The sequence below is a fragment of the Haliotis asinina genome, chromosome 13 (genome assembly GCF_037392515.1).
Source record: "Haliotis asinina isolate JCU_RB_2024 chromosome 13, JCU_Hal_asi_v2, whole genome shotgun sequence".
Taxonomy (NCBI): domain Eukaryota; kingdom Metazoa; phylum Mollusca; class Gastropoda; order Lepetellida; family Haliotidae; genus Haliotis; species Haliotis asinina.
In genome coordinates this window covers 10,630,031-10,774,209 of record NC_090292.1, presented here as the reverse complement: position 1 = coordinate 10,774,209, position 144,179 = coordinate 10,630,031, and the positions used below count along the sequence as shown (strand labels likewise).

Sequence of the window (144,179 nt, the reverse complement as noted above, 5' to 3'; positions counted from 1 at the left end):
AACAAACCTCCAGGGTTCATGCGCCCATGGCCCCCGAGAGACCAGTGAACAACGTATTTGTCTTACAGAACACCCGAATTTTAATTTTAAACTGTTTGAAGCACTTCTGTCGAATGCGAGGCGAATCGACATTTTGCAGACGACACAAGTTAAACAGATTTAGTGTTTTTCTCCCTTTCATCGATTTTCAATCGCAAAACATCGGTAATTTCCGTGCTTCATGCGTGATTCAATATTATTCGACACAAAGAAGTACTACCATGAAGCACCAGAAGAGTTCGGAATTCCTAGCGGTGTACATTGAAAATAATACGTCGCTTGTAAGTGGGGTACATTGGAAATAATAGAATAGCGCTTAGCCAATCAGAAAGCGACATTCATGTGTGAGGTAAGGTAAGTGCAGATAACTGTATGTCGCGGCGCAGTAGGTTGTGTACACAATAGTGCTGACAATGCCTGTTCTCTTTTAGCCCTGAGGAGGTGTACGTGGATTAGACAACATCTGAACTCATCCTGACATTCTGACAAGAGATGTTACAGTCGTCCTGTATTGAATATATACATGTGTGTTGTCTTGTAAATAAACGCAATTTCTGAGGTGAGGTCTGTGTGTTTTTCGTTTCACAGTTCTTAGAGAGGGGATGAGTGAGATTAGTTTTTCGTCACACTTTGCAATATTCCGGCTATATCCTATAGTTGCGTCGCTAGACACATGGATGCCTATATACCCGGGATGTTCTGTTGATTAATCGAGGAATACAGAATACTGAGTATCCAACGTTCTGCATGACGGCAATGTGATGTATCATACTTTTATATTCAGGAGTCCCCAAAGAAATTGAAAGTGAGACATTTATCATAATTATTATATTTCACGGCATATACATGTTCTGAACATTAGTGAACTAAACAGTGGACGCCAGAATATTACATACTTTGCCTTGGTCCATTGAACTGACAGTGGTTGGAGTTGTTTGTTTGCGAGAGTTGCGTTCCCTAACCGGAAACACTGGCTTGTAAGGAATGTGCCTGGGTCATGTCCTGCTGGTGGTATACAGGGACTCATTTACCTCGAACCAACACCGCAGTGCTGCTGGCCTATGAAACCACACTCACTCCATCCTTCAAAGGACACAGACCACAATTCACACGTTTGACTTATTGAAACAATCCCCTGTACAGATTTCGATCAACGCTTTTATTTCATGAAGACAGGAAGTAATGCAGCCACGGTGATTTGAAAGTAATATTGCGTGCTTCCACGAAAATGTTAGGCCTCTATAACAAAACTTGTAATCTCAAAACACATTTTAAGAATGAATATGAATTGGTCATTTGTTCATCAACATGTGTCCTGGTTAATAACACAAAAGATGGTGTTCTTAGTGTTTCTGACAAAGGTGGGTTGGAAACCGATATATGTCTAGGGCTAGTATTAGGAAATGGAAGTAAAGGCTTGTCGGGTTCATTCAGATCAGCCCATCATCGTTAGTCCAAGTCATTATGTAGAAAATTAATTTATATTAGTCAGCGTGATCATAGTGGGCAGCCAACCGATGTCACATGTAAATCCGACAAGCTCTGTAGAGTCCTTTTGATTTGATTTGACAGATCTAATAATTGCAAGAACACCAAAGTTTGCACAGTCACATGAAATCGACAGATCAACTGTGATCATTCGTCTCCTAATTTTGCACAACTGAAAAAAGCTGCTCAATATTCGATCATTATTTTGTTGTCACTTTTCACCATTTATTACCAGCGGGGACGACTTGCTGGTAGAACATCCAGGTGTGCAAGTTGTACTAGTGAAATAGTAATTTCACAACACAGGCAAGTTGTTTACCTGCCGAACTGTTCTATTACCTCGAAAAAATAGCGGCAGGCAACGATAAAGCAGAGCAACATATGTCATATTTGGGATTTCACTTTCTTAGTAAAGTACAAATTCTAGTACTTTTTTCGGTTGAGTCCCATCCGGGATTCGAACCCGTACCCTCAAAGTCAGGCACCTAATCGCCAGCACACAAAGTCAGCCGCCTAGCCCGCTCAGCCACCGCGACTTCCACAAAAATGTAAGTCGGACAACTGGTAGTCTAGACTGCGTACTTTGTGTACCCATCTGATGAGTGTAAATTGGCACGGCTCCCACGGCCGAAAGCTATGATTACTAAGAAAGTGAAATCCCAAATATGACATATGTTGCATTTGACCACTTTCTAAATGGCATCGTGTAATCATGATAAAGCAGAGATCTTTTGTGAAACAACTTTTTTTAATTTCTGTGCCCAAACATTTTGAAACAAATCATCACAGTAATTTCACGTTACTGTGCAAAAACTGGTTTCCTTGCAACGTACAATTGGGAGCTGCACAAAGGGCACTATCAACACTTAGCTAAAACAGCGGATGTATGTGTGGTCTGTCAGCACATTAAACAACTAGACAGGTAGAATGAACGACGTTTCATACAAGCATTTTCCAGACGTATCTGTTTGGGTTGCCTAGCTGTCAAATCCTGTGCATTACGATGCAGAGTTGCTGATTGGACAAGAGCAATAGATAGTAACCAATAACCACAGTTTAAATTCCCAGACATATTCTTATCAACCTGCATTCTATAAATATAAAACTATAGTCAAAGATAACAAATGCTCCCGAGTCTAAAATGACATAAACTTACCTTTGCACAGGTCATTCGGACACAAGGCATGGATATTATCAGGAAAAGCAAGAAACGGTCGGTCTGACGTGAACTGGAGCCATGTTGAATCCAACACAGCTCATGTGCCTCGTGCTGGTATTCCTGTTCGTGGTAAGTTCACAGTTCATGTTATATAACACATTAACGGAGTTATTGAATGTTGAATGATGTGGCATTAACCTCATGTCACCCAGAAAGCTATAGGTTCTTATCTGATAGTATGTGTTTGCCTGGATTGACGCAAAGGGACAGCCGTTATCATTCGTAATGAAAGAAGGTTTCGTGACGGCTGTTGTAACACATTTTCTTGTGTGGCCTTGTTTATAAGACATCAGCGTAAATTTGTATGCTTAAAATGTATATAACATGCTTAACACATTTACAAGACAAACGTAGATATGTTCAGATCGTTTCATATGAATATAGGTGAGGTTAATCTGCAGAAATCCTGACCTCGTCTTTATTGGCTAGTCAAGTGGGTAAGGCGTTCGGTCATAAAGTAGAAGAAGCGAGTTCGATTCCTCACATGGGTAGTTCGTCTGAGGGCCATTTAAAGTGTCCTTTGTTGTAATATTGCTTAAATATTGCTAAAAGCATATGATAACTAGGGCATACTTTATACCTCACATATTTATATCTGTGGATTTTCATATCAGTATTGTAAACTTTGACACGACCGTACGCTGCCTATTGTTCCTTTAATCGCTTAGACATTTATAAACCTTTCCTGTTTCAGTTTGATTACTACACAACATTAGCGAAAGGTCAGTAGTACCTAACTGGACTGTTTGAAATGCATATTTGTCTCTGCAGCATTGAGTGCAATACTCACACTTTAAAAGCTACCAGTATCGGTATTGATATATGATATTGTTTACTATTGTTGTGAAAAACTGGATGTATTTACTTGTTTGTTTGTTTACTACTTTTGTGAAAAACTGCATGTGTTCACTTGTTTGTTGTTTCATCCCTTTCAATGACACTCACTTGCTCCATAGCCGAATCCACCCCTATCCTTCTGACCGAAGCTGACCCCCGGGTCCAGGTGTTCAGGAACGGACAGTGGGCATACATCTGCGGCAATGGCTGGAACTCCAAAGACGCTAAGGTCATCTGTAGGATGAAGGGATACTGGTCAGTAGAAATATCACTCGTTATTACCCGACAGCTGCAATCAGTTGTATCAGACACGCAATTTACAATATTCTCAAGTAAACTGAGATGGACATTATTATTTTACAGCTAAATAGCATATGTTGACACATTGTTAGACTTAATGCATGATACAGCTTGGCGCACTAAGATGTACACACATTCACTTTATGCTCGGTACAGTGGGAACATTAAGACAGCGTTCACTATGTTCTGTCTCCAGGCATGGTACTGGCACTGCTAGGATAATCTCGTTGAGCGGTTCGGAGAAGTTCTGGCTCGACGACGTGGACTGCATCGGCAATGAGACCGACATCAGCGACTGTAGCTTCCAAGGCTGGGGAATACCGTCATGTCCTGCTGGTGGAGTAGCGGGAGTCAACTGTGAGGTGTCAGGTGAGTTTCCTGGAGTAGGTGAAGCAGATACAGTCATGTCCTGCTGGTGGAGTAGCGGGAGTCAACTGTGAGGTGTCAGGTGAGTTTCCTGGAGTAGGTGAAGCAGATACCGTCATGTCCTGCTGGTGGAGTAGCGGGAGTCAACTGTGAGGTGTCAGGTGAGTTTCCTGGAGTAGGTGAAGCAGATACCGTCATGTCCTGCTGGTGGAGTAGCGGGAGTCAACTGTGAGGTGTCAGGTGAGTTTCCTGGAGTAGGTGAAGCACATACCGTCATGTCCTGCTGGTGGAGTAGCGGGAGTCAACTGTGAGGTGTCAGGTGAGTTTCCTGGAGTAGGTGAAGCACATACCGTCATGTCCTGCTGGTGGAGTAGCGGGAGTCAACTGTGAGGTGTCAGGTGAGTTTCCTGGAGTAGATGAAGCAGATAACCTTATGTCCTGCTTGTGGAGTAGCGGGAGTCAACTGTGAGGTGTCAGGTGAGTTTCCTGGAGTAGGTCAAGCAGATACCGTCATGTCCTGCTGGTGGAGTAGCGGGAGTCAACTGTGAGGTGTCAGGTGAGTTTCCTGGAGTAGGTGAAGCACATACCGTCATGTCCTGCTGGTGGAGTAGCGGGAGTCAACTGTGAGGTGTCAGGTGAGTTTCCTGGAGTAGGTCAAGCAGATACCGTCATGTCCTGCTGGTGGAGTAGCGGGAGTCAACTGTGAGGTGTCAGGTGAGTTTCCTGGAGTAGGTGAAGCACATACCGTCATGTCCTGCTGGTGGAGTAGCGGGAGTCAACTGTGAGGTGTCAGGTGAGTTTCCTGGAGTAGGTGAAGCAGATACCGTCATGTCCTGCTGGTGGAGTAGCGGGAGTCAACTGTGAGGTGTCAGGTGAGTTTCCTGGAGTAGGTCAAGCAGATACCGTCATGTCCTGCTGGTGGAGTAGCGGGAGTCAACTGTGAGGTGTCAGGTGAGTTTCCTGGAGTAGGTGAAGCACATACCGTCATGTCCTGCTGGTGGAGTAGCGGGAGTCAACTGTGAGGTGTCAGGTGAGTTTCCTGGAGTAGATGAAGCAGATAACCTTATGTCCTGCTTGTGGAGTAGCGGGAGTCAACTGTGAGGTGTCAGGTGAGTTTCCTGGAGTAGGTGAAGCACATACCGTCATGTCCTGCTGGTGGAGTAGCGGGAGTCAACTGTGAGGTGTCAGGTGAGTTTCCTGGAGTAGATGAAGCAGATACAGTCATGTCCTGCTGGTGGAGTAGCGGGAGTCAACTGTGAGGTGTCAGGTGAGTTTCCTGGAGTAGGTGAAGCAGATACCGTCATGTCCTGCTGGTGGAGTAGCGGGAGTCAACGGTGAGGTGTCAGGTGAGTTTCCTGGAGTAGATGAAGCAGATACAGTCATGTCCTGCTGGTGGAGTAGCGGGAGTCAACTGTGAGGTGTCAGGTGAGTTTCCTGGAGTAGGTGAAGCAGATACCGTCATGTCCTGCTGGTGGAGTAGCGGGAGTCAACTGTGAGGTGTCAGGTGAGTTTCCTGGAGTAGGTGAAGCAGATACCGTCATGTCCTGCTGGTGGAGTAGCGGGAGTCAACTGTGAGGTGTCAGGTGAGTTTCCTGGAGTAGATGAAGCAGATAACCTTATGTCCTGCTTGTGGAGTAGCGGGAGTCAACTGTGAGGTGTCAGGTGAGTTTCCTGGAGTAGATGAAGCAGATAACCTTATGTCCTGCTTGTGGAGTAGCGGGAGTCAACTGTGAGGTGTCAGGTGAGTTTCCTGGAGTAGGTGAAGCAGATAACCTTATGTCCTGCTGGTTGAGTAGCGGGAGTCAACTGTGAGGTGTCAGGTGAGTTTCCTGGAGTAGGCGAAGCACATACCGTCATGTCCTGCTGGTGGTAACTCCGAGGTGTTGGTGACTTTCCTTCGGTACGTGAAGCAGATATCGCTGTATCCTGCTGGTGGAGTGGCAGGAATCAACTGCGAGTTGTCGGGTGGGTTTCCTGGAGTAGCTGTGATGGATAACATCACATTTTGCTGAGGACATCGGTGGCATCTGTTGTGAGGGGTCTGATGAATTTTTGCCTTGGCGAATATCGTCATGTCCTGGTGGAGGAATCGGGAGCGCCAACTGTGAAATGTCACCGGCTGACTGATGGGCGGCTCGCTCTGTCCAGTATGCATGCTTTCCATGGTTTCACTACAGTGCTATCACTTTATGGTGATCATCGTGTTTGACATGTCATTCGTTTTGCTAGGGGTATCTGTGGCCTCTGTTGTTAGGTGTAGGAATCGGAAGTGACAAATGTGAAATGTGAAATGTGTCACTGGCTGGCTGGTGGGGCGGTGCGTGCTGTTGTAAGTACATCTCCATTACGTTCCTCATGGTTTCAGTGACATTTCAGCAGAACCAGTTGTAGCTTGAGTTCCCCGGGGCAACAACTTTGTAGTATCCATGGATGTTGGATACCGGCATGTTCTTGCACGTGTATCTCCGTGAGGATACGGGTAAGATTCAAGACCTGTGTGTATCGCTATGTTTTTTGTTTTTTTCAAGTCAGCAGGTCGATTATTTCCCCCTTTCAGCCCAGCCCAATGTCCGGCTGACCGATGGGTTCGGACCCTGGGAAGGTAGAGTGGAGATCTATGAAAACGACATGTGGCAGCCTGTGTGTTCAACTGGGTGGGACGACAAAGACGCCCAAGTCATCTGTAGAGAACTCGGAGTTAGGTACAATATTTTTAGAAATAGTTTTAGAAATATACGACTATTATGAAGATGATAAAGAGTGTTTTCCAAGCTGTTATCCCTGAAGCATTATTTTTATGGGAAAGCGTTTGTTTCACTTCGATCCCGCTATTAAATTTCTGGGCGGTTGGGTAGCTTAGGGTTGAAAGCGATCGCTCGTCATGCCATAGACACGGGTTCGATTCCTCTCCCATAGACCTAGAAATATATTACTTTTTACACGGATACGTGTTTTCTTCTCATTGATCTCGTTACTAAGTGTCGGGGCGGAGGGATACAATGCCCATTTCTGGTTTCTCCAACCGTGAAATTGCCCTTAATATTGCCCAAAACTAAAACTAAACTCACTCACAAGATTTAAAGTGGTAGATGTTGTTATTCAAATGTACATTGAAATGATTCCATCGAAACAGCTTTTGTACCCCACAGTCAATATCAGTTGAAAAAAATCACAGCGAATCAAGAACCGAGAGAGTTAACAAGTCGGTGGCAAAGCTCACGCTTTTATTGGTCTGCTCCAGACCCCTGAAGGGCCGTGTAGAATAAACCATGCAAGGCGACTATATGTGCTTGTCGTAAGAGGCGTCTAACTGGATCGGGTGGTTAGGCTCGCTAACTTGGTTGACACATGTCATCGCTTCCCAACTGCGCAGATCATGTTGTTGATCAGTGGATTGACTCGATTATTTAGAGACCGCCGCCATATAGCTGGAACATTGCTGAGTGCGAGGTAAAACTAAACTCACTCACTCATTGGTCTGCTCTAGGTCATCCGGTGGTTTTGCCCACACCGACGGGAAGTACGGTCAGAGTACCAACCCGCCTATAATTACGTCCTCCGACTGTGATGGAAGCGAGAGGGATATTTCCTTGTGTCCAGCCAAACTCACCACGCCCTCACAGACATCTTGTGTCCAGGCCGGAGTCGAATGTTATAGTGAGTACAAGCTTAGATAACCACTGACTGGACGACAATATATATGTGTGTCCACTGAACTGTGTGAGACCCAGTCCGCAGCGAGGGTGCGGGGGTTGGGGGTTCACCATTATTTCACGAGGGAACGAATTTTTGTCCTGGTTGGTTTCATCTGCTGTTGCGAGCGAATGAGTGGTCCCGTAGTCTGGGGCAATGTAATTTAACTTATATGAACATGTTCATTTTGGACATCCGATGGACCATGTTGGTTCCAGTCCCGACTGAAAACACTATCGGATTATGTTGGTGTATATCAAAACCATATCGGTTGTCTCCATCCAACGACTCAAACCTGTATCCCCTTTAGCCCCGCTCCTACATCTGACTCCTCTAAAGAAATGTTGAATTGGTGGAAAGCAGAAATACAGTTTCTGTGATACAGAGGTATGGGGATACGAAGGAGATGTATTGAGATGTGTTTTAGAAGACTGTGTACCAGGTGATGATCCTGCGACACAGCTTGTAATATATTTCAGTTGTGTAAGTGTCTTTGACACACCAGATTTCCGCTTTACTGTCGGTCTGTTCCAGATTGTGGATACCAATATTCAGGGGAGGCCGGCACTCTACAGTCGGACAACTACCCCCTGTCATACCCTCGGAACGTCCACTGCCTCTATATCATCCGTCCCACCAACACAGGGCAGCTGTACAAGTTGGAGTTCTCTGACTTCAAGACGGAGGCCTGCTGTGACATTGTACATGTAGGTACACCACTAGCTTCAAGACAACTATGATGTGATATTGCATATGTGGATACCGTATTGACTTCAAGACATGTGGCGTCACTGTGCATGTAGGCATTACACTGACCTCAAGATAGAGTCCTGCTGTGACATTGTACATGTAGGTGCCGCACTTACTTCTGGACGGAGTGAGTGAGTATAGTTTTGCGCCGCTTTAGCAATATTCCAGCAATAACACGGCGGTGGACACCAGACATGAGCTTCACACATTGTACCCATGTGTGGATTGGAACCCGGTCTTTAGCGGGACGAGCGAACGCCTTAACCATTAAGCTACCCCACCCCTCCTCCATCTGTTACATTGCACATAGTTGCACCACAGTGACATAGGACAGTGACCTGTTGTGACATACATGAGATAGTACAAAGAATGCACTATCCGTTTGCTCCAGAAACCTCAAGTTGGTTTCAGACTTGATGAATGTAGACTGATTTATCGCAGTTCCGCTGGCATTTTTTGGTCTCATTTTAGACGAGGCATCTATTTTTAGTGCACTGAGTTATTCTGAAGGATGGTCGGGTCAGGACCACACGAAATGAAGTAACACTGTAACAACTCTTATCTTGGTCGCCACACGAAGATGGAGACATATCTTAACATTGTAACGCACATGTGTTAATTTGGTCATCCTGCCACCCTCAAAACAAACGCACGGTTTTACTGTCACCCAAGGCTTAGATGTTCGAAGCTCTCTTAGTCGTGTGGGAATGTATCCTACTTACGATTATCTTAATGCTACGATAATCGGATAACATCCAGGCCCAGGTGTCCAGACTCAAGATGGAGTCGTACGTTAGCCTTGTACGTGTTGATTTGGTCATCCTGTCACTGTTCCATTGTCATCCAGGTCGCCACACTCAACAGCTCCTCCAGCATCCCCGTCGGTGGCTCCACCTACAGCGGCACCAGCAAACCCCCCATCCTCCTCGGCAAGGCCTTTGCCGTCAGCTTCGACACCGATGGCTCCAACAACATGGCCGGCTTCCAAGCCAAGTGGAGTCGTGAGTAGAGGTGTTTGTAATGAAATCACATAAAATGAAAAAAAAAACAAAAAAAAAAACGCTCCAATAAACTGAGAAACTGTTGATTCACCATTCCGATATAGAAATTGTTTCTATTTGCACGGTTACATCATAACATAGGTTTCTGTTGACTGGTTATGCTATTTTGATGGATCTGATAATGAAGTATCACTATTTCTGAAACATCCTTGGTGCTTGTCAGCAACATGTTACATGAAAATGAAAACTGTAGGCAGACATCTACTACTGGAAACTGGCAAGTATCCCAATCCTGTAGATCGTTTTCCTCGTTGTTTAGCTTCTGGTTCATATTCGATAAATTAAATATGGCGTGAGTATGCCTCAATGCGGTAATTAAACAACAAACAAGTGAAAACAGAATGAAACTGGTCAAGTAAACATAATACGAGAAAGCTATCGAAATGCACACAACAGTAGGGGCTCAAGTTCCTCATAGCACTTCTGTTCCGTATGTATTACAACGCACACACAATGAAAACGTATTTGGGCGGCACTGCCAATGTTACTCTGTCCATCTACAGCGGCGTAACGCTGAACGCACTCACTCACTCTCCATCTACAGCGGCGTAACGCTGAACTCACTCACTCTCCATCTACAGCGGCGTAAAGCTGAACTCACTCACTCACTCTCCATCTACAGCGGCGTAAAGCTGAACTCACTCACTCACTCTCCATCTACAGCGGCGTAAAGCTGAACTCACTCACTCACTCTCCATCTACAGCGGCGTAACGCTGAACTCACTCACTCTCCATCTACAGCGGCGTAACGCTGAACTCACTCACTCACTCTCCATCTACAGCGGCGTAACGCTGAACTCACTCACTCACTCTCCATCTACAGCGGCGTAAAGCTGAACTCACTCACTCACTCTCCATCTACAGCGGCGTAAAGCTGAACTCACTCACTCACTCTCCATCTACAGCGGCGTAAAGCTGAACTCACTCACTCACTCTCCATCTACAGCGGCGTAAAGCTGAACTCACTCACTCACTCTCCATCTACAGCGGCGTAAAGCTGAACTCACTCACTCACTCTCCATCTACAGCGGCGTAACGCTGAACGCACTCACTCTCCATCTACAGCGGCGTAAAGCTGAACTCACTCACTCACTCTCCATCTACAGCGGCGTAAAGCTGAACTCACTCACTCACTCTCCATCTACAGCGGCGTAACGCTGAACTCACTCACTCACTCTCCATCTACAGCGGCGTAAAGCTGAACTCACTCACTCACTCTCCATCTACAGCGGCGTAAAGCTGAACTCACTCACTCACTCTCCATCTACAGCGGCGTAAAGCTGAACTCACTCACTCACTCTCCATCTACAGCGGCGTAAAGCTGAACTCACTCACTCACTCTCCATCTACAGCGGCGTAAAGCTGAACTCACTCACTCACTCTCCATCTACAGCGGCGTAAAGCTGAACTCACTCACTCACTCTCCATCTACAGCGGCGTAAAGCTGAACTCACTCACTCACTCTCCATCTACAGCGGCGTAAAGCTGAACTCACTCACTCACTCTCCATCTACAGCGGCGTTGGTGCAGGATGTCGTCAACATGTCGTGTGACGCGGGGACTTTCAACATCCAGATTGACCTCACCTTCCTGAAGCGACTCTACCCAGCTTCTTCAGAGAGAACCATCGCTCTGGCTGATTCCTCCTGTACCGGCATCGTCAGCAACGACATCTTAATCATCAACACGAACGCCGATTCTTGCGGGACAGTAATCAAGGTAGGTATGTGACGTTATAAAACACTAGTGACGTCATACGGTTATTTTCACCGTGCGTTGGGTACATAGAATCACAACCTAACAGGGATGTAAACAAAATCTTAGTCAGCAACACGAAGGATGACTAATTTGGGACCACAGTCAAGGTGAAAATATTACATAGCAATGATATTACGGAGCGCAATTGGTTCCTGCATCCAGGAAGGTGGGTAGGATAGTGGTGTAAGCGTTCGCTCGTCTCACCGAAGGCCAGGGTTCGATTCCCTACATGTATAATATGGTAAGCTCAGTTTGTGTCCCTGTCCGTGATACTGTAGGAATATTAATGTTGCTCAAAGCGACGCATAAAATTACTGACTTGCTTCATAATCTACTATTTACTGTTACATCTGAATCAAGTGTGTACACCATCAGGGTACAATGCAATATTTAAGTCATTTCTGCACACCAACTCATGTTCTATGTTAGACAGAGGCAGACAGGCACGTCTACACTAACTTCCTCGTAGACAGAATATTTGCAACCGAGTCTAACAACATTGTTCGAGGTCAGAGGTGGAAGATACCAATCACGTGTTCCGTGCCTCGTTCTGAATCATTCTCCATCCATTATCAACCGTACCCGGATGTAGGCCGACGGAGAGCATCAGATGTGGAGGACTTAAAGCGAAATGTCAAAGGTCAGATCTGGTTCCGGAAAAATAAACATCTACATTTACAGTAGTATTTGCCATGTCACAGTGATATGTAGATGGGTGCAGTATGGTAGCCTCGTTACATGGGTCACTACTTGTGCTGAATATTATGGCTATTTAATACCGAGGTGGATTACATAACTTGGGTGTTGGGGTAACCTAGCTCGCTCTGCACGCCGAAGACCCGGGTTGAAAGTGAAACCCATTTCTGGTGTCTCAATTGATTTTGCTGAAACATTGTCAAAAGCGGCGAGAGCCATATCCACTCACTACAGGAGTTCCAGGTCTTCAACAGTTTGTCATACCCACGTACCCACCATGTGTTTTGCCAGTTGACACCAGTTTATCTTATAATACAGGAGTATTTGTTTCTTTGTGAACTATTCCATTGTGAAATGGTTTGTCTTCAGCTACTTCGATAACTGACATCATCAACATATTGTGCGACAGTGGATCATTTAACATCCAAATTAATCGCCAAGCGCTTCAACAGCTGTACCCAGCATCCTCTGGGAAAACCATCGGACTTTCTGATCCTTCCTGTACTGGCACGATGGTCAACGACAACATCGTCATCACATCTAAAGCCAATTCCTGTGGGACAAAGGTCACGGTAGGTGTGTGATGGTGTGAATCTCTAGTGAGGTCACCCGCTTGTTATCACAGTGCCTTGTTTTAAGTGAATAACCTTATCAGCAAGATCTTACACAAAATACACTTCATCATATTTAAAGCCAAGACCCGAGGGATAATGTTCACGGTAGACTGCCCACGTATTTCGTGCAAAATAATTTTCAGTGTCTGGTGACCAGGTGTGTTTGATGCTTATCTTAAGAACAATTTTCTGGCAACATAAAGGTGTTTATCTGGGTGACATGCATCCCCGAGATATGGGTATAAAGGCGACTGCCAGGAAAATACAAAATTTAGAAAGTGGCCAAATGTAACGAATGTCGTGTTGGGTAGACTGTCTCAACAAGGTACAGATACCGGTAGTCTTTAGAGATCCATTTCCGTCCTGGATGTATCAGAATCATCTTCATTATGACTAGTAGTGTAAACATTACAATGTCACATTTTCATGTATATTTTGTAAAGAAAGTACAACATTGTTTACATGTTTTGATATTGTTGAAAGACGCTCTGGAGCGGTTTGGGTGGCGTAGGGCTAAAAACTTTCTCACATAACCTTTGTCCATAAAATTGTAGGTACCGTAGTTTACGCGTTCGCTCATCACACTGAAGACCCAAGTACGATTCCCCACACGGGTACAAAAGCCGTGTGTCGTATTCACTGCAGTGTTGGAATATTGCTAAAAGCGACTTAAAGCTAAACGCACTCACCCACTGTGCACAGACTTCACTGCGCTAATTGACTGAGCATAATATTATATGATGTTTCGGTGTTTACATTGTGTCATGCACCATCTTCCTGTCTTCTCTGTCCAGACTGAATCTGGGAAGCATGTCTACACCAACTTCCTCGTGGACAGAATCTTTGCAACAGAGTCAAACAGCATAGTCAGGGGTGAGAGATGGAAGGTTCCCATCAAGTGCTCGGTGCCTCGTTTTGAATCAGTCTCCATCAACTATCAGACCGACAGACGACGGAGTAAACTTGCAGTCGATCGAATGAGGAGGGTTGTCGAAGGTCACATCCGGGTCCAGCAGGACTTTCCAGTAAGCATATATGTCTACGGGGATGAGGCAATGACGATGAGGCAGTACACAGCTCCACAGAAGAGACTAGGGGAAGACCTCTATTTCAGGTATTGTTCAGCCTGTAGTTTGGGATGTTTGTGTGTTTGTTGTTTAACACCGAGTTCAGCAATATGTCACTTGTATCATGTCGATATGGACATGCTAGAGAGACGACCAGATACACCAGTTATTAGAGTATCGATTTGCGTATAGGTGTATCATGCACCAACCATATGACGGCGATGGAAGCATTCCGTCAGACACCTCAGTGGTTGGCATTTGGGATACGATGATGTCAGCCAAGATCATCGAGCCCGATTACCCAGTCCTGGTCCTCGCATCATAGAGCAGGCATGGGCTGATAACGATAATTCTTACAGGGCACTTCATGCGCCATCTTGTTCCTGCGTCCAATAACGTGGAATGGCACATGATTATCAGTTTAACTTCAGATATTAAAAGAATTAGTATGAGAGGGGAATATTCACGATTTAAATGCCAAAATATTTCATTTCTAAAGGTTTATTTTTCAGGGGCTTCCTTCACTAACTCCCCTTAGACTTAGGTAACCTTCGTGCAGTGTTAAAATGGGAGTTAAGGTTAAATTTAGTAAAGATTGCTTCGTGAAAAGAGCCCCAGATATATAATGATGGTAAGTTAAGCTTACAGTCCTACTTCATGCTCTTTGTTTCTTGGCTATTTGAGACAATCGATACAGCAAGCTAGTACTGAGTTGAATGACGACCAGGTATGAGTTTATTCATTGTGGATCTTGAGTTAATTGACGACCTGACATGCATGTATTCATTGTGTATCTTGTCAGGGTACAGATGGATCCCGCTGACTCGGACCTGAAGCTGGTAGTGGGGTCGTGTTATGCTCTGCCAACAGCTGATGAGACTGTCGGGGCGAAGTACTTCCTCACAGAAGGAGGGTATGCAATAATCTACTGTGCCTTCCTTTCCCTACCTTTCTTTCAAAAACGTGAAGCTGTTTGTCAGTATAAGTGAGTTACGTTTGAAACATGGAACAACATTTTGACAAAATTTCGGTAACACGTGGTTTCATCTGTAATGCTCTGAGGTCCACCTTCCATTTTTTGATATTAAGCAAACCGTAACGTGTCGAAGAGCCGATAAGTGTATACTTATTCCGGGTCCAAGTGACCTATTTCAGCGTGGAGACTGTGATTGTGACATTCTGTTTACGATGAGCAGATGCCCTCGAACATATGTCTGTAAATAGAATCCATCGATTCAGTTTGAAATATTGAAGTCGTTCCCCATTCAATTAAAATATACCCCATACTGCAAAATATAAAGTTATAACTTATAACAGAAATAGTGACTCATTCCCTCCAATGACTAGCATTCCTTGAGAGCAAATCATTACGTCGGACTCTGACAGTTTGTTTGTTTGTTTGTTGTTTTATGCCGTACTAACAAAATGGCGGCGGTCTGTAAAATTTGAGGGAAGAGTACAAATCCAATGATCAATAGCAAGAACATCGATGTAGGCAACTAGGATACGATAACAGGCGCCTGACCACGCGATTCCTTTAGTCGCCTCTTACGACAAGCAGGTGTTTCATAAATCTAAGTCTAACCTGCATCTTCATGGGTCACTGACATAACTGAAAATAACATTACATTCGAACAATACATTGGAGTTTTCACGAAAGAGTGTTTGGGGGAAACAGAATGTAGTGAGTCTGTTATAGTATTTTGTAAGCCTGTCCTCTATCAGATACTATCCTTTTGGAAAAAAAAGAGATAATGAACTTTCAATTTGGATAGGAAGTGTAAACGTTACCAAACGTTCCAAGGACAGACATCTTATGAACGCATCACCATTTCCCTCTATTACCACCCCTAAACACAACGCATGATATGCACGTGTAAAACGTAGTAGCCCCATACACGTGAATTGGGTCCATTCTTGATTTTGAGGTTTCAAAAGGTCAAGGAATCACTTAGAACATTAATTTTGACACTTATCTTGCATCACATGTTTGTTTGTGTTTGTTACTAGCCGTTTGTTTTTTTTTTTTGTTTTTTTTTAAAAAAATCGTACACTCAAGTTACATGCCATACATCAATCATCTTTCAAAAGCCACTACATCCCAAATGACTATGGTTGTTAGGAACTGCAAATGGTGATGCACTCTCAAAACATTCAATAATATCATATCAACATTGATTGACTCCTATAAATTTCCTAAATATTATTAATCTTGAAAAAATGAAGATCCCCTACTTGTTTTGAAGCCCCGAATATCGCTGTTACGCATTCCCTATGTAACATCTGCCCTATGTTCCAGGTGCGCAGTTGACAGTGGTACTCACATCCTCAGGACAACCAATCACCACACAGATTTTCAGATGAAGGTTTTCAAATTCTCTGGGAACTACAACACGGTGTATATAACATGTGACGTCAGAGTCTGTCCAGACACAGATACCTCCACCGCCTGCCAGCAGACCTGCCCATCACCGGTGAGAAGAAGCAGTGATAGAAATACAAGGAAGAACAGAGTTAGATTTGGTCCTGTCATAATAGAGGACCAGTTTGTCAACTGAGACTGTTGTTGACGTGTGTCGTAGCTCACGGGGCTCACACTACAAATAAACATGTTATTCATCATGGTGAAACAGTTTGATCTTGTGTGTTGTGTTGCTCATAGTTTTATCAGCCCACAGTTATATTCCATACAGTGTTCGGTTGCAAATAGATTCCTGTCTGATAAGTATGGAAAACGCCGTATTATTAGTCCATGCGGGAACCATGGTCTTGTGTGGTTGGTTGCACATAGTTTCCGGCTGGTCAAGTACAGAAAGACACTGTGGTCAGTATAATTCGAATCCAAGTTTGGAAATGTCATCATCGATTTCTGCCATTCTAACTTGAGCTGGAGCAGTGAGTCATACATATATATTTTACGATCGCAAAACTGAATTAGTATCTAGATCTCTTCCCACACGATTAACTGTAAAATAAGTATTTACTCACACAAACCCCTCGAAACCAATTCAAACCAAGAATACATTTGACCGGTACGCCGGATGTGTGTGTGTGCGTGCGTGTGTGCGTGCGTGCGTGCGTGCGTGCGTGCGTGCGTGTGCACAGGCGATGTGATGCCTGAAATTAAGTCCTTATTTGCCTGGGGATTTTACTGATCATAATTGCTGTTTACAGTGGCATCTTGTTTCTGATGAACGTCTGAGGACTAACAGACATGACAGAGGGTGAAGTGTAATATGATTATTATAGGTTTATTGATTAAGATTAATCCTCTCAATGCTACTGTCGAACCCATTCGACAATAAAACTTGCAATAATTATTCAACGAGTTGTATTTACGTATTGTATGAATTATGTATGGAATGCATTAATTCTCAGCTTTATCAAGATATAGTTTTCAATACTTTCATACGAAATGCCTCCGAAATAGTCTGGATAACCAAAGTTCTCGGCACGCAGTGGAAAATAACGGCCATTGTTGACTTCAAGCACACCACGTCGAGTGGTACCCAGTCTAATATTTTCTTCATAATGAAATATGTTTTGATAGTTTCAAACAATATTTTTGTTCTTTGACGAAGAGAAAGCTCATAAGTTTCCCATTTTTCTAAAAATTAGTAACTTTCGGCTTAAATAATTACAAACAAAACCAATAACAATGTTACATCATCGATTGGACGAAAAGAAACGACCATGGCAACGTCGGTATACAAACATCGTGATGCCGAACAAAATGCGCCATCCTTTTCATATATTCAACTATTTTATCTGGAATTAATTACATGGTGTGAATTGGTAAATGTCATTGCCTCTGCACAGAAATTACCATATTAAGCGAGTTTATTTTGATTTGATTTGTTTGATAAACCTTCCAACATTCACGATGTCAACAGCCGTAGGTGACCCGAAAGGGAGTGGCAAGTGACAAGACACGAAGAATGTTTGAAAACACGCTTTCATAAGCAGAATCTGAACTCATATACATTGAAAGAAAACGACTCAATACCTATATAATGCAGATCATAAAACAATATCACAATGTTTGTAATTGTACCCACCACTTGATGAAACCGGAATCACGTACACGGCATGACACTCAAGGAGATAACATATAAACAAGTTCGAAAACGACTATTGACACATTTTCTAAATTGATTCAAATTCCCGTACTATGCAGAATTACCTATCAATCATCTTCATTTGTTTACTGTTAGTTGTGATCAATAGCAGTTGTCATTTGTTGCTTGTGTTGCAGTATTTTTCCTCCTCAAGATAGCCGCCGATGCGCTGATCTGTAGTATAGCAAATCCGAAGTCGATGATTTTCGCGGTCGATATTTTTCAAAGAATGTTCTGACACGCTGAGACTTATAAATTGCCATAACAATAATATCATATCTGTGTGTATCGTCACAAGAAGTACAATTTTGATGATTTAAGATGTCATGAATGAAATCTTTTTTCCTTTCGCAGAAACGAACGAAACTAGAGATAACGTGAGAACGCAACATAAAGGGAGTTCATATAAATTAATGACTGCTTAGAAAACAACTGTCATCGTCTGTGTGAATGAGTATTTATTTTAGACATTAAAACAGCTAAACATCACATCTTTTGTTCACGCATTTGGAGTAACATTGAAATTATTCTGTTACTTCAAAAGCAGAGCAATTCTGAGTTAAATTCTACCTACTGGACTGCAAGTAATGTTTCAGATCAAATTGTTTGACGTGTGTGCATATTTGTACAAAAAATCATGTCATGTGACTCAGTCCGTGGCTCCATACAGCCTTTAGACATTTCACCAGTGCAACCTGAACTGCAATATGTAACCTCATATTTATGGCCATACTTTTACCTACTTGCACACTACGTACATTTTTTACTGTTAAAATAGACTTCATCTGAGAAACAGACTGATGATCCAAACTCTCGGAGCAATGATTACACGGCAGTGATTGAAAGAGAGACTCGTTTTGTTCATGTGATGAAATTTTATGAAGTAATGTGAAATTATCATACCAGAGCCAGAGTAATTTTGTTGTAGTGATGTTGTGAACATGGAATATCAAAACTACAAGTGACAGATAATTAAATGTTGAGCAGTAGGTGCAACCTGTGTTAGTCTGTGGCATCAAGGTAATCATGTAAGGTGGCGCCAGAGACAAATATGTTTCTAATTCCTAATGCTGAGCTCTCCAGTGAGTGTTTTTTGTAGTCAAAAGTGGAGCTATTTTATTAAGATTTGAATTTGGAAATTTTCATCGCCATATGTATGTGGCAGAGACATATATCAATTGCTTCCAGACCCGAAACGAAAGACTGCTCAGTCCTTGGCATTTTGTTAGTCAAAGAAGACTGTTCTTGACATTTCTTGTTTTGCGATGGTTTAGCCTATTGAACACTAAATAATTGGAGTACATGTATATCATTATCAGACTCTTCAGCAGACAGAAACAAGCCTTGAACGTTCACTATATTCATTTCAAATTGTGATATTGCTTCTAAACCCAGGATAAGACAATAAGGTAGGATATATTTTTTTATTTACAGAATATGAGGCCTGTTTAACTTATGACATGTATATAGTTTCTTTTTTCATCGACTGATAACATTTTCTGATAAATATACTGTTACAGCAACAACATGAATAACAATTTTTATCTGTGATTCAAACTAATTCACCAAACAAAGAGGTACTGTTGAAAACAAAAATAGATCATCACCCATTTGTTTTTGATGTACATTTTAGCAAGATATCATAAAGAAATAAAATACACAAAATAATATGAAACATATATCCATATATTTTATGGTATACATATAGTTGTATTTAAGAATTGTGTAACATTGTCAGTTTTCCACATCACAGAAAGACATTAATCAAAATGTGGTTATTTACACGTTGCTAATGCATTGGCAGATCCTGGGTGTTTTTACCCATGACTATTTGGGAGAGAAAAATACTTGTCATATTATTAATATCGATCAACATATGAAAATATATGAAAAGATTTAAAGTTTTAATCAGCTATGAAACATAAAGCATTGACAAATCTATCATAGTTATTCAGCAAGCACGTCAAATTTTTGTACAAAATTATGAATGCAACATATGTCATATTTGGGATTTCACTTTCTTAGTAAAGTACAAATTCTAGTACTTTTTCGGTTGAGTCCCATCCGGGATTCGAACCCGCACCCTCAGAGTCAGGCACCTAATCGCCAGCACACAAAGTCAGCCGCCTAGCCCGCTCAGCCACCGCGACTTCCACATGTCATATTTGGGATTTCACTTTCTTAGTAAAGTACAAATTCTAGTACTTTACTAAGAAAGTGAAATCCCAAATATGACATATGTTGCATTTGACCACTTTCTAAATGGCATCGTGTAATCATAACAAAATTATGAATGTGATTTAACTTGTTCTGAAGTGTGACATATAAGTTTAGCATACATGTAATATGTGCTCAATATTTATTAAACAGTCCCCAATTTAATGTGAAGCTATAACTGAAAATAGATTTTAGTTTTGAAACATATATCGTGCAGTTGCTACTAGGAAAAAGAAAATCATTAATGTTCTTTTGAAACACAGATGCCACGTCAATATCCGCGTACCTGTTGTTTATTCTGATGTTTATAAACGTATTTATAAACGACCATGTGCGAATAAAGGAACAAGCTAGGATCAACATGCATCACAAGTATATCTTTGCCATCTTTATGTTCAGTGGAAAATAAAGTAAAGTGCCTAATATGAACAAAAATTCAAATAAAAGATACTGAAAAACTTGCATCTGTAGTTTTGATCGACTACTGTTTCCGGGTCACGAGAGCATGGTTTGGCTATGTGCGAATTATATAATTAAACATATTGCCGTGAGCTCTGATTAATCATTGTAAACAGTTATTTGTGCTAAAGTTAGGTTTGCCAGACGAAATTCATTGCCAACTTTTCTGTTAATATTCAATGGCGAATGAATATCATCAGGCAATCCCTGTCTGTGACATTACATCCGGTGACCTTTGCACTTGCTAGAAAACAGATTTCACGATCTTAATTTTCGTATGTCTCTCGTAATATTAAACGGAAAATGATACATGAAACACTTGTACAATGAGAAATTCTCCCTCTCTCGCCAGGTCTTACACAGAAGAGTTCTGTAAACATAAAATATTTTATGTAGGAGTGGGACAAAGCGCGCCATGTTTGTTTTTCGTACGTGTAACACGATCTGACACCGGCTTTTTCCGGGTTTGTGGAAGAATTCATGAACCACAACACTTGAAAGTTGCACCCATGACTGTTTATAAATCATGTATTTTATTCTGCTACTTTCATGACATAAGAAACGAATTTCGAATGTTTCCTTTTTTCTTTCAGAATTAATTTTTAATTTGTCGTCGCGCGGATATTTGCCGATACAAATATACGACATAAAAGTCAGATACGTATGAAATATCAGTAGGAAGAATATTGAAATCGGTTTGCAATAATTGGACAATTGATTCGGTTCCTAATATAAAACGCATCCGGCTGTCAATCGAGTAATTCAGGTTAATTCAGGAAAAGTTACCTTATTTATGTTTGTCTTGTAATTAATATCTCTACGTTTGAAATTATCTGGATATGTTTTTATAATACTGTTTAGTTTTCTATCTAGAATTAATGCGCTGAATATTTTTTCAGTTGTTCCTTATTTAGTGATTCAACGACTGTTTGAAATCACCAACCCACTCGTAATTACCTTCTTTGAAAAAAGTGTCTATTTAGTGGAAGAGACCGAAAATACTGGCATCTACTTAATGGGACTTGACATAGCTGAGTGATCTTAAAGTGTCTACGTTGTGGGACGCAAGAAAAAAGCTAAGGCTACCATAAAGCGGACACTTTTGAATGTGGACACATTATTCAACATAGGACATAGGACGACAAATACTGATAACAATAACAAAATGTGACTTAAAAGCACTATTAATCTGTCATTTTAAAAGTTTTTTCTAGGTAGACTTAATCAATCAAGTAGTTCTAAGCACTAAAATTTGAACTGTGACATTACTCAGAGATGTCACTGAAACTATAATTAAAAGGTCACTGGACCAAAGTCACTTCGGAATCGCTGTCAGAGTCAAAGTCACTAAATATACACACACTTACCCAAGCTTTAAAAGTTCAGACACGTGATCCGTGTAGTCAATCTCACTCAATATTTGGCTGATGAGGTCTCGCTTTAGGGATCGTAGTCGTGCGCCGATTGTACGATGTTTCTTCCTGCGTGGTGGTTCACGCCAGTGGCCTTGGGGTTGCTGCATCATGGCCTCGGTGACTGACTGCTCTCGTTTCAGAAGACCAACAACCTCGTAGTTATTTGGGTGTTTCTTTGCCGCGAATCTGTTGATCTTGTAGTGAAATATTTCCAGGTTGTTATTCGTCCGATGACCGTCGTTTTCAAAGTGATTCCACATGGTAGGGCTCCATGGTCCTTCGATCCAAGTGGTTGAAACATAGTCCATAAGGCGCGTGACCTTTTCTCCACCTGGGCTATCACCAACAGTCTCAGCCCACACATCTTCGACCTTGTCACGGGGAACAAGAGGCAATGCAGCAGCTCTGCGGACCACCTTCTTCACTTCAGTATCTTCCGAATATTCCACAGATAATAGACCCTTCTGGGTGTAACGCCAGATGCACTGAGTGAAGTGAAAGAAGCGTCCTCGGATCTCGGTGTTGGGAAAATCATGCTTGACGGTGTTATGGGTCGCTCTTTCAAAGTCTGGCTGTATAGTCGGAGGAGAAAGATGATGACCAAGGTTATGTGCGACTTCCTCAATGTACTCAAACATACGTATATATGTTTGTTCTGTCCTATTTGGCAACAAGCAAAACACCAATGGGAACATGTGTCCTTGAACTGTTGCATGCAAAGTATATATTTGGTCAAATATCCTGGGTGCTGAGGAAAACTCCAAAGACTGTGTCACCATCACACAAACGTTCGAGGTTCTTGTCAGTTGTGAAGATAAGTATTTGGTCTCCGTCACCGGTAGTGTGTAGGAACTGGTCACCAGCACCAGTCAAAGCCCACGTGTCTGATGTCTTGTCTTGTCTTGGGAAGACCAGACAGGGTTTTCTGGCGTTGAAGGTATAGGATTGTCTTCAGTGATGTAAACGCTGGAATCCCTCGAAGGAGACCGCCAGGCACTGTATCATCGTGTTTTCGTAAGTTGGCTATCTCGTCGTCGTAAATCGTAGGGATTGGCGTTGTGTCAGTCTTCGCTCTGTTAATCAGCTTGGATTTGAATGCACCAACTTCAAAGGTGAATACAGGATCCGCGTGGTTGTGGGCGTTTTCTGCTGTCTGGAGTCGATCTTGACATGTCACGATGTAAGATGAACAGGTTGATTCTACACAGTTCCAGTAGGTCTTCTCTCCTCTCTGACGATTAAGGCGAAACTTGTTCTTGTTGAAATATAGATGTCTTCCCCCTGGACGCTCTCTATGAACCTAACACTAACTTTTAACGCTAACATTTGCCATTTTTCAATACAAGGGTGATGGAACTTTAATGACACCATACTTATATACCCAATGCACAAAAACAACGAATTGGTCTACTCCAACAGTGTTTTCATAATATAAGAGAAGATAATAATATGACGACAATACCTTTCTCAGCGTACCTAGCGGTAATTTCCTTCTGAAGACATGTGATTTTATAATGTAATTAGGTTCAAATTAAATTGAGCAATGATAAGTAAATCTTATCAACTCATGACTTGTCTCATCCGAGTGTTGAGATTAAGATCACCTTTTATTGTAAAATGTCTTTAATTGTTAGGAGTTTAAATTTTGTATTTCTCGGTGTTTGATTTAATGAATGTGTCCACTTCGCAGCATATACTCCATTTTAGAAGCGTCTACATAGCGACACACTATTCATTTCCGCGTTATCTACTTCGCGGTACTTGGGAAATCTGATTTATCTACTTATCAACGCCTTATGCTTAAAGTAATTCAGCAGGCTAATGGTTAACACCCAGAAATGTTAACAAGACACGAAAACAACGAATGCTCCGGTGACGTTTGCCTGAAGTCAAGAGACTAAGAAGGATGTCTGGCTGGACTGCATCTAACAAGTACAATTAATTAATACTCAAGAAGTCTCGGGACCCGAAGTCCTTGGCATTTTGCAGCTGTGCAATGAAAACCATGTGACACTGGGAAAACCTCTTGATAGTGCTTACTTCCGGCCTCCGTATAACTGCGTGATGCGTATTAAGCACGACGAAACACACATACCGCGAGCATCAAAACGGTTATTACTACAGTGGAAGTTGTCAAAACCGGCATCTGTCCAATCCGACACGACACTGGCATAAAATCTCAGTCCAGTCTGCGGTTTATACATTTATCTTCAGCTCTACATTTGAGCACTCATTGGGGCTGAAGAATTAATCCGTTTTAGACAGCTTCTACTGTATTTCAACATAAAGTGGTGTTTATTACACATCATGCACTACGCACGCATGGAAACACAGCTTTATCTTTTGAAATCACATCCAGAAATCACGACTCTCTTCTATTAAAAGTCACAGACAGTCTCTTACTGATGCAGTATACAAGCACCTGCTCACCCGAGCTCATCACAGGTGATACGCAGTGCCGTGAAGATATGCCAGTCCTGGTCACAAAAGACAAACATCTACTATAGTTAAATCACAAAACTAACGGACAGCATCATCTACAAGGTGCCCAAGAGATGCCTTGGCGTACTGTAAGATGACGTGGCGTATTATAAGATGCCGTGGCGTACTGTAAGATCCTATGAGGTACTTATAAAAAAAACTGTGAATAAGAAAAGCATTTGAAATTAGAATGTACATTTTATACGAATCTTATACAGTAAACACCAAGAAAGCCCCACCCTCGTCCCTTTATGAATTGCTGAGAACCTGGCAGAGATGAGTTAGAAGGCATTAGTTAACATGACAGCTGAACGAGACAGCTTTATGTAAGTCATGAATATATACAGGTTATAAAGCGAGTGTGTTTGGGGATGGTTAATGATCTGCTTCGGGAATATACATTGTATTTAGCGAGCCTTGGGGGGGGGTGGGTGGTGGCACACTCAACCTACTCAAGGCTCAGATATGCATACAGGATAATCTTGAGCATCATACAGACCCACGTACAGAGTTTCCTTGACGTGTTAGACTCCAATATCGATGTGTGCTTTCTAATCTATCCCAAGATCAAGCAGTGCATCAACGGGCAGGCGGGTTCGTTCGTAGGGGAAATGTCTCGCCGTGATATTATTAATGAAATAATTAGAATCGCTTGAGCAGCATATAGACGGTGTATACAGTGTTTTCAGATTCTGTATTTCCTTTTCAAATTACTTCTCACATTTCTTGTATTTTATTCGCAAACTTTTGTTTCTCCTAAACTTGTTGTGTACTGTGAATCTGATGTTAATTGATAACAAATTGGTTTATATTTCGATCGTATGATATAGCTTTGCTGACCCCGAGTGAATATGCTAGGCTCAAAATAGATACTGCGAAATATTCTTAAAAACCTTCCGCGTGCAGGGTGATCATAGAAAGTTGTTGTGCGCAGCTTTTGTAAGCTGTATGAAGCCCGGGGCTGGTTACACGCCTGAGTGCTCTGGCTGCCATCACGCCACCCTCTCCCTGTATGTGAATTGAGTCTGCCTGGTTGTGTAGGCGTGCAGTAGCGGGATTTCCATGGTTAAATATAGACTTGGTTTTGCGGAATACTTGCGTTTTGAAGTTCACAGAAGCCTATTCTCAGCACGTGACTCTGATTACCCAATCAATAACTTCACTTATAAGCTGAAGTGACGCGTTCGTTAAAATAGCCCCACTGATGTTATTGTCAGGACATGATTCAGAGCACACCGCACATTATGTCATCTTGTGTATTCATTTTGAAATTCACCACGAAGTAGGAGAAAGGTCAAAGGACATATTTCAGTATTCTACATTCCCCTTGCTTCAATAATGGGCAGTCAGTCACGCGGTATAAACACTCAGCGGACATTTTGAGGATTCACACTGACATCTGTGTTTGTTGTGGATACAGAACGCTCCTGGTGGTAAGTCTAATATGTCTGCAGACTGTAGCCTATCATTATGTGCAGTAGTTTAGCGCTCGGAGCCACGATGATGATCGACAGACTCCTGAGCACAGGTTCCTCTAAAGCCTTTTAACTATGCCTGTTTTACGTGTAGTTTACGATCTGGAGTACCGGTGTTCAAACCCGGGAATCTTCAGTAACCCGTGCTTGTCGTAACAGGCGACGAACGGGATCGAGTGGTCACACTCGCTGACTTGGTGTGTTCACATCCTATTTCAGTGGATCGATAGTCATGTGGTGCTTACTGCATCATCTGGACTAGATTCGATTATTTAGAGACCACGGCGATATAGTCGCAATGTTGCTGAGTGCGACGTTGAACATACATGGATACATACAGACGTACGCACGTGCACACGCACGCACACACACATGCATCCATACATACATCCATCCATCCATCCATACATACATACATACATACATACATACATACATACATACATACATACATACATACATACATACATACATACATACATACATACATACATACATACATACATACATACATACATACATACACTATCCAGTTGCAGAGGTAAATATGTGCGTCTTGAGACCACTTTTAAAATTTGATAGTTCTATTTCGGAACGAAGGATGGATGATAAACAAACCAACAAGTTCAGGTTCAACACGGGTGACGGTGTAGATTGGTGGAAGACAGGTTATTTTTTACAGGACCGAGAAGAATTCATGTACATTACTTATTCCCTTATGTAGGAACCAAATTCTGTTCACTACTGAGTTCTGTATAAATACCTACCTTAATAGCCCACGTGTGCAGCTACCCATGTCTGTCGTCAGAATTAATTATGGAACCAGGTGGTCAGTCTTTCTGACCTGGTTGGATGTTTATGACCCGAACTGTATAGATATCACTCACGTTTTAGGTCCAGACTTTATTATTTACAGACCGAGGTATAACATGTTGCACATAACTCAATGCTCAATTAAGGCGTTAAACAACAAATATATTCTCAATATGATAGTTATAGGGACATTCTGGTTTTGTAATTTTGGTTTCTCGTCTCACCTAGAAAGACTTACATTGCGCATAGATGTTGTTAATTGAAATATAAGGTATGGTAATTATTTATGCCTATGAATCGGTATGAGAGAGGGGGGGGGGGGGGTGAGTGAGTGAGTTTAATTAGTCTCACGCCTCTTTTAGCAGTTAATGTTCCAGCAATTTCACTGCCGGGGATTGGGGGTTGGTTGGGGTGGCTTGAGCGAGACACCATAAATAGGCTTCATACGTTGTTCCTATGTGGGAATCGAAGCCGGGTCGACGATCGACATGACGAGTGAAGGCTTTAACGACTATATATATAGGCTAGCCCACTCCCCCTAGAGAGGGGATGTTGATGTTTAATTGGGTTAACAGCTAATTCATAACTGGTTTTGACGTGACATATATGGGGACTTATGTCGTGTTATATTTTAGGTATTTCGCTCATATTCACATGTGTAGCGTATCTTATAGCCGTGTACACACGAGTTCCTGTCATAGTTCTGCTTTATTGAAATACATCAATATCCACGTGTACAAAACTTACCGAAACAACAGCTGGCATGCTAACAAATCAACAATTTTATTGACACAACAATCGATATTATTTTGGACACTGCAATGTATAAGAACATGTAATCGGAGCCACAGAATAGATTTTGCAATCATCTTCACTGGTGTGAGCCAGGGTGAAGACTTACTGCCATTACTATTTTCAGACGAAAATCTACTTCTGTATGAAGATTGTGTTCTGTCATTCAAGCAGCACGTACGCCCAAAATCATCTACCATATACGCCTGTAATAATAATAGTGTTAAAAGTATGCAAACAGCACACGATTGGGGATAGAGGGAGGGTTGGGCGCGGCTGTAACATGAAACCCTCTACAAACTGCTCCGAGCCGGAGGGCTTATCCTACCTTGGTGGGTTAGTTTCTAAATATAGAATTTAGAAAGAAACAAATAATTCTTTTCAAACTGGAAATGGAACCTGACTGAGATGGGAAACTGAAATCTAGACTTGTTTCATCTAGGGCGTGACAGTTGCTGCAAGGGCTGGGCGGAAGGAAAGCTAATTAATGTAGTTTGTGAGACAAACCACGAACTGTCCAAGCCTCAGCTCGAAACAGTAAAGTGCGATCTGGGTCAAGGTCACTGTTCAGTTCTTACAACCTAGCTGGGACTATATACATCACTCGGGGGAAATGAAACCGAGGATAAACTCGATTACTCACTCAAGTTATTAAAGGACGACTAAACTCAATTTTTTGGTACTCTTTTTATCACTGCATATGAAAGACTTTTGGTCAGTCATAAACGAAACACCATTTAAAAAAAAACAACTTGTGGTTAATTAATACCAAGCGCTTAAAAGTTGCTAAAAAGCTGTCTGCTTCTCTCTCGCCCGCAAACGAAACCGCAGACAGGTTACGTAAGTGTCGCCAGAGCCCTACAGTGACGTCATAGAAGGAACGATTTCCATTTAAATGTATAGAAAATGTGTAGGAAGCTCGTCATTTTGCTGATTTTTCGACGTCACCAAAGACATGCCGAATTGTTGTGTTGCCGTCAATTGTTCCTTGGGGTCGGGTGATGGTGTCACTAAGCACAGATTTCCACCAGACTCCGTAGTTTGTGCTTAAATTGGTTGTTAGTGTGTGCGAAGTGAGCTTTGTGGAAGCCTGTGGTATATACTAAATCGCATGGTTCGCCCCCAAACACGCTTCCAGGATAGAAAATGGAGTTCAAGTTTCACCGAGCTTATAAAATCAAGAATGCTTACTACACATTGTTGACCAAAAGGATTTTGCATGGATATGTCGCTTTCTTCCTCTGAAACGAGGTTGTGGTCGAAGTGACATTATTATCGTAAGTAATATTATATTTACCCCTTTTTTTATTGATCGATTCCAAGACTTGAAATTGTTATGTTATATGCAATGTCATGTAAAATCGTAATGTCCATCAATAAAATACATATTTTACTACCAGTAGAAAGTAATTTTGATTTTGTAAGTCGGTGAAAACAAACTTAAATAGCATTCATCCTCAGACCGGGGAAGTCACAGGCTAAAGTCCATTAGAATTATTGAGATTATGATTTGTTCTCATCAAGTTAGAAAATCAAAACTACTTTTTACTGGTAGTTAAATATGCATCTGAATCATGGCCAAAAGGATTTTGCATGACACAACTTTTAACATAATTCATTCAGCAAGTTTGGGGTCGAAGTGACATTTATATTGCAAGCAATGTTATTTTGACCTCAACCTCACTTCCAAGAGTGAAATTGTTATGTTATAAGCAATGTCACGCAAAATCCTATTGTCCATCAATAAAATACATATTTTTCTACCAGTAGAAAGTAATTGTCCTTTTGTAAGTCGGTGAAAAGAAACTTAAATAGCATTCATCCCATGACAGGGCGCCGTCATTTTTGAAAATCGTGAAGTCAAATCCACTTGAATTAATGAGATTATGTATGGTTTGTTCTCATCAAGTTAGAAAATCAAAACTACATAAATATGTATTTGAATCATTACCACAAGGAGTTTGCATGACAAAACCTGTAACATAACCTAAGCGAGGTCGGGGTCGAAGTGAAAATACTGCGCGATAAATTTCTTCACTTGCTAAATTTACTTGGTTTGTAACGTAACCAGTATGTAGACACGTGTCAGTATACGTCTTTATACTTGGTCTCATAATCCTAATCACTTTATAATCATACTTGTATGCATTTTGAAACTTAATAAAAAGAAGCGATCTGCGAATGTATAACAGGAATGTAATTTGTAGACGTTTCATAGTTTTCCTATATGAATCTTAATTCGCACGCACGCCCTAGTGTATGTGGTCTGTATCATTACACTTAACGACGAAAACAATGATTATGTTGAAAGCTACGACAACTTATTTTTAAAAAAATGCAAATATTAAAATTAAAGTTATAGGAGCAATGTCAGGCTATTACCTTCTTCGAGGAATGTATCAATCAATGTCCACAAAAACAAGTGATATATAATTCATCTGCAGATTTCCCAAGTGATGTGTCTTTTAACAGTCTAATATACGAAAGCGTGATGTATCGTTTCAGGTTTTTCACATTGCTGTATAGGTTCATTGGTTACCCAAGATAGCACACCTGGCAACTAATTGCATAATGTGCGTCATTCAAGTTATTTAGTTAGCCAATAATGAGCAATCAATCAATGTATTTTGGCGGTTAATCCTTTGAAAGAAGGTTGTTGTTTACATAGACACAGACACGACTGAGTGTATTCAGTATAGATTAGCAATTGTGCATACATAATCACTACCTTTTGACAGATCCCCCATTTAAATCCCAATGAAACTAATTAATCAATCAGCGTGTTCTCGGTTAATCCTTTGATCGATCCAGACAAAAGAAATGCCAAATGGGGGCCTTTGTCGGGTAATCTAAGTGGCGTTACCACTAATTATACCTGTTATAAATTCATTAGCTGAGCATCAAGTGAATGATGACAAATAACGTGTAGGTTTATACCACCTAACACGGATTACAACCTAGCGACACTAAGTGATTTTGACAGAATCGTCTATGAAAACAAGGGTTGTAACTCGAAAACTAGGCAAAGCAGGAGACAAAACTAAATGATAGTAGATTGTGAGGACATATAGCTGTCATTTTTCTCAACAGCTTTTGCGATTTCAGTTTTGTACAAACCTGTAAACGAAATAGTTTAACCCCTGAAATGTAGATGAATACTGCACAGACCTTCATTTCTATACCCACTATTACGTCACAGAGACGCGCCGCTCTGATTGGTTGAAATTTCGTTTGCGGTTGAGAATTGTGCACTGTTGACAAAAAGGTCGATTTAAGGTAATTAAAAATCGAAATGAGCAGTTTTAATGACGGGGTTTCATTTATAACGATGTCAGCAAGTGATTTTGCATTTGTACCCTATTAGAGTATATGTGACCTTTAACACTTCCATTATGATGTGTAGTGATGCTAGTATATATCCTCAAAGGAAAGTGCATTCGGTCCACTATGCCATCGTCACATCATGTTGTGTGAGCGATGACATGACCAATAGACAATTTGTGAGTCCGGTTTCCTGGCCTGTAATTGTATTCCTACACACTAACAGAGTAACAGCGCTACTCCAGTCTCAGTCAATCGGTACTAGTCTCTCTCACCGTCTAGGAAATTATTGTCTCCTCTGCCCAACCCTTTCTGTTGTGCTAAAGTTCTAAATAAAGCAAGTCTAGATTTCGTCAGATTCAGGGCCCGAATCTCGCATGACACTGCGGGTCCTTTCCAATCTATGAGTAATTGTTTGTTCTATCAACGTTACATATATTCAGCGCCGAAGAGTCAGTCTACATGGGCGCTTATACAGACACTACGAGTGTGGGTACAATTCGTGGGCATTCGGTGAGCGTTTTGTTCCGTGGCATGCGGGACATCTCCAGTGTTTGGGGACCCAACGCTATAAATCTCGGATCATGTTCAATCGAATCTTAATTATGCTGGACTGTTTGATGACATCTACCTGTTTTTACGCATGTAGTCGATTGATAAAGCGCACAACGAGTGAGTAAGCGGGTTTAGTTTACGCTACATATGGCGACGGTGTGTAAACAGTCGAGTCTGTACCAGACAATCCTGTGGTCGACCGCATGAGCATAGATATGCGCAATTGAGAACCATGTTTCAACCAAGTCTGCGAGTCTAAGAATCCGATCCCGTTAGCCTCTTGGGTTAATGGAACTAATATTAACCCCACCTTCACGACTGCACGGATCGAACTAATGCCAGGTGTATTGCCTTTTCTCTATATACGTAATGGTACCAGTTAATGATCAGGTTACGAACAGTATTTTACTATGATGCTCAAAATGCCATGATTATAAGCGAAAGGACAAGGGGTGGTCAACACACAATATGTTGCTGATGAAGAATAAAAGCTAGTGTTTTATATTATCCACACGAGTAATCTGGTTGATTTTTTTGCTATGGTCTTTTGTACCCACAACAAGTTATTGTCTCACCCCCTGTGATATTGCTGGAGGTTTGCTAAAATCGGTGTAAAACTAAACATACCTGTTTTTGAGAGCTGTGTGATGAATTCTCCTCACTTTAGATTCGAGGACACGTTGTGGTTATTTTACTATGCGGACAAAGCGCTGTCCTGTTCAAAACATTCTCGTCTGCTAGGAATTTTGGTTTCAATGGCTCAGTCAACAAAACAATCAAATGACATCCTTGACGAGTGACTCTTCTGAGTGTCCTTCCCCCGCCGTCTCTTCCACGTCATTAGGGAGGGGGAGGGGAGGGAGTCTGTTGTGGTTGGTTACTGCCGAGATAGGGGAGGGCGGGGAGGGGGTGCGGAGCTTGCACAGTTCTGTTTGCATTACCGTTTGAAAGACAGTTTCAATGGTCATTTAAGACATTTCGGGGGTTATTTTAACGACATTTGTTCTAATATGTGGTAATTTCAGACACTAAATCTTCGCTAAATACCTATCGTAAGAGTCGACTAACGGGATCAGGAATATTTTATGCCATCGTCGCATTGTCGAGATAATATTGGTAAAGTTCATTATAAGACGTTCAGTGTCGTGCGCTGTTATTGGGATTACAGTGTACAGAATGACAGTCAGTCACGCACCACCAAGTGGCTGAACAAGGAGTTCACTAAGTGCTTCCAGTAAGTAGGGTGGGTCATTGAGTATGGTGACTCATGGTCCGGATTCGATGTTTTAAAGACCGACATTTTATCGCTGGAATACGCACTACCTTAGGGAAGATAAACTATTATAGCTACTGCGATATAACCAATCAAGATACTTCTGCTACATGTGCTGTTATCTATCTAGTTTGAGCATCCTCCTCCGCTGTAGATTCCGGTTGAGAATACTTGTCCTCCGTTCGCTGAGGTTATCGTAAGAACTGACTTGAGAAGCTTCGTGCCTTGCGTATCTATGTGCATGCCACATGCACACACACGCGCGCACACACACACACATACACACACACACACACAAACACACACACACAGACATACACTTGACTATTGTCGAGTTTAGTTGGCTCTGTCATATTTGTAAGTCGCTATGTGGTGTCTACACGTTCTATCTAGTGCATAGAACAGTCGTGGAGTTGGTTGTGGGATGACACAAGGTGTTACTCTGAGATAATGAGACTTGATACAGTTCATACATAACATGGTTGGCATTTCCCTCGCTTGTGTCAGAACCATTACAATTAGGCGCTTTGGTTTGGTTGTTGTATAACAATATTTCGGCTATATGGCGCCAGTCTGTCAACAACCGAATCCGACTCGGACACTCCAGGGGTTAAAAGCATGAGCAGCGCATTTGGGACTTAATGACATTTGTCAATCCAGTCAGTGAGCCTGCCCACCCGATACTGCTAGTCGCACCTTACGACAAGCATGGGTTACTGAAGATCAGTTCTATTGCGGATCTTTACGGGTCTAGGCCCGTATAAAGACGTCCGTTCTCTCAATGTAATACGTGTGCAATCTCATGAACTAAAATAGAATTGGATATTTTTTAGATACAAGCAACACTTTGGTGTCTTTATGTTTACAGGGTGGACCTTAGAGAGCACGAGGTGTTTGGTTCAATCAAGGGAAAAGATGGCAACCCCTGTCGGTACAAAGGACCAGAGCCCATCAAGTGCGATGCATACTCGCCATGGAGGTATTGCTTCTGGAGGTGGTGAGACGAGGAAAACTGTACATGGCGGACATGGAGGTCCTTCTGCTGCTTCCAACCACCTTCGCACCAAAGAACAGGATGTGGCTTCTATCACGTCTTTAGAGTCAGTAAAATCAGGGGATAATTCTGAAGCTGAACACAAAGTTGACCTGAGTGTAAGCAGTAAATGGAAAGTTACTGAAAGGCTTGATGAGAAACTTCTTGCCTCCCGCAGACCGACATTTCTTGCACCATTTATTAAGTGGTGGTGGACTATCGCGGTTGGAATACTTCTTCTCGCATGCCTGTCAGTCAGCAAGCTGTCCATCGTGGGTCTGGCAAAGAAACTCAACAACTCCACTAGAGAAGCAATCTCTGTGAGGACCAGAGAGGGAAGAATAGAAGCCACTCGAATATTTCTCATGATCGCCCTGATTTTACTTGTGCCCTATTGTTTCAATTTCCTAAGAGCTGTCATACTTTCGTTGTTCCGGAAGGACATGCCGTGGCCGAGTATCACGTCTTTGATAACTGTGAGTATTGTCAGGTTTCTATCCCACATCTTCTGTCTAGCCTTCTTTCAGCAACATGTGCTTGCACATATCCCAAGGCTTGTGGAACCCCAAGAACTAAATATTGTCAAAGTAAATACCTTTTTTACCGAGTTTGGTCCCACATGTGAGCAAGACGCCTGTGATCATCCAAACGAACCTCAATTTTGGCAATCCTAAGGGATTAAACTCTAAAACGTGTTTTTGCATAGTGAAAGTGGTGCATTTGACATATGAACCACTTGCATAATGTCGTGTTTTATCTTTTATTAACCTTTCATTAAATGACTGAAATACTTACCGATTTCAAACAGAACTAACAGGAAAACATTCTACTTTTGCAGGGTATTGGTGTTGCAGTACTGGAGTCGTTTGGAGTGTGTTTGTTTGCGTTGAAGGTTTTGGTGAAATACAAAGGTTACCTTATCATACTTCTAATGAATGCTGTGCTGGTTGTTCCACTTCTTGTCAACACAATTTTCTACGCAATCCATCGTCGAAGACATCGAAGGGGCAAGGAAGTTTGTGCCATGTCCGCGGTTGGGTGCGTCTCTCAAGTTGCTGGTTTTGGATTAGTACTGTTCCTGGTTCTCGATCAGGACAATACCAACATATGGCATGTTTTTCTTGCCATTGCCTGTCTCACTGTCGCTTGGGTCCCAGCCATACAGCAACTGACTGTGAAACCGAAACTTGAAACTGCTGACAGTTCGAGTTCAGGAGAAGTAGCTTACTCTAGGATAGGAGACACTGACACTCACTTGGAAGGACGTGGAGTGCAGTCAGCAGGTACATCTTGGAAGATGGGAATCGTATCCAACTTTGTCAAAGCTGTCGGTGTGTTGGTTTTCAGCTACATTTTGTTTTACGTCGACGGCAATATCTACACTACTGACATGCTGCTGAAGAAAGAAACTTATGAAGAATTCCTTGAGGCCTGGCAGTTTGTCATCAACAGTGACTGTAATTACTTCATCACTAACATTCATGCAACATTGGTGGCATACTTTCTTTCGTTATTTGCCTGTCAAACGAATATACACAAATGGGCCTTTGCCATCCCAATCTGCCTAACGTGCCCTCTGTTTGTGGTAGTTTTACTGGTAAAAAGCTCTTGTTTAGTCGTCTTGCCTTTCTCTCCCGGGGTGTGTGTAGACGACTACAAGAACCTGTGGGCGGTGATAGTAGCGACAGCGTGTTTCTGTCTGGCTCATCTTCATTGTACACTGTTGCTGATTTTCAGAAGCATGTCCGTCCCCCTCCAAAAGGAATCGTCAGTAAGTACTGTGACTCAGTATGATGTAACCGTTGAGGGAAATAGAAGTCCAAAAGAGTACCAAATTTTAAATATCCCCAGCTACAGATTTCACGGTATGAAGGCACAATGATATACTTTGTAAGGTGCGTAAAAAAGATGAAGAAATAGCCTGCCACCTATGCTCGCCTATTCTGATAATATTCAAACAGAAACGATTTCACCAGCATGAACTTGAAGCGATGGGACATTTCGCTGCATTTGCAATAAATACCAATTTCTAGTACAATTATTTGACATTCCCAACCTCACTGGTGCGTTGAAGAATTGTAGGGATCTGAATAAGTGATTAAGAGGACATGTTGCAATGGCCTTTATGTGTCGTCAGACCAAAGAGACAGCAAAAGTACTATGCACTGATGGGCAAATTTAACCTTGCAGTAGTGGGATATTTCAGTATGTAATTACTCGATTATATACAGTCAGCAGTGATGCAACTGACTTTGGAGACTTGAATCTGTTATGGCCGATAGCTATTGTGGCAAACATTGAGGAAATTGATCACAAGTCACTTTTACTTATTGTTTTGATTGGATGACCCAAACTAAAAGTGTTATCTCAGATGCCCAATACAAGATCCAAACCATGCCCCAGACATTCATTGCGGTAATATTTTTATCTTCAGATATTCTGGATGCCATCCTACAATGGCGTTCTGCTTGAGCAGTGGCTGATTCTCAACAGGCAGACAGGGCCAAGAGAACACCCACGCACAACTCATAGAAGAAGTCGAGTATACATCTGCACTACCATGTTCAGAGAGGTAGCTGAATGTTGTGTTTATATTCATGACAACAAAGGATTTTACAGAGCAAAAGCTATCCAGGCTTTATATAGTGTGCCCACATTCATGAAGTTCTGTTGGATTCATTGAGAGAAGATAATAGTTTCGTCTGTGTCAGTATGGTCATGTTATATGAAAACACGCCATAAAACATACCTCTGTCATGTTATTACTGTAACATCGCCTCACTACAGTAAGTGATGCTATAGTTTATGTAGCGGATTTTGTTGGTCCAGTCCTTTACATTGTATAATATCATATTCTATCATATTGTCTGTTGATTCATCTGAAGGTGTCAAGGAGCATAACGGAGTCTGCCCTCATGTCAGTGATAAAAAATGTATATTTTACCGTCTTAGTGATATTAATGCTTGCTGCCTATTTTGCTTCCTCTGTACGTCTGTATTAACAGACACAAGACGAGATGCGACAACTTCTTCAGTCCATCAACCAAATCAACTTGGCTCGTGGTAATAACGACAGGTTCTTTGAGTCACACATCATGTTCGACAGTGGAATAAGGAAGAAAAACATCACCGAGTTTCCTCTTCAGCTTCTGACTCTGATCCAGGAAACTCTAGGTACGTATCTGTTTTGATGACTTTCCACTTTCCTGTGAGCTGGTATCCACCTTTGGCGGACATGCACATGTTCATACGTCCAGTCCACCGACATATGATATGCAGAGTGGTTTAATTTAGGCTTTCTTAAAATCAATAACGGCGGGGACGAATTGCTCTGGTTTCTTGTTTATGAAGCATACAGGGGTGATCAAGCACTGGAAGGGACATTGGACGATTGGCCGGGGTTGTCAGGAAAGTTTATGCCAGCCCTCAGAATATCCCCATTACGGGGACTTTCCATGCTGATATTGGCGTCGATCACTGTTTGCGTCTAATCTCGCACTTCCTTACCCCTTTAGGTATCTTGACAAACAACTGCAAGAAGACTGAGACGCCATACGGGATGAAGTTGAGCTGGGACCTACCACAGTCATCTCCACACGTCAGACCTATGACGTTTAACATTCACCTAAAGGACGAACGCAAGGTAATCCTTTCATCACACAGGTCTGTGAATCAGAATGCAACTGTTATGCTTTTCTTTATTCAAAAGTGACCAAAATGTTTCATAAACTATGTGACCTATCAGAGCCATTGAGGAAGTGGTCATGTTTTTTATGGTATTGCATGGGATTGCACTCTCTAAGTACAGATTCTAGCACTTTTGTCGGGTCGGTTGGTAATAAAATTTTGTTCACTGCGTATTCCTTCCTTAGATACCGAACTTCGGGTAGCTCGAACAGTTAATTTCGACATTTCTTCAAAATATCCCAGCTCTTGTAGTGCGTGTTGGTTCAGCTTAAAACGTTGTTATTGCAGGTTCGAAACAAGAAACGATGGAGTCAGATCATGTACATGTCCTATGTGATCGACTTCCTGGTGACCTGTAAGTAGCCAACACGATACAATGATCAGGGTTTAGTTTAGCCAGTGCTAAAGTTTTAAAGTGACAAAGAAGATCAGTAGTTATATGTAGTGCAGTTTACATGATGGACTAAGTGTAGTATTTAGTGACTTGGGGTGCATTTGGGGCAGAATATCATATATATGCGTCTAAACGACCATACAATGTTGATCGCTAACAACTGAAGATAGATCTCCATCCCATGGATTTACAGTGTTTTTACTACTTGCATGTACTCTGACTGAATGTAAACTTTTCCTTCAGCATATAGCGATTGTCACAAGGTTAGCCATTTATTTAATATCCACACATATTCTTCGATCAGAAACTGTAGCATGTAAAGTATTCTTTGAATGCAGTGGGCTTATATCACAATGGCGGAGAGACTTCAGTCAAGTCTAATGGGGAAGTGTATTACTTTGACTACATCATGTTCTATGAGACTTTTTGTTCTATTAAGATATAACTGTAGAACAACTGCTCTTTAGAGTTCACAATTATTTTTGGGGAAGAATAGTTGCTTGATACTGATGCATATAAAACCATTAATGTGCTCTGCTTTGTTTCGTGTTATCAGCGATTGATGAAGACTGCTTCATCCTAACGACGGATGGTGATGTAGCATTTACTCCGGATTCGGTGGAGGCACTGCTTCATCTCATGACACGTGACCCCAATGTTGGTGCAGTATGCGCACGCACCCACCCAATCGGAAGTGGACCTCTTGTATGGTATCAAGTGTTTGAGTATGCAATAGGACACTGGTTTCAGAAGGTAGGTGTTTTCTTACTCTCAGTGACACGCAGAAACATCGGTCATTTGGTGACGTAGTCTAGTGGTTAAACCGTTTGCTCGTGACTCCGGAGGCCCGATTTCGAATCCTTACATGATTACAATGTATGAAGCTCGTTTCCAGTGCCCCTCGTTGTGATATTGTTAAAATATTGTCAAAGGCCTCGTAAAACCTAATCCCACTTAGCCTTATATCAATGTCATTCAAGCAGACAGTCTTGTACCAATCGGCTGTGAACATTTCTGGGCAATAGTTACGCTTGATCACCACGATCGGTTGTCACTTCCTGTGACGCCACTGCGTGTTATCGAATTCTGATGCATGGATTGGTAACCGAGTATTTGACTTCAGTAAATGTAGTGAAGCACAGGTTGTGAATGACATAATAATGTTCTGTAAATTCAATATATTTTATTGTAAGAAGAAAAGTAGGAGAAAAAATAATATTGTCACAGTAATATTTTTGTAAAAATAAACAAACTAAAGAAAATGCGGCAAAACGTATTTTGAGGCCAGTGATCAAACAGCTACTGTTGTATTTCTGGATATCATTGCTGAGAAAGGATTATGGTCCGTTTAAAGAAGCCAATTGTTACAAATATTCAGAGGTGCAAGTGTTATAGTCAGGTGACAGCAAATTAGATCACTGTTTCTCCTTCTTTTCCAGACAGCAGAACATGTTCTGGGGTCGGTGCTCTGTGCTCCGGGAAGTTTTAGCGTGTACCGGTGTGTCGCCCTCCAGGAGGTCCTCACAGTATACTCTACCAGTGTGGAACACGCGTTCGACTTTCTCACTAAAGACATGGGAGAAGATCGCTGGCTGTGTACCCTGTTGGTGAGGATCTGTTTCACCATCTATCTATTTTTTCATTTGTATTAGTCGTTTGTTTTATCCATTCACGCACAAAATCGTCACATTTCAGATTCAGAGCGGCTGGAGAATTGAGTACTGCGCAGCCTCAAAGAACTCCACACACTGTCCCAGTGACTTTGAGGAGTTCTATAAACAGCGTCGACGTTGGATCGCCTCCACCATTGCTAACCTGCTACTAATGATCAAACAGTGGAAGATCATTCGGCTGTTCAGCTATCGAGTGTCACCGCTCTTTATTGCCTACCAGATTGCTCTTCTCGTGTCAACTCTGATTGCACCAAGCACGGTCATCTTAATTATTTCAGGTAAGACGTAAATAATAACCATTGAATTTTTTGTGACTTCTTAGCAAGATTCAGGAAAAGCATACTAAATATACGGACCTCGCGTTTTAAATGTCTCGCCACTGTCATCAGTCTCCCCATTGTTGTCGTTGTCCTTGGTTTGGTACACCCAGATCTCTCGGCGCAGATCAGGAGAGTGCCTGGGTGCTCCACCGGCAGCACAACCCTTCAGACGCTCTAGATAATACAGAAATCAAGGCGACTTCTTTATTATATTAATTAGATAATTGTCTTGTTTCCAGTGAAATTGCATTAATACTTTACATTATTACGATGTATATGTCTTTTTTTCTCAGTTTGAAGGTGATTATACTATTCTGTTCTTTGCAACTTGTGATTCGTCTATTTTGCTATAAAGGTGGCTTGTCATTCGCCTGGGACGTGTCACCTGCGGTTTCAGGGCCTCTTCAGCTCAGTGTGGCTGCTAGCTTCACGTTCATCTGTCTCTTCACGTCGGAAAAGACGCAGCTTCTGGTAAATACACATTTTAATGTATCCTTCTGATCACGCTGGGAGTATTACCAGAGAGTGTTTGTGTTTCCATACTGCATCCCTCTAATCACACTGAGAGCATTGCCAAAGAGCTTTTGTGTGTCTTTTCTGCATTCTTCTCACCACAATGTGAGTATCATCAGAAGGTGTTTGTGTGTATTTATTTCATCCTTCTGACCACTACACTGTCAGTAATAGCATAAAGTGTCTCTTTACCTCATGTTTCTGATAACACTGAGAATATTACAAGAGCGTGTTCATGAAGGTTGTTCTGTATTGTCGACTTCAGGACGAGAGTTTCCCAATTTTGTAATGTCATTCTTGAAGTAACCCATGTTAATGACGTACTGACAATCGGTTTAGTGGCTATAGACGATGTGCATGAGCCCTGGAGACGAATGGGCGTCTCACATCTAATCTTGTTTGATGTTGAATGTTGTTGGTATCTAACTCGCTTTCGCTCGTTAGATGCCAAACCATTCACTCGTTTCCTAAATATGGTATTACACCGAACATAGTTTAGTACTCTCTATTTATGTAGCTTAAGATACCACTCAGTTAAGTGATTTGCCTAAATGTGTTTGGATGTTTCAAGTCATTCCCTAAACACTGTTTTGTTATTTTACAGTCTGCAAAACTACTGACGTTCATCTTTGCTATTGTGATGGCGGTAGTGATTATGGGGGCGGCCGTAAACATAGCAGATGAGCTGAACAAACGTAAGTCGGGTGTGTTCCCATGTTCGACGGTGTCCCTGGTAAATGGATATCAGGACTTACGTCAGTCGCCATGATATCTTTTTCTCAGTAACCCTGCCGTTTGAGTTTCAACAATTTTGTCAGTAGACATATTATGAATGACCCATTCACGTAAATATCATTGCTATTTAATCCTTGTGCACCAAACGGTTTTTCTTTCTTATGATAGTCAACATATTTAGTCAAGAAGCAATCCATGGAACAGGTTTGCTTCCATTACTTGTTAGGTAAATTGTACATGTGTCGTTTTACAGTTCATGTAAAAAAAGAAACACAAAAAGAAATTGTTAAGAATTAGGTGCTCTATAATGATGTAAAACGCTGCATGTACTGACACAGAATACGTAAGTAAACGCTGCCGTTACTGACACAGAGTACGTAACAAAACGATGCATGTACTGACACAGAATACGTAAGTAAACGCTGCCGTTACTGACACAGAGTACGTAACAAAACGCTGCATGTACTGACACAGAATACGTAAGTAAACGCTGCCGTTACAGACACAGAGTACGTAACAAAACGCTGCATGTACTGACACAGAATACTTTAGTAAGCGGTGTATTTACTGACATTGAATACATAAGTAAACACCGCGTGTATTGAGAGGGTACAAACCTAAACACTACATTTACTGGCACAGAATACATAAGTAAAAGCTATGTTTATTGACAAATACAAAATGAAATGCAGCGTTTACTGACTCAGAATACATAATAGTCCCTGGTTTGCTGGCCTAATTTTGACCACCTGTGACCTACAGTCCACTTTGCAAATTTATTAATAGTCACATAGTATTATTTGTGTACTTGTTTTGGACCAATGTCAGTGATTTTCTTGTTATTTTGCCCTCATTTCTTCATAAATGTTACTTTGAGTTGCATTATCAAAAACTCTCTACCCTTGTTAAATCAAAATATGGTTGAATACTGCCGACTTCAAATTTAACAGGAGGCTGTATTTGGTTCATTTTACTGCAGGACGAGAAGACAGAGTATACGCATATACAAACTGATAATATTTATTAGTGAAATCATTCAGTTCAATTCATAGGTTTAATCGTATGGTGCCACAGTCTGTTTTGTTCGTCTGTTTCCTTTATCTTTCGCTCATAGAACTCGCGTTTAAAGTGTGACGTCATGGTCATCTGTGTACCTATGGATGCAGTGGTGTCTGAATTACTCTCCGTATTCACTAATATCTAAACATGCGTAATGCCCATTACATTTCCATTACCAACTATAATTTCTTTCGACACTTAGGTGTGATTTGGTGGCAGTTAGTCGATATACTGGAATAGCATTCTGTCGTTGTCAGGAGCCTGCCTTTCATATCCTGAACTATTGTAGGTACCCACGATGCATAAAAAGATTCAAAGTGAATATTTTGTGGTTTGATTACTGGAAATGCTTGCACGTTATCATATGAAATGAATAGGGGGAAATGTAGAACCACAATAACACCATCACGCGTTTCCTTGTTGTTTTAAAGCGTATTGCTGCAAACTTGTCAACTTGGCTTAGAAGAAACTTATTTGTTACCTCTTAAAGTTTATATCAGTGATCTTATGCTTCAGATGATGAACCTGGATTTCAAGTATCCACGGACAATCTTCAAGCATTTGGTAATGGATCGGCTACCCAGAGTCCTCCAGTGGAAGCTTTTCTCTCGACCGTCAGCGGAAGCAGTACAAAAGTGTCCCCAACGACAATCTACGTGTGGACAATCTTTTCTGTGTTTGTTTTCGCTGCCGTGATCCACCCTAGGGAGTTTCTGTGTCTCATATATGGCATATGTTACCTTCTGTGTCTACCATCCGGGTACCTGCTGTTGATGATCTATAGCATTTGCAACATTCCAGACAAGAGTTGGGGTATACTTCATTCATATCACGCTGAACGAGTTTCATTTTACGCCACTTTAAGAATTGTTTCAGTTATATCACGTCACTAAAGCAGACTGAGCGAGATAAGATGAACAATGTTGGTGAGACTAGCCAGCACGAGAAAGGTGCTGAGCTCATAAAACACGAAACAGTGATATGAAAATTTAGTCACACTTTTGATGCATGCGCCAAATTTGGTGCCTTATGCAACATAACCTGACCACTATATCTGCTGCTGATGGGCAAGTGATCCTGTGAGTGTCAGTACCATAGCTGTTGTGCAGATTCCCCGTCTGCATCAGTTCATCGTTTCTTGCATCAATATTGTCGCATTGCCTACTCTGCTCAAACCGAACACTGTCGAGTATACGCAGTGCATTTTAAAAAGTGATCAGTCCTTTGCTCACTCACTTTCTTAGTGAAGCAGAGATTCTAACACTTTTATGGATCTTGACCCACATTCCAACAGTGAGGCAGTGGCTCAACAAGAAGCTGTGATCCACTTCCACTGACACCTGTGAGGATCCGGGTTTGAACTGTAACCAATACTTGTCTCGTCCTTTGCAGCGACAGGACTTTTCATCGTGTCCTTGAATTAACCAAACACATGTGTCTTGTAAGGTTCACCCTGTAAGCATAAAGACACCGATGTGTTGCTGGTATCTCAAACCATCCAATTCTAATTTAGTTCATAAGATTGCACACGTACTCATTTGTCCAATAAACATCAGAGAATGAATGACTCTATAGGGGCGTAGACCCCTGAAGATAAGGATCCGATTAGAACTGATCCTCATTTACCCATGGTTATCATGAGAGGCGACTAACCGGATCGGGTGGTCAACCTCGCTGTCTTGGTTGAGACATGTCATCAGTTCCCAGTTGCGCAGATCGATGCTCATGCTGTTGCTCACTGACTTCTCTGGTCTAGAAGCGATTATTTACAGGCCGTCGCCGTATACCTGGAATATTGCTGAGTGCGGCGTAAAACTAAACTCCCTCCCTCACTCACTCACTCAGAATGTTTGATATTATTGTGTCTGCACTCTCATTTGATAACCGTATTCAGCACTGGAAGATCTAATGTTGTTCACTGATTCTTGATGTCTGCAGGAACCCGGGAGGCGAAAAACTATGGAGACGTTATGGGGGAACCAGGATACAAGCGGCTTCAGAAGATAATGGAAATAATATGTTTGTAAGTCAGTCAGTCAGTGAATATAGTTTTACGCCGTAATATTCTATACTGTCATGGCGGGGGACACCAGAAATAAGTTTCTGACATCGTACCCATGTGTCGAATAGAACCTGAGTCGTCGGCCTGAGGAGTAGATGCATTGACCACTAGGCTGCCCCACCACCCCTCATGTGCTTCTTAGGCAATGCCTTCTTACCGAAAATATTTCGCGTGCAATACTTCGAAGAATATGGATCTGATTTGTTCTTGATCTGATATTGCAGTTTCACTTTAAGCATCAATGCGTCAAAAAATCACCAGAATTATTTCGTGTGTCGCTTTATTGCTTTATGAAAGAGGCGGATTGATGGGCAGTGAATATGAACCATGTCAGATAAAAATCCAGACAATGGCGGCGAATGCTCCTGTGTATCAGCAGTAGTCTCGCTATTTCTCGGCGAACTGGACATAACAGAGTCATGGGAATCACTAGCATGCCCGTCATTTTAACGATCAAGTCAACCACAATTTTTCAGCTACCATTGTCAGTCTAGAACTGTTTGCCGACATTCCACGACTATTTAGTTTTGATAACTATAAAATTGTAAATCTTGTGTGTTCATGTGATTCAGTTGCTGTATAAAACGGGGAGCCTCCACTGATAAGGCCCTCAAAATTGAAGTGCCTCCGTTTGAGAAGTGGGCATCAAGCGAGGATCTAAGTAAGTTGCCGCACTTCAGCTTTACTAGTAAATACGTCAACAGCTCAGTGTATTACTAACTCAGCTCAATGGCGTTGCCCAGTGGGTTCATCTGTATCTCCAAACTTTAAAGGCGAAAGTGAGACCTTAGACATCAGCAGGAAACAATACACTATAATAGAATGAGTGAGTGAGTGTTTAATTGTTTTGAGACACCTATGACCGTCTAATGGAACGACGCCAGTTACAAAATGTATTTTGCTTTTATCTTCTCCGGTAGTTGACACCGATCTCTCATTGATTCAACAAACAAAAATGCGCAAAACACACAGATATTTGACCTGTAGCATATTCGTTTGGGCGTTTCTGATGTAATGGCTACTGTTAGCTCATATTTCCACAAGAGAAATCTAGGAATCAGCGACTGTTTATTCACTGTTATGAATAGTAGCGTCATCCACGTGTATCATTCGGTATCGTGCGGACTGTACCATTCGGAATCGTTCGAATACAAACGGGGTAAACGTTCAAGCCATAGTACGAATGTTAACATTCGCACGTTGGTAAGCTGTGTTCTTATTGATCACATGAAAATGTTATCCGGCTCTGCCTTCTGCAAGGGTTCCTTAGATTCAGTATAGTTCTGTAACGGATAATACTAACCCGACGGTTACCGAGACTGTGTGTGGTCACGGAATGACTGGAGCAACCATGGTGGCTGGCCGGGCTTGGCGTCTGACTTTGCAGGCGAACAGGTACCTGGTTCTGACGGTGTGGACTCATATCCCCGAAGGACCTCAACCCAACAAAAGTAGTAGAATCTGTACTTTCCTACGGAAATGTAATCCAAATATAACAATGCTAGGATACATTCAAACTGCCAGCATTCACATTATGTGACCTGCGGCAGTTCCATTGTTTGACTGGCCATATGACTTTAGATTCCCATCGGCAAGCTACTGTATTCTCTGGACATCTTCCATTATGTTTTCATTATGCAAGAATCTAGTTAAACATCAACACGTTCTGCTAAATAGGTGCGGACATTTGAAAAATCACCCATTAGAGACAAAAGATAAATGATACAATTTCCTCTGCAGACGCTCTTCATACTTTACTTTCTTCATTCATGGAACGTGCATGTTGAGAACTTAGTCAACCACTTCTTAGTCAGCTTCTGTCAGCTTTTACAAACATTAAAACAGAGCTGAAATAGTTGCTGTGTACGGTATGAAACAACAAAAAAGCATTAAACAGTCGTTCAGCTAAAACAGTTGCAGGGTACCGTGTTAAACAACAAACAAATATTAAAAGTAGATTATTTGTTAAAGTTAACTTGACGTTTTATTCAGAGCCCGGCGCCAGCAGCGAACAGCAGTCAGGGGCTGACGATGACGACCAAGATGAGCACCTCTCCATCCCAGTAGAGGAGTGGCTTCCCACGGAACTAAAAGTAAGGAATAGCGCACACGCACAAACGCAAATACACGTGTGTGTCCCCGTGGTTAGTTACAGAATAAGACCAGATACATGTGTGTCTACATTGGGAATCGCCAAAGTCGGAATAGACTCGCACCTCCATTTCAGAAGAGATTCACAGTATGAATGCACGTGCATCTCAAACCAGAGAAAGTAGATTATGGCAGACACATGTACGAGCGATTTAACAGACACAGCCTCGCACTTAAGAAGACGTGTAAGAAGACAGAGGTAAGAAGACAGAGGTTATATACAGTGAGATCAGACACAGCCGACTAAAAAGACACTGTAATAGATACAACATTTATCTTAAGTAACGATGCACGTAAATGATAAACTCTAAATGTATTTCCATAATGGTGAACTGAATGCGTTCAGTTAGTTAGTTAGTGAAACATTCTGTGTAGAATTCGAATGTGTAACATATATCACACAGTTTGTGGACACAGTAGAAACAATACAGCGTCAGAGACTGTCGCTTTTAAGGCGAAAGTAACTGTTTTCAAACCATGCTGTCTCATTATAAATATCGTTTTTCATTCGTTCAAAAAATGCAATCGTGAGGAAGCTGGTAAAAAAAATACAAAATACATTTCTGTTGGTTAGAGTTTCACATCGGCGAATTGTGATCCCAAATATATTATACATGTATGATACAGTTGACTACTTTCTAATCGGCACTCTGTAGTCATAGCTTTCGGCCGCGGGAGCCGTGCTAGTTTACACTTAGAAAAGTCTGCAGAGTCCACAGTCAGTTTTTGGAGAAGCCTCCGTGGCTGATGGTGCTAGAAGGCTGACGTGGACCCTGACTAATTAGCAGTCTGACTCTCAGGTTGTGGGTCCGAGTTTCGGATAGAAATCAACCCAAAAGAAGTACTCGAACCTTCACTTTACCTGGAAAGTATAATCTCAAATAAAACATAGGTTGTTTTAGTGTGGTTCCATGTTTCTTGAAGGACTACAGCACCCTGTTCAGACAGTATGGGTATGGCACCACTCTCTTTATATCTGGCATGACTGAGAAGGAGCTGTATAACATCGGCGTCAAGGACAAGGGGACGCGCCAGGATCTGCTGCAGATGATCGAGATACTTCCGGCATTTGAAATAGAGTACAGAGTACCGGTAAGTAGACCCGTGGTCACATAGAACCCCAGATTTACACGGTCGGGATTTCAGGACTTCTTTTGCATGTCGTCGTACTTACATGCTCATAGTGTCAATCACACGATTGTTTAATCCAGACGCAGTTATTGACAAGCTGCAACTTTGCTGAGTGCAACGTCATGTAACAAACGCACAAACAGATATAATGTCTGGTCCTCTTGTGTGTTGCCACCATGATGTCCAAGGAAAACGCGAGTCGACTATGCCGGCTGATCGTTGAGGCTTACATGTACTTCATTTCTAACACTCACGGCACACATGATAACAAATATGCAAAAATAGTCATAACTGCAATGAGCTGTAATAGGTTTCTGTAACGTCAAAGGACCTTAACTCAGACTGGCATATGCAAGATTTATAGATATGTTCGACCTATTTAGTGAGGGAATGAGTGAGTAAATTAAGTTTTCAACTAGCATCGGTAGTATTTCAGCCATGTCGTGACTAATTATTTTGTAAAATAACTTGACAAACTAGTGATTGATAGTATGATCAATGGTGGAAGCCATCCAGTATGATGACACGGAAGTAATTCACTGAACCTGAACACTTGATACATTTGTTGAGTGAGACGTTTTCAACCCCAATAATATATATTTTACACGAATCCATCGTCTGATGTGTCTACGGCGCAACTATACCATGGTGATTTTGTGTTTCAGAATAGTGTTATAGAATGGCTGGAGACTGTTGGTCTCACTGAGTACGAGCAGAACTTCAAGAGGAACGGCATCAAGAAGGCCACAGATCTCTGTAAACTGAAGTCATACGGGAGACAGGAGGTAGAGAAGGAGCTCAGGATCACAATGGCTGGTGAGAGAGTTATTAACACTCTAGGGCACAAGATTGAAAGATATGTTCTTTCAAGATACACATATTTTCTCTGTCAGGTTAGCTGGGTAGGGATAGCTTGAAACAATTAACTGGTGTTTCAAATATTAATGTGACATTGATCGAAATGTGAGCGTCTACCCTGCAGCAGCTGCCATAAATATGAACTTCCCACCGTGGGTATTTAATAATTCCAGAAACTTCAAAGCTTCTGTAGATGGTCGGGCAATAACATATGGGGCACAAATATACTGAGAGAAACAAATAAGGGGACATGGGGAAAATGCAATATTTTGTAGCGCTGTTGGTGGAAATCTGAGAATATAAAATGGAACTGCATTGAAGTGTTGTTCACTTATTTGTTTCCCTCAGTATATGGTGGTGTCTGCGTCCAGTGAGAAAAGTCGAGCAATCAGGTCGCCTCATGCCACACGCATACATGACCACGAATGATGCGTCAGGTACTAATAATCCTAAAGCTCTTTCTCTATCACTTCAGGTCACATCAAACGGTTGTTGTACGCTATACAGAAGCTGAGGGAACCCAGTAAAGGTAAACACTGTCTTTGATCGTTACCACCTGACTGCACGGTAGTAGTGAAAATGTTTGAATGTGAAAGAGTGAGTGGGTGAGTTATTACTCACATCGGCAATATTTCAGACATATCGTGACGCGAACATTTAACATCTGAAATGGAATACATGCATGTTATAAAAAACCTGTCGGCAAAGGACAGAAAAACAAGTAGAATATCACATTTAGATTGAAATCTAGCGTGGAAAGTTTATACCAACATCACCTTTTGGACAAGACAATATAAAAACAGGCTATAGATCGCCACAAACTGAAGGATGATCACCAGACTAAGGACCATGGGGACTTACAGCACCTTTACTACCTACAAGGACCCTAGTTGGATTTACACCACCCCTTCGGTCCCCAGCGATTGTAAGAAATGTTAGCCAAATTAACACAACAAGAATACAGTTCGTAGGGGGCTGGGGTGTGTGGGGAATGGTGTGTCTGTAAGTGTGTGTGTGTGTGTATGTGTGTGTGTGGCAAATGTGGGAAAAGTGTACATTTGTGTAGGGGAAGTTTACATTGGTATGTCAGATCTATTCCAAGAGTACAAAGACATAATTTCTAGTGGATGTGTACATACTTAGGTTGGGTGTAGTGGAAGAGTGCATATGTACGTCATATGTAGTTTAAGGGTACAAAGTCAGGTCATATGTAGTTTAAGGACACAAAGGTAGATCATAATATTATGTAGTTTAAGGGTACATGTAAGGCAGTATTAGTATAGTTTAAGGCAGTAGTATAGACAATAGGGGTACGAGACCCCAGATTACAGTGAATATCTAAGTGGAAAAAACTGGGTTACATGACAAAGGCATCAAGCACAAGGTAATGGGCTTGACCTTTTTCCTAGGCTACACTGAATGTCTAAATGTGGACCGATCCATACAAGCTGGCTGAGGAGAGAGAGTGCGTGACTGGCTGAGCACAATGTACACTACACATGTATTTTATCCAGTTCGTCTAGGTTTATTCAGAATAACTACATCGATTATGGTTTCGCTTCCCAATATTCAGTCAACTAGTGGAGAGTAAGAAGATGACTAAGTACATTAAGACCATCAGGCTCATTCACAAAGATTGCTTTGTGGACCTTTTTATTAATAACAAAAGTCAATTCATAGACACCAACCACTAATTCTTTGAGTTTGTTAATAATCAGGGGCCCTACTTCTAACCAAGATGTATTTTCAGCTCGCAACATTACCATTATTATACATGTGAACACATCTCTAATAGGCTGGTGGTGCAGTGACTTGCAGCTGAGTGGGAGAAACCCCATAGCATGTCTCCGTAGGACCCTCTATTATGTTGATTTCGGCAAAGCAGTTTAATGTGTATCTTCTATTATGACATTGGTTTTCCGTAGTGTAAATGCCTGTTGATCTTGTTGTATCCCTTGCTTTATGTACTTTTTTTGACCTAATCTCATTCTTCATTTTGTTGTATTTTTCTAGTTCTCCTAAGATCAAACGAAATTCCTCTTCTGAGATTTTATTATCATTGAGCATGGTGGAAACGTGATCTTCTATTGTGTTTAACTTTGATACAGCAAGTATTCTGATGTCAGCGTGTTTCTTTGCTTCATGGTTCAATTTGTGGGATGTAAATTTAAACACCGACCCAAATGTTCTTGCAACTACAGCCGCTATTTCAAGTCCTAACACCAGTGGCGCAGCTACGACTGTTGTCAACAATCCAACCCCTGTTGCTCCTAATCCCATGCTAGCTGTCATTAGGGTGGTGTCAGCGACATCTATGCAGTTTAAGGATCTATTGTATTTTTAATGTAGTGATGCCCACTTATCACGTTCTTGTTCTAGTTGGCATTTTATTTCGCATATCTGTTTCAGACGAAATCCGTCTGCACTTCCCTTAATATTTCCTTCATCATCTACGGCCGGATACAGCCCAATTCTATAATATAGTTTATAAATTAGTTTTTAATGAAATTTCATGTAATTTTTGACTGAAATATTTAAAGCCTATAAGGTTTATATTATTGGTTATGACTATGCGTTGTAAGTTTAGATATGGTTGACAGTAAACTATAACACCATGGAAGCTCGTTGATGGTGGATAGCCTTTTCTTATTATGATTCGACAACTTTTATTCTCATGTCTTCTATCCCAAGATATTGAGCAGCCATTAAAAATGTCTTGAATATTGGCACTTTCTGTGAGATAAACATCTATAATTAGTTTTGTGTCTGGTTTTATATAATAATCTTTATTTAAAAAATAATCCTGTTGGTAATCATATATTTCAATATAGGATGCTAAAAGGATGCCATTTTTAATAATTTTAGAAATGAAACCATTTTGATGAAAAACGATGTAAGTGTTGGTTAGTGTTATTTTAATTACCCATTCAAGATCTGCAAAATCTGCTAGTGGCTTTCGTTTGTATACTCTCTTATAGTATAAGACGTACGGGGTGTCTTCCTCACCAGGTGAATTGATATCCTCTGTGTATCCTAGATCACCGAGTGTTACATTGTATGGCATTGTTTATATAATACTTTAGAAAATAGTTTCCAATAGTTTTTTTTCTGGTAATGCCTCATGTATGAACGTCATACCAATAAAGTGTACCTGCTCATTTAGGAAAATCTTGGTTAGAGATATAGTGTCTTCCACTGTCAGTGCAACACCTTGCAAACTGGTGTGTGTGTGTGTCACCTCCAGTTTTCATGTAAATTGAGCAAATGTCATCCTTGTGTTTTTCAGCCCACCAGAGTTTGATTCCTTTCACGATCTCAATATCACTCTGCTGTGGTTCACCTAGGAAGACTTGTATGGCTAGTGCTGTTCCATTCACTGGGTTTTGTAGGAGTGTAGTCACACCATAAAATTCAGACACCAAATGTAATACAGCCTTAAATTCCGCTTTTGCATGACAGCATAAAGGCTGTTCTATTCGAGATTGGTTTGATTATTACACTGCGTCTTTGCATTGGGATGTAAGCCACATGCATGATTCCATTGCTTATGACTTTGTTTATGTAGTGGTCTTTGTTTTCTATGAAAACGCATGGTGAAAATAGTGTTACATTGAGGAGCCAGTTGACTTGAGCTGGTAACACTGTCCACTTGCCATCGTCAGTGTGTATTAGACAATATGGTTTGTTTTTTTCAAGGAAAAAATGGTTCAAAGTCTTCTAAATTAAACAATTTACCACCGAATTATGGGCGTATTCCCCATTCACCTGCGTTGTTGCGAACTATATCATATCATGTGTTGCTGATAGATCTTCATGTATCTACTTCAAAAGTACCACCAGAAGCGGCGGGAACTTCAACTCATTTGTAAATGGTGTTCATAAGCTTAAAAGCGTATATTTTACCATCTCTTCCTGCATCATCAAACCTTCTAGTTCCACCTAAATCAGACAAACTTGTATTAACACATCATTTTTTTCGCAATCCTCGTCCTTGATTACTAGCTATTTATGTGTTACGCTCAGGTACCCTATATTTGCAGTATTATTTCTTTTACTCGATATTATTTCGATATTCTTAATTCGGGAACAATACCACTTGTTAATTTTTTATACTGACGCGATGAAAACGACTCGGTGCGACCCTTATTGTATATTCCTGTTTTAACCGGGACGGCCCTCAATAACGTGGAATGTCGCCCACTTTGTATATTATCAGTTGTGCTAACAAGATGAACGTATAATTTGTGGTATGGAATTAGATCTGGTAATTTACTCCCATTGGTGCTCTGACCAGGGGCTATTGCAAGTGATGTGAGCCCTAATGTCTCCACCAACATGTTACTGAGTATCAGTCTGTTTTTCCCCTCGTTGTCTAACATCACTGTTCCGTTTCAGTTGTTTATTTTAAGTTCAGCTCCTAAGGGTTTGAAAATTTCATCGTTGAGAGAACACACGCCAGTAGTAACCATCTTCTATTGTGTTTTGTGCGTTATTAACTGTCAATGTATTATTGTTGTTTTTATTTCCGATGTTTGTCCATCGCGGGTAGTAGGTGATATCACATAGTGCTATTTCGAGTTGTCCAGACGTGTTATCTATGGCATATGTAAGTTGAAATGTCTCACAGTTCGTTATATTAAGAAGAGTAATGTACATACTAATACTATAATATATAACATAACATGCACAATATAAATGCCTCTGACTTCACACACATGAAAATTGTGGTGGAGTCCTGTTGATAGGTAAGTGGAGACTCCCAGCCGATTGGGTGTGTGGGGTGTCCCCACTTTAAAAGAGCTTTCATTGATAGCTTTGAAAACTATATTGTGACCGTCAATAACGCATAGGCGGTAATAAACTGGGGGTGGGGGTGGGGGGTGGGGGTGTGTGCCCATGTTGGGTTTTGCACCACTGTAATTATGCATGTTTAGTTTTTCACGAACAATTTCGTCACCAGAACGACTAGCAAGAGATGACAAGGCAAGTGGTTTTCTAGTGCGACTGTGGAATAGGCCAACACCCGGGTTATCCCTAAGACGTAGAGTGCCACTATCATCTATGGTGAAGTTCGAATAGTCTCGGTACATAGGATCGATGTAGTTTTTATCATTTTTTAATTCTTCGTAATAATCGTCTATTGCTGTTTGTAACATTAAGGCTCTTGCTTGTGAACCAACAAACGAAGTATCTTCAACGAGTGGGGTGTCCCCCCACACACCCTGGCTGTCCGCAGGACCAAAATCGTCCATTTCAAAATCATCCATAGTTTTAAAATCAAATTATATTATTCATAATAATATATGTAATGTCATATGGTAGAAAGCTAAATCCTTTTCAAAAACTAAGAGAACCACTAGGCGTCAAAGCAGTGCACCAGTCGGTTATCATTACGAACAACCCAAGCACGATAGACCAGAACCAAACCTTGTTGGCTCTGTTCCCGAAATTGGGTGAAAACGACGCCATAGTGCCAAATACGGCGCATTTGGCCTTTAACATCAAGTTGACTGCAGGCAATGATAAATGCAAGCCACACCCCGGCTGGGTGGTCCCGTGGAGACCTGCTGTCGTCTGGGTGCACCCGCTGTGGATACCACAGATTTCATATGGATTGCGTCTACAGGCCTTTCATCAAGTAGCCTAGTTGTTTCACGATTCATTGAGTCAACCACACGAGGAAGTCGCACTACCCATTCTTTGTTAGGGGGTGTGAGGGTGTCCCCCACTTGCAGGTCTTGTGTGTATTGGTGAGCTAACAAACGTTCGGCTAAGGAGCGATTGAATCTCTAGACTATGGCTTGACTTCTATGTTCATTTGCTGCACCACACCTTATCTCTGCATTGTGTTTGGTAAGCAGTTGTGTCACGTCACCCATGAATTCACGACCTGGGTCAGCTTGCAACGTTGAAGGCCACGTCAGTGGACTGCGTTTGTATATACGCTCAAATGCACGTGCTACTTGCGTGGCATCCTTGGCCGTTAAGGGTTCAGCTTCCTTGTAGTGACTGGCTACATCTACAATGGTCAGTGCATACTTGTATCTTTTACCCCTGACTCTGTCATGTGGAAGAAACAACAGGTGGGCCTGGTGAACTTGATTAAGGATATGGATACCGAATTTTCTCCTGGGTATATATTTTGGTGGTGGTAAGTATACTTGCCATATAGCTTGTTTCTTCAACCAGGCTTAAGCCTTATCTTTCGAGACACGTGCGGCTTTAGCTAATTTTTTAATAACGTCTGCCCCTTTCCAACATCCTCGCGGACTGTAGTATATTCTCTCCATTATATATTACTTACTTAAATATCTAGTGGGGAGTCCTGCAGACAGCTGAGAGAGTATAGGGTCCTGCAGGCACTAGCAGTCGGCTAGGGGGTATGGGGGGTGACCCCTATATGGCCGTAGGCATAGGTATTGACACCGTCCGTGGCTATCGACTGTTTTGTGTCTAGGGGTGATAGAGATGTCTTGTTTAATGTCAACCCGTATATCTTATGCCCGTCACTACGGAGTATGTTCATTTGGTGTTTGAACGTTGTTTTGTCTCGAATAGGACCTGTTTGTAGAGAGTGTGCTCTATATATCTTTTCACCACATCCTTCTTCACACCCTTAGCCTTTCCTATTTCAGCGTCATCTGCTTTCTTGATAGAAGGCATCTTAGGTCTCAACCCCACATATTCAGTGATTGGTGTGCCTGCACATTCATCTTTCATACGGCCAAGGACTTTTTTTATTAACTTGGCTCTGCATGGGGTGGTCTCTCGGGTAGTCACTGGTGTTGTACATGTGTATATTGTTTTTCGAACAGGTGTATTTTGGCTTTCATATCCTCATACATGCCCTTGGTTTGAATCTCCATCAACACGTGAATCTGTATCCGTGTTCAAAACCTCAAAGACCTGCTGGTCAGGCAATGTCCTATGATACTGTTTCTTTAACTCATTATAGTAGAAGTCCTACATCAAGTGTTTAGAAAGGTCTAGAATACTCATGCCAACATAGACCGGTCGATTAAGTTTAATGTAACTCTTTTTCATATGTGTAGCCGCTAATTATCATTGAATATAATACTTCTATTGTACGCCGGGCTGGCTATCAGTTTCCTGGCCTTGTCTTCCTCACTCGACCTCACTAGCTTCACGCTGACATGTTTTCGTAAATTCTCCATCGTTTTACCAAATACAGAATTCTTCATGAGTTTGTATAGATTTTTCTCAAAGTCAATAGTAGCCAGCTTTCTCAAGTCCGTGTTCATCCTAATATAGTGTTCCATCTATGTGCTTTGATTGAACTTCAGCATTCTATGTACTTTAGTCAGCTTCATACCCAGTGATAGATACAGCTGTAAATTACGATAGTGTACTATGTACTTAGTTTTATTCATCAAAATCGGTACCAATTTTTCAATAGAGGGTCCTGTGGACAGCTGACTGCAAGTAGGTTATGTTGATATTCAGACATGCAGTCTGGATTAACCTTCAAACGTTCTGGTGTCATCAGGTAACTGTTTTGAGATTGGTGCAATTCTTCTGGGTTTTCTAAGTCCACCTCTAATATAGAACCCAGAATCAGGTCCAATACTCATAACATCCAGCTGTCTGCAGGACTCCCATTCGAATCCTACTGTCGGTAGATATTGGCTCATAGCCCAACCATACAAATTGTTAGCATCAAGATAGAGTAGATGAGTCGAAGGTTTATTAGGGTTATATTCACATACTTGTTGTTAGCTTTAGCATAACGTTTTGAAACCATGGAAATACCCCCACGTAACCCTTTCTCAACAAACAGATGCATATCATAATCAGTGAATAATTCAAACTCCACAAATGTTTTCTTCAGCAGGGCATGACAGCCCAGGACTTGAATAATGCCATGCAGGATCCAACCCATATTGCTTCAAACACATTTTTCTGAATATCTCAAACATATCAGCCAATAGCAACACATCCGTTTTCAAATATAGATCATGATAATCACCTAGATTCTTACAGCCTAGCTTTCCCCATACATTTTTGCGTGTTCATAATCCTGTGGGAGACAGTTTTGCTGTAGAAGCGGTGAATGGTATGACATAGTATGGAGGGAGACGGATTGTGTCAATTTGGGTTAAGTGTTTGGGGGAAAGGGTCTAGATCTTTGTTAATGATATTAATGAGTAGGTTAAACAATGGGTGTCTCGTACCCCTATTGTTTATACTACTAAGAGTACAAATGTAGGTCATATGTAGTTTAAGGGTACAATGGTAGATCAGTATATTATCTAGTGTTAGAGTACAAAGGTAGGTCATACGTAGTGTAAGGGTACAAGTGAAGGTCACATGTAGTTTAAGTGTACAAAGGTAGGTCACGTATAATTGGAGATAGAGACAGAGAATAATATCAGGTACAGGATAAAGTGGTAAAGACTTAGCATCATGCATGCTTGTGCCAAATTAAGCAGATCTGATCTCACGTGTAATGAACACCATGTAAAACCGACTGACTACTTTGGTCCTTGTCCCCACTGCAGCTGAGGAGAGGGCTGCCAAGATGAAAGCACTTGTCGACAGATCACAGAAACAGCTTCTCAAACATGCCAACATAGCTGAGTATGATTTCTGGAGACAGCTGATTGACGAGTGTCTGAAACCAACTAGCAAGACCTTCGGTATTGAGGCTGAGCTGAAAGGTAAGACACTGGTACTACACATTATGACGGAAGCCCGTAGCCAAGTCAAAATCAATATTGACAGTATTGATTCATCTTCAGTACAATTCTCCGTTGACCCATGACATTCATGCTAGAACTGGTCACCAGTATCACATGCTTATAGTAAAAGGTGACTAAAGGGATCGGGTGTTCAGGTTCGCTGATGCTGATGATCAAATCCTAGTTCTGTAGGTCGATGCCCATGCTGTCGATCACTGGAATATCTCGAAGTGGCGTAAGAACAAATGCACACATCGATACTATAATGTCAATCACGTGATTGTCTCGTTCAGACCGAGATAATTTACAGAGCGATAGCATGTACAAGTTGCATTGCTTAATGCACACAAATGAAATGGTGAGGTTTGCTAAATTCATCTCCTGGGTGTCATCGTAAAGTTATAATCAGAAAACACTGGTATGACTAGAATGTGTGTGGTGTTACATATGGAAGATTCCCCCATGGCTATTACACATGCTTTCGGGTTTCAGGAGTTAGAAACATGTTGCAACACTTTGTAATCCATAGAAAGAGACCTATCTGACACTCTGTAAGCCATAGAGAAAGCCCTTTATTGTATCACAGATGGTATGTATACCCAGCATGAAACTCTAAAACTCTTTTACTACTGAAGACAACACAGTCATATAAAACAGCTGATGACAGATCTCCACACTAGGTACCATGCGGACTTAGAGTGCTTTTGCTACCTGAATGGATCAACAAATAGAGTTGATTGGATGTCAACTTCTTTCATATGACGAACACAACGTTTCGGTGTATACCCTTACACTTTCATCATCATTGACCTGATATGTAGCAAGTAGTAGGTATATACTCATAAACGATGTACGACTCATAATAAAGAAGTCGACATCATCAACCCATCCTCTCATGAGCATCACTTGTAGATCCCATTCAACGACCTATAAATGGATTTAACCTTAAATGACGGGTATTTGTTATCATGAATACATTCTTTCAGAGGAATATCATTTATTTTCTAATTTGGTTTCTGCAGGAAGACTAGGTGAGCTGAGGAACTCGTTGCTTATGGTCCTGGCTGTCAGCAACTCATTGTGGCTCATCCTCATCATCACTTTGGCGGCTAAGACCCAGTTCAAGATCTTTGGTGCAAACTCAATAGGTGCGTATACTGGAGTATGTGATGATGATTTAAAGTCCGGCTGTGAAGGATCACTGGATGCGGTTGTCTCGTTATGCGTACCATCAAACCCTGGTTTGCAGTGTTCATATGCTAACATCACATTTCCTGACCATTTCGGTGCCTGTGAAGATACGGGTTAGATTTGATCTTCTCCAAGACATGCTTGTTGAGAGAACCGACTGACGGTTGATCAAGCTCGCTGACTTGGTTGACACTTGTCATCATATATCAGCTGCTGACATTGCTTTTGATCACTGGATTATCTGGTCCAGACTCGACTATTTAGAGACCGCCACCATATATCTGGGATGTTGCTGAGTGCTGCGTTAAAGAAGAAACCAACCATTTCACAAATGGGAGGCTGCTTCTGTCATAAGGAACAAGGATAGGATGTTTATATAGCGCACATATCCACGCACTAGTGCATGCTCAAGGCGCTGCTATTTTTCCCTCGATCACTGGATGTCAATCTCAACAGCACCTTGTATTTCAATCTAAATTCCCTGGGGAGTATACAACTCTTGCTGCCACTTGGCACACCGGCAGCTGGGTGGACTGGGCCATATAGTCACAGTACTTTGTCCAGGTTCACTGCACGTTGCTGTACCCGGTACTAGGTGTTTGCACGTATTCATGTGGCCACCATCTAGTCATATACAAATAAATGTGTACTGTACACTAGGGGTTGTGACCACAATGAAAGAGTCTGCACACAAAGTTAACTCCAAGGTTTTTACACCTGGTCATAGGTGAGCTCGATCTAGACGCTTCAACCTCGCTGGATTACTAATAGCCCACGGCATTGTCATGTTCCCGCAGTTTCGGAAATCTCTGCTTGTCAAACTTTCTTCGTTATACTTTTTGTAACTCTATTGCATTTTGATCATCAGTATAGGAAAGCATTTCTGTATTCTGAACATGTTAGATGACTGTTTATCATGTTAAAGGATGTGGCTATGACACCGAATACACTGCCCATTGTATTGCTGGAATATTGTTAAAGCTTCACAAGAACTTTAAGTTCTGTAAGTATCAACAAAATCAGTGAATTAACACAGGTTTATGTGGATATTGTGGTCAATCTGATTTGTTCAGAAGTCAAGGATTCACGCAGGGGCGAACACCGGGTGTTACCTGTTTTTGTAATGATCCACTCACATGGTTTGACAGCTATTTTGATTTTAGGCCCAATAGAATCCGTTCAAGATTGTTCATAAACTAGTATTGATACTTCATAGTTAGAATCAAACTCTGCATTGTCTGTGTTTACATAGTGCTGTATCTATACCTGCCGTTTGCTGTCTCTATTTGCAGGTCTGAGTATCCTACTGATATTTGGCACCCTGCTGGGGATACAGTTCCTGGCCATGATCATCCACCGCATCTCAACTCTCGTACATTTCGTGGCCAGGGCTCCGTTCAAATGTGGCAAACCGATGGCGACTTCCTGGTCCTTCCAAAGCCAGCTCACGTCTCATGATCCTGAGTTCCAAGATGACATGGAGACAACGCGAGCAATAACGGATGATGAATCAACACAACAGGATGCAGAAAGGAGACACATAGATTCTTCTTCTGGCAGCATTTCTGCTACAGCTCCATTGTTGAGTTCTTCAACCCAAAGAGAGCTCAAAACACCGCCATTTTAAACTGAGGGTTAATTTTCGATGAACAATTGTTTCTCTTTCCTTTTTATGTGCCTTACTTTTATTTCTGTACATTGTGGCTGTTTTCACCTTTCAGGAACAATAGTGTCGCAGTTATAAGTATTGCTATACTGAAGTATGCAGAATATTGAAGCATCAAAACTGCAATTACTGAAGTATTATTGTCTTCAAAATTGATATTGTGGCAGGTGGAACATGATCCGGCCTTCGTTAAACTCTTTGGCATAGAGGTCGGAAATGACAGCTTCAAGGCGTATAGAATATTTGCTGCATTTACAACATATACACTCTCCCCAAACAGAAATTTACTATGAAAATTGCAATGTCAAGTAGCAATGAGTTAAAAAGTGGTTCATTTTGCATAAGAGCTTGCTTTGCTTATGAATCATATGGTGTTTATATCTTGAAACATCACAGCAAAACGCACCATCCATAAAATAGCCGTGACAGATGGGGATCAGAGAGTCCCGGTGATTGGTATAAAAGGTTGGTCGCCGTCTGTCGATTATTCACAGTTTTTGGAAGAATGTGGAGGAACGCAAAATGCCACGTCTAAGAGAAACCAACCGTCATATCGCCATTGGTCTCCTTGAAGCTGGCTAGTCTTAACGTGCAGTTGCCCGACGCATGAATGTTCACTAAAGCACATTTCCGGGTACATGACCTGTGTCATCGAACAGCTACGCGACAAATAAGTGGATTGAGGAGGCTTCCTGCACAGACCGTCAGGAACAGGTTGAGAGGAGATGGTTTACGTGCCCGAAAAATTTTGGCCTTGTGCTTCGACGACAAAATCGTTGACATTGAGTTCAATGTTGCACCAACGTTCAGGCCTGGAACCTACCGAAATGGCATAGAATCTGGTTTAGTGATGAATCACGACCTCTACTGCAACGACGCGATGAGAAGAATGCTGGTGTACAGACGTCGACGTGAACGTTTCGCCGACGATTGCATTCCCCAGGTGGTTAGAGTCTTTCGAGGCAGTATGACAATGAGGAGAGTGATCACCTGCTGTAGGAGTAGTGATTTGGTGATAATCCGGGGCAATCTGACAGCTAAAAGATACTGTGACAAAACCCTGCTCCCACACCCTCTTCAAATCATTGATCTGCAAACGGAGTTGTTTCAACAGGACAATGCCAGGATACAACATGTCACATGAGAATTCCTCCAGAAGTCAGTGTGCTTCTTTGGGCCTCAAGATCACCGAACTTAAACCCAATCGAACATCGATACGCTGGACAGACGGGTGCGACGCCGTAAATCTCAGCCCCAGACACTTCAGCAACTCACAAAGTCACCACAGGAAGAGTGGGCTGCGAATGGGAAACACGAGATTCTGAGCCTTTTCCGCTCGATGCCGAGGCGATGCCGTGCAGTTCTTGATGCCCCGGGGTGGTCACACTAGGTACTGACTTCAGCGCCACCACACGTCTCCAAGTGACACTCAAACTGACTTTCCTCGAGTTAGTGCCAAAGACGGATAAGTTGGCATTCCCAGTGTGCAGTGTCCATATATTTCATTGACTCATAAACCTACGAGATGTTTCAAAATAAACATAAACACATAGTTGAAATTCGAATGTGTTTCTTTTTTGGGAGATTATATTTCTATTAGGAAGGCATATGTATTTGCAAAAGTTCCTAGACGCAATTTCCACGTAAAGATTCGTTGTTGAATTTACATCTTTGGTGACTTAATTTCACTATGTGGTAAAATGCAGGTACATCGCATTTATAATTGAATAGAAACACAGACAAAACCTCTTTCTCATATATTAAGTCCGTCATAAATATATGAAGACTTAAAGGAAAAGTGACGGCGTTAGTTTCTTTTTGTTTGGACTGATTACCACAAGCATATTAGTAGTTACTATTCTGTTATCCACCAGTGACAGTAACCTTTACAAACCTGCACAAACTAAAGGTACATTCCGTTTTAAACACGTAAACGGCATATGTAGATAGACAAAGTCATCTTCATGGCAACCGAAAGATCTGTCCTGCTGATAGATACATTGGAAAAGTCCAGGTGTGTGTTATAACATTTCGTGAGATTTTATGAGAGAAAGGTTAAAAGTTTCTACTTATAACTGTGCCATATATGAATTATATCATATAAGTAGGCATGAATGGCTTTTCCCCCTCCTTTATTCCAATTGCGATTATTCACTTTTTTGTCTAGGATTCCAGTGACTTTTTAATACATAATCTTCATTTCTACTTGATCATTTGGACATGGAGTACAGATGCGCCTTATGATACCGTTCGCTCTTGTTCCTCAAATCTCTTATATTGATTCATTCAGCATCACTCAACCAATTCTTCATGACATAGCATAGTACGACTAGCATGATGGGTAATCAATCACTGGATTGTCTATTCCAGGCTCGGTTGTTTACAGATCACCACATAGCAGGAATATTGTTACTTCCGCGTGAGACAGCAATTAGTCAATCAGGAATATTGTTACAAACGAAACACAGTTGCCTCCCTTATTTTTACTACTGCCTCCCTCATTCCTCCCCTCCCTAATTTTAGCTACTGCCTCCCTTACGTCATTCCGGCTACTGTCTCCCTCATTCCAGCCACTGCCACCCTCATTTCAGATACTGCCTCCCTCCTTCATGGCCTCCCTTATGTCAGGGAGACATTGCTTCCCTCATTCCTTCCCTCCCTCATTTCGGCTACTGCCTCCCTTGTTTCAGCTGTATCTTGTCAGTGGCGTGTACCTTCACCAAGGCACTTTACGATGACATCATTACATGTCGATACTTATTCAGGAAGACATGACCGTGATAAGGTAATATCGCAAAGATTCTTCGTCATTCCAGAATGCATTTTGTGGCTAATATTTTGATTAACAAAATCGATAGTAAATCCACGCCGTAGGTTTAAAACAACTTTAGCATACTGAATAAGAGGGTAACATTGGATATGATCCGGTGTACGTGAGGTACAGTGTATACGATAATATATGCATCAACGCGATCATGTAGTTGATGGGGATTAGCTCATGATTAAGATGAACATCACGCTAACGAAGACAAATGAATAGTTTGTGAGTTGAAACTTCTTACTTTCACAAGACATGACAAACAAGTATACAGGAATGAGCTGAGAGGATATCCAGCTCAACCCCAGGGCCTTTCCAGCATAATCCTGCTACACAGACAGTTCAAATACCTGTTACACAGACAGTTCAAGTACCTGTTACACAGACAGTTCAAATACCGGACTCCACACTCTCAAAATATATATGTAGGTATGACTATACACATATATACAGTTTTTAGCAACAATGGAAAGGCAAGATTCAACAATGGACTGATAGGGAAACAATAGCACTTCCTTCTACAGTTGATGTGATGCCAGACACAGCCAAGACGAATGGACAATAAAGGCCATAAATGACATATGGGGTAATTAATGGAAGTCATAAAGAGGAACAGGGTAGCTGACAAAACAATGTACTCTGCGGTAGTGATAAAGATTAAGAATGCAGACTGAATAATAATAACTAAATATCATATGGCCTGGCTACTTAGGCTTCGGTTTATAGAAATATTTAGGTATGGCTGTTCTGAATTAGACACCAAAACAACTGTACACGTTTTCGGTCTGAAATTATACACGAGAAATCAGCGGCAAGAGATTTTATTGACATTCCAAAAGCTCCGTGATGACTGTTATGACACATGCATTAATATACTACAGATACATAAGAGTTAGTGAATGAATAAAACTATAACATTAAACGAACAATATATTTCAACAAGCCATAACCAAGAAATCGTATTAATAAAGACGCCGAACTAAATAATAGAAATTGAAATCAGCAGCATACATCTACTGGAACACGCGAAAAGCAATTAAAATACCTCTAGATATAAAAGGAATATGAAAAGGGGAGGAATATGACTAAATAAACTACAAATTATATTAAAACCAATATGAAACATAAAAAGATATCACCACGCAGATGGCAGCGCAATATACAAACGAGCAAAACATCGCAAGTTGGCGTTAGATGACCATGCCCTATGAAGACTTTCAGTACCTTTGTTATTTTTTTTAAATTATTGGAAAAGTAAAAACCCGAACATCAATAGCACGCAGCATAATGTTGTGATTAAAACGTGACAATAATGATAATAACTTGAATGAAGTTGTCTTACTTATCGAATTGATGATGCAATCATTTTACACTACTTTAGTCAAGTTCAAGGGTATGGCCACCGATATTACCAAATTCTACAAAATCTGAAAACGATATTTAATTTCATGCACAAATCACAAATCACATAATTATTTGTTGTTTTTGTAGACAAGAAACCACAGTAGTTTGTGGATACTTAAGAAATATATTCATTAATGGTTATGTTCATGACAAATGATACGTTTTTCTCCAGTGACAACAGGTTACACAATCATAGACTCGCAGATTGCATCATTGAAAATAGCAACATCTAAATTCATACTACCCATAAACGTTTACTAGTGTAAATGTGGCCACTCACTTCAGCCATCTGTTCTAAATTAGGTTTGGCAAATTATTTGATACTAAGATTGTTGTTAAGAGTTCAAGAAATGATAAAACCCAGGGCAAATTGACGAATTCTTCACAAAACTTTAAAAAACGCAACTATTCACGCGAACGATTTTTCAGCAACTGGTTGCATGACCGTCGTGCAATGCATCTGCATGAGGTTTGTAGTTTGTTCCCGCAAACTGGTATTCGATGTAACCCTACTATACATAAATAATAAATAATACATATAAAACATAGACATACCTACTTTGCATATAGTGAGTGTTTTAAGTGTCACTAAACGGTTGATAGTTAGTATACGATAAATTCAATACACAACCTGTTAGGCTACAATAATTCATATCAGGCACTACACAATTCTTTGTACTAGGTGGTGTCATGATTCAGTACTCCCTGACAATTTGTAATGAAGGGAAGACGTATACATTGCCAGAAACCGACCATGCTGCCGGGTTTCAATGCATGTCCTGCACTTTTATGAAAAGCAAAAATTATCTGTGCGTTTGATACAATGTATATTGATAAATGTGAGGATATGAAATGAAATAGTTTCTTCACATATGATAACTGAATGTTCTTACTGCATTTACAGTATCTCACCCATGTATTGGTAACAACGACACGTGCATACAGAAATGTGCATGCAGTTTCACATCTGCGACATTTAGTTATCACCAACTGCAAATGTGATGGATGTTGCAATATGTACACAAGATCTGAGTCGCACTGCAAACAAACCTCTATAGCTGTCACCGCTATCTTTGTTGACACTGGCAAGCTCGGTTGTAACGACGGTAAGATGATTGGCTGCTGTGAGAATGCTGAGCCAGCTAAGGGAGACAATAAAGATATCGGGCCGAGTCATAGATGCTTCCAGGGTACAGTGGACATACACCATCGTGACGTATACACTAGAGATATCGAGAATGATATGTACACGAAGCACGGGTAAAGTATCTACAACTCACTGAATGGAGCAAGTTCATTGTGGTAAAGTCAATCTAGACGTCACCGTGAAACAGTGTTCATGTTACCTCAAGTACGGGTATCTTATTTGCCTGCTCTGAGTACACAAGCCCACATGCATGTGCTTGTTTATATTTCACTCAGGGTGGTTCAATAATACAGCGTTTGTCTTTGAATGAGACACTTCAACAAGCAAGTGTGACCTCAGTCCATCCACAGTGATCCGGTGATCCTCCAGTGTCCTTCCAAAGTGACGCTGGAGGATCACTGGACCTTAGCATATCTCAGCCTGAGGCTGTTTCCATCCACTCATCAATGGACAACCTGACAAATGCTTTGTAGTGGTGTTCGCCCAAGGATTTGTTTTCAATTCTGAACGAAACTGGACCTAAAGCATCAGTGAACACACATCCATCAACAGGTCTCACGGCGACTTCAATGATGCCAGAGTTTGGTCCAGTGTCGTGGATTTCAATCTGAAACACATCTTTTGTCTTTAGTACGACATTTGAATGTCTATTCTTGAAAATAAATATTTCCTTCTGTAGTCTATCTGCAAGCATGCTTTGCAGTCCATATTTTCCCCATTCCATGGGATAGGGTACTCCAGACATATCATCTGTTTTGTCATAGCGTCTCTGACCAACATATACCGATCCACCCTGTTTTCTCTTAGAAACGGATGTGACATATTCAGGTAAAGAGTGATCATCAATGATAGCGTTTACCAATGCGCTTGAGGCATGGAAAGGTGCATGCAATGAATAATACCAAGGTATATTGTCAACATAGATCTTCACAGCATCAACTTGGTTTATGCGAGTCAGTCCTTGCACAGTGGGCTCTGCCGTTGATACGTTGCGTGGAAACAACAGAAGCGGCCTTAATTTCTGAAATGAAGCCGATACATGTTTATCTCGGCACCAACCAGACAGCTTTGTTTTCACGTCGACAGGGATAAATGTGTCGGATGGCAAGACTTCTATTTTGTACACTTGCCCCTGTCTACTCTCCAAAGAACGCCAGCTGAAAGCATCTGACATTGTCTCGTCGTCAGTTAACAGTGACTCCAATACAGGGACAACAGTCGTTCGAAATGTATTTTCTCCTTTACTTATGTCATCACAAACATGCACAAACAGAGTACCACCACCTGAATTTCTCATTGCAGATAAAGCCTTCTTGAACTGATACTCCGCATGTGGTTTCATTCTCCTTGTTTTGATGTCAATATGTTTCCAGTGTAAGTGTATTGTGAATACAGTGTCCTCTGTGCCCTTGAAATGATGTGGATCCCCCCAAACCCGGGAGCATGTTGTACAGTCATCTGAAACAATGAACATGTCTTTGGTCAATAGGTCAATATGTGATATCATTATAATATCGTTTTGGGCAATCATGTTTACATTTCCACATTTTTGGGTCAACCGATGTTGGTCTGACCACAGGGGCTTGTATCGCTTTGAAACGGCGTTCGAAAGACATATAGATGTATTGACCCTACCCTAGTACTATATAAAAGGAGCACAGGGGCTTGTATCGCTTTGAAACGGCGTTCGAAAGACATATAAGATGTATTGACCCTACCCTAGTACTATATAAAAGGAAAGGGATGTAACGAGGAAACCACCCCCTCCTCGATCAAAGTTACATGTTACCGCGTAAAATATTTTTAAGGCCCATCGAGGCCAACGGATCGAAAGCCAGATGATTTCCCTACAAAATGAGCTATAAATGGTCACAATCGGATCATTCTTTCAAAAGTTATACGCTACGAATCATCGAAAACAGCTACCTCCGCAATTTCACGCCAAAATAATGGATCACCCAATACGGCGAAAACTCACCTTTTAAATTCGTTTATTAATTCCAGCCACGTTGGCAGCACCAGCGCTGGGCTGGATTCGATCGGCCGCGGTATTCCGAGGGTCGGAAAACTTATTACAGCATCTACATGTCATTTTTTCGACAGTAAGCAAGCATTTTCACCAAAATAGCCGGCAATCCTACTCACATGTCGGCCATAAGCGACCTTGACATTCAAGTGAACTGAGCAGATCCGCACAAACAGACTCGGGCCATCCGACTGGTTGGAAACAAAATATACAGTGGAAATGGCCAATCGGATGGCCCGAGTCTGTTTGTGCGGATCTGCTCAGTTCACTTGAATGTCAAGGTCGCTTATGGCCGACATGTGAGTAGGATTGCCGGCTATTTTGGTGAAAATGCTTGCTTACTGTCGAAAAAATGACATGTAGATGCTGTAATAAGTTTTCCGACCCTCGGAATACCGCGGCCGATCGAATCCAGCCCAGCGCTGGTGCTGCCAACGTGGCTGGAATTAATAAACGAATTTAAAAGGTGAGTTTTCGCCGTATTGGGTGATCCATTATTTTGGCGTGAAATTGCGGAGGTAGCTGTTTTCGATGATTCGTAGCGTATAACTTTTGAAAGAATGATCCGATTGTGACCATTTATAGCTCATTTTGTAGGGAAATCATCTGGCTTTCGATCCGTTGGCCTCGATGGGCCTTAAAAATATTTTACGCGGTAACATGTAACTTTGATCGAGGAGGGGGTGGTTTCCTCGTTACATCCCTTTCCTTTTATATAGTACTAGGGTAGGGTCAATACATCTATATGTCTTTCGAACGCCGTTTCAAAGCGATACAAGCCCCTGTGGGTCTGACCTCGTCAAATTGTTGAATACATAAAGCCGTTTATGACTAAAATCTGATATCTGATTATTGTTATGATAGCAGGGGCCGAAGGGATAGAATGTTATAAAGTACTCACACAACGATATTGCAGAGGCCGGCAGTGGATGGAGACGGAGCGCTGCAACAGTCAGTTGCTTGTCAGTATCTGCTTGTCAGACTACGCAAGTAGTGCAAATACACATATCTATGAATGGAGTGTTTCAAACTCATATAATGTCACCCAAGGTGAAAACATGCGATCCAAATTCTTAATAATGTTGATGGATCGATTGAATATGGAATAAAGACGTTTCGAGGCAATATTCCAGTATTATCATGGCGTGACACCTCAGAAATGAGCTTCACACATTGTACGTACATGTTGGGAACGATACCTGGGTCTTCAACGAGGCTAACGAACGGTTTACCACACCAACCCAGTTGTGAGTAAAACGGACAGCACCATATATTATTATGATTGCGAATATATATTTTATGACATTACATAAGTGAGGCGACGCTAATTGCCAGATGAATGATTGTCATCGCATCACTGACCAACTTTGTTTTCCCAACACATGAACACATTAACGATTGACCATGCTCTTACGGAAAACATATAGCTGTCAAAAACAGCAAGGAACGAATCAGCAGTCTGAAGGACAAGTGTCCCTAACACGGCGACATTGCACCTTGAATTCGAGACGGTATACTGGATTACAATGGCCTGAAAACTGTATTCATAAAACACTCAATAAAATAACGACCTGTTGATCTCCCAAATACGACAAGATTCTGCCTAGGAACGAATTTCTTTTATTTCCTAACTTCTGAATTCCCCATCAAATCGAACGACTAAATAGTGGTTTTCATTTCAAACAACGGTGCAATGACTGAGTGCACACATTTGTATTTTGTATGTTTTTGGGGTCTATACAAAAAATATCCGACGAGAAAGAGTCTTCCATTGCGCCTTTGAGTAAGGTTATCCTCAATGGTAGAGCTGACAGGTGTATTTTGTTCCTGATTAATACCAAACGTCAAACCTTTGCTCTTTCGAAATTTGCGAAAGATGACCAGACGACATAACGTTGTTACTAATCATAATCGTATGTCACTGACCAGTAGATCGACGCAAATGGATCAAGGAATGCGAAACATCAAAACCGTAAAAAAAATTCATGGAGATGTTGCATGTTGAGTGCACTAACGCACTTGTGTTTTGTACTTTGCGCTTGAGAAGCCACTTCATGCAAGAACAAAACACGTCTTTAGGTGGGAGAAGGGACAACAAACAAGCGAAAAATTATCGCAGTGATGTTTTACTTTTGGTTGGAAGACACTAAACAAGTGCTATGTAACAGAGCCATTGTACGTTTGTATTGCACATCGATAACTATGTGTTTCAAGGACACCCTGGTCCCCATAGTGTTTGTCATGTCCACCTCATCTATAAGCAAGAGCATGGAGATTGGACTCGGTGTGTCAGTATGAGATAATGTCTGTTTACCTGAACATGCAAGGTTCTTCAGTGATATGAAGTGCCCCTCTGTCTCTTCACGGTCGTCATCATCGCAATAGGTACAATCTGTAATGGATCGAATACACTGGCGTCATTACATTGTTACATTTATGCACTATCTGTCGTATCCAATACAAACTTAAAGAGACAACGGCGTCAGTATCGGATGGAAATGTGATCCAAAAGTGAAATTTCCATCATTTTTATTTCTTACTTGAAAGGTTCGTTTTCTAACTTGTACTATGTCATTAAAGCGCATTATCGTATATCCCAATGTAGGTCCCTTACCTTTGAGAAGTTGTTGACAGTTTGCCTTAAGATCAATTGTATGGCAAGCTATAAGAAAATTATTACCTTTGAATGTATGGGTTTATTGGCAGTCCACCATAAACAAATGGCCAGACAGTCTTAATGGTCATATAAATAAGATGGATTGATTTATATCCTAATCATAATTTCCAACATGGCCTTATCTAAAAAAAGTTCAAGTACATTTACATTTTCACATATTTCTTCCAGAAATAAACAGAATCCGTCCTTTTAAAATTTCAACTTCAGGTTTCAGATTCATCTTCAGTCAAAGTTCATTTCGACTGTGGTTCACTGTATTCAGTTGTGCTCTTGGTACATGTTATGATATTATTTCTAATGAAATCAAAACCAGGACATTGTTATATAGAAGGCACTGCCTGTAACTAATTCCTATATAGTTCATAGGTTTCTTTGCGACCTGATTCCAAGATTCGTTTCCGAAATCTCAAACAACTCTGGAGTACGACTTATTTGCTGGATGACTGTATTTTTTAATTCATACAATGCCGCCTCAGGCTCGGTTGATCTCAGGCATAATAGATATTTATTGGTCCGGCCAGACAGACCCTGCCGATATCACATCCAAAACGTTTTACACTACTTTCTCACCTGTGTAACCTTCACACTCTCAAAAAGTAACATTCATTTCTATTCCCATGGCCATAAGCTGGGAACGAATATTTGCCTACTTCTGAAAATACGAACATTCTTCGTTTGTTACATTTAATGATAATGTATATGATGTTTTGACTTACAATTTTTATGATATGTTGTGTGGGAACGATGTTGATATATGTTACAAGAGCTCGTCCACCAAGCCTTTTTCATTTATTGAATTATCACACATTTAACTCATTTTGTTCAAAAAGAGGGAACCAACGGGTTGCCCAAGGGTATGATACCCGTGGTGGGCTGATTACATACAGCTGATTAAGGTGGTGGCATCGAGTTGTGTGTATGGAAAGCATGTAAATGGCATTACCATATATAAAGCCATATCTAAATATTTCAACATAGTTATCGTGTTAAGTCATAAAAATAATAAAACGCCCTAAAAGGAGTATTTAAACACGAATGTCTGTACTTTTACGACACAATACACAACTCGACACTGTTGCATATAGGATTCGCCAATAAGTCTTTGCAACCTAGGTGTTGCAATTGATACAAAGCAATAATTCTGTTAGTGCGCTGTAATAGTATACTCTACACATATGCTTCTGATATGATATGGAACAAAAGATTTACAAATAATAGACGGTTTCAGTGGTCATACGGAATAACTACCAAGTAAGACCTGCTGTGATCAATATAAAAAATGTGCCAAAGAAGTCCTGAAAGACATCTGCTTCACAATTATGGAACTGATCTTCAAACTAATATAAGAAACTGAGCGAGTGAAAGTCAAACATACATCGGGTGCATAATTTCCTCATAGATATGATACTGAGCTTGAGGCGTGAGAGTGGAAACTTGAATACCTCAAGTGGATACATTGTCATTACAAACCAATGTTGTATTCCACACCAATGGTGCTGTTAATGATATGCACCAAATGATAAGACATGAAAAGATAATCATACCACTTGAAAAGCAGTATATGCATCATGAATACAACACGATTGTTACCGACATTGGTAATTTGGAAAAAAAGAAATCTCTGAATGAAACAATCATACGAAAGCCACGGTGTTGATCAAGCTAATGATGTGTCAAAAGAAAGCCATTCTGTTGTGGAGGTCTCACACTATGTCTGTAGTTTCATTAATAATTATGCACATGAACTTACATGAACTGGGAGCGTACTAACATTTCCAACAACTAATACAGCATTGAAGAACATAATTATCTCAACATTGATCCATGGTAACACTCTACTTGCGAACGAGTATTTCAAGTTCTTACTCATCTAATTATATCTGAACTAAGATGCGATGTAGTTTTTGCTGAAGTGTAGGCGATGTGTGGTCTTACTTTGTGTTCAATACTCTTAATATCCGTGCACATGAACGTAACACTTCTGCTACACAAGACATTGCTGCCGCAAAATAATAGACATAGTCAAACCAATGATGTGAGAGTGGAGACTTGAATACCTCAAGTGCATACATTGCCATTACAAATCAATGCTGTATTCCACACCAATGATGCTGTAAATGATATGCGCCAGATGACAGACAAAAAAAGTAACTGGATTATCTTTACAACTTAGTTGTGGTAGACACTGATAATTTGGAAAAGAATATCTAAACGAAATTAACATTCAAACGATCACCAGGGTGACGGTCCAGGTAAGAACGTGTGACAAAAGCTGAAATAAGGTCTCAAATTCTGTCTGCAATTTCACTTATGATCATACATATGAACTTGAATCCTAGTATGAACATTGATCTAACTGACATTTCCAACAACAAGCACAACAATGAAGAACATAATTATTTAAACACTGATCAACGATGCCCCTCTACGTGCGTACGGGTGTACAAAATATTTACTCACCTGATTATACATAAAGGAAGATGCAGTGTAACATTTGCTATACTTGGTAATCAGGCGATCAAATATACAGACAATGGTCAAGAGAATAATGGAATATCTGCCAAAGATCCAATATGTACAGATTTATATTACCACCTTAGTGAAAACTGACACATTCGTACTAACATAAAAATCCCACAGACATTCACACAATATGACAGCTGCTGATACTTACGTTCCATCATCATTTGTCCTGCAATAGATAAACGATTCTACATAGTCAAACATACACATGGTGAAATATTATAATTTCAAGAAATACAGACATAACACAACCAATATTTGACATGCAAGTGTTAATATCTACGGACCGGATTGTGCATCAGTTTATCCTTAGATTCATGTATACCGCTAGAGGGTGTATGTATTGTGTATAATGGGCATGAGTGGTGAGTTTGGGGACTCGAATACATCTAGTGGATATGTCAGATTAAGGATAGGCAAACATGCGCTTAAAGACTGATTGTTACTCATGATTGTACTAATGACGTTTTCCTTGCTGTTATGAAAACCAAGGTCTTCCCCGCACATGGTTTTGTTGCGGATGTGGACCAGATTATAGACAGTTATCTACACAGCATGGTTGTGGTCGACATGGATAATTTAATCAAGAATCTCTGAATGAAAGTAACAATTTTCTAAACTCGGATTTTTACTCTGTGACATGTATGCAACAATATCACACCCATTAGGGTACGGTTTGTAATCAGACGATCAAATGTGCAGACAATTGACAAGAGAATAATTCACAGTCTGCTAATGTTCCAATATGTACACCAATATACTTCACTTTAGTAAGAACTAAACGTTCCTTCTCACAGAAAGGATTGTGCATCCTTTTATGTTTGGATTCGTGTTTACCCCCAGAGGATGTATGTATTCTGCATGTATAATGAGCATGGGTGGAACATATCTGGTGGAACTTTTTGTTTGTGACATGCAAAAATGTGCTTCGAAACTACTTCTTACACATGATTAAAATTATGACATTGTTCTTGCTATGATGAACCAATAATGTATTGCCCACAAATGGTGGTGTTGAGGATCTGCACCAGATTTTAGACAGGAAAAAAGGTACGTCTTCAAAAGCAGTATGCAACATGGTTGTGGTGTACATGAATAATTTGTTCAAGAATCTCTTAATCAATCTTAGATTTAAACGATCATTAGGGTGATGATCCAGGTACCTATGTGTGAAAAGAGAAGCGATGTGGTTTTGAGGTCTCATATCCTGTGTGCAATTTTCTTTTATGATCATGCATATGAACTGGAAACCTAATATAAACATTGAGCTCACTGACATTTCCAACAACAAGTACAACATTGAAAAACATAATTATTTAAACATTGATCAACGATGCCACTCTATCTGCGTACGAGTATGCAAAGTATTTACTCATCTGATTATACACAAATTAAGATGCAGTGTAACATTTGCTATACGTGTGGCCGACGTGTGGTCTTACATTCTGTTTAATACTCTGAATATTCATGCACCTTGCGGTGACACTTCTACTGCATTAGGCATTACTGTCAGATATGTCTACTAAGATAGAAACCAAAGCTACAATATCAAGCACAAGCGTTGATGCGACCTCAACAAACTGAGTTAACATGATTTCAAACGTCACACTTCTGTGCCTCCGGATTTTTTACTCTCTGACTTGTATCCAACGATATCAAACCCATAAGGATCCGGTTGGTAATCAGGCGATCAAACATACAGACAATGGTCAAGAGAATAATGGAATATCTGCCAAAGATCCAATATGTACAGATTTATATTATCACCTTTTGTAATAACTGACACATTCACACTAACAAAATGATCCCACAGACATTGAAATATTTTAATTTCAAGAAATACAGATATAATACAACCAATATTTGTCATACAAGTGTTATTATCTACAGACCGGATTGTGCATCCTTTTGTGCTGACATTCGAGTATACCGACAGAGGATATATGTATTCTGTATAATGGGCATGCGTGGTGAGTTTGAAGACTCGAATACATCTAGTGGATATGTCAGATTTAGAATATGCAAAAATGCGTTTCGAAACTGGTTGTTACTCATGATTGAACTATTGACGTTTTCCTTGTTATTATTATGGCGGATGTGGAAAAGATTATAGACAGTTATCTACACAACATGGTTGTGGTCGACATGGATAATTTGATCAAGAATCTCTGAATGAAAGTAACAATTTTCTAAAATCGGATTTTACTCTGTGACTTGTATGCAACAATATCACACCCATTAGGGTACGGTTTGTAATCAGACGATCAAATGTGCAGACAATTGACAAGAGAATAATGCACAATCTGCTAATGTTCCAATATGTACACCAATATACTTCACTTTAGTAAGAACTAAACGTTTCTTCTTACACACCGGATTGTGCATCCTTTTATGCTGGGATTCGTACTTACCTACAGAGGATGTATGTATTCTGCATGTATAATGTGCATGAGTGGAATACATCTAGTGGTGATGTTTCATTGCAAAACTGCGCTCCGAAGCTGGTTGTTGCTCATTATTGAAATTGGCATTGTTCTCTCTATTATGAACCAATAATGTATACGACTTTTATACTCCCGCTGGCGGATCGTGATGGATGTACATAGTATTTTATCAGTGTCACGTGGACCAATCAAAACTCGACATTCTTACATGAGGTTAGATAATGTCGTTTGGAGGTCTGATATCCTTAGTGTGATTTTCATTAATGTTCATGTATATGAACGTAAAACCTTACATGAACTTGGAGCTTAGTGACATTTCCAACAACAAGTACAGTATTGATGGACAACATTATTATCCAAACATTGAGCAGCAGTGGCACTCTACTTGCAGACGTGTATCCAAATACTGATCAACGGTGCCATCCTACTTGCAGATGAGTATCTCAAGTCTTTACTCATCTAGTTTTACATGAAGGAAGATGCAATGTAGCTTTTGCTGTAAGTGTGGTTGATTTGTGGTCTTACATGACCTCAAAACTTACAGGTTTTTTGTGTTTTCAGAGTGCCACTCTGTAAATTATATGTAGCAATATCAAACACATGAGGATCCGGCTCATAATCAGACGATCAGATGTGCAGAACGATGGACTATAAACAGCTATATATTTTCACCTCAGTCAAGATAACAGTTTCACACCAACAGAGAAAGAATCCACTGACATTCACAAAGTATGACAGCGGCTGATACTTACGTAGTGTCCTCCTTTCTCCTGCAATAGATAAACGATTTTAAATAGAAAATGGTCACCATTTTAGTAGAAATATAATTTCAAGAAATATAGATATAGCACAAGCAATATTTGTCATACAAGGGTTATTTGTTACACACTGGATTGTGCATCCTTTTATACTTGGATTCGTACTTACCTACTGAGGATGTATGAATTCTGTATGTATACTGAGCATGAGTGGAATATATCTAGTGGATACTTTTTTGTTTGTGATATGCAAAAATACGATTCGAAACTGCTTGTTACTCATGATTAAAATTATGACATTGTTCTTGCGATTATGAACCAGTAATGTATTGCCCACAAATGGTGCTGTTGAGGATACGGACCACATTATTAAACAAGAAAAAACGTACCACTTCAAAAGCAGTATACTGGAGACCTACTATGAAAATTGAGCTCACTGACATTTCCAACAACAAGTACAACATTGAAGAACATAATTATTAAACAGTGATCAACGCTGCCACTCTACGTGCGTACGAGTATTTACTCATCTGATTATGCATAAATTAAGATGCAGTTTAACATTTGTTATACGTGTCGGCGATGTGTGGTCTTATATTGTGTTTAATACTCTGAATATTCATGCACCTTACGGTGACACTTCTACTGCATTAGGCCTTATTGTCAGATATGTCTACTAAGACAGAAACGAAAGCAAAAATGTCAATCGCAAGCGTTGATGCAACCTCAACAAACTGTGTTAACATGATTTCAAACGTCAATCTTCTACGATTTCGGATTTTTACTCTCTGACTTGTATCCAACGATATCAAACCCATAAGGTTTGTAATCAGGCAATCAAATATGCAGACAATGGACAAGGGAATAATGGAATATCTGCAAAGATCCAGTATGCACAGGTTTATCTTACCACCTTTGTAATAACTGACACATTCACACTAACAGAATACATTTAGTGGATATGTCAGATTTAGGATATGCAAAAATGCTCTTCAAAACTGGTTGTTACTCATGACTGAACTATTGACCTTTTCCTTGCAGTTATGCACCAACAAAGCATTGAACGCACATGGTGTTGTTGGGGATGTGGACCAGATTATAGACAGTTATCTACACAACATGGTTGTGATCGACATGGATAATTTGATCAAGAATCTCTGAATGAAAGGAACAATTTTCTAAACGCGGATTTTTACTCTGTGACTTGTATGCAACAATATCACACCCATTAGGATACGGTTTGTAATCAGACAAACAAATGTGCCGACAATTGACAAGAGAATAATTCACAGTCTGCTAATGTTCCAATATGTACATCAATATACTTCACTTTAGTAAGAACTAAAAGTTTTTTCTTACACACTGCATTGTGCATCCTTTTATACTTGGATTCGTACTTACCTGCTGAGGATGTATGAATTCTGTATGTATAATGAGCATGAGTAGAATGTATCTAGTGGATACTTTTTTGTTTGTGATATGCAAAAATGCGTTTCGAAACTGCTTGTTACTCATGATTAAAATTATGACATTGTTCTTGCGATTATGACAGTAATGTATTGCCCACAAATGGTGCTATTGAGGATACGGACCACATTATTAAACAAGAAAAAACGTACCACTTCAAAAGCAGTATACAATATGGTTGTGGTCGACATGGATAAATTGTTCAGGAATCTCTTAATGAATCTTAGATTCAAACGATCATCAGGGTGATGATCCAGGTACCTATGTGTGAAAAGAGAAGCCATGTGGTTTTGAGGTCTCATATCCTGTGTGCAATTTTCTTTAATGATCATGCATATGAACTGGAAACCTAATATGAAAATTGAGCTCACTGACATTTCCAACAACAAGTACAACATTGAAGAACATAATTATTAAACAGTGATCAACGCTGCCACTCTACGTGCGTACGAGTATTTACTCATCTGATTATACATAAATTAAGATGCAGTGTAACATTTGTTATACGTGTGGGCGATGTGTGGTCTTACATTGTGTTTAATACTCTGAATATTCATGCACCTGAAGGTTGTACTTCTACTGCATTAGGCCTTATTGTCAGATATGTCTACTAAGATAGAAACCAAAGCAAAAATGTCAATCGCAAGCGTTGATGTAACCTCAACAAACTGAGTTAACATGATTTCAAACGTCAATCTTATATGATTTCGGATTTGTACTCTCTGTCTTGTATCCAACGATATCAAACCCATAAGGATCCGGTTGGTAATCAGGCGATCAAATATACAGACAATGGACAAGAGAATAATGGAATATTTACCAAAGATCCAATATGTACAGGTTTATATTACCACCTTTTGTAATAACTGACACATTCACACTAACAAATGATCCCACAGACATTCACACAATATGACACGTGCTGATACTAACGTCCTATTATCATATGTCCTGCAATAGATAAAGCATTCTACATAGTCAAACATACACATGGTGAAATATTATAATTTCAAGAAATACAGATATAATACAACCAATATTTGTCATACAAGTGTTATTATCTACAGACCGGATTGTGCATCCTTTTGTGCTGACATTCGAGTATACCGACAGAGGATGTATGTATTCTGTATAATGGGCATGAGTGGTGTGTTTGGAGACTCGAATACATCTAGTGGATATGTCAGATTTAGGATATGCAAAAATGCGTTTCGAACCTGCTTGTTACTCATGATTGAACTATTGACGTTTTCCTTGCTGTTATCAACCAACATGGTGTTGTTGTGGATGTGGACCAGATTATAGACAGTTATCTACACAACATGGTTAATTTGATCAAGAATCTATGGACGAAAGTAATAATTTTCTAAACTCGGATTTTTACTCTGTGACTTGTATGCAACAATATCACGCCCATTAGGATACGGTTCGTAATCAGACAATCAAATGTGCAGACAATTGACAAGAGAATAATTCACAGTCTGCTAATGTTCCAATATGTACATCAATATACTTCACTTTAGTAAGAACTAAAAGTTTTTTCTTACACACTGCATTGTGCATCCTTTTATATTTGGATTCGTACTTACCTGCTGAGGATGTATGAATTCTGTATGTATAATGAGCATGAGTGGAATATATCTAGTGGATACTTTTTTGTTTGTGATATGCAAAAATGCGTTTCGAAACTGCTTGTTAATCATGATTAAAATTATGACATTGTTCTTGCGATTATGAACCAGTAATGTATTGCCCACAAATGGTGCTATTGAGGATACGGACCACATTATTAAACAAGAAAAAACGTACCACTTCAAAAGCAGTATACAATATGGTTGTGGTCGACATGGATAAATTGTTCAGGAATCTCTTAATGAATCTTAGATTCAAACGATCATCAGGGTGATGATCCAGGTACCTATGTGTGAAAAGAGAAGCCATGTGGTTTTGAGGTCTCATATCCTGTGTGCAATTTTCTTTAATGATCATGCATATGAACTGGAAACCTAATATGAAAATTGAGCTCACTGACATTTCCAACAACAAGTACAACATTGAAGAACATAATTATTAAACAGTGATCAACGCTGCCACTCTACGTGCGTACGAGTATTTACTCATCTGATTATACATAAATTAAGATGCAGTGTAACATTTGTTATACGTGTGGGCGATGTGTGGTCTTACATTGTGTTTAATACTCTGAATATTCATGCACCTGAAGGTTGTACTTCTACTGCATTAGGCCTTATTGTCATATATGTCTACTAAGATAGAAACCAAAGCAAAACTGTCAATCGCAAGCGTTGATGTAACCTCAACAAACTGAGTTAACATGATTTCAAACGTCAATCTTCTATGATTTCGGATTTGTACTCTCTGTCTTGTATCCAACGATATCAAACCCATAAGGATCCGGTTGGTAATCAGGCGATCAAATATACAGACAATGGTCAAGAGAATAATGGAATATCTGCCAAAGATCCAATATGTACAGATTTATATTACCACCTTAGTGAAAACTGACACATTCGTACTAACATAAAAATCCCACAGACATTCACACAATATGACAGCTGCTGATACTTACGTAGTATCTTCATTTGTCCTGCAATAGATAAACGATTCTACATAGTCAAACATACACATGGTGAAATATTATAATTTCAAGAAATACAGACATAACACAACCAATATTTGACATGCAAGTGTTAATATCTACGGACCGGATTGTGCATCAGTTTATCCTTAGATTCATGTATACCGCTAGAGGGTGTATGTATTGTGTATAATGGGCATGAGTGGTCACTTTGGTGACTCGAAAACATCTAGTGTATACGTTGCATTTAGGATATGCAAAAATGCGCTTCCAAACCTTTTGTTACTCGTGATTCAAATTATCACATTCTCCTTGCTATTATGAACCAATAATGTACTTCCTATAAATGGTGTTACAGATGATATGGACCAGATTATAGACAGAACAAAAACGGTCCACTTGAAAAGCAGGAAACAACATTGTTGTGGTCGACATGAATAATTTGTTAAAAAATCTCTGAATGAATCTAAGATTCACACGATCACCACCGTGATGATCCAGGTAACTATAAGTAAAAAGAGATGCAATGAGGCTTAGAGGTCTCATTTCCTGTGTGCAATTTTCTTTAATGATCATGCATATGAACTTGAAACCTAATATGAACATTGAGCTCACTGACATTTCCAACAACAAGTACAACATTGAAGAACATAATTACTTAAACAGTGATCAACGCTGCCACTCTACGTGCGTACGAGTATTTCCTCGTCTGATTATACATAAAGGAAGATGCAGTGTAACATTTGCTATAAGTGTGGGCGATGTGTGGTCTTCCATTGTATTTAATACTCTGAAGGTGGCACTTCACTGCATTAGGCCTTACCATCATATATGTCTACTAAGACAGAAACCAAAGCAACAATATCAAGCACAAGCGTCGATGCAACCTCAACAAACTTAGTGGAACATGGTTTCAAACGACACACTTCTGTAATTTCGGATTGTTGCTCTCTGACTTGTATCCAACGATATCAAACCCATAAAGATCTGGTTGGTAATCAGGCGATCAAATATACAGACAATGGACAAGAGAATAATGGAATATCTGCCAAAGATCCAATATGGACAGATTTATATTACCACCTTAGTGAAAACTGACACATTCGTACTAACATAAAAATCCCACAGACATTCACACAATATGACAGCTGCTGATACTTACGTAGTATCTTCATTTGTCCTGCAATAGATAAACGATTCTACATAGTCAAACATACACATGGTGAAATATTATAATTTCAAGAAATACAGACATAACACAACCAATATTTGACATGCAAGTATTATTATCTACGGACCGGATTGTGCATCATTTTATCCTTAGATTCATGTATACAGAAAGAGGATCTATGTATTGTGTATAATGGGCATGAGTGGTGAGTTTGGGGACTCGAATACATCTAGTGGATATGTCAGATTAAGGATAGGCAAACATGCGCTTAAAGACTGATTGTTACTCATGATTGTACTAATGACGTTTTCCTTGCTGTTATGAAAACCAAGGTCTTCCCCGCACATGGTGTTGTTGCGGATGTGGACCAGATTATAGACAGTTATCTACACAGCATGGTTGTGGTCGACATGGATAATTTAATCAAGAATCTCTGAACGAAAGTAACAATTTTCTAAACTCGGATTTTTACTCTGTGACATGTATGCAACAATATCACACCCATTAGAGTACGGTTTGTAATCAGACAATCAAATGTGCAGACAATTGACAAGAGAATAATGCACAATCTGCTAATGTTCCAATATGTACATCAATATACTTCACTTTAGAAAGAACTAAACGTTCCTTCTCACAGAAAGGATTGTGCATCCTTTTATGTTTGGATTCGTGTTTACCCCCAGAGGATGTATGTATTCTGCATGTATAATGAGCATGAGTGGAACATATCTGGTGGAACTTTTTGTTTGTGATATGCAAAAATGCGCTTCGAAACTACTTCTTACACATGATTAAAATTATGACATTGTTCTTGCTATGATGAACCAATAATGTATTGCCCACAAATGGTGGTGTTGAGGATCTGCACCAGATTTTAGACAGGAAAAAGGTACGTCTTCAAAAGCAGTATGCAACATGGTTGTGGTGTACATGAATAATTTGTTCAAGAATCTCTTAATGAATCTTAGATTTAAACGATCATTAGGGTGATGATCCAGGTAACTATGTGTGAAAAGAGAAGCGATGTGGTTTTGAGGTCTCATATCCTGTGTGCAATTTTCTTTTATGATCATGCATATGAACTGGAAACCTAATATAAACATTGAGCTCACTGACATTTCCAACAACAAGTACAACATTGAAAAACATAATTATTTAAACATTGATCAACGATGCCACTCTATCTGCGTACGAGTATGCAAAGTATTTACTCATCTGATTATACATAAATTAAGATGCAGTGTAACATTTGCTATACGTGTGGCCGACGTGTGGTCTTACATTCTGTTTAATACTCTGAATATTCATGCACCTTACGGTGACACTTCTACTGCATTAGGCATTACTGTCATATATGTCTACTAAGATAGAAACCAAAGCTACAATATCAAGCACAAGCGTTGATGCAACCTCAACAAACTGAGTTAACATGATTTCAAACGTCACACTTCTGTGCCTCCGGATTTTTTACTCTCTGACTTGTATCCAACGATATCAAACCCATAAGGATCCGGTTGGTAATCAGGCGATCAAATATACAGACAATGGTCAAGAGAATAATGGAATATCTGCCAAAGATCCAATATGTACAGATTTATATTACCACCTTTTGTAATAGCTGACACATTCACACTAACAAAATGATCCCACAGACATTGAAATATTATAATTTCAAGAAATACAGATATAATACAACCAATATTTGTCATACAAGTGTTATTATCTACAGACCGGATTGTGCATCCTTTTGTGCTGACATTCGAGTATACCGACAGAGGATATATGTATTCTGTATAATGGGCATGAGTGGTGAGTTTGAAGACTCGAATACATCTAGTGGATATGTCAGATTTAGAATATGCAAAAATGCGTTTCGAAACTGGTTGTTACTCATGATTGAACTATTGACGTTTTCCTTGTTATTATTATGGCGGATGTGGAAAAGATTATAGACAGTTATCTACACAACATGGTTGTGGTCGACATGGATAATTTGATCAAGAATCTCTGAATGAAAGTAACAATTTTCTAAAATCGGATTTTACTCTGTGACTTGTATGCAACAATATCACACCCATTAGGGTACGGTTTGTAATCAGACGATCAAATGTGCAGACAATTGACAAGAGAATAATTCACAATCTGCTAATGTTCCAATATGTACACCAATATACTTCACTTTAGTAAGAACTAAACGTTTCTTCTTACACACCGGATTGTGCATCCTTTTATGCTGGGATTCGTACTTACCTACAGAGGATGTATGTATTCTGCATGTATAATGTGCATGAGTGGAATACATCTAGTGGTGATGTTTCATTGCAAAACTGCGCTCCGAAACTGGTTGTTACTCATTATTGAAATTGGCATTGTTCTCTCTATTATGAACCAATAAAGGTTGTACTTCTACTGCATTAGGCCTTATTGTCAGACATGTCTACTAAGATAGAAACCAAAGCAAAAATGTCAATCGCAAGCTTTGATGTAACCTCAACAAACTGAGTTAACATGATTTCAAACGTCAATCTTCTATGATTTCGGACTTGTACTCTCTGTCTTGTATCCAACGATATCAAACCCATAAGGATCCGGTTGGTAATCAGGCGATCAAATATACTGACAATGGACAAGAGAATAATGGAATATTTACCAAAGATCCAATATGTACAGGTTTATATTACCACCTTTGTAATAACTGACACATTCACACTAACAAAATGATCCCACAGACATTCACACAATATGACAGCGGCTGATACTTACGTTCTATCATCATTTGTCCTGCAATAGATAAAGCATTCTACATAGTCAAACATACACATGGTGAAATATTATAATTTCAAGAAATACAGATATAATACAAATAATATTTGTCATACAAGTGTTATTATCTACAGACCGGATTGTGCATCCTTTTGTGCTGATGTTCGAGTATACCGACAGAGGATGTATGTATTCTGTGTAATGGGCATGGGTGGTGAGTTTGAAGACTCGAATACATCTAGTGGATATGTCAGATTTAGAATATGCAAAAATGCGTTTCGAAACTGGTTGTTACTCATGATTGAACTATTGACGTTTTCCTTGTTATTATTATGGCGGATGTGGAAAAGATTATAGACAGTTATCTACACAACATGGTTGTGGTCGACATGGATGATTTGATCAAGAATCTCTGAATGAAAGTAACAATTTTCTAAAATCGGATTTTACTCTGTGACTTGTATGCAACAATATCACACCCATTAGGGTACGGTTTGTAATCAGACGATCAAATGTGCAGACAATTGACAAGAGAATAATGCACAATCTGCTAATGTTCCAATATGTACACCAATATACTTCACTTTAGTAAGAACTAAACGTTTCTTCTTACACACCGGATTGTGCATCCTTTTATGCTGGGATTCGTACTTACCTACAGAGGATGTATGTATTCTGCATGTATAATGTGCATGAGTGGAATACATCTAGTGGTGATGTTTCATTGCAAAACTGCGCTCCGAAACTGGTTGTTACTCATTATTGAAATTGGCATTGTTCTCTCTATTATGAACCAATAAAGGTTGTACTTCTACTGCATTAGGCCTTATTGTCAGACATGTCTACTAAGATAGAAACCAAAGCAAAAATGTCAATCGCAAGCGTTGATGTAACCTCAACAAACTGAGTTAACATGATTTCAAACGTCAATCTTCTATGATTTCGGACTTGTACTCTCTGTCTTGTATCCAACGATATCAAACCCATAAGGATCCGGTTGGTAATCAGGCGATCAAATATACAGACAATGGACAAGAGAATAATGGAATATTTACCAAAGATCCAATATGTACAGGTTTATATTACCACCTTTGTAATAACTGACACATTCACACTAACAAAATGATCCCACAGACATTCACACAATATGACAGCGGCTGATACTTACGTTCTATCATCATTTGTCCTGCAATAGATAAAGCATTCTACATAGTCAAACATACACATGGTGAAATATTATAATTTCAAGAAATACAGATATAATACAAATAATATTTGTCATACAAGTGTTATTATCTACAGACCGGATTGTGCATCCTTTTGTGCTGATGTTCGAGTATACCGACAGAGGATGTATGTATTCTGTGTAATGGGCATGGGTGGTGAGTTTGGAGACTCGAATACATCTAGTGGATATGTCAGATTTAGGATATGCAAAAATGCGTTTCGAAACTGGTTGTTACTCATGATTGAACTATTGACGTTTTCCTTGCTGTTATCAACCAACATGGTGTCGTTGTGGATGTGGACCAGATTATAGACAGTTATCTACACAACATGGTTAATTTGATTCAGAGTGTCACTCTGTAAATTATATGTAGCAATATCAAACACATGAGGATCCGGCTCATAATAAGACGATCAGATGTGCAGAACGATGGACTATAAACAGCTATATATTTTCACCTCAGTCAAGATAACAGTTTCACACCAACAGAGAAAGAATCCACTGACATTCACAAAGTATGACAGCGGCTGATACTTACGTAGTGCCCCCCTTTCTCCTGCAATAGATAAACGATTTTAAATAGAAAATGGTCACCATTTTAGTAGAAATATAATTTCAAGAAATATAGATATAGCACAAGCAATATTTGTCATACAAGGGTTATTTGTTACACACTGGATTGTGCATCCTTTTATACTTGGATTCGTACTTACCTACTGAGGATGTATGAATTCTGTATGTATAATGAGCATGAGTGGAATATATCTAGTGGATATTATTTTGTTTGTGATATGCAAAAATGCGTTTCGAAACTGCTTGTTACTCATGATTAAAATTATGACATTGTTCTTGCTATTATGAACTAATGATGTATCGCCCACAAATGGTGGTGTTGAGGATTCAGATTATAGACAGAAAAAACGTACCACTTCAAAAGCAGTATACAACATGGTTGTGGTGTACATGAATAATTTGTTCAAGAATCTCTTTACTCATTAAGCACGAGAGCCATTTCACTGCTCAACACCTGGAACCCAGTGCTGATTGCCTGGCCGGCTGTGGCAAGACTAATTAGGGGTAATCACGCCTGATATCCCTGGCTGGTTTCGTAGATTACAGGAAACTGTCTCGTCATAAGAGCAAGTCCTGATTTTTTAATTATTTAATTGAGTTGTAAAGGTATATGTTGAAAGAAAACAGGAGTGAATACATGTCATATGTGTAATGTTTTACGAAATTTTATTACACTTTCTCTTGTAGACTTTTGGTGACCTGTGTATTTTCTTAACACGTTTGTATTCTTTGTATGTAAGACATACTTAAACAAATTATCCCTCTCATGTCATTGTGTGAGGTTAAATTGTTCAAAACATCTATGTCAATGGCAGTAAAGAAGAATTTACGCTCATGACTAATAATCTTGGTGCATGTGTATTCTTAACACATGTTTGTATTCTTTGTACGTAAGACATACTTAAATTGCTCAAAACATCTATGTCAATGGCAGTAAAGAAGAATTTACGCACATGCCTCATAATATTCCACGAAAGAAGCGTTTTCGCTGATACGTTGCTAGTACGTACTGAATATTTTAAGGTAAGTATTAATAAGCTAATGTGTGACTTACATGGAACAGATTCACAGTTTAAGTCTTTGAAGGGCATTTAGAAGTGAAATGCATAAGAAGGAAGATTTTATGGATATCAACTTCTTTATATGAGAACACAACGTATCGGAGTTAATGCTTACTCCTTCATCAGGTGTTGATGAAGGAGTAAGCATTAACTCCGAAACGTTGTGTTCTCATATAAAGAAGTTGATATCCATAAAACATTCATTCTTAGATTCACAGTTTGTCACTTTGGTTCATCTTGATTTAACGCAAAAAATATACGTTATCACAGGAACATACATGTATGCATATTGTATAATGCTATTCCTTGCACATACATAAGACAAAGGGTCATGGGATGGACGTCATCAAATTTCCCGAATAGGACGTCTTGTATCTCAACTGTTCAAGATAGTGGCTGATTTCTTATCTATGACCAATCGTATCATGAGATACCTGTCACAGAGGAAATGACAGGTGATGGGGCGTGGGCTAAATTTCTAAAGAGCACGTTCGGTCACTAGACATCTTGGATACAGATTGACTATTGGTTTGATCGTTGACCAATCGATATGCTGGATTTCGGTTTTATTAACTCTATAGCTATCATGAAAAAGTTTGTGTATCGTGAACATACATAATCGTGAGGATGCCTGAAATGTACATGTAGGACTAACAAGCACTTTGACGAGTTTATTTTTCTTGAAAGCGCTCAAAGCGCTACAGTCAGATTATTTTTGCTCCGGATAACCCAGTCCAACCCTTGAGTAGATATAGTATATATTCGCATATACATTTTGCGCACACTACTTGTACATCAAATGTAATGGCTTGCTGAACATTTCAATATAAGCTGTACATTGTTACGAATAAATATCACAATTCAAGTACATGTATTATAGAATAAAAATAAGTTACACGATACTGATTTATTTTGATGTATACACTTGCACTTGAATCTCCCCAAATATTTATGAAGATGGACATACTTATATTTGCTTTGAAAGCAAACGAATTTCAGAAGATTGACAATGGACTCCACAAAATGAATGAATGATTTAATTTAGAAGAAGAGTATCTTAGCACTCACTCCCAATGACAAGTAACAAACACTTACCTCCTGTAACAACATCTCATAATCCCCTTTCTTGCAGACATGTGTTCATTTGCCTGTATAAGCCCCCGACATTGCAAGCAATTGTTATCAAAACACATTAATAGTTCTTCTGTTTAACACGGAAAGTAGCCTCTCTCGAAAGAAAAGGTAATCTTTGATCATCGCTGCTAAATTGAATGAAATAATAGGTACAATACGAATTTAAAATTCGAAACCCCCACAATGCGGCTCTCGCTGAATGGGAGGTGCTTTTATCACCCCCAATATGCGACTCTCGCTGAATAAGAAAGTGCTTTTTATAACCTCCAATACGCGACTCTCGCTGTGAGAAGCTAATTAATTTGATTACACGATGCCATTTAGAAATTAATTCATGATCCCACATATGCGTCTCTCGGCCTTAATGACTTAATGAATCTTAGATTCAGACTATCATTAGGGTGATGATCCAGGTAACTATGTGTGAAAAGAGAAGCGATGTGGTTTTGAGGTCTCATATCCTGTGTGCAATTTTCTTTTATGATCATGCATATGAACTGGAAACCTAATATAAACATTGAGGTCACTGACATTTCCAACAACAAGTACAACATTGAAGAACATAATTATTAAACATTGATCAACGATGCCACTCTACGTGCCTACGAGTATACAAAGTATTTACTCATCTGATTATACATAAATTAAGATGCAGTGTAACATTTGCTATACGTGTGGGCGATGTGTGGTTTTATATTGTGTTTAATACTCTGAATATTCATGCACCTTACGGTGACACTTCTACTGCATTAGACCTTATTGTCATATATGTCTACTAAGACAGAAACGAAAGCAAAAATGTCAATCGCAAGCGTTGAGGCAACCTCAACAAACTGTGTTAACATGATTTCAAACGTCAACCTTCTACGATTTCGGATTTGTACTCTCTGACTTGTATCCAACGATATCAAACCCATAAGGTTTGTAATCAGGCGATCCAATATGCAGACAATGGACAAGGGAATAATGGAATATCTGCAAAGATCCAGTATGCACAGATTTATCTTACCACCTTTGTAATAACTGACACATTCACACTAACAGAAAGATCCCAAACACATTCACACAATATGACAGTGGCTGATACTTACGTATCCTCACTAGTTCTGCAATAGATACACGATTCTACATAGTCAAACATATACATGGCTATTGTTATTACAATTTCAAGAAATACTGATCTAATACAACCAACTGCAATATTTGTCATACAAGTGTTATTATCTACAGACCAGATTGTGCATCCCTTTATGCTTAGATTCATGAATACCGACAGATGATGTATGCATTGTGTATGATGGGCATGAGTGGTCAGTTTGGGGACTCGAATACATTTAGTGGATATGTCAGATTTAGGATATGCAAAAATGCGCTTCGAAACTGGTTGTTACTCATGACTGAACTATTGACCTTTTCCTTGCAGTTATGCACCAACAAGGCATTGAACGCACAAGGTGTTTTTGCGGACGTGGACCAGATTATAGACAGTTATCTACACAACATGGTTGTGATCGACATGGATAATTTGATCAAGAATCTCTGAATGAAAGTAACAATTTTCTAAACTCGGATTTTTACTCTGTGACTTGTATGCAATAATATCACACCCATTAGGATACGGTTTGTAGTCAGACCATCAGATGTGCAGACAACTGACAAGAGAATAATTCACAATCTGCTAATGTTCCAATATTTACATCAATATACTTCATTTTAGTAAGAACTAAGAGTGTCTTCTTAAGCACCGGATTGTGCATCCTTTTATACTTGGATTCGTACTTACCTACTGAGGATGTACAGTATGGTTCAAAATTATTGAGAATAGCTAAAGCATTTCATATTATTAAACGAGAACAAATCAGATAAAATTGAATGTATTGTGAAAGTGAACTGACCTTTTCATGTTGTGTAGGTAACAATTTAATATTTTATCAAGTCTCCTTGAGCTTCACGGCACAGTCTAAGACGGGTAGGCATACTTCCTATCAAAGAGGTTTGTGTTTCGTGAGTTATGCTGTCACAGTATCGGACCACTTCTCTCTTCATGTCTTCAATTTCTGTCAACCCCTTTTGATTCACACATTCCTTCATCATCCCCCAAATGTTCTCAATGGGATTAAGTCAGGACTATATGCAGGAAATGGTAATGCAGTCACATTTTTCTCCTGAAACCACTGCTTGGCATGTTTTGCGATGTGTTTAGGATCATTATCTTGCTGCAAAATCCAGTCATTTTCCACAAAACACATGTGCACTTGGAAGGAGAAAATTATCTAATATGTTAGTGTAGCGTTGACTTGTCAGATTTCCCTCGAACACACACAGCGGGGTCGTTCCTAATAAGGATATCCCTCCCCATACATGAAACTTTGGGCTGTATTTAGGTCGTTGATACAACGGTGCTGATGCAGACTTTGTCCATATTTTCACATTATTGGGATATACCCATATTGAGCTTTCATCAGTAAAAATCACATTTTCCCAGTCAAAGTTTTCATGTGCCAAACACCACTCAACACACCTGTCTTTATGTTCTTGTTTCATGAGAGGAGAAGGAATTCCACTCTTTTTCTCCCATCCAAGATCAATCAAATTTCGTCTAACTGTAGATTGTGATACAACTGTTGATCCCCTTTCTATCATTTCATACCTGATGTTGGAGATGCTTGCCCTTTGCTTTTTAGACGCTAAAATTCCCAGCCGGACGCGATCTGAGAAGTCCAATTTTCTGGGTCTCCCTGCTCCTTTCTGGTGCCCCAAATCCTTTCCCTCTTTAAAATTCTTCCTAATCCCATACACAGTAGAAAGAGGAGTTCCTGTTCTCTCTGCCAATATATTTACATCATCAATTCCTTGATTACACAACTCAAAAATCAACCTTCTTTTATTTTCAGCAGACATTGTTGACAGTGCTGAGGAAAATGACGTCTGCTACAAATTCAGGGGAGGTAACTCTAATTGTACTATACTCAGTAGGCCAAGATGAGTTACCTCCCTTATACCATTACTTAGTTTTAAGTATCAGTGAATCAGTTGAGGCGTTAGGATAGCTCAAAGTTAGAAGAAAAATTCTCAATAATTATGAACCAGACTATATATATACTGTATGTATAATGAGCATGAGTGGAATATATCTGGTGGATATATTTTGTTTGTGATAAGCAAAAATGCGTTTAGAAACTGCTTGTTACTCATGATTAAAATTATGACATTGTTTTTGCTATTATGTACCAATAATATATTGCCCACAAATGGTGGTCTTGAGGATATGGACCACATTATAGACAGGAAAAAACGTACCACTTTTTACGTGTGTGTATTTCCTGTATATTTTGTTATTAATTCAGTATTAATTATTATTGGGTCACAATGTTTTGTGTTTTGAATAGTAAATATTATGGGTCACATTTCGTTTTAATACCTGGTCAACACTTTTAGTATTCTGACATTCCGGAATTTACCTGCTCCTAGTTTTCGATGTTCCACTTCCGGGATACTGTTTTCGAGACCATTCTACAGTGTTGACGATGTTAGTTTGTGCCCGAACTTTCGGAAAGTGACTTAGTTTATATATAAATAGGCTGGTTGCCGTGTGGAGGGGGACACTCACACTGATATTCGTTCATATCTGCTGGATTTACATCGCTGCTACGCTTGGACATATTGTCAACACACTTGAAATCCTGTCTACATTGTCTGTCATCGCACCGATCGCTTTGTTTACATTTTGCCATAGCTGTTCCCTCTCACATCAAGACTTTGGTGAGTTTGATATATTGTATTTTTGTGACCCACTGACTTAGATTTTGTCTCTCGTGAATTGTACCTGAAGTCTGCATTGTTATATTGACTTGTGACTCTGGATATCTTCCTGTCGTGATTTAACAATATATAATTTGAACATAAACAACTTGTCTTGTTCTGTTTTGCTGGTTTACAAGGGGATTTGTTAAATAGTTTGTCACGGTAAATTCTTAACGGTAACACACTTGAAACGCAGTATACAACATCAGTTATCTACACAACATGGTCGACATGGATAATTTGTTCAAGAATCTCTCAAGTGAATCTTAGATTCAAACGATCATCAGGGTGATGATCCAGGTAACTATGTGTGAAAAGAGATGCAATGGGGTTTAGAGGTCTCATATCCTGGTGCAATTTTCTTTTTGTGATCATGCATATGAACTTCAAAACTAATATGAGCATTGAGCTCACTGACATTTCCAACAAGTACAACATTGAAGAGCAGTGTAACATTTGCTATACGTGTGGCCGATGTGTGGTCTTACATTGTGTTTAATACTCTGAATATTCTTGCACCTGAAGGTTGCACTTCTACTGCATTAGGCCTTACTGTCATATATGTCTACTTGAAAAGCAGTATATGGATCATGCATACAACACGATTGTTATCGACATTGGTAATTTGGTAAAATATCTCTGAATGAAACATTCACACGAACACCACGGTGATGATCAAGCTAACGATGTGTCAAAAGAGTGAGAATGTGTTGTGGAGGTCTCACACTCTCTCTGTGGTTTCATTGATAATTATGCATATGAACGTACACGAACTTGGAGCTCACTAACATTTCCAACAACTAATACAGCATTCAAGAACACAATTATCTTACACAGTGCCATACCTACCTTCAGAGGTATCATCGTCTGGAAAAGACATAACAGTACACATAGTCAAACATACATCGGGTGTGTAATTTCAACGGTAACACTCTACTTGCAAACGAGTATCTCAAGTTCTTACTCGTCTAATTATATATGACGGAAGATGCGATGTCGTGTTTGTTGAAGTGTAGGCCATGTGTGGTCTTACTTTGTGTTCAATACTCTTAATATGCATGCATATGAACGTAACACTTCTGCTGCATTACATGTTGCTGTTGAAACCTAATATGAACATTGAAAGTATTTGCTCATCTGATTATACATACATTAAGATGAAGTGTAACATTTGCTATACGTGTGGGCGATGTGTTGTCTTACATTGTGTTTAATATCCTGAATATTCATGCACCTGAAGGTGGCACTTCTACTGCATTAGGCCCTATAGTCATATATGTCTACTAAGACAGAAACCAAAGCAACAATGTCAATCGCAAGCGTTGATGCAACCTCAACAAACTGAGTTAACATGATTTCAAAAGTCGCACTTCTTTGATTTCGGATTTTTACTCTCTGTATTGTATCCAATCATATCAAACTCATAAGGTTTGTAATCAGGCGATCAAATATGAAGACAATGCAGGAGGGAATAATGGAATATCTGCAAAGATCTAATATGTACAGGTTTATATTACAACCTTTGTAATAACTGACACATTCACACTAGCAGAATGATTCCACAGACATTCACACAATATGACAGCGGCTGATACTTACGTTGTGTCATCATTTGTCCTGCAATAGACAAACGATTCTACATAGTCAAACATATAGATGGTTATTGTTATTATAATTTCAAGAAATACAGATACAATACAACCAATATTTGTCATACAAGTGGTATTGTCTACAGACCGGATTGTGCATCCTTTTATGCTTAGATTCATGAATACCGACTGAGGATGTATGTATTCTGTATAATGGGCATGAGTGGTGAGTTTGGTGACTCGAATACATCTAGTGGATATGTCAGATTTAGGATATGCAAAAATGCGTTTCGAAACTGGTTGTTACTCATGATTGAACTATTGACGTTTTCCTTGTTATTATCAACCAACAAGGTATTCTCCGCACATGGTGTTTTTGCCGTTGTGGACCAGATTATAGACAGTTATCTACACAACATGGTTGTGGTCTACATGGATAATTTGATCAAGAATCTCTGAATGAAAGTAAAAATTTTCTAAAATCAGATTTTTACTCTGTGACTTATCATGCACAATCTGGATACACTGTTCTTGCCATCACAGTCCAATGCTGTATTCAACCCAAATGATGCTGTAAATGATATGCACCAGAAGACAGACACAAAAAGAAAACCATACCATTTGAAAAGCAGTAACTGGACTATCTATGCAACTTGGTTGCGGTCGACATGGATAATTTGATCAAGAATCTCTGAATGAAAGTAACAATGTTCTAAAATCGGTTTTACTCTGTGACTTGTATGCAATAATATCACACCCATTAGGATACGGTTTGTAATCAGACGATTAAATGTGCAGACAATTGACAAGAGAATAATGCACAATCTGCTAATGTTCCAATATATACATCAATATACTTCACTTTAGAAAGAACTAAACGTTTCTTCTTACAGAAAGGATTGTGCATCCTTTTATGCTTGGATTCGTGTTTACTTACAGAGGACGTATGTATTCTGCATGTATAATGAGCATGAGTGGAATATATTTGGTTGATATTTTTTGTTTGTGATATGCTAAAATGCGTTTCGAAACTGCTTGTTACTCATGATTAAAAGTATGACATTGTTCCTGCTATTATGAACCAATAATGTATTGCCCACAAATGGTAGTGTTGTGAATGTGGACCAGATTATAGACAAGAAAAAACGTACCACTTGAAAAGCATTAAACAACATGGTTGTGGTTGACATGGATACTTCTTTCAAGAATCTCTCAAGTGAATCTTACATTCAAACGATCACTAGGGTGATGATCCAGGTAACTATGTGTGAAAAGAGATGCAATTTGGTTTTGAGGTCTCATATCCTGTGTGCAATTTTCATTTATGATTATGCATATGAACTTGAAACCTAACATGAACATGGAGGTCACTGACATTTCCAACAACAAGTACAACATTGAAGAACATAATTATTTAAACAATGATGTCACTTTATGTGGGTACGAGTAAACAAAGTATTTACACCTGATTATACATAAAGGAAGATGCAGTGTAACATTTGCTATAAGTGTGGGCGATGTGTGATCTTACATTGCGTTTAATACTAGTAACTGTTGTTAATCATGATTGAACTAGTGACGTTTTCCTTGGTATTATGAACCAATAATGTAATGCCTGTTGTTGAGGATATGTACCAGATTACACACCAAAAGTAGAAAATACTACCTTTTCAGTGACATTTCCAGCAACTAGTACAGCATTGAAGGACAATAAACATTGAGCAGCAGTGTCACTGTCCTTGCAGTCGACTATCCAAATACTTATGTACGGTACCACCCTACTTGCCGATGAGTATCTCAAGTTGTTACTCATCTAGTTATATATGAAGGAAGATGCAATGTAGTTTTTTGCATACGATTTGGGCGATTGGCGGTGTTTAAGACTCTTAATGTTAATGCATATTAGGTGTTACTGTCATACCCATCTACTACGATGTCAATCACGAGCAAACAACAAACAGAGTGGAACATGACCTAAACCATTACAGGGGTTTGTGATTTCTGGCTTTCACTCTGTAAAATATATGCAACAATATCAAACCCATAAGGATCCAGTGTATAATCAGACGATCAGATGTGCAGAACAATGGACTATGACCAGCTATGTATTTTAACTTCAGTCAATCTAACAGTTTGACACCAACAGAGAAAGAATCAACTGATATTAACACAGATGTATGTTGCATGTTCCAGTCTCAGTGAGTGAGTTAGTTAAGATTTTAAGTTACATAGGTAGTAGTTCGTGACTATGTCAACTTATATATTAACGGGAGTTATGGGCAAAGTATAAAACCTGTCCATGAAGGACACTGAAACAGCGACACTAGCACACACAGATGTTGCAAAACTAGTAATGAAATCGAAACAGTTTAACCGTACATGAGAATACAACATACAAACAGACTATTGATCGCAAACAACTGAAGGTAGATCAGCATATCAGGGACCATGGATGTTTCCGTCTGAAGTCAGTGAAAACAATACAATTCTCCTCCACTCCTCTTCTAACTAAACACGAAAGGGCTCATACTTACGTCCTTCCAATATTTCTCCTGCAATAGATAAACGATTCTACGTAGCCAAACATAAACATGTTGGGCCATATTGGTGTAAATTCAATTTCAAGTAACATTGATATAAGAAAAGCAATATTTGTCTAAATTAGCTAGTACTTGCAGACAACATTGTGCATCCTTTTTCAGTTTGACTCATGCATACCTGCACAAGATGTCTCGAAATAAATTGGTTTTAGCCCATGATTCAGGTAATGGCATTGTCCTTGCTTTCTGTGAACTAATATCGGATTCGGCACATACGATATTATTATAAGGGTGAGGATGGACACACAACAAGCAAAGAATTAAAAAAAAACCAAAAGTTATTTGTTACTATGAGTAAGTATACAACTCTGTTGAGATCAAAGCTTATTATTGGGAAAGAGGCCCTAATGAAATCTTGTGGATGAGCATCTTAATAATGTTATGACGTCACCTATTTGATATATGTACGAGGGGATATCAATAAGTTTTGAGCCTTGCATAGAAAAACACAAAATATTGGTATGAACCACATTTAATTTTCAACATAGTCTCCTTGTGAGTCAAGACATTTGTTCCATCTTTTCTGCCAGGTGCTGATGCCATCTCTGTAGAAGGCGCCATTTTGCTCCTCAAACCAAGCCTCAGTAGCAGCAATAAGCTCATTATGATCCTGAAATCTACGACCACGCAAGTGTTTCTTGAGATTTGGGAACAGATGGTGCTAACTTGGTACCAGGTCTGGAGAGTAGGGGGATGCGGCATTTCGTACCCGCATTCCTGGACAGCAGCGGCTGCAGCGCGAGAGGTGTGTACTGGAGCATTGTCTTGATGTAGAAGAATACCACGTCTGATCTTGCCCCGGCGCTTTTCATTGACTGACTGTCGCACTTGCCTCAACAAGCTAGCGTAATAATCCCCATTCATTGTTCTTCCTTTCGGTAAGTAATCTATGTGGAAGACGCCTTTGCTATCCCAGAAGACTGTCGCCATTACCTTCTGCACTGATCTGGAGGCTTTGAACTTTTTGGTCCTGGGAGAAGTGACATGTTTCCGTTCCATGGATTCTTGTTTGCACTCAGGATCATAGTGGTGGATCCAGGTTTCATTACAGGTTACTAGCCTAGAGTGAAAATCTCCTGGGTTCTTGTATCTGGTTAGCATGGAGATGCTTATGGTGACCCTTGTTTGCTTCATTTCATCTGTAAGCATTCTTGGCACCCATCTTGCGCACACTTTAGACATGACGAGATGTTCATGAAGAATTGTCTCGATGGATCCGTGTGAAATGCCTGTGGTCTCCTCTAACCCGTGGAGTGTGATTCGACGATTTTCCAGCACAAGTCTATGCACTCTGTCAATGTTTTTCTCTGACTAGTGCTTGTTGTTGATCGACCTGGATGGGGGTCATCTTCAAGACTCTCTCTCCCATGCTTAAATTCATTGACCCATCGTTCGATGGTAACAGATGAAGGGGGAGACTTCCCATAAACTGCTGAAAGCCGTACTCAAACCCATAAGAATACTCAATTTTATTCATTTTCACTGCCGTGAGGGGGGGGGAGGGGGGGGGGGGGTCTCTTTCTGTCAATGTGAGCTGTTCAATAACTTCTGAGAGTAGGATACCAAAACTTATATATCATATCAGCTACACCCCAAGGTTCAATGTCGTACCATAGGCTGTGACACCTGGTACGGAAAATGCTCAAGGCTCAAAACTTATTGACATTCCCTCGTATCTACCCAGTTTCTGCTTTCAGTGTGGCTGGCGTTCACATGACGTATCTGCATGATATGAAGAGGCAGTATATCAAATTGGATGCAGTGTAAGTAAACTTAGTCCCAGTGTTATTCGTCACATTCCACCACTGTGTCCACGTCAGGTAACCTTTTGCGCGACCTATGACCGTCCAATCAATACCGAGACGGTTAAATAGATTTAACCAATCAGACAACGGCTACTACTAAGGGATTGGACTTGCAAATTATTCAGGTCTCCACAAACAAAAATCCGCATATTACACAGTTATCTGGCCTGCAGTACATACGTTTTGGGGTTTCTGTTGACATGGTTACCATTAGCTAATATTTTCGCAAGATGACAACCTTGAATATTGACAAAAACACAATGTTCAGCGCCTGTTTACTCACCGTTGTTATGGTTGTAACGTGGACCGTGTACGGGTACGGGAACGAACGTTTTCGAGATAAAATGCTCAAAGGTATGTGCGAATGTCCGCTTTCGCGATTTGATAAGCTGTATTCTGATTGGTCAGTCTCAAAGGTTACCTGAGGTATATTCAAACAATGGGAAAAAATGCGGGAAATCTTCGGGTACCGAAAATGTAGAAATGCATTTATATGAATTGCTGTATGAATATAACAACTGCAATTTCATACTAAAAAAACATTTTAATTCTAGAATAGGTGCATTAACAGATAACATAATGTTTGACAGTGATGACTGTATACTGCTTGAAGAAACCTGCTACACGGTTGACTGTTGTCAAATCGAAAGGACATTCAATGATTCAGTTGTCAATAATTACAACAAACAATTTCTGTATTTGTGGTCGAAACTGGATTTCCATGTCACCAATGGAATATGTCTAACATATCCTATGCCGATCAAGATTGTGTTTCCTTTGGCAGACATGCTGCACGTGCGACACAGACGCCGCCCGTCACCTGTGATCGCTTCGTTGGGAATACAACAACCCTTAGGGCACAGCCTTAAAATCATGGCAGGTCGATTTTTAGGAAAACTTTGATGACGTTCATAAGTCGTTAGCAGGTGTGTCATTGTGTAATGTTCACCTGCGAGTAGGTAATGCCTGTACAGTAATTCCAGTCTGTGCTGACGAGTAGGTGGACGTTTAGTACCGAACTGGATTAAAAAATTCTGACCGTTTGGAGCTGATAGCATGGTGATGTGGGAAGGGATCGGCGGCGATCTATAGACGAGATTTGTAATTCTACCTTACTGTCAACATATCGTAATTTAGCTCTCAGTTTGACACTGAAAGATATTTAATTTGTACAAAATAAGCACAAATAAGGGGGGCCTCGTTGAAGTTTAGATGCTGTTCAAATAATTTTGAAGTTTCCAAATACAAACATATTCAACTGTAGTCCCACTGATTTAGTATGCTTGACAATGACATTAGAATGTATATCGAAACGTCGCCTACATAGAATAGAGAATTTGTATATCCATAAAATTAAACCTCACTCATCAACTAATCTGTGTTTTTATTCTGGTTTAGGTTTTGGAAAATAAACATGTAATTGAGATCAAACATATCTTCTTATGTTTGAATGGTTTGAACTAGATTCATGGAAGGAGCCTTTCGGGTAGGGATCTGTGGTGACTTGTGATTATTCATGGCTATCGATGTCTATAGGCGTTATACTCACTATTGATTCAACATTTAATAACAGTTTTGCCAAAAACAACCGCCTTGTCGATTTGCTTAAAACTTGCGCTATGATACACACACCAGTCAGTGATTTTTCAAACAGTACTTTCAACTTTGTACCAAATTGTGTACATATACTCTAGAACTGTAGATTCTATTGGAATGAAAGACATGTTAATTTATGTATGATTTTGTATTCATTTCAAGTTTGGTCAAACACTCTGCACTTTCTTCTGAGCAATAGTTTAAATACCTTGAACATATTGATTAACGTGTAATCTGTATAAAGTTTAGAGTGTGAACGATATTGTGAGAATTATTGATGAATGCAATTGTGCAGTTCATTCTGTGTTAATCTATCCACGATCGGCTTGGGACCAGTGATGAGGATGATGGATGACTATTGGAAACGTGACATGTTGATTTCTATGCTGAAATGAATTGATAAGATCTGCCATGGCATAACAGGGCTACAACTCAAACTGTCCCATACTGATGTTTGACTCTTAAGAGAAGGAACTGATGTGAGTTACAAGGAAAAAGACATTTTTGTAAGAAAAAAAAAATACTGGATAACATTTGGGGACTTTACTGTACCCTGCTAGCGTGCATGAAACATAGTTTGCAGTTCCTATGTAAAATATACGAGGGAACTGAAAACAACATTCACTTATGCTCGTTATAACCCAATGGCATAACTGTATTGGAAATTAAGCAGTATTTAGAATGACGGGGAGTAAAGTGTTGGAAATAGTTGGAATTACATTGATATAGTCACAATTTCTCCGATCTACGCATGCAACACACTTGTTTGATATAACTTCAAGACATTGTAACATTTGTATTACAGCCATGAATGAATTACCAGTGGTTATCACTCTTGAGTAGAGTTTCAATTCCGGATTGCTGCTAGATATGTCTAAAAGTCTGAAATTTGAATCTATTCTGCCTAAGTGCTTTGTCATGTGGACAATGAGTGAATAAGACCCATATTTATTTCATGGGAACCTGTGCTGCTCCAATGTACTTAGGCAATCACCGAAACTTTCACATATGTCCCCTCTTATTGTCTTAACTCACTATTCACATTTATATAGGTCTTTCCTATACAACAATCAAAGCTAGTTAGTCTGACCTTGTCAGTTAAATATCTCCAATGTGGGATTTCGATACTGCCCCACTGTATGAAAGGGAGTTCATGACTTCTGGTGGTATCGAAAGAACAAAGGTGTTGTTTTCAATATGACAGAGTCCATGCAAAATCCCGTAACACATTAATGCCGCTCAACAGTCAAACATTGAAAAGTTGACCCATAAATGCCTTCAAGATTTTTATTCCATGTTACACTGATTTTTTCTGTGCTGACCTGAGGTAACATTTGGTCCCATATATGAAATGTGTGCTATTGTGAAAAAGTAGTTTATGCCTGCTTCACGAAACATGGAATTATTGAAGGCCACCGAGTATTTAATTTTACATGACACATTGAGTTTATAACACTGGACTGAGTGATTATGTGCAGTATCTTCAGTTCTTCACCAAATTACTTGTAGATATAAATTTACAGTGCCATTATACCAGACTTAATCTCGTTTGCCTGCAATAGAGTCATAGTCAGAGGATTGTTTGTTTTGTTTGATATATTAGCCAGTGTTTGTTAACACACGCAAACGACCCATCTAAAAGTATCCCATTAACAAGTTATGTCCTATCAATATGTATTAGTAAAGATGAGTCAATGCAAAACTCTCTACTGTACTATTTTTGAAAAGAGTGACTAGTTGGAAAATACTTATTTATGAAAGATATGGAAATTAGACGTATTGATTTATCTGTGAAATCTCTCAAATGCGAGAGCTAATATGTTAGGTAGTGTTATACATTTATGCAGTCATACATTTATGTACCCTTGGCCGTAATTAAACTATGGTTCGTCTTCATCAACATATTCATTTGTCTTCGTCAACGATCTGTTCATCTTAATCATGAGCTAATTCTCCAGTTACCGTACACAAAACAGTGACAATATGTCTTCCTTTTCATCACAAAGAACCCGGAATATGTAACTTTTACCAGAAAAGATGACATGACACATTATACTCACAGTGGTAATTTGCACATGTGTAAATAGACCTTTGCACCTGGTCGTGACTACATGTAAATTTACTCCTAGTGTCTATTTAAATTCGTTCAAATGACACAATTACACACGTATGTAAAGTTTGCTCATGTGTGCAGGTGCATGTGAACTGGGCTTAATTAGTTTTGAGGTAGAAACAAAAGCATATTTGTTGATGCTAAATACAAGTAATTTTTTTTAAATTCAGTGATGTTCGGTAGGTTAAAACAGGACATGCATGAGTGAGTGTCCTTGTACGGAGGGCAAGGGGTAACACACTAGACTTGAAATCCAAACTGCTCAGTATGAAATCTGTCGTAATGGTAAAAAACTTTTCCAAGTTTAATAAGCTGGGTTATAGCCACATTTTAGTAATTTATGATCACACAATCTAACATCTGCCTAAAATACTGATTCACTGTACTATCCACATGGTCACTTGACTGTACAGCAACGCAAATGTGAGGTTTCTTTAAATCATATATATGTGCGTTGCTGGGTTTATCTTAACGATATTTTACCAATTATATTGTGCAATTCTTTTTGTTTTGAAATCCTTCATATGAGAATTGAGAATTGAGAAGACTAAGAATAGTTAAAATTAAATGTTATAGTAATGTATTATCTAAATGGTTGTTTTGTGTCTTGTAGTTTCCGAAATCTCATCGATGGATCGTGTCATGTCAACGTTTATGCCAGCGCCGTGTCAACGAATAACTTTGATAAATCCCTGTCGGTTGGAGTCGTGGAGTTATGTTCTTGCATCTTATATCGTAGGTAGTTATTGTATATTTAATGACACTAATGTGCAATATTCCAAATAATGAAGAGCATGGCGACTGAAGTGATCAAGTACTGAAAGAAAATTAATTACCTGTGGTCAACGAGGACATCGAGTGTAGTCTGAAAACAGATCACATTGACACTATTAAGTCAGGAGTTAACTAAGGCATGTTAATATAATTACTATGAAAAATGAAGGGAACATTTAGAACTTTTTTCTTTTAGCAATGACATAAATAGAATTTAGAATTTTCACCACTGCCTAGAAACAGGATAATAAGTTAACTAATATATGGCAAGATTTGCTATATATGAAAGCTCAACACAATCGTTTGTTAATGATTGTTTTTTTTGTTTTGTTTTTTTTTTTTGATTATCTTGGGGATAACAACCCTGAAAAGAGCATGGTTTCTAAGAATAAGATAAGAATAAAATAGAATCAAACTACAAATGGTCTTTGTCACCAATACCAACTGTCTGGACAAAACGAAAAGAAATATACTTGGTATGAAAACGAACGCTGTGCTCGAAAGACAGCGCTTGACTGAAATGTAAACAAAGAAAAATTCCAATTTTACACTGCGTAGCATTTTCGGAAATTTTCCAACATCCAGCCCTCTAATCATTGCTTACAATGGCTCAATACGCTTAGTATGTTCAGGGGAAGAGTATCGTGGCAAAAAATAGCAAATTGAAAATAGATACAATGAAATAATTTGGTAATTCATAAGAAACTGTCAAACTTTTAGTGCAGCGTGACGCCATGACTGACGCCAAATCACGCAGAACGACAACGGTACTTATCGGCATTTCTGGCTTCTTCCGTCATTTACAATGTAAACGATAAGAACATATCACAATACACAGATAGTCAGAATAATTCTGATTACTTACATCTCACATTTATATACAAAAGATCCCTGAATCAAGCAAAAGGTCGTCGCAAAATCCTGTGCACCCTTCTCAGCGAAGCCGCCATTTTGAAAGAAATCGGTCATCGGTAGTGATGTCACACGTCAACATTGTTGCACATATTAGGCAATTTCTTTGAGGTGAAGGTCGGTTGAACAAGAGCAAACACAATGCCCATACCATTCCGATTGCACTTTTAGTATTGTGGTGTATATTTTGGGCATCGTTCCGATATTTTTTCATGAAATTGATTTCAGCATCTACATATATCCATGTTCAACACCATAGCATGTGTGGATATAAGGTATCCGTTTATATTCTTTGAAAGCTTTTGATTGTTTGAATAATATTTACATGGGACATTGACTCAGTAAGTGTATTATACCACATTTTAAGCCTCTACACAAGTGTTGGAAGATCACACGTAGCCATTACTGCAACATGTGCTTTAGTTAACTGTGATGTACAATGTTTAATACGTTGGGACAAATATTGCAGTTTCACACGAACAGGTTCATAAACAGCGATTTAATTCCAACTTATAAGTAGAACGGATAATATTAATGAAAATGATTTGTACATTTTATCAAATGTAGGGGCACACATACTACTCTTTAAAGGAATTGTCTTGTTCATTGTATTGGTTTGTGTCGTTTTTATAGACAAAACTATTATGAATATTGATTGCCAAGTGCGATTTTGTCAAAAACGTTTCATGATTCATTACCATTGTTTTTCGATAATAAAGTCAATTCAAATGCGATTAAAATATATCTGATGGCAGAATGTCTAACTCAAACAATATTCATACGGAAATTGTTAAAAATATATACATCAGGTCAAGTCTTAATTTGGACAAGCATTACGTCCATTTTCTAATACTTCTTTACTGAAAAAGCGATCTCTTTGTACCTTTCGTTGCATACTTATGAAGGGAATTGATTTCATAATCATGAGAAGAAAAGTCTTTTTCCTAAATGAATACTCAATGAATATTCAGGTGTTGTGAAATTTTCATTTATGCTAAATTGATGCTAGGCAGGTGCGCGTGTTGCTCACAATAAGATATGTAGTAAAACCGTGTAATTGTTGATAAGTTCAGGAAACGATTTCAGTGATAAAACCATTCATTTTATATTTTGGCTAAAACGTGTTGAATTCTGACACAGAAGCCGAGATCTGTTACACATTGAGTGGAAATTAGGTTAGATATATACTAATCAGCAACCAGAGTAGTCTTTTTCCGACGTCACAAAATGCACAAAACATGCCGTGACGTCAACTAAAATGTCGCATTATTTTCAGTTATTTCATTACGTTTGAAAATGTGGCTGTTACTCCGTTAATAATGACGGAAAATTAATAAAAATACATATACACAAACAGGAGAATATGGGAATCTAAGAACTAAAATATGTATCGGATAGGGACATCCAAATCGCTATTGCCTGATTTTTGATGTAGTACACTTGCATCTTTTCTTACAAATTGTGAAACTACCAAAAGGTATCCTCTCACATTGGGGAAATTTGTATTGGAATAGTTTGGTTCACTGTGAACAAAACATCACGAAAATATACTGTCCATATCCACAGCAAATTCTCTCCATGTGATCGGAGTTACATTGACCTAATGTAAACCATAGCTGAGTTATGTCCCCTTATCTTTATACGTGCATGACCTCTCTGTCGACGTTTGACGTCATAGTAGAAAATCGATTTTTGACATTTATTGCGGGTCCTTTTTGATTTTGTGAGTATGACGTTATGCATTAGCACATACATCCATTTCATATACACTTATGTCGTTCAGATATCAAGCTGTATTTTCTTCGCTCACACTTTCCGTAAAGATGCCAAATTAAAAAAATCGTAGCAGAGTGCTTTTATTGGTGCACGATAAAAAACTGAGAAATTTACTGTTTTTGAACACACACAAAAGTTTTGGACAACTTTTAGCAGTGTCTATTTCTCCAACCCCTTAGGTAGCCGCAATTATATTTATACCAACGGATAGGAAATCAAATATTCTACATGTCTGTGCAATTTCATAGCCGTACGCAGATCCAGGACCACGCGAGCGCAAATCTCGCACAACGTTCACTTTTCAAACTTTATGAAAATGTGCGCCTGAAAAAAAACTCGGCATCCAGGGGGTTAAAAGTGTTGGGACTTACGCACCATCTCAGGAGGACAACTGAACATTAAGGTGGTGGGCAGTGTCAGTTGTTACACTTACATACTTATTTCTGGATCCGAGGCTGAGGTTTTTACAAGTGGCATGCCCCCTGGATTTATACCAATCTTTTCTTCCATATCTTCAGTCACAGACTTTGAAGGCATGCTGACATCTTGTTCTACGTCTTCTTCCACTTCTGTTGCATCACTGATGATAGAACAACGCTTTTTTAATGCATTCAGAAAGTTCCGATAACACTTTCTTTTCGAAAGTATACAAAGCGACCTTCCGTTCCAGGATGTTCTTTTAAAAAATACTTAATCACTTAACACATATCTACTGAACATGAACAACTTATGCAGTATGACATATATTGGCAGAACTTTAGTATTTTTTCTCCTGCACATTAACTATCAATCAATCAACTCACAAAAATATATCGGAATCGCAACTGGAATCGGAGTCGGAAGTATTTGTAAGTTGAGAGTCTTTTGGATTTGCAGCAATCGTTTCTTTCCCCTCTTCATCAGGGATGAGAACTTGTAAACTGCATTCAGGAGCATCCTTCCCAATACCACTCAGGAACTCCATGAACATCGTCTTCACCTCCTCTTGATCTTTCATCATTTTGTCTCTATCTTCCTTAGTGTCATGAAGAAATTCCAGAACTAGACATTCCCTGTTGTCTGCTTCCTTCAGTTTGCTGCGATACTGTTCCTGCCATTTTTTAATGAGCTCGAAGAAAGAACGACTGTCCTTGAAAATGGTTTCCATCAGTCCGTGAGGAACATTCTTAAAAAACCACGTGGACGTGAAAGGCCGTTTCTGTCCATCACAGTGTCCATAGTAGTAGTAAAGGATCTTGTTCTTGGTACATGTAACTGTTAGAATTAAACACATCGACTGGCATTTTAAGACAAAAGCCACTGGTTCTAGAGTTGAAGTGGAAAATGAACTTTATCACATTACACCACGAGGGACCAGTCAACAACGAATTTATCTTACCTGACAGCTTAATGTTAATTTGGACTGTTTGAAGCACATGAACAGAACTTATTGTAGCCATTGCTAGATTGTGCAAGAAAAACAGATTTAGAGTTATATCTCTTCCACAGGTTTTCTTTTGAAAAGGATCGGCATTAACGCATTGTTACACATTTTTGCATGTTTATTTCGGGAACATTATTGGAAAGTGTCTGATGTTTTGTGGGCCATTGTTACATATTTCATGCCACATTAGTGATCTAGAACTGCTGATGATATAAATCGACATAAACACAGCCGTCCCATTTCCTCTTTGAAACAACTATATACTGCCATTTGATCGTCAATCAGTTTGAAAAGTTTTCAGCACAGACAAAAGCGATGCTTACCATGCATAATTGTTTCACCTTCTTTAGCTGGAACTGAAAATAGATCACAGTTTCATGTCCAAAAGCAGTTGCACATATATGATCTTGTTTCGTTTCAAATGAAAATTAGGGCTGAGGCAAGATGTGTTTCTACTCACATGCGATTGTTCTATTATTGACGAAACACTCAGTCTGGTAATTTTATCGGAACTATTTCTAATCACCAAGACAACTATTACTCACCTGATATATCTATTGTTCCCTCTGCATCTTGATCACTCTTGATTGATGGGACGTCTTTGGGTCGCTCTTCTGAGAAAAAAACAACATATTATCTAAATGAACTCTTTATTTCTCGATCTTATGGAGATGGCTCCAGATTTAGTGACATAATAATTATGAAATTAAATATGAAACGTAACAATATTCCCTGATGATATAACTCCTAAATGCATTATCTATCTACGGTTGTATATGAGACATCATCACACAACTGTTCTGGACATACAAGTAACCCTAGAAGTAATGGTTTTGAGCAAGTGGAAGGAAAATCATACGATCTCGACCTAAAGGATTTACAATAACTCCAGCCCTAAGACAGGTATACTGTTCTGTGTTAAAGATACGAAAACATGGACAAATAAGGGTCTCCTTTGGGTGAAATGTCTGACATATCCTCGAAAATAGATGTTTGTTTTCTGTACGTTGTTGAATCACGTTGTAACATTCGGTGTTATGTTACGTTTTGCAGTATTATCGGGAACATAATGGAAACATTACTTAAAGCCTGCTATCCGTAAAGCTTGAGAAAATGGATGACAGTTTTGTCTGGAATAACAAGTAACATGTTTACCCTTACAACCTAAAGACTAGTCCATCTGCCTCGAGCTCTGGGTGGGAAATTAATTTGGTGCATAACAAGAAATATGAAAACATGATGTCACTCCAAATGTGTCTTTTCAAAATTATTTTGATACCCAAAGTCTGAAACAAATGCATTTCAGATTGCAAGATAAATTGAACAAAGGCTTGACCTCCAATATGTAACGTTTCTGTCAAATGATAAAATCATGGATCTGCTTTTGAAAGTATCTAAATAGCTTGGATTCCTGAAGGGAAAATGTTTAACATCATACCCAGATAGTGTATAGTTTCAATTTGAGGCATGCCGTTAAAGGAAAATACCAACTTTCGTTTTTTAAAGCTAACATAAGTGGATTGTGTTCCATGTTACTCTATTGTACAGCATGATGTTGTGAGCAGTACGTGTTGAGTACACTCTACGTGTCTTGTATTGTGCGTTCAGTGTATCATGGGGATATCATGAACTGTGCGTTTTCCTCTGTGGTGAGCTGCGTTATGGCCTTTTGCACAGCAAAGCAGGTATTCGTCTGCTTTTTTTCGCATCGTGTTATATCGTCCTGAATTATAAAGTGTTGTACTGAACGATTAACAACATCTATGGGCGTTAATGTGACATGATGTGATGAAATATGTGATGATGGTCGTATTCCATTGATCACTCTTATAGACCAGTGTTTTATTTATAAAACACATTGTAAACCAAAGGTTAATGTGTTCTGTAATCTTATTCGTTGAAAAACATGATTAAATGGTATTAGATTCCCGGAAACTGACAGACTATTCACCGCGTATTGACACGTAAACAATTGTTTTGTTGTGTCATCAACAGTGGTGACGTCATTCAAATCATATTGTGACGTAAAGTTAGAATGACGTCACAAAGGAGCAACTCCAGATGCTACCATGAGAACCAGCTGAAACGGCCAGCTGATGACACTTCACTGCTGTGTCCGCATTCGATGTAAACGAGTGCAGACACTAAAACCCCTTTGGTTTACTTTTGTGTTTACAATATCGCCGTTTGTTTGTTTGACGCCGTCGGTTCCAAATGCATTCCCGTGCTTCAAATACTCAATAACACCCGGAAATTGGCCAACACATGGTGTTTATCTCCTGACTGTGTAATTCATACCTGTGTGCATATGCATATTGTTCACATGATTCTCGATATGAAAAGCACTTGTGTAGTTGTTTTGAACATCGCTGTTTACCGACCCTTTCATATTTACTTTCAAGGAGGCATCTGAAAACCACAAATGCATCATAATGGAATGTCAATGAAAATGCAATTTGAAATGGTAGTGCAAGAAGTAAGGAAACATTTATTAATCTAAATTCAACATTTATGTTGTATTGTTCACATACACAATCTAAATATTTCTGACGGTTTTACACCAATACATATTTGAAATGATTGCGTCCTCATAATTAGACATTGACTGATATTATGTCAGAGGTGTGCGTCGACGTGACGCTGTTTGGCAGCACGATATCTTACTCGGCTGGTCCACTGTATGCTGAGGAGAATTATCGTCGCCTCTGTCTGCGTTGTCGACATCTGCGTCCATCCTCGCTGTCGGCGAGAGCATCCCACATACCTTCGTAACACGTGATACCAACCCATGAATAGTTTACTCGCTCAATAACCGAATAATCACTCAATATGTAAATAACGATTGTCTTGTAAATCTTCTTCCGAATGACAACCTTCAGTATAAAGGTCTTTATGTAACTTTACCAAAGAATCATCCATACTACATCGCTCATTACTTCAAACCTATATATGTTACAGTAAATGTTTATAAGAAGGCAATGCGTACAATGACTGAAATAACCAATCATGGTGTACATTGCCTGATTCACTCAGTCAATGTGTGCATTGTCTAAAATGTCCAGACATTGTGTACATTGCCAGATTAATTACCCCAATTATACAGAACAGATTTTAGATAATGTACACAATGACTGAGTGAAACAGACAATATGCACATTGCCTGATTAAAGACATTGACTTTAACATACGTATCTTCAACTTATATGCTGTGAGTATAGGTAATACCTTATGTACTGATCTTGTACTCGGGCCTGTGGCGTTTATACTCAATAAATGGTACAATGTTTGCCCCCTCGTGTACTCACCCGCCTTATTAATGCTTGTATCATGACCCCAGGCATCTAAAACTGGAACACAAGAATTGAATAGCCATGTATTCTGGCAGATGCAGCTACATGCATTAACACCGACACGCTTGTGGATGTTTGCGTTCATGCATTTATACTGTAATGGTATGTACACTGTCTCCACTGCAGACTAGCCGCTATTACCGCACTCGCGTGTCAGTCGAATGATTCTCTCCATACTTTCTTGTTGTACATTTATTTCAGATAACAATCATATCCCTAACATAAGTTTGTATCGTTTACTTTCCGACACAGGTATTGTACTACACGTGTATTGTATGGGTTCACTATCTACCGGTAACATTGCTGCTGGTTCACCGGGAAGAGCAAAACCGAAACTAGGGGATTCACCTGATCTATTGTAATTCGACATATACTTATAACAGGGCGATCAGAAATAATTCTGACACTCGTGGAAGCTGTCACCGAAAAAATATTGATAATGAACAGTAGTCTGGTGCTAGTGAATACGATCTGAGTGGCCATGACTGACAGAAATACACATGATCTGCACATACAGTAATCTACTTCCGTGTAACACAATATATCTGTTTCCTTTCAAATCATAGCTATCCCCAAACTGATGATTTACTCACGTAATTGTTGTCAAATCATTCCCTTAAATCATTCCAGGATTTGTAGCACATCTGCAAACACAGTCCTCGGTTTAAGACATGGTACGAGATAATCACTGGGAGCCGTGACGCCTGCAGTTGCGGGTATGTCGATGACGTCATACAGCGGGTGTTAGTACAAATTGTGTCCTACATCGATATGCGCCACTGTTTCCATGCTATCTCAGTTCGGTTTGTTAGATATTCACTATGACGTGATCTACTGGGAGAATTGATAGGTATCGATGCATTACTAGTATATGATTGATAGGTATCAATCCACTATATTATTCATAGGTATCGATCCACTTATGATTGATTGGTATCGATGCGATATGTCGATTGGTCATCCTCGATATCGCCAGGGTATACGTTCCGAAATGCCTCCACTATACCCTGGACGCATTTACGGATCGGCCCGATAATTTTATTACCTCCCTTTGCTGGTTCCGCATTCTCACAGTAGCCAATCAGCTAGGCCGCCGTTATAACCGAGCTTGCCAGTGTCAACAGAGGTAGCAGTCGCAACTGCGAAGGTTTGCTCGCCGTGCAACTCACAATTTGGGGAAATCACACAGACAAATTTATAGGTCCGAAACTTTTTAAAATATATATGCAAGAACCCCCATCTACCTCTTTCAGAGAACCTCTTCATGGTTTGTTTGCCAAGTTTAATCGGTAAGATAATTTAAAAAGCGAAAGGGCGTTGTGATTGGTTCGCTGAACTTCCCAGCGTAGACACCTGGTTGGATAAAAAGCCAGCCAAGGGAGGTAATAAATTTATCGGACTGAGCCGTAGATGCATCCAGGGTATAGTGGAGACTTATCGGAACGTATAACCTGGAGATATCGAGGATGTCGATTGGTATGTGCTCATCGAATATCTTGATTGATATCTGTGGAATCAACTATGTTGCTTGAGGCTGAGGTGAACTGAAAGAGATGGACCCGTGTGTTGGCGTTTCATGGGCTGTACTCGTTGCCTTCTTTGCAGTTTGACATTATTCCAGAAACATACGGTTTACTCTAGCGTTGTTTTTGTTAGAGTGCAGAGTGTGGCTAATGTTTAAGTAAGTGAGTGGGAGAGTTTTAACCAGACATGGGTTTTGCACCATGCACCCGTGTGGAGTATTGAACCCGGATCATCGGTGTGACGAGAGAACGTTTAGTTTTAAGCTGCACTCAGCAATATTCCAGCTATATCGGCAGTCTGCAAATAATGAAGTCTGGACCAGACAATCCAGTGATCAACAACATGAACATCGACCTGCGCAAATGGGAACCGGTGACTTGTGTCAACCAAGTCGGCGAGTCTGAGACTCTTTATATGGCAAGCATGGGTTGCTGAATGCCTGTTCTACCCAGGACCTCACGGGTAGAATGACCTTCTCCATACGCTTGAGCGTGACTGAAGGAGTTAATCGCTTCGCGTTCACTTTGATGTTAGTGCATGTTCACTACAGTCGTAAGAGGCAGCTAACAGGATCGGGTGGTCAGGCTAGCTGACTTGGCTGACGTGTGTCATCGGTTCCCATTTGTGCAGATTGATACTCATGCTGTTGATCACTGGTTTTTCTGGTCCAGACTCGATTATCTACAGATTGCCGCCATATAGCTGGAATATTGCTGAGTGGGGCGAAGAATTAAACTCACTCACTCGTTCATCTTTTGCATGACCATTTCAGAACAATACGTCCTTTGATCAAGACTGACTCAAAGGAGGACGTGGTATGGCTGATATTATTTTGCACATTTCTTGATATCCTGACATCAATTTGATATCCTGACATCATAAAAATTATACTATTTTGGTAAATATTATTGTTTATACAAAGATAAAATGAAAAAAGTGCATCCATGCTACGAATAGACAAACGGATGCTCGAAATTTGAGAAAATACACACTGCAAAATCTTAACCATTCTCTCGGGCATAGCGTTGTTTTCACGTCCAATATGTTTTGTTTCCTTTCATCTAGTCATCTGGTCTGGGCGGCAAAATACTGGTTGCTTGAACCCAAAATGTATGAGGCATCTTGTGGTGCATTGTCGCAGGTGAGGGGGGAATATACGTGATGTATTGTGACAGAAACTTAATGCATTGTGAAAAATACGTGGTGTATTGTAAATTGTTTTTCTATTTTACTTTGACACTTTGTTTGTCGCGTTCTTAGTATTCTGAATATACAAAGCATAAATTATGCAAGCTTAACCATGTTTTATTTTTTTTAATTTTTACCTTTTATATGAAATTGCGTTACTACCGTAACGTAAATTGTAACGTCATTTTCACAAGAAAAAAATCAAAATGAGTTTTGAAAATTTATATTTCTTGCTTTAAAGGGGACAGCAACACAAAATATACCCTTCATTTCTGGTTGCCAAATGTAAAGAATATATATGCGCGATATAGGCTCTACTACAAAACATAAGTGCACTACAAATTCCAGACATACACCACTACAAAAATGACTTGGTTTCCAGAAACCTGGAAACCATCCGTAATGTGGGTAATCCAGTTGGTTTCCATTCCCTGAAACTCACTAACTGAGTTTCCAACTAGATTCCATTTTGGAAATGTGATTTTGGTATTTCTGTAAATGGAAACCAAAATGAAACTAAGTTCGGGGGTTTCTTGTTGGTTTCCATACCTGGAATTTGCAACTCTCAGATCTCACTAAATGGAAACCAACATAAAAGTAGAAAATGTAGTTTCATTTTGGTTTCCATTGCGCTGTTTTGAACTAAGTAACATAAAATGTGTAATTGTTTACCATCCAGTTGGTATCCATTCAGTAAAACTGGGTGACCTAGTTTCCAAATAGAATCCATAATGGATACTCTAAGCTCTGGTGATGGAAACTGACACGAAGCAATGGTCATGTGTTCGTTTCCATTCCTGACTGAAACTTAGCTTTCGCGAGGTGTTATAATTCAACCTGAATGTGCCTGGGGAAGGAATAGTAGATTCGTATCATTGCTTAGATGAACAAGACAACAAAAGTAAATTGTTGACGCATCATTCTTTGGATATCACAATATTAAATGTGGCTTCAAACTGACGATACAAGAACAAACTATACACTTTTTTCCTTCATATTGTTGTTTATTCGTAATGTAATGAAGCATCATATTCCAACTACCATGCACACAAACTTCACAATAACCGAACTAAACATGCAAATGGTGAAAGGACGAATGGCTATAAATGGCCTTTGCCCAGCTATGTGCGCGAGGCACACTTAGTTCAGTTTCTCTAGATTGGGATGAATGGGGCAAGTCCAGGTTTCGGTTATCTGCTTTGTCAAATTGAGGATCAGACGCTTTCTTTATCTGAAAAGAAATAATAAAACAATGATATCTATATACAAGAATAAAAGGTGAGTTGACTCTGCATAGAAACATTGCTCAAACTTTTATCATGTATCAATTATAACTTATTGGATCATTGAGTTGTGTACGGGCTTGTATTCCTTTCAGTAAATATATTGTATAAAAATTAATAAAATTAAAGCCACTTTAGCAATAGTTCAGATATATATTAATAATTAAAAGGTAAATGATGCAATATATTAAAAAAAACAGGCTATAGGCTGCCAACTCCTTGGAATGTGAAAGAGTATAAGCATTTAGGAAGATTAGTATAAGTCATTAAAACAATTGTCAGTTCAGTACTTACATAATGATATTTATGCAGAATATACGTGAATTATACAATAAACTGAGGCAGTGCGTAAAGTTTAGCGTTAAAAGCATTTATAGTTGGCATACTTTGACACTGAGTTCAAATACTTGACAACTAATCAGTGTCAGGTCATTAGTGTGTCGGGGTTCGGGTGTCGGCTTCATTGAGGCAGTCCCCATTTAACAGGCTCCTATTATCAAAATTAGCTAGCTGTAAAAACAATAGAACTTACCTGAGTCAGGTGTTGACAGACAAAGCCGGAAGTAATGAACCGGTAATCCATGGGCACGCGAACTCGTGACCTTTTTATAAAAGCAACAGTTTTATGTACTGAAGTGGTCTTTTTCAGTCTTTGTCTTAAAATCACATCCAAATTGGGTCAGAGAAGGATTTCGTGCCCGCCAATCGAAAAAGGATCAGGTATTTCTTATTACCCACAATGCCCCTACGCACAGTTGCCGCCATTTTGTCACTTGATCCCAAGTTGTTTTGAGACGACTAATTTGAAAGCAGTTCTCACCCGATATGTCCAGTAACGACGACAAGGAAGTCAACACAGTGCAGTATTCCTACGTTTGCCCGTGTTATCTGATTCAAGAGACTGGCAATGAGATTTACAATAGAAGCTTTGGAGATTCGGATACGTGAAAAATTGAGAACAGCAGCAGTCGTCGATCGCAGCGGGAGAAAAGGAACAATCCACGATCTGGTCAGGTACAGTGTTATTTTCTTGAAATAAGCAATAGCACATGTTATTCGTAATGTTTAACGTAAATAAGTAACTACTACAATACATATGAAAGTTTAGACTTGATGGACCTCGGTAAACACATGCATGTCGAATTCTTAGCAAGAGAGATGTATGGCTTCCTTCACTCAGTACTCGGTTAATTCAAGAACTCAATATTACTGTGATTTGGATCAGCTCACACACACGATTAAAATGGTTCAATGTGTTAATGAATGAAGCAAGAAAAAAATACATCACAAATATCTCTAGTATATTATTGCTAATGTGCTTGTTACGACTCACAATAACTTCAAACGTATTTAAAAATACGAATATTTATTTAAGAAATCCTTTTCATATTGCTTTTGATATTTGCACGTTTGAAAACAATGTAGTCGGGGATAGTGTGTCATTTTGCATTTATAGGTTAGGGATTCTCTGACCAGATTTGGTGCTTTGTTTGAGTGAAATTTCAAAATTGAAATTTCACAATGTTTTCAAACTAATATTGAATATTTTTATATTATTTATTTATGAGATAATTTAGATTTGCCATCTGATGTAAGTAGTGTTATGCTTATCATATCAAGATTTAACGAACTCTGAATGAAGAAATGTGGATTGTGTTAGTCCCACGGAAAAGGTTACAAAGATATAAAGAATATATGGGTATACAATGATGGATTGCCAACCCAAAATAGTATATGAATTTGCTGACCTGGATTCTTTTCATCTAGCATATTCTACACTTTGCAAATTGATATTTATTCTTTTTATTCGACACTTTATTGTTAGAGTGCAATATGACAAGTTCCTGACCTTTTTTTAATCGATGCATTTCTACGTTTCCAGCATAAAGGAGGCCAGTGTTGGAAAAACTGAAGAAGGCAGCCAGGACCAACTAATCTGACATACAAAAGGTATGTATAACCTGAACCGTCCAGTACATAATGTACATACAACATAACCAAATAATGTAAATCCTAGCAATCAGTAAAAATGCATGGCGCATGTCACTATTCTTGTAACCTCCAACTGGAAACATGTTTCACTTATAGTTATGCATCATGGACATATCTCCTTTCAGAAGCTCGGGTTTGGATGAACAAGATGGATCACTTAAGAAGGTGTGGGGAAAGCAGAGGCCCACGGCTTGTACACAAAGAACGGCAAAAAGTTCTGAGTGAGTAAACGTATTCTAGTCATTTTACATCTTGCAGAGAAACCTTTAAAATATCAAGTTAATTTGGATTCTTTCTATGTACATTCAAGGAATTTCAAAATGAACACTGTTTAAAAAGTGCAATTTATCCTTTGAAAAATACAGCTTAAAAAGTTTTAAATATGCTGCAGCACATTATGCTGCAGCGTATGCTTGTGACCCCATATTCAAAGCTTGTCTGCCTGAATGACTCCACATTATTGGTTAAGAAAACATGTCTTTTCACAATAACGGATAAATGGTAGTTCTATACTCATAATGTGCATTGTAAGTAACATTCAGAAAATAAATTATGGCTTTCAAAGGCGAATTTCTTCATGTCTCTGCACTCATATATCAATAAGCTGTTCTGTGATTGAAACGTTTGATGTCAAATGCTCAGTTTATACTTTTTGATCTCTTCGCTTGTCGGACATGGGGTTCAGTGTATTTCACCTCAAGCAATGTTTGACAGTTTTCTTGTCTCTAGCCATGGATATCGTAGACGAATGCTTGTTTGTACTGATAGTTTGTTTTCTAAATTTCAGAAGCTGGAAAGCAGGAAGGCTGTGAAATGATTGACTGGCCGGAGGAGAAGAAGCACACAGTTCTTCCTCTCTTGGGGAAAGAGCTAATATTTTTCAAACTAGGAAGCCAAGTGATATGGGCTGGTCTACAGTGTGTTTAAGAGAAATATTCTGTGCTCACTGCTAATTATTCCCTGGCTTTTGTTTCATTTACTAACTTGAATATTCCGAATATTATTTGTTTACAAACATATTGTTGAATATAAATAAACTTTAAAAGAATTTGTGTTTTATTCTGTTGTTTGTCATCCTGAAGCCTTTTACCATTATGCAATTGTGTAAAATACTTGATTTGCTACATGTGAGACATGAAACAGCATCTTTTTCGGAGAACCGGGTAAAGGGCCGACACGAGCAAGTTTCAGTTCATGGAAACTAGGTATTAAACTAGGTTGGAAACTACAACACGGAAACCGGGTTGAAACCTCCAGTAAACTCATACACGGAAACCAGGTTGAAACCTACAATAAACTCATACATGGAAACCAGGTTGAAACCTACAATAAACTCGTACATGGAAACCAGGTTGAAACCTACAATAAACTCATACATGGAAACCAGGTTGAAACCTACAATAAACTCGTACATGGAAACCAGGTTGAAACCAACAATAAACTCATACATGGAAACCAGGTTGAAACCTACAATAAACTCGTACATGGAAACCAACTGGATCCCGCTTGGAGGAGTGGGTAATGAAACGAATTGGAAACCATCCTGAAATGGTGCAGTTTCAGTTGCATGGAAACCACAATGAAACTATGGGAAACTCCCTGGAAACCAACTGGAAATGTTGGTTTCCATGACGTTTCTTCTCGGTATCAGTGTTCCGGAAACCAGCTTATTTTTGCTGTGCACGGACAATCAGTTTTAATTAAATCAGGAAAATAATATTGTTTTGGCATGGAGTTGTTACGGTAGTGACACAAGAACGGTGGTGACATTTAATGTTAACAATAGCCAATTTTTATAATTACTTAAAGGAAATTTTAAAGAATATTTCTTCATTTGATACGAATTGTTCATATTAAATACGGTGTGATAACCAGAAATGAAGGGAATATTTTGTCTTGCTATATCTTTTAAAGCAAGAAATATAAATTTTCAATACTCATTTCGATTTTTGATTTTTTTCTTTTCAAGATGACGTTAAAAATTACGTTACGGTAGCGATGCAATGTCTTATATATATAGACATTTGGGCATATATAGACATAGACATATAATATATGCATGTATGTGCGTGCGTGCGTGCGTGCGTGCGTGCGTGCGTGCGTACGTACGTATGTATGTATGCATCATATTTGTAAAAAATGAAAAACCTCACTAGCTGCCGTCACAATACCCATGGTGACAACGACAGTAACCCTAACGGTAGTGACAGCCACTAATGAGGTTAGTTTTAATCGGTGACCTAAGTTAATTGAGCATACATGGTTTTCCATGATTTCACCATTACTGTCTAATTAATCAAGGTACGTGGCGTTGTTTGGCTTCACAAAAATAATTCAGCGGTAGCCACCGTAACATTTAGGACATGCACAAATCTCAGATATCATGTTGTACACACCATTTTTTGTGATAAAATTCAGAAAAGAATGAATTTTGTTTGTATCAGTTATTTGACAGTCATGTTTACTCCCTGCCTTTGCTTGTAAAGATAAAAGTAGAATCAGACAACAGTCTACCATTAGTGCATATTTTAATGATGTTATGGTATATATATGACATATTAAAATGTTTTCCCCCAATTTTGTTACTGTAAAGCGCAGAATACACTGATATAAATTATAGTTACAATAAAACATTATAAAACTACTTGTCTTTCCCAGTTTATTACTGTCAGGTGTATAATAAAGCGATATAAATTAGTGACAATGACAATACTATTGATTTTGACTTACGTATGCACAATACAAACATAACATGTATATGCACGAATTTTGAGAACGACTCATACACTTAACAGACGTGATGAGTCTCATGACCGGCCTTGACCCTGATGTCGTACACATTGCAGTTTAGTAATATTACCATATTCTTTGAAAGACTGAGAGGAAGCTCTTAATATAATTGCTCATGCATGACATACATATTGGAAATTATCGCATGTTTGTTGTTACTAGCACGACATTAATTGGGTTTCCGGCAAGTGCATTTATCCAGACGGTGCATGTGCGTAGCTGGATAATCAACACTGTAAACAGGTGCCCTTTCGAACTGAACTTTGACTCCTCGCTGGAAAGTTTGAATGCAAGTAGCATTCTTTATATGTGTCAGCAATTTCTGTGCGGTGTGATTTAGTGACACGGCCTATCCGAGATCACTTTCCTACTAACACAACAAAATGTCACCGCTTGTGGACTTTGTGAAATTCATCGAAACGTACCGTGGCCGCGACAAGATCATCCGGCTATGCTCTTACGCCGCAATGTTTATCGGAGGGAACAACAATTCTCCTATGTCAGAGAAGGCACGTGTTGTTAGTCGCGAGCTGAGCGCATGCAGGGTGATCCTTCGCCTGTTCGACGACCTGCCTATGCTGTCGTATAACCTGCAGTATGGATCAGGAAGCAAGGTAAACAAGAAAAAAATAAAACAAATACATTTCGCTTTCCTGATGCCAGTGATGGATTGACATTGTGGACAACGGCCATTTGAGAAAAGACAGGTATCAAAGAATATTTCGTCCATTGTCACTGTTAGCGTCAGTGATTCGAAAATAATTACAGCAGTATGACAGTTCCAGTCAAGAAGGCAACTCCCTGCAAAATGGTCACCTGATTTTTAGCATACATTTCTGTATACAGACCTGCTAGTATACATCTTTTAAATATATAGAATGGATGCAGAAAAATATATGTTAAACAGTTTAGATGCAAGGAACACACAGTAATATTTGCTGGAATGAATTCTTAAGAAAATTAAATCATGACTAGCCTTATTAGCCCTGACTATTGAAGGAATCAGACAAACTTGCATTGCATGCCTTCTTTCATGTTAGGACACACAAGGCCAACAGGCATTTGCATGTGTAAACATACTGACAGGTGCTCTGCCTTCCAGATATACGGGACAAATATGCATATAACTGAGCCTTTTGTATGTGAAAATGATGGTTTAAAGTTCAATTAAGGAATAGCATTAACTGCTTAATTCTTTTGACAATGTTTCTGTTATCTGGTGTATACCCTGTTAAAATTTCCAGTAATTTCAAAAGCTGGCAGATTTTATAATCAATTTTCCAATTACCCATTTTCACGATGACATAGAGGCGTTGTCATATAAAAAAATAGCACCTTTGGAAAAACCCAAGTTAACAATAGCAGCATTGATGCATGGCAAAACCTTCAAGGTCTCATCTTGGTAAGATACAAGGTCTTGCACACACTGAAAGTGTGATCACTTGACCAGTGCAATTTACAAATGACTGGTATGAGAAATGCTTGCTGGTCGTGATGTTCAGCTGTAAACCATGCCAGCGGAAACACTAGCCAAGTATGTGGGAGTATAACCAGACATTGCACCTAGGCAAATATTTTGGATGCTATCTTGTCTTACTGAAACTCCCCTAAATGTTAGCATAGCTGCACCCAGTACCAGTATCCTGTTAACAGAACTTTAGTATCACATTATACTCACAATGTTCCTGTCTTCAGGAGAAGAACCCCTGCTTACGTGTGTGTGAGCTAGGCTCGAACCTGGTCAACCAGCTCTACTACCCTGTTGAGCACATTGCCTGGTGTGCCGACAAGCAGATCCTGAACATCAAGTCTGGTCGCCTTTGGCTAGCGGGTCTCATCTTGTGGGCCATCTCCCTCACGCTGCAAGCCTTCAAGTAGGTGCTAAGATGGAGGTCACAGGCATATTTAGGAAATGACACAGTTTATCTCCATCCTGCTGTCGCCTTTTACTAGTGAGTGAGTGAGTTGTATGCAACTTTCAGCAATATTCCAGGAATATCAAGGTAGGGGACACCAGAAATGGGTTTCGCACAATGTCCCCATGAGTTGAATCAAACCTGTGTTCTGCATGACGAATGAACTCTTTTAACAACCAGGCTACCCCTCATTCTACTACACTAATAGGGTCAAATCATCTTTGTTATTTAATGTTTCATTGTATTGCTTGCACTATTAATACATGTCAGTACATGCAAGCCAGTAAATCTATGCCACTAAATGTAGACCTGTGAAGGTCCCAGGATAGAATAGGCCTTCAGCAACCCATGCTTGCCATAAAAGGCGACAATGCTTGTCCTAAGTGGCACTAACGGGCTCAGGTGGTCAGGCTCGCTGACTTGGTTGACACATGTCATTGGTTCCCAATTGTGCAGATCGATGCTCATGTTGTTGATCACTGGATTGCCTGGTCCAGACTCGATTATTTAGAGACTGCTGCCATATAGCTGTAATATTTCTGAGTGTGGCGTAAAACTAAACTCACTCACTCACTCACTAAATGTATATCAGGAAATGCATGCCAGTAAATGTATGGCAGTAAATGTATGCAAGTAAATGTATGTCAGTACACACAAATGAGTGAGTGAGTTTAGTTTTACATCGCACTCAGCAATGTTCCAGCTATATGGCGGTGGTCTGTAAATAGTCAAGTCTGGAGCCAGTGGATATATGCTTGCTTGTTTCTTTTGGGTAATGGGGTAGTCATGTGGTTAAAGTGTTGGCTCGTCACGCCAAAGACCTGTGTTCGAATCCCTACATTTACACAATTTGTGAAGCTCATTTCTGGTGTCCCCCACCATGACGTTACTGGAATACTGCCAAAAGAGGCATAAAGCCAACCACAGTCAGTGCTTGTTTCTTCCTTCATCTGCAGTCACCCTTGCTTGTCATAAATGGCATCTAACTAGATTGGGTTATGAGGCTCCCTTACTTGCTTGACACATGTCATCATATCCCAGTTGCTTAAAGGGATTTTCATGCTGTTCATGCAGTTTTCATCACTGGATTGTCTTGTCGAGCTTGATTATTTACAGACCACCACAGCTGGAATATTGCTGAGAGTGGCATTAAGCAAACAAACAAATTAACTATCCAGTCATTATTCGTTAATGCCTCATACAGCAATATTCTAGCTACATGAAGACAGTCTGTAAATAATTGCACCTGGACCAGACAATACAGTGATTAATGTCATGAGCATTTGTCTATGTCTTCGGGCTACAATTGACCCGTGAAGGTCCTGGGGTAGAATAGGCCTTCAGCAACCCATGCTTGCCATAAAAGGCGACTCAGCTTGTCGTAAGAGGCGACTAACGGGATCGGGTGGTCAGGCTCGCTGACTTGGTTGACACGTGTCATCGGTTCCCAATTGCGCAGATCGATGCTCATGTTGTTGATCACTGGATTGTCTGGTCCAGACTCGATTATTTACAGACCGTCGCCATATAGCTGTAATACTGCTGAGTGCGGCGTAAAACTAAACTCACTCACTCACTCACTCAGGCTACAATTTCATGCATCCACCATGCATGTCATTCAACCTGACCATCTGACTTTGTAAGTCACTTCCTGTGACTGTCAAGTGTTACTGAAGACTAGTTCTATCCCCAGTCTTCACGGGTCAGTAGTCAGGTGGTGAAGGTGTGGACAGTGAAGAGCGCCCACCCAGGTTTGATTCTGAGTATGGTAGTGTCTGATGTTCCCACATGGTGTATGTATATTATTGGAATTGGCGTTAAGTCACCTGTTTTCACTATGATGCAGGATCACTGTAGTAAAGGCTCGGACAACAAAAGTTATTAATGATTTAGTGCTCAAGAGACTCATAGATTGTTGACAAGTGCTTCCAGTAATTGTCAAGTAGCCAGAGGTGTACTGTGTTTACAGGCGCTTGCTGATCATTGTCAAGTAACAGTCAGATGTTCTGTGTTTACAGGCACATGCTGATTTTTGTCAAGTAACCTTCAGATGTTCTGTGTTTACAGGCATGTGCTGATCTCTGTCAAGTAACCTTCTTATGTTCTGTGTTTACAGGCACTTGCTGATCTTTGTCAAGTAACTGTCAGATGTTCTGTGTTTGCAGGTGCTTGCTGACCATTGCCAAGTTAAAGAAATCAGCCAGCAGACTAAAGAAACAGAGGTATCTTGACACCCAAGACCAATAGTATGTAGAATTAAAACTATTTTAGTAATCTAAGTGGATCCATTGCTGTATGTTTAAGTGCAGCAACTGACAGGTGTATATTAACTGCTTATGTATTTGTTTAATGTCATGGTACAAAATATCAATGCTAAGGCAGTGAAAAGTGTGATGAGTTCAATAGTGATAAACAAGAGGCACAGTGATTAGGGGGCAGATGCAATGACATCATTACAGTGTGCTGTGTACAACTTTACAGCATTCTTCAACAACTCTCTGCGAAACTAATTTCAGTTTGTAACTGTGAAAATAAGAATAATACGCCATGTTGTAAGTTTAATGCATGTAAGATGTGGTTAATAAATAAATAACACTCTAGGTCTCATTACATTCAAATTAATACGACACTTGTGCCCCTCCTCATTCTCACTCAGATAAGATAGGGAGGACAGTCATTTCATATAATTCTTATGTAATTGGACCTCATGTAGTATTCTCCGTATATCTGGGTCACAAATTGGACGTACATGTAATTTATTCCGGGGTATAACTGAAATAGTGTTGTAAGAGTTACCTCCATTCAGAAAATCTTGGATTTGCGTGGGGATGTGTATAAAGTTTGTACTGTTTTATTTTCTCATTGATGTAAGGAGCCAGCTGTTGCTTTCTCTTCTGCTTTGGTTTAGTCAGGGTTCCTTGTCTAGATGTACAGTCATGGTGTTGTGGGCAAGTTGACAAAGTCAAATTGTAATCAACAGATTCATAATAGTGATGACCAAGAAATGTCACATATATTTCATGAAGATGAATAGTTCACTGAATTTCCCATCATTCCATTCCTTCCTAAATTGTCTGTAGTAAACTACAGGAGTATATACAATGGGGGTTTTAAAACACTTTCAAGAAAAGTCTCTACAAAGCCTTATTTACTAAATAAGGCTTTGGTTGGGTCCTTAGCTCTTGCTACTATTACCCCTACTACTTAACGTGTGTTGGAGGTAACACTGTGCCGTACGGTATGATCACCCGGCCTATGTCACGTTTATATCGATGAAACAGTTTAACGTAAACCTCCTACGATCACTTTGGTGTTCGTAATAAAGGCTTGCTGGGCTTTTTGTATCCCTTGTTCTATGTACTTTTTTTTCTCGTCTTCGCTGATAGCAGACTTACGAGACTTGGACCGAATATCTTGTTTCATTCCGTTATATTTTGTGAGTTCAGAGAGGATTGAACGAAACTCCTCTTCTGAGATCTTACTATCAGAGAGTGCCGTGGAAATACGCTCACTCACTGTGTTGAGCTTTGCTTCGGCCAGAACCCTGATCTCGTCGTGTTTCAATGCCTTACGATGCAGTCTGCGTGATACTAACTTAAGCGCCAACCCTGCCAACCCTGCCAACCCAGCTGTTATTTCAATACCTAGCACTATAGGTGCGGCCACGATGGTAGCCAACAACCCAACGCCTGCCGCCCCTAGTCCCATGCTGGTTGCCACAAGGGTAGTGTCAGCCCCGTCCACGATATTGAAAGCTCTATTGTACTTCTTACATAGTGCTTTCCGCGTGTCACGGTCTTGTTCTAGTTGGCGTTTCACATCACATAACTGCCTCAAGCGGAACCCATCTACGGTTTCCAGCGTCTTCGCTACTTCCTCTACGACTGGGTACAGACCCATCCTATAATATATATTTTGAAAGATATTTTAATTGGGTTTCAGTTAAAAGTCTATCAATGAATTTGAAGTCTACAAGCTCTAGACTACTAGTCAGGGCAATAGGTGAGAGGCTAATAGAATTTCCTGTTGTAATAAAAACCCCACTGAGGCTTATTAAGTGGTTTATAGGACCCGTGGTATCCCGTTGTATAACAATACGACAATATTGGTCTATGTGTATCCCATACCAGCGTATTGACACCCCGGGTAAAATTTGGTGTACTATTGGGGGGGTTCCATCGAATAAAGCCGTAAAGAAGACTTCTATGATGAGGGTGAAAGGGGAGGATATTCTATCAAGATTACTGCTAAATGTTAATTTGTTGTTTGGATAAGCACTTAACCCCTTTTTTTCGTGGCCAATAGATTCTATGTGTACTAATGCATTCTCCGGAATGAAATCCCCGGGCCAGATACCGTTGTTCTTAATCTTAGAGACAAACCCATTATTTAATGTGATATAAGGTGAGGTGAATGTTAAGTTGATCAGCCATTTGGGCTCTTTTAAATCTGGTAACGGCACCCGTCTGTACACGTTGTCTTTGAAGTGCAGGATGTATAATTCACCTTCCTCACCAGGCTGATCGAATCCCTCCGTATCTCCTAGGTCGTTAAGCGTAGTGTTGGGATGACTGGTCATTATTATACTATTACGATATAATTTCCAACTGGTTTTCTGATAATAATTCAGGGGTGAACTTCATACCCATGAAGTGTATGTTGTCAGGCAGGAAGATCTTGGTTAGTGATATCTTGTTTTCCACGATCACGTTGACCCCCTCCAGACTGGTGTTGGAGCCGACATTCACCCGCACGTAAACGTTGCAAACTTGATACTGGTGTCGTTTCACCCACCCGAGTTTGATCCCCTTCACGATCTTGATATCATTCCCCGATGGTTCCCCTAGGTAGACTTTGATGATCAGTGTTGAGTTTGCCGGTAGACTCTCTAGTATCTTGACCACGCCTTCGAATTCAGACACCAACTGCAATGCCACGTTTGTATGGCCGGTTTACTCGATATCATGTGGGCTGCCATAGTGTTGAGTGGGCTGACGACTACGCTACGTCTCTGAGTTGGGACATAAGCCACGAGCATGGTTCCATTGTTCACGACTTTGTTTAGGTGGTTGTCTTTGTTATCAGTAAACACGTAAGGGGAGCCGAGCCTAATATTGAGAAACCAGTCGTTATCGGGTAACAACACCCACTTGTCATCTTCGGTGAAGACGAGCATATATGGCTTGTTTCGGGCGACGGTAGTGCTCTCAACATCGTCTAAGTCGAACAGTTTACCCCCGAACGATGGGTATATTATCCAGTTATCACCGGTGTTGACAAGGGCGTACTTAGTGTTGACTGTTGCTCTTGTGGTATCTACTATATCATTTAGGGTTCCACCGGAGACTTCAACGCGTTTGTAAATGTTGTTTTTCAGTTGCAAGGCGTACGATTTACCATCTACTCCGGGAGCGTCGAAACCGCGCGTGTCTCCAAGGTCGGAGATCCCGATATTGACGCATTTTTTCACTCCGGGCCCTTGTGCACTGGTCATTTTACATGAAGCGTTAAGCTGAGGTATCCTATATTTACAGGATTATGATTTAGATCTAACACCGATATTATCAGCTCAGGTATGTTGCCCTGGGTTAATCTCTTATACTGCCGTGGTGAAAACGACTCGGTTCTACCGTCGTTGTATTTCTCAGTTTTCACCGGCACTGCTCTCAGTATAGTGGAAGGGTGACCTCCTTGAATGTTGTACGTTGTGCTCACCTGACCGAGATGAATGTACAGCTCTCGGTACGGTACTAGGTCGGGTAACTTCGTGCCTGTGACGGTTGTTGGTTTTATCTCGTCAGGAGACATACCGAGTATCCTCGCTAATGGTCGGCCGAGCCTCAAGGAGGTTCTTCCGTTGTTGATTAACACCACTGTGCCGTTTGAGTCGTTCATCTTGAGTTCGGCTCCCAGGGGTTTGAAGACCTCGTCGTTTAGAGAGCACACGCTGTAGTAGCCGTCAGTTATCTGACTGAGAGTTCCACTGACGAACAGCTTATTGTTGCTGGCGTTGATGTTAGTCCATTGCGGTAGGTAGGTGATATCGCAGAGTGTGACTTCTAGTTGGCCTGACGTGTTATCGATCGCGTGCCTCAGCTGAACGGCCTCACCGCTCGTTATTCCTGGAAGTGTTATGTACATATTATAATATATAAATTATATATTATAATATGGACTTAGCACACTTGAAAATCGTGGTGGCAGGTAGTACGGGGTTTAAAACAACCTTTATTAATATGTTTGAAAACTATATCGTGTCCGTTAATAACGCGCAGGCGGTGGTAAACTGGAATCAAAACCCAATGCAGTTTTGGCAGAACCAACTCAACTTTGCTGTGTGGTGTGCGACGACAGGGTCGGGTGTGACACCAGACTATGGTATAGACGAACTGAGTAAGGCGGTTATTTTGTTTCATATTTATTATCAAACGAGACGAATATTGAAGGAAATAAGTGCTCCTCTTCCCCAAGATAAAGCGTGGAGTATGACGAATAACCCCTATGATAAACGCGCTTATGAACGTGTTTGTGGGGAGTTTGAGATTCCAACGAATAAAGACTTTCGCCTTCCTGGTGTGAACCATGGTCTCGGTATAGTTCTCGTGTACTTCTATAGGTCCGGAACATATCAGGCCGGTTCTAAAGATGGTTCATACAACCCAAACCGTCATACATTTACAGGCCCCACAACGAATGAAAAGATCCATGTCAGCTGTATAAAGCAAACCAATCCTGATGCAGCCACAGCCTGGACTAAAATGATCTCAAAAACATCGAAAGAATTCACTCGTGCTGGTACAATATGCTTGAACGACTCGATTCGAACGTACGTGTTGGCGCTGTTGGGTGCGCAGTCGATGACGCGTTCCAACATCCTCGGTAAGGGAACTGCTTACGACGCTCAGAAACAGTTCGTTTCCAACGTTGAGGATGCTATCAATTCTCCAGTTGATCTCCCGCGGGCCATCGACCGTTACCAAAACGTGTTAGAATACGCCAGATCGAAAGTCAATTACGTGTTCGGTGTGGGGCTGTACATGGCTCCGAGTGATATGCAACTGAGAGTAAAAAAAGTGGTGGGTTATAACAACAAAATAGTCATAGCCACGGCGGATCAAAAGTTGGGTATCAACCCCGATATTAACACCCCCTATATCCCACACATCCCACCACGTGAAACGGGTATAGTGGCGCCACCCCCGGAGTCTAAAGTTCATGTGGGGATACCCCCCACACACCCCAATATTCAGGCCTCCAATCACATCGATAGTAAAACGGCCCTGGTGGTTGGTGGGGTAGCTTTGGGACTTATTTGGTTAAAGATTTCTTAGCCGCTACGTACACCAGACCCGCCACGGCGACGATGGCTGCCCACATGTTTTGACTGAGCCACATGGTAGTTTTAGCCAGAGCGCCCAACAACCACGAGACGATGCTACCCAGGATGCCTGGGAGGGCTTCGGCGGCTTTACCAGCCAGTTTAGCTAGGCCTTCCCCGAGTTTTTTTATCCAGTCTTTAACACCCCCACCGCCACTTGGGGTTCCGCCGCCGGCAGGCCCCACAGGGGTACCCCCTGTCAGTGACACCACCAGGGTTGATATGATGAAACCTAATGCAGTCAGAATGCTGGCGATGGTGATCCCTTGCTCCCGGAACAATATCCGAATCCTGTCTGCTAACGTGGTGTCTCGGTAGAGGACTTGATTGATGGTTTCCCGTATACGGCTGACCTGGGATCGAAGCTTTTCTTTGAAGGAGGATGCTGTCTCCAGCCAGGTCTGCCTTTCCTCTTCCAAATTACGTATTCGTTCCTCGATGGTGTCTTTCATAGACTCGTCCTCAGTTTCACCGAGTTTTTCCTTTTCATAGGCGATGTGGTCGTCTATCACGCTAATTTTGGCCGTGCTTTTCGCGAGATGTCCGCGAATGGTTTGCATCGTCAGATCCAACCCCCGCAGTTCCCGAACGGTAAATTCGAGCCCCGGGAAGGGCTTGTTCTCGTAGTCGGCCAACACCTTTTTAGTATCATAAGTCATGTTTTGATCTGATATGGCGTCCCTGATGTCTTGCAGACTTTGAACTAACTTCGGAGGATACTGCTTAGGTCGCGCGCCACCGTAATCTATGAAGCCTAGTTCATCGCGGATAAAGTCATTCCCATGTTTACTGCCCAATGTTGATAAGGCAAGCGGTTCTCTATTGCGTTTATTCATGAGATCGATCTCCGGGCGAGACTTCAAACGCAGCGTGCCATTGCTATCGAGGGTAAACCTGGAATAGTTCCTTCCCAACGGCTTGAGTTTGGATTTATTTTCAACTGCGTTGTAATAATCATCGACAGCCGACTGTAGAAGGCCAGTACTGAATGAGGTCTCCTGGTCATCATCGAATGCCTGGGCACTATCGCCCCGCATATCATCCATAGGTATGTCTTCATCCATTAGTATTAAAAATATATTTCCTTTATATAACAATGTACGGCAGAAAATTAGATCCTTTCAGAAGATTGAGAGAGCCATTAGACGCCAGAGCCGTGCGCCAGTCGGTGACTATCACCAACAATCCCAGCAAGATAGACCAGAATCAAACTCTGCTGGTTAGATTTCCAAACCTTGGTGAGAATGACCTCATTGTACCAGGCACTGTTCGACTGGCGTTCAATATCACGTTGACCTCCGACAACGACAAACGCGAGCTAGTGCGGAACGTGGGTCGAGCTATCATCAGGAAAACGACCGTCAAGATCAGCGGTAACGAGGTGCTGAGTATCGACGACAGCGACGTGTTTCACTGCTACGGGGATCTCTGGAAAAGCGAGGGAGAACGAGTCAATGATGTGTACCAGGGTATCAGCAAATCAACCCGGTCGCGCATAGGGTATGCCTTCACGCCAGACCAGCTAGACAAGCTATCGGACGGTGAAAAGGCCATCGCTCGAGCATACGGGAATCGATTCTGCGTGCCGCTCGACTTCGAGTTGCTCACGGGACACGCGCCGTTTTACCAGGCCGCGCTGGGTGATAGGCTCGAATACGAGCTCACGTTTAACGACTATAGCAAAGTAGTGCGTACGCCGAACGGTGATGAGGCCAGTTATGCCATAGACAACATCTCTCTGGAGTTCGACATGGTCACTAGCCCGGAGCTGGCCAGGCAGGTTCGAAGCCAGTACTCTGGGAAGATGGCTATCCTGTACGATCGCGTACTGAGGCATAGATCAGTCGTGCGAGATAAGAGCGACACTGTGTGGAATATCAACCTGAACGTGCCGGCGCGATCGATGAAAGGTATCCTGGTCGTCCCCGTGGAGGATTACGAGCCATTCCGGAGGGACAGCGAGAAGTTTTTCAACCCCGAGATTGAAAAGGTGGAAGTGACCATCGAGGGCGTGCCCAACCAGCTGTTCAGTCATGGTATGAGACCACACCAGCAGTGGGATGAGATAAAAAAGCTACCAGTGGGGGATTATATAACAAAGGACCTGGACCTCGGCTCCGTGCAGATCGGTGAATACCTGACCACCAAGTACGCCCTATGGTTGGACATGCGATCCACGGATGATGATAAACTGCACGGTAGCGGGCGCCGTATAGATAACGGCAGCGAAGGGATAACCATCCAGATTACTAAGAAGGCTCAACCCGCTGGTAAGTTGAAATTATATCTGTACGTTATTATGGACGCGCAACTTAATATAGACAATGGGAGATTCGTGCAAGCCATCTACTGATGGGGGGTATCCCCCACTGCCCACTGACCCACACTGCGCCATAGTGTGCGGGCAGACTGGCTGTGGGAAGACCGTTTTCGTGTTGGATATGTTGGAGGGTTACTACAAGGATGTGTTCGATAACATCGTTATCATGTGCCCTACTCTGAGCATGAATAAAACGTACGCGCGACCTTGGGTGATGACGGACCCGGACGTACACAAAATCGACCCTGGAACACGCCTGCAGGACTGGTTGAAAGCTCTTCACGAGAAATTTAAAGGGGAACCGACGCTGTTCATACTGGACGACTGCAGCGCTAATCACGAGATAACAAAAAAGAGAGACATGCTATCGTACCTGGCCTTCTCCGGCCGGCATGCAAATCACAGCGTCTGGGTGCTAACGCAGAAGTTCAACTCGGTGTTGAAAGACCTCAGGGAGCAGACGCGATGGGTGGCCTTATTTCACTGCAAGGACAGGGATTCGTTCGAGGAGTGTTTGAGAGAGAACGATGTGATGAGCAAATTAGAACGGGAACGGGTGAAGAAACAGCTCGCTGAAACTAAACACGCTAAGCTCGTGCTCAAGACCGACCAACCAGTAGCATATAGAGTGTGCTAAAGCTAAGCAAAGCTAAGCAAAGCTAAGCAAAGCTAAGCTAAAGCTAAGCAAATGCTAAGTATAGCTATGATATTTGAAGTGTTTGTCGTGTGCAACTTAACCTTCATTTCTCTGTGTTTTGTCTGCATCGGGTATTATATAGTTAAAACTAAATCTTACTTGTTATATTATAAGATGGAGTGTGAGGAATTGCTCGAACAATTGTCTGGGGGTGTGGGGGTCTCCCCCAAGCGAGAGAAACTGGTGGCGTTGGCTGTTGGCGGCAAAGCCAAACATTACTTTGGAGACTACACTCCGGATAAAATTCACAAAATGTCAGCCGAAGAAATCGATAAGCTGTACGCTAGATACGAGTCCCGGCTCGGAGCAGAAATGACAAAGACAATAGGATCGGCTATGACCCAGATATACACCGGTATTGTATCATACTTCCTTCCCATTCCACCAGAGCGCCGACTTTACCTGTGGGAGGACCTCGAGAAAGACCCTTTTATCGAACACGCCGTGAGTTATATCAGCTGCGGGCTGTACCACAAATATGGTATGTTGTTGGCTCCAGTGACGGCGGCGATTATCACGGCAAAGCATTGTCAATTTGAGAGAAAAAACAATAATGGTATAGATGGATGCTGCTCCCGAGGTGATACCCCCCACACCCCCAACAGTGAGGGAAACTCCACTGGAGGAAACCCCCACAGTGAGGGAAGTGACCCCTTCACAGGAACCCCCAACAGTAACCAGACAGAAGAATCCTAAGAGAGTAGCTGCCGGTAAAAAACGGTGGTGTAACCAACATAAAATTATTACAGTGACCAACCCCCGACTGTTGTTGGCTGTAGGCGTAACTGCTGCCTTGGCTATCTCGTGGTTATATACACGTGAGGGAAACCCTCACCGTGAGGTGGTACCCCCCAACAGTGAGGTAACCCCCACTGTCGACCCGCATATCATGTTATAATTTAAAATATTTTTATATATACATAATGTCTGAGGGGAAAACGTTCGTCAACGACGCATACCACGCCACAGTGGTCGCCAGTCTAGCAGTAGGGTACGCTCGGTTGACTAAAATGGTGCTTAAACAACCAACTATCAAGCTAGATTTCAACCTGCAGGATATGGGTATGCTCATAATGAACCTTGGTATGGCGATGGCCACAAAAGACATCCTAGTAAAACAAGGGATAATACCTGATAATATAATGAAATAAATATAGGATGGCCACGATAGCTATGATGGTCGGTGGGGCGTTAGTGAATGCCCTGGCATTTTCCGGGAGTAATTTCCTCTTCTCGAAACTACGAGATGACCACGCGGCTGAAATACAGGAAGAAAGGAAGCGGCACGATCTCGCTACTGAGAACTTACAAAGTTCACAGGCCGAGTACGCTAAAAAACGCCTCCAGAGGATCGATTTTATTAACGAACAACTCCAGCGTGAAAACCATGCCGTTCAAACATTCAACGATGTCGATGAAGCAATGAAAGAATACTACCTACTAACTGGTAAACGATTGGAACCGCTCAATAAACCCACACTTGCTCAGTACTACACACCATCCAAGGGACAAATGAATCGTGAACTGGGCTTCATAGTGTTGGGTATAGCAGCTACTGCGTTGGTTGCGAAGCAATTAAATTAAATACCTATATAAGTAAACATGAGACCCGCTCCATACCGATGCGAATACATACTTATGGGGAAGACCGAGGCCTGTGGTAGGAAATGCAGGAATCAGGGGTTCTGTTGTTTCCATATGGGAAGTCCTAACTACACGTGTTCTGTGTGTGGTATTGGGGTTAAAGGACACTACTGTCTATGTAAAGCTCACGGAGCGAACGTAGTCAGACATCAACTCATCTACGAGAATAAAAAGGACTACATAAAAGAACGTAGGCGACTGCTCAAGATAGACTCCAAATAAATACACATATTTTTATCAAGTGTTACCTCCCTTTACTGTGACCCAATTAGACATTGGTTATGTTAGGTGTAAACACTATGACTACTGTACGCGAGCTCAAGCGGGTCGCAAAACAGAGAGGTGTGATCGGGTATTCTAGAATGCGGAAGTCAGCATTGTTGAGATTACTAGGTTTAGAAGCCCCTCCTACGGTAAAACAATTAAAAGCTCAAGCAAAACAGCTTGGATACACGGGTTATTCAAACCTGGGGAGAGCCGGGTTAACCACATTGTTATCACATGCCCCCGTTCCCACTGTAAAACAACTGAAAGCCGAAGCACGTGATTTGGGTTTAGCTGGGTATTCCCGTATGAGAAAACCACAGCTTGTAGAATTATTACGACAGAATAGAGCTATTGACCTACAGTTCGTGCGCACTGAGCGAGCTGTAGGCAACTATTTGAGAGGTTGGCGCATGCACGTTGATAGAAACATAGACATTACAGATATCAAGCCTCTGATAGCTGATAAGGTCAACCAGGAACTAAATAACCTAGGAAGTATCAAGTTTCAGATCACAGTGAAAATGTCGCTCGATAAGCAGGTTGGGAGTGCCACTGAGTATGTTCAGCCTTACTTCCGAAGTAAACAAGAGGTTGTCACACATACAGAGACCATTGACGTATCAATCGATACCAGTTTTCAGCAGATACGAGAATACCTAGAACGCTACACACACTTGGGGTCCGGGTGGGCTGTAGATAAAATCGATAATGTCTATCTAGACATAGCTAACTACGTGCCATTCAGAGGCGGATCATACCTAGCCTTGCCCCCCTACTATAGGAACAAACATGCCATAGTAAACGTTAAGAATAGAGGAAACGCTTGCCTGAGGTTAGCTATCAGGTCAGCCTTATTTCCAGCTGACACTAATCCGAACAGGCCTTCTAATTATCCTCAGGATGATGGGCTCAACTGGGATGGTATAGATGAACCCACCCCCATATCCCAGATCACTAAAGTAGAAAAACAGAATAATCTGGCTATAAATGTCTTTGGACACGAAGGTAACACAACAATAGTACACAGGGTCAGCCCGGTGAAGGATCGCCAAGTTATCAATATATTCATGATCCAGCGAGGTGACAAGTATCACTACACATGGATAAAACACTTTAGCAGGCTGTTGTATGACCAATCTGCACACAGAGAAAAGACCCACTTCTGTGAACGATGCCTACATGGCTTCACACGAGCTGATTTATTAGAATCCCACCGGGATGATTGTCAAGGTGTGGGGCAGACGGCCATACGAGTCGACATGCCTAAGGAAGGTGATAATATCCTAAAATTCGGTAACCACAAGAACCAAATGTCTGTGCCTTATATCATATACGCCGACTTGGAAGCCTTGGTGGTGGGGGAATCCCCCAGTGGTGCCGCCGGCGAGGCTCCCATCACCCACAAAACACACGAGCATAAAGCCTGTGGGTTTGGATACATTGTCGTCCGTTGTGACGGGGAAACGAAAGCTCCGGTAGTGTATAGGGGCCCTGACGCGGCTGAAAGGTTTCTAAAGTGTTTGCAGGAGGAAGAAAAAATTATTAGGAATACATTGTATAGAATCGCTCCCATGCGTATGACCCGAGTCGACAGGCTAGCTCACGCTAGTAGCACTAACTGTCACGTGTGTGACTCACCACTTAACGGTGATTCGGTGAGAGATCACTGCCACATAACTGGTAAGTATAGAGGCGCCGCTCACAGCGCGTGCAACCTCAAGCTTAAAATCAACCCTAAGACAATAAACATCCCCGTTGTCTTTCACAACTTGAGAGGGTACGACTCACACTTGATCATGCAGGCCATCGCGAAAATCGATGGTAATATAACGTGCATCCCCAACAACATGGAGAGATACATCTCCTTCAGCTTAAACGGACTTAGGTTCATTGACTCGTTTCAGTTCCTCCTGTCGTCACTCGACAGTCTGGTCAAGGCCAACAATACCTTCCCTATCACCGATCGATACACAGACGCCGAGACTAGACCCCTGCTTATGAGGAAGGGTGTGTACCCCTATGAGTACATGGATAGTTGGGTCAAGTTCACCGAGACCAGACTACCCCCTATTGACTGCTTTTATAGCAAGCTGAATGAGGCGTCCGTCTCACGAGATGATTACTCGCACGCGACTAACGTATGGAATAAACTGGGTTGTAAGAACCTGGGTGATTATCACGCCCTTTTCTTGAGGACAGATGTACTGCTGTTAGCCGACGTGTTTGAGACGTTTAGGCGGACGTGTTTCAAGCAGTATAAACTCGACCCCGCATGGTATTACACCAGCCCAGGTCTGTCGTGGGACGCCTTGCTTAAAAAGACCGGAGTTAATTTGGAATTGCTCACAGATTACGACATGCACCTATTCATTGAGAAAGGCTTGCGAGGTGGGATTTCCATGGCATCCAAACGATACGCGAAAGCAAATAATCAATACGTGAAAGGTTACGATCCTAACAAGCCAACCAATCACATTCTCTACCTCGACGCAAACAACCTGTATGGCTGGGCCATGAGCCAGTATCTACCTACAGGGGGATTCGAATGGGTACCCCCCGTTGATGTTATGGGGGTTGCACCAGATTCGAACAAAGGGTATATCCTCGAGGTTGACTTAGAGTATACCAAGGAATTACACACATTGCACAACAGCTACCCCCTGGCCCCCGAACGTATGAGGGTTAACCCAGACTGGATGTCTGAGTACCAACATAACTTGTTAGGTGGGCGTGTGACAGACGTTGAAAAACTCGTGCCTAACTTAATGAATAAGACCAAGTACATCGTTCACTATCGCAACCTACAGCTGTACCTGTCGTTGGGTATGAGGCTGACCAAAATACACAGGGTGCTCATGTTCGACCAGAGCCCATGGATGGAGCCCTACATCAGAATGAACACAGACCTACGAAAAAAAGCCACCAGTGATTTTGAGAAAAATCTCTACAAGCTCATGAACAACTCGGTGTTTGGTAAGACTATGGAGAACCTGAGGAAACGCGTGACCGTGAAGCTGGTTCGGTTGAGTGAGGAAGACAAGCTCAGGAGATTGATAGCCAGTCCGGCATTCAACCGTAGTAAGATATTCACAGACAACCTGGTTGCCCTACACATGAAGAAAAGCCACATAAAATTCAACCGGCCTGTTTACGTGGGGATGAGCATCCTCGATTTATCCAAACACCTGATGTACGACTTTTACTACAACGAGCTCAAGAAACAGTACGGTGACAGGTGTGAAGTGCTGTACACTGACACGGATTCCCTGCTGATGGAGATTCGAACCGAGGACGTGTACGAGGACATGAAAAAACACCTCGATTTATACGACACCAGCGACTACCCTAAGACCCATGCCATACACAGTACGGTAAATAAAAAGGTCCTAGGTAAGATGAAGGACGAGTGTGCTGGCACGCCCATAGCCGAGTACATAGGTTTGAGACCTAAGATGTACTCCATACTGAAAGCCGACAATAGTGAGATCCGGAAGGCTAAGGGGGTTAAGAAGTATGTGGTGAAACAACACATCAAACACGCCAGATTCAAGGAAGCCCTGTTCAAGACCCGTACCTTTAGGCATAAAATGAACACACTTAGAAGTGATGGGCATAAGATATACGGACTGACTATAAACAAGACGTCCCTGTCGCCTATGGACACGAAACGTTGGATAGCTATTGATGGGATAAACACATACGCGTATGGACATGAAAAAATTTGATGATATTTACTACAGCCCGCGTGGGTACTGGAAAGGAGCTAGCGCAGTAGATAAGCTAGCTAAAATAGCGCGAGTACCCCCGGAGGAAGCCAAAGCGTGGCTTGAAAAACAAGCCCTGTGGCAGATCTATTTGCCGGCACCACGCTACGTGCCTAGAAGGAGGTTCGGTATTAACATACCTAATAGCGTTCACCAGGCAGACCTACTGTTCCTACCCCACGACAAGAGGTACAAGTATGCCTTAACCGTAGTGGACGTAGCCAGTCGTTACAAGGAAGCCGAATCCTTGACCACGAAAGATTCGGTCCAGGTAGCCAGAGGATTCGAACGCATATACAAACGCAGCCCGCTGACGTGGCCAACAGAGCTGCAAGTTGACCCCGGACGGGAGTTCATGGGTGCCGTGTCACAACTTCTAGCCAAACACGATACAAAGGTCAGGCGTGGCACGGCCGGAGCCCATCGCAGTCAAGCCATAGTTGAGAGATTTAATAGGACTTTGGCTGAGCGCTTGTTCGGCCATCAGCATGCTAGGGAGATGGTCACCCCTGGAAAACGATCGACTGAATGGGTCACGAGGTTACCCAAGGTGGTGTCGGCAATCAACCATGAAGTCACCCGTCTCACCGGTAAGAAACCGGCAGACGCTATCAAACTAAAATCAATAGTTGCAGAGTCGGCCGCTCCATTGCGTGGGAAGGAGAAACAGATACCAGATAGGGCCCTAGTGAGGTATCTATACCAGCCGGGGGAACACGAGGGTGATAGCCGTAAGCGGGCCACCGATCCTATATGGTCAGTCAAAACTTACAACATAGATAAAGTGGATATGAAAGCCGACGAACCTAACTTGTACTACTTGAGGGATGGGCCGGGTAGGGGGTTTGTAAGAGAAGAATTATTGATCGTACCGTACGGCACAGTGTTACCTCCAACACACGTTAAGTAGTAGGGGTAATAGTAGCAAGAGCTAAGGGCCCAACCAAAGCCTTATTTAGTAAATAAGGCTTTGTAGAGACTTTTCTTGAAAGTGTTTTAAAACCCCCATTGTATATACTACTACTACAACCTCCCCCACCCCCTCCATCACTTGTTTACAAATGAAAGCTGTTTGATCAGAGTAACTGCAGTTACCTCCCTTAGATCATGTTTCTTACAAACCAGATATTTTGCCTACACACATTCGTAGTAGACTGAAACTTTACTGAATTAATTAAACTATCAACAAATATATGTGCATGTGTACACAGTCTGCTTTTAAGACAGCAATGAATAAATTAGTCAATTAGTTTCAAAAGACTGCAGTAAATAGTGAACATTTCATCAGTATACAACACAGTCAACAAGAGGCATTTATTGCCAAGTTAGACACCAAGTTACCATAGACTCTGAGGTCATTAATGAAGCCTGTGTTTATCAAGGAAGATACCAGCTTGTAAATCATTATTACTACTACATCTCATACAACAATCATGTGGGTATTATCATAATGTCTATAAATATGATATATATTTTTTATCATATTCAAATAATACACTACAGGGTAAATAAGGTATTGTGTAATGAAAATGCAAGCTTACACATTTATCATGTCCAGATTAACCTCAAAGGAAGTAAAAATTACGACATTTTTCTTTCCATTTGTTGCGAGAGTGTGTTTTCTGTAATTTGTGTTATTATTGATTAAGGGGTAGTTATTAATGGGTCATAGTATATAGGTATCATCGGTAATAGTGTTTTAGGTATACCTTGTATAGACGATATTGACCACCTTTCATGATCGGAAACTTTTTTGCACCAATCAGCATGCATTTCCGACACATCATATATCACTGTGTGATCTTCACACATACAGTCTCTACCTGTATTTTAGTGACACATTTTCATGTCTGTTCTTTGTTATACTTTTCACTGAATTCAACCATAAATTGTCATTATCCATGGTATGGTAAATCACATTTCTGTCAGTCTGTCTTTGAGTTTAAGACACAGTTCAGACACATGGTCTGTGTAGGCAATGTCCCCAATGATATTTCCACAATCGTTTCTTCAGTACCACCTTGATGATCTTGTGGTGGTCTCAGAAAATCCACCCCACTCTTTATGGTTTATGGCGAAGTTGGTAGAGCCCCATTAAATATAAGAATCCATGTCAACATCTTGTCCTTTTGGATTAAAATCGCATCTACTTAGACGATCAAATTATCTCATGTCTCATACCAATACATTAGCCATGACTATGAACAACATCTTACGGCATACCCTTGGTTACACTCCATAAAACAAGAATTAGACATACTTGGTTTATCTGACATATATGTAAGTCCCTTGGCATATTCTGATAAGTTGGTGAGGAATTTAGTTAGTGAGGAATTCAATTATCTTTTTAAATATATATCACTTAATTTCTACAGAAAATCATTCACCCCCTAAAAATGTCACAACTGGGCCAACTTATCAACGCTTAACAAGGTCATGCTGCCTGTCAATTTTAAGGTTACCAAATGTTTACCACTATTTACCTGTCACTTGTACAAACTTTTACATAAACAACTCATCATCATAGTACATGTTTATGTTTATGTAAGTTTGTTGATATTGAATATTCATTTCTCTTGTACCACCGATAGTGGTTTGTGAGAATAAAGAAGTTGAAATATAAAGTTCGAAAGAAGTGAAGATTATAACTATGTTTTGTAAAGAACCCTCTCTACTCCCGACATGGATTATGCATCCCGGCACCTTATCTTTAGCTTTGGCAATACTTCCATAATTAGCTCTCCAGGGAAAACTGAACAATACATTTGAGCCTTCCTTGGACATCTGAAAAATAAATTTTAGCCTTCCTGGTACGACACCGCTGACTAGTTAAAGCATTTGCTCATCGCATGAAACCCGCAGATTTGATTCCCCATGTGGGTACAATGCATGATGCCCATCTTTAGTGTTGCCTGCCATGACATTCCTGCAGTATTGCTAAACTGATGTAAAACTGAACCCACTCACTCAAATTGACAGAATGTATTTGTTCTTAACAGTATAGCTAACAATAATGTTGTGTTCTTCCAGTTATGAGAACTCAGAACAGCGGGAAGAGTTGCGACTGCAGGTTCACAGTTTGCAGAGAGATATTTTCAGCCAGTACCTGCTCCTTGTTCAGTCAATGGCCGACCTTCTCAACGCTATCAATTGGTTGCCCAAAGGATTTCTGTGGGCAGGACGTTTTGGTGCCGCCAAGTCGGGTCTGTTCGGCCTCGCCTCCTCGCTCATCATGCTGTTACGCAGCTGGTACACCAGGTCTTGATGCTCCAGCTCAAACTTTAGACATACAACATTAAAATTATGAAAGATATTACCCAGATAGAGTGTTGAATATACTGAGAGAAACAAGTAAAGGAGCACAGGAAAATTCAAGTGGTCCTTTAATATTTTCCAGTTTTCATCACCAGCTTTGGATAGCACTTTGGAGGAAATCTAAGAGTAAATATAGGAACCCTACCATGGAGTGGTGCCCCCTTATTTGTTTTTCTCAGTATATATATCACATTAAATAAAAAGTGTACTTCACCTGTAATCAAAATACACAGGACTAACGCAAGGCTCGATTTAGGAGTTGTTCACCTACTTGCACCGGGTGCAACCTGAGACAAAAACCTAGCTGCACCAGTCAAGTTCTAGTTGCACTGCCTTTATACTGGAATATGTAATGAAAGAAATATGCTGTTGAATTATTTACAGATTTATTCAGAAGTTTACCCCTCAAACATTGATTGCACCATAAGAAATTAAAACTAATAACTAGGTTTCATGTTGTATTATTGAATGTTCAGTTTTATTGATTATTATTGTAAATTCAGAATTTCTAATAATGGCACCTTGTTTCAGAGGTACTTATTTTAGATGCCAGTTAATCCAGATTGTGCATATCTCTCTAGGGCTGGCTATCTATATACAGATCATAGCGATCAATGATGGTTAAATTCATTCATTAAATACCAATGGGCCTGAGAAAAAAGTGGTAGAAAATGTGAAAGAAATCAATATATTTCACATCACACGGATGGCACGAACTATTGCCTGACGTCCAGTGTTCTTTATCTGTCGGGCAAGCAGAGTTGTCCATGATGCGGTGTCAGTGTCGAGTTGAGTTGCCAGTGTTAATTATGTTATTTATTTAAAACATCAACAAGAAAGTTTGCAGATATAGTGAAAAAATTATCAGGTACAGTGGCACATGTAAAATCACTTGCCCTGAGTACTCTAGCAAATTTAATGTTGTTTCTACACCAGCATCAGTGATGATTTGTGCTGTATTAAGGCTTGGATTACGAGGATCTGTGATGTGAAATATATTGTTTTCTTTCACAATTTACAGTCATTTGTTCTGAACGTTACTTTGATATTTATTGAATTCGTTAATAATGATTTCCATTGACAATATTTCTTATTATTGATGTTTTTAGCCAGCATACAATATTAAGCTTATGAAAGATACTACCCAGATACAGTGTTGAATATACTGAGAGAAACAAGTAAAGGAACAAAGGAAAATTCAAGTGGTCCTTTAATATTTTCCAGTTTTCATCACCAGCTTTGGAGGAAATCTAAGAGTAAATAAAGGAACCATGCCATGGAGTGGTGCCCCCTTATTTGTTTTCCTCAGTATATATATCGAATCACATAAAACGTGTACTTCACCTGTAATCAAAATACACAGGATTAACGCAAGACTCGATTTAAGAGATGTTCACCTATTTGCACCGGGTGCAACTTGAGACAAAAACCTAGCTACACCAGTCAAGTATTAGTTGCACTGCCTTTATACTGGAATATGTAATGAAAGAAATATGCTTTTGAATTACTTACAGGTTTGTTCAGAAGTTTACCCACTCAAACATTGACTTGCACCTGATGAAATTTATACTAATGACAAGTGGCAGTGGCTGCGCGGGTTAGACGGCTGACTTTGTGTGCTTGCGATTAGGTGCCTGACTCTGAGGGTGTGGGTTCAGATCCCAGATAGGACTCAACCAAAAAAAAAAGAACTAGAATTTGTACGTTACTGAGAAAGTGAAATCCTATATATGACATATGTTGCAAGGTTGCATTTTGTAATATTAGGTTGCACCTGTGCAAGTAACAAAGCACTAAATTGAGACATGTTGGTGTTATATATATTATGTGCCAAGGTATACATCTTTAAATGAGTTTGATTTTTTTACATACAAAGCAAAATGTTCATTTTTATTGATTATTATTGTATATTCAGAATTTCTAATAATGGCATCTTGTTTCAGAGGTACTTATTTCAGATGCCAGTTAATCCAGATTGTGCATATCTCTCTAGGGCTGGCTATCTATATACAGATCATAGTGATCAATGATGGTTAAATTCATTCATTAAATACCAATGGGCCTGAGAAAAAAGTGGTAGAAAATGTGAAAGAAATCAATATATTTCACATCACACGGATGGCACGAACTATTGCCTGACGTCCAGTGTTCTTTATCTGTCGGGCAAGCAGAGTTGTCCATGATGCGGTGTCAGTGTCGAGTTGAGTTGCCAGTGTTAATTATGTTATTTATTTAAAACATCAACAAGAAAGTTTGCAGATATAGTGAAAAAATTATCAGGTACAGTGGCACATGTAAAATCACTTGCCCTGAGTACTCTAGCAAATTTAATGTTGTTTCTACACCAGCATCAGTGATGATTTGTGCTGTATTAAGGCTTGGATTACGAGGATCTGTGATGTGAAATATATTGTTTTCTTTCACAATTTACAGTCATTTGTTCTGAACGTTACTTTGATATTTATTGAATTCGTTAATAATGATTTCCATTGACAATATTTCTTATTATTGATGTTTTTAGCCAGCATACAATATTAAGCTTATGAAAGATACTACCCAGATACAGTGTTGAATATACTGAGAGAAACAAGTAAAGGAACAAAGGAAAATTCAAGTGGTCCTTTAATATTTTCCAGTTTTCATCACCAGCTTTGGAGGAAATCTAAGAGTAAATAAAGGAACCATGCCATGGAGTGGTGCCCCCTTATTTGTTTTCCTCAGTATATATATCGAATCACATAAAACGTGTACTTCACCTGTAATCAAAATACACAGGATTAACGCAAGACTCGATTTAAGAGTTGTTCACCTACTTGCACCGGGTGCAACCTGAGACAAAAACCTAGCTGCACCAGTCCAGTATTAGTTGCACTGCCTTTATACTGGAATATGTAATGAAAGAAATATGCTTTTGAATTACTTACAGGTTTGTTCAGAAGTTTACCCACTCAAACATTGATTGCACCATAAGAAATTTATACTAATGACAAGTGGCAGTGGCTGCGCGGGTTAAACGGCTGGCTTTGTGTGCTTGCGATTAGGTGCCTGACTCTGAGGGTGCGGGTTCGAATCCCGGATGGGACTCGACCAAAAAAGAACTAGAATTTGTACTTTACTGACATATGTTGCAAGGTTGTATTTTGTAATATTAGGTTGCACCTGTGCAAGTAACAAAGCACTAAATTGAGACATGTTGGTGTTATATATATTATGTGCCAAGGTATTCATCTTTAAATGAGTTTGATTTTTTACATACAAAGCAAAATGTTCATTTTTATTGATTATTATTGTACATTCAGAATTTCTAATAATGGCACCTTGTTTCAGAGGTACTTATTTTAGATGCCAGTTAATCCAGATTGTGCATCTATTCCTAGGGCTGGCTATCTATATACAGATCATAGCGATCAATGATGGTTAAATTCATTCATTAAATACCAATGGGCCTGAGAATACAAAGTGGTAAAAAGTGAGAAAGAAATCAATATATTTCACATCACAGGGGTGGCATGAACCATTGCCCAACATCCCAGTACAGTGTTCTTTATCTGTCGGGCAAGCAGAGTTGTATATGATGCGGTGTCAGTGTCTGGTTGACTTGCCTATGTTAATTATGTTATTTATTTAAAACATCAACAAGAACGTTTGCAGGTATAGTGGAAAATTATCAGGGCAAGTGATTTTACATGTGCCACTGTACCTGAGTACTCTAGCAAATTTAATGTTGTTTCTACACCAGCATCAGTGATGATTTGTGCTATATTAAGACTTGGATTACCAGCCTCTGTGATGTGAAATATATTGATTTCTTTCACAATTTACAGTCCTTTCGACTTAATGTTACTGTGATCTTTACTAAATTCATTAATAATGATTTCCATTGACAATATTTCTTTTATTGATGTTTTTAGCCAGCATATGACATTAAGCTTATGAAAGATACTACCCAGATACAGTGTTGAATATTCTGAGAGAAACAAGTAAAGGAAGAAAGGAAAATTCAAGTGGTCCTTTATTTTCCAGTTTTGATCACCAGCTTTGGATAGCGCTATGGAGGAAATCTAAGAGTGAATATAGGAACCATACCATGGGGTGGTGTCCTCTTATTTGTTTTTCTCAGTATATATAACAAATGAAATAAAAAGTGTACTTCACCTGTAATCAAAATACACAGGACTAATGCAAGGCTCGATTTAAGAGTTGTTCAACCACTTGCACCGGGTGCAACCTGAGACAAAAACCTAGCTGAACCAGTCAAGTTCTAGTTGCACTGCCTTTAAACTGGAATATGTAATGAAAGAAATATGCTTTTGAATTACTTACAGGTTTGTTCAGAAGTTTACCCACTCAAACATTGACTTGCACCTGATGAAATTCATACTAATGACAAGTGGCAGTGGCTGCGCGGGTTAGACGGCTGACTTTGTGTGCTTGCGATTAGGTGCCTGACTCTGAGGGAGCGGGTTCTAATCCCGGATGGGACTCAACCAAAAAAAAAAAGTACTAGAATTTGTACTTTACTGAGAAAGTGAAATCCCAAATATGACATATGTTGCAAGGTTGCATTTTGTAATATTAAGTTGAACC

General features: G+C 40.2%; 6 protein-coding genes and 1 long non-coding RNA gene across 8 annotated transcripts in view; 5 read left to right on the top strand and 2 right to left on the bottom strand.

Moving 5' to 3' along the window:
- Positions 1 to 518, top strand: part of LOC137259207 (perlucin-like) — a 3,200-nt gene extending 2,682 nt beyond the window's left edge. The window contains exon 5 of the mRNA XM_067796807.1: positions 471 to 518. Coding sequence (XP_067652908.1) covers positions 471 to 495 — 25 coding nt within the window. The 3' untranslated portion in view covers positions 496 to 518. The remainder of the gene's footprint in view (positions 1 to 470) is intronic.
- A 2,141-nt stretch (positions 519 to 2,659) lies between these two features.
- LOC137260240 (deleted in malignant brain tumors 1 protein-like) lies at positions 2,660 to 17,208 on the top strand. Its single transcript, XM_067797933.1, has 14 exons — positions 2,660 to 2,815; positions 3,441 to 3,468; positions 3,703 to 3,838; positions 4,080 to 4,252; positions 6,807 to 6,951; positions 7,737 to 7,906; positions 8,477 to 8,649; positions 9,540 to 9,693; positions 11,270 to 11,472; positions 11,941 to 12,151; positions 12,577 to 12,779; positions 13,616 to 13,935; positions 14,691 to 14,801; positions 16,188 to 17,208. The coding sequence occupies exons 1-14, from the start codon at positions 2,765 to 2,767 to the stop codon at positions 16,444 to 16,446; spliced, it is 2,337 nt and encodes a 778-aa protein (XP_067654034.1). The 5' UTR covers positions 2,660 to 2,764; the 3' UTR covers positions 16,447 to 17,208.
- Positions 17,209 to 25,790: 8,582 nt separating this feature from the next.
- LOC137260238 (chitin synthase chs-2-like) lies at positions 25,791 to 61,538 on the top strand. The gene is made up of 22 exons (XM_067797932.1): positions 25,791 to 26,011; positions 33,676 to 34,316; positions 34,679 to 35,611; positions 36,275 to 36,412; positions 36,846 to 37,014; positions 37,356 to 37,483; positions 37,816 to 37,882; positions 38,478 to 38,674; positions 39,361 to 39,528; positions 39,617 to 39,872; positions 40,270 to 40,385; positions 41,032 to 41,122; positions 42,738 to 43,034; positions 44,160 to 44,244; positions 44,856 to 44,944; positions 46,276 to 46,376; positions 47,359 to 47,526; positions 48,231 to 48,381; positions 48,899 to 48,952; positions 56,943 to 57,101; positions 58,145 to 58,270; positions 59,606 to 61,538. The coding sequence occupies exons 2-22, from the start codon at positions 33,723 to 33,725 to the stop codon at positions 59,938 to 59,940; spliced, it is 4,422 nt and encodes a 1,473-aa protein (XP_067654033.1). The 5' UTR covers positions 25,791 to 26,011; positions 33,676 to 33,722; the 3' UTR covers positions 59,941 to 61,538.
- Positions 61,539 to 63,602: 2,064 nt separating this feature from the next.
- Positions 63,603 to 69,765, bottom strand: LOC137259931 (uncharacterized). The gene is made up of 3 exons (XM_067797583.1): positions 69,689 to 69,765; positions 68,276 to 68,317; positions 63,603 to 66,806 (listed from the first exon to the last, which is right to left on the bottom strand). The coding sequence occupies exon 3, from the start codon at positions 66,688 to 66,690 to the stop codon at positions 65,764 to 65,766; it is 927 nt and encodes a 308-aa protein (XP_067653684.1). The 5' UTR covers positions 66,691 to 66,806; positions 68,276 to 68,317; positions 69,689 to 69,765; the 3' UTR covers positions 63,603 to 65,763.
- Positions 69,766 to 80,315: 10,550 nt separating this feature from the next.
- LOC137259332 (uncharacterized) lies at positions 80,316 to 110,250 on the bottom strand. Its single transcript, XM_067797015.1, has 15 exons — positions 110,108 to 110,250; positions 109,470 to 109,511; positions 108,829 to 108,928; positions 108,463 to 108,573; positions 106,710 to 106,778; positions 106,488 to 106,520; positions 105,545 to 105,995; positions 105,175 to 105,321; positions 102,116 to 102,144; positions 93,176 to 93,193; positions 92,426 to 92,443; positions 84,945 to 84,962; positions 83,777 to 83,794; positions 81,005 to 81,022; positions 80,316 to 80,347 (listed from the first exon to the last, which is right to left on the bottom strand). The coding sequence occupies exons 2-15, from the start codon at positions 109,503 to 109,505 to the stop codon at positions 80,316 to 80,318; spliced, it is 1,098 nt and encodes a 365-aa protein (XP_067653116.1). The 5' UTR covers positions 109,506 to 109,511; positions 110,108 to 110,250.
- Positions 110,251 to 114,256: 4,006 nt separating this feature from the next.
- Positions 114,257 to 116,551, top strand: LOC137260298 (uncharacterized). The gene is made up of 4 exons (XR_010954747.1): positions 114,257 to 114,523; positions 115,392 to 115,459; positions 115,627 to 115,722; positions 116,289 to 116,551. It is a non-coding gene; the product is annotated as an uncharacterized lncRNA (long non-coding RNA).
- Positions 116,552 to 118,520: 1,969 nt separating this feature from the next.
- LOC137259860 (peroxisomal membrane protein 11C-like) lies at positions 118,521 to 142,518 on the top strand. Of its 2 annotated transcripts, none has more exons than XM_067797491.1 (4): positions 118,521 to 118,905; positions 119,987 to 120,165; positions 122,373 to 122,429; positions 139,308 to 142,518. In XM_067797491.1, exons 1-4 carry the CDS (start codon positions 118,675 to 118,677, stop codon positions 139,540 to 139,542), a joined length of 702 nt encoding a protein of 233 aa, XP_067653592.1. In that variant the 5' UTR covers positions 118,521 to 118,674; the 3' UTR covers positions 139,543 to 142,518. The 2 variants fall into 2 exon arrangements, with proteins under 2 accessions (XP_067653592.1, XP_067653591.1); XM_067797490.1 differs by having other exon boundaries at positions 118,537 to 118,905; positions 122,373 to 122,453; positions 139,308 to 141,280.
- Positions 142,519 to 144,179: the final 1,661 nt, after the last annotated feature.

What these genes read in the sequence shown, in the direction of transcription:
- LOC137259860 (XM_067797490.1), top strand. Translation starts at nt 118,675, where the DNA reads ATGTCACCGCTTGTGGACTTTGTGAAATTCATCGAAACGTACCGTGGC. An exon ending in AGTATGGATCAGGAAGCAAG is followed by an intron (nt 118,906 to 119,986) that starts GTAAACAAGAAA and finishes TCCTGTCTTCAG; the next exon opens with GAGAAGAACCCCTGCTTACG. An exon ending in CTTGACACCCAAGACCAATA is followed by an intron (nt 122,454 to 139,307) that starts GTATGTAGAATT and finishes GTGTTCTTCCAG; the next exon opens with TTATGAGAACTCAGAACAGC.
- LOC137259931 (XM_067797583.1), bottom strand. Translation starts at nt 66,690, where the DNA reads ATGAAACCACATGCGGAGTATCAGTTCAAGAAGGCTTTATCTGCAATG.
- LOC137260240 (XM_067797933.1), top strand. Translation starts at nt 2,765, where the DNA reads ATGTTGAATCCAACACAGCTCATGTGCCTCGTGCTGGTATTCCTGTTC. An exon ending in CTACACAACATTAGCGAAAG is followed by an intron (nt 3,469 to 3,702) that starts GTCAGTAGTACC and finishes CTTGCTCCATAG; the next exon opens with CCGAATCCACCCCTATCCTT. An exon ending in CTTGCGGGACAGTAATCAAG is followed by an intron (nt 11,473 to 11,940) that starts GTAGGTATGTGA and finishes GTTCTATGTTAG; the next exon opens with ACAGAGGCAGACAGGCACGT.
- LOC137259332 (XM_067797015.1), bottom strand. Translation starts at nt 109,505, where the DNA reads ATGCCTGGGGTCATGATACAAGCATTAATAAGGCGG. An exon ending in GCATACAGTGGACCAGCCGA is followed by an intron (nt 108,574 to 108,828) that starts GTAAGATATCGT and finishes TGTGGTTTTCAG; the next exon opens with ATGCCTCCTTGAAAGTAAAT. An exon ending in TGCGATTCCGATATATTTTT is followed by an intron (nt 105,322 to 105,544) that starts GTGAGTTGATTG and finishes TTCTATCATCAG; the next exon opens with TGATGCAACAGAAGTGGAAG.
- LOC137260238 (XM_067797932.1), top strand. Translation starts at nt 33,723, where the DNA reads ATGGCAACCCCTGTCGGTACAAAGGACCAGAGCCCATCAAGTGCGATG. An exon ending in TCTGATCCAGGAAACTCTAG is followed by an intron (nt 37,015 to 37,355) that starts GTACGTATCTGT and finishes TTACCCCTTTAG; the next exon opens with GTATCTTGACAAACAACTGC. An exon ending in CATTCCAGACAAGAGTTGGG is followed by an intron (nt 43,035 to 44,159) that starts GTATACTTCATT and finishes TGATGTCTGCAG; the next exon opens with GAACCCGGGAGGCGAAAAAC.